Below are 102,111 nucleotides of genomic sequence, written 5' to 3'. Positions count from 1 at the left end.
TTCTGCACCGTGTCAGTTGAAGTGCGTTCAACTTTACTGTTCTCAATGAATTCCCCTCACTTTTCATGTATGTCACATGTATACAGAAGAGCGCTCAGAAAATGCATGTTGGGATGTTGCACTCAAATTAAATTCAACAGTTTTGTAAACACATCTCTTTGATATTGTCCAAGTTAGTTATAAGGATTCCCACAAGTGCAAATGTGGAAGTCCAGGAGTACATTACATATTAACACTTACTATCTACCATATAATAGATCATGTTGTGTCTGTGTTTGTGTGTTTGTGTGTGTGTGCATTTGTGTCATGGGGTCTGTGTTTGCACATCTGTGTATGCTAACTCACATGACGAATTTCGGACATGTTTGTGCATCCGTTTTAATTGAATTCTTCCCTCCATGGCGACTCTGTTTTCCATTCAGTGGAGCATGTAAAAAAATCCATATCCTGGAGATGGAGAGGCCTCCAAGGAACTCCCACTCAGACCTCGTGGCCCGCTGATCCCCTTCAGATGAAGGCCCACCGCTGGGGCTGACAGCTGGAGCCAATGGGAGAGAGGGAGCCCTCTACCTACCCTCTGTGGGCAGAGCAATAGGTCAGCGGTGTCAACTAGGAACAACTAATTAAAGCTGTTATGGGAAAACCCTGACTGTGAAAAGGTTTAACTGGAGGGAGGGGAAAGGGCCCAAAATGGTCTCTCAGTGGTTTTAGTTCAGACCTTATTGTCCTTTAGTTTAGACCTTATTATTCAGTGTAGGGAATGTGTTAAGTCGTATGATCCTCTAAAAATGTCTTCAACTCATCGAGCTCTCTTTTTTTTTTGTACTTCGTTACTTTTATATTTCGATATGATCTCCTGTGACTTGTGCAAGTCATTTGCCATAAGCCTGGCATAGATGGTTAATTGACATCTGTGTAATGTAAACATCTGAAAATGCAACCATTCTTTTCCCCCAGGAACTCCCCACGCCCCACCTTTCCCCAAACACACTGACTCAGCTGTCAGATGAAGGAGGACCGCTGGATCTGGAGGCAGTGCAGACGTGTCCAATAAGGTGTGCCCTGCATGCGTCCTACCTGAGTAACCATTAACCTTGATCAAACACTGATTACGTAAAAGAAGCTGTCTGGCAAGAAAAAGACCAGGATGTGGAAGGGGGTACTCATAACATTGCTCATATGGAGAAAACCATTGCTATGGTGATCTCCTACAAATACTGACACGCACGCACGCGCACGCACGCACGCACACACACACACACACACACACACACACACACACACACACACACACACACACACACACACACACACACACACACACACACACACACACACACACACACACACACACACACACACAGAGAGAGAGTAAGTAAAAGCTGTAAATTCTGTTATACCTCAGGACTGAATACCTATTTAAGAAGGCTGACAATATCAGTTAATCATTGTAGATTATTCCATTGTAGAGTGCCTGGCTATAAAGTATGCATATATGAACTCCCATCTCTCGCGTGCTAAATGCTGTGAGCAAATGCATCCTGTTAAGTGTACACTCCTTCCACCAGGCCAAGGTTGAGTGTTCTTTGCCCTGAAATCACAAAGGCCATTGTGGTTCTTCAGACAAAGGTTTTGCAAGACAGCTATTGTAAAGACAGAACAGAGTGGCAATTGGACAACCCCGTTAAGCCGCGGTGGTTATCCATCAGGAATCCTTCACCGCCTCAGAAATGGCTTTGGTACACTAAAGCAATGATGTAATAATGGGGTTGTTAAGACAGGTCTGTTTCTAAAAGTGTTTTCTTTATTGTACCGTGGTAATGAACATTTGACATGGGGTAGAACAAATATGAAGCAAAGACGAAATTGTCCCCACAGTTTCTGAAAGTAGGCCAGAAAAAAGTGTAGATAGTGTTTAGTGTTTGTTCAGGAGAGAGAACCCTTTCTTTCGTACCCTCCATTTCTAGAGGAATAATGCATTCCTGCTACACCTTAAGTCATGTTTTGTTCTGTATTTGGGAACATTCCTATTCAGTTCTGTTGAGTCAGTTTTAATCTACTTCATCCATTAGTAAGTATGTACCCTGTGTACTGTGAGCATATGCATCAACCAAGCCTACCAATACAAAAAAATACAAAACACAAGTGAAACTATAAAACCAACATTTGCTTTAAAATTCATTCAAATGATATAAAAAACGAGACAGTGGTACAATGTTTATGAAGGAGGAAATAAAGGCAAAATATAATATTACAGTATTTAAATATTCTTTGTTTCCATGCTTCATACAAAAAAACAGCAGCAATGCTATAAACATCTCTAGCACAAATATAATATAATTAGCTTTGGTCTAAGCGTCCAAAGTCTGCAGGCATGCTGGAGCCCATATTTTGGGCTTCATTCTGCATTATGACAGAGGTCATCAATACCTCAAACCTCCCACAAACACATTGAATGTAAGGTAACACAGCTGATCTGAGTCTGTGGGCCAGGCATACATGTGGTACCAGATCAAACAAAATAACCATAACATACAATGTCTGTGGAAAGCACCACAGAGCGAGCCATTCATAGAATGTCTAAAAATGTTTTATTAAACTACATGAAGCTTCAACTGTAGTTAGACTATTACAAATGCTAGCTGGGCTACTGGACTACTGTAGTACAGAGTGATGGTAAGCTGTGGCCCTGTGTAGCTATGGAAAACAGCTTTCATCCCCTCTCTAAGGTAGTGACCCTTTATGATGGCCATACTATGTTCTACACATCATTAAACTACACAGAAATTTACTGTGATGCTAACAAAATCAGTTATATAACATAGCTGTGTTGGTGATGGCTAACGTTCAATCCAAATATACACTCTCAAGGATTTGAAGTACTTAATGAAGATGTTACAAAAATAATGCTACCATTTATACTGAGAAGAAATGATAACATTTCACTAAAGCACAGTGATATTTGCATGTATAACGAACTGAAGCCCGCTGTGGGATTTTGGAGGATATGCGCCCTAGGCAGGTCAGGGAGCTGTGAGTGTGTGCCAGTCAGCTACCACTTTCTCAGGGTGGACCATGGAGTCCCTCCACTGCTCTACAGCTGTAGGTGAAGGGCTGCCATATCCCAGATGAACCTGCAGAGAGAGTGGAGACATTTAGCACCCTCTTGTAACAAAGGTGTTATCCAGAACACAGAAAAGATTTTTGCTGAGACAACCTTCTGGGTCTACACAGTGCATTTACGAGTTCTATCAGGAGCCCTCCAGCAGTTCTCCAATGAGGACAAATGATATAAGTAGCTGTGGAGTTGTGCTAACATGGTATGTTACAGAATGTCAGATACTGTCACTGCAGTTGAAAATGTATGCTTACAGACTGGGATTACTATGCCTGCTAGCTGTCCTCACCTGTCCTAGAAAGTGTCTGCGTCTGACCGACGTACGGCTGTAGAGTTTCGTGTAGATGTGGAAGGAGGAGTCCGGCCCCCTTAGAGGGAAGTGGAGGGTCTCCGCCCACTTCACCTGCCCCCCAGACACCTTCAGCGCCCGCGTCTTCCTCTTGGTCACCAGCAAGTCCGGTGAGTGCATCTCCGCCTTGACAAAGAAACCTGTTCCAAGGACGGGACAACAACAGCTCTGTTATGGGTGCATGTGCTTGATACAGCAATTATCAACTAATGGTTCCATTATCATGATTTATAACCCGGAGATAAGATATACTCTTTTCTGATTGGCTGGCAAGTGTCCATTAATTCTCTATAATGGGACACCTACAAAGTAGGTTTTGCCAAGTGGTGTAAACGTGATGAATTACATGGTTGAATAACATGTTATTTTGATGACAACATATATACGATGAAATCATAATGATTAAAATCGTTTAATCATCGTTATGATTAAAATAGTGACAGATGTCGTGTAAACAAGGCGGGGAACTCCCCCCTCACGTGCAAGCTGCCTGACTTGTGACTGTGGCATGCAGTGCAAGACGGAACTCACTCTGGCTGAGCGGCGAGGAGGAGGAGGGCAGGTTGTGGGCAGACAGTACCTGCAGCTGCATGCGCCCGTTGACGGGCTGGAAGCAGGTGGCCAGTTGCACCTCGGCATGGCACGCCTGAGGAGAGACAGAGCCATGCAGTCACACTCAGGAAAAAGAGAGGAAGTCAAATTTCTGGACAGACAGCACTACACATAATGCATAGCTAGTACTGAGAGTAAAACCTCATTGAAGGTTTCCAATTGCATTAGTTGTTCAGTGTTAATGACTTGAGTTGACTATTAGAATTCAAAACACAGATCTGACTAATATGACAAGCTGAGATACACTTAATGCACTCACAAGTATTATCACCTCCAGACATGCTCACAAGTGAGGTCTGGTTTAAAATAGACACACTAATCAAATCTACAGACTAGTAATGAATGTAAACCCAAAGACAGCGCTTGCAGAGCATGTTCCGAGCAATGGACCTCCAGCGACTCGGCACATCATGCTGCCACAGGAGGAGGCAGGAGCAGGTAGGACAAAAGCCTCCTGCGGAGAATAGGGTGATGATTCACCCTCCAATTTCTGAGCTGCATTTAGAGGCCATTCCCTACGACTCTGCAATTTCGACTCGAGACTTTGCTATTATCAACCAAATCTCTCACTGAATGAATCGTCTGACCTACTTTTTGTTTTCCACCATTGGAGCTTGGAGGCTCATTTAATGAGAGGGGGGAAGAGAGAGGGGGCAAACATGAAAGTTTGCGTTTGTCACTATTTTTGTCCTCAATATACTCTCTAGGTGTGTAACTCAACATTTAAAAATCAACACAGCTGGTTGATGTGTTGAAGTGTTGAGGCTTCCTTGTGGGAAAAAGCCACAGTAAATGGCACCTGGTGGGCAGTAGTGATACAGCCTGTTCTAGTACAAGTGATGTACTGTTTTGCAAAGACAAACAGTTTTATGTTTTATGAGTTTTATGAGGAGCATTTTAAAGCACTAAGATACAATGACCGTAAATAGCTGTGATGTAATTACTGATCACAGACTGAGTAATGCTAGTGTTTAAAAATACAATCTAATTGTCGTGGTATTCTCATAGGAAAATGATATTCCGTATTGTAATGTAAAAGCCGCATATCAAAAACCTACTGCAATACACCAAAGATGAACTAGACATGTATCTACATAACACATTCAAAATGCTGTGGATACATCACTTATAAATATTTAATATACATTGTACATATTTGGAATTTGTGTGGGTCATAACTGCATTGTATAGTGCAAGACCTTGCAAGACTTGTCATCTATATTGAACACACCAGAACTCACACCATGCTCTCAACATTAGACCCCAGGACATTTCACAAGCTACACCACTCGGAAGTCTACAGAGGAGGAAGGGAAGAAAGAAGTAATTTTCCAAGCTACCACACACTGGAAAACCAAATGCTTCCACAGGAAGTGAATCAGGCTAAAATTACGTTGAATTTGCATTTTAATGGCCAAACCAAGGGCGCGAGTGACCCTTCCCATCGCGGATGACTTTCCCTATATAGTCTACTGTTACTAAGCAGCTACAGCCAACCAATAGAGCGCATTGACCTAGACCAAGCGGGGAGCGAAAGCACAAGAGCGTGACGTTACTCGAACAGAACCAAGCTAATGTACTGATGCACCTGTAAACAGCCATTTGCTCGAATGTGAGCCTCTACACTATTTTTTTCAGTGCCAAGAGGAGCCCTTTGGGAAGATTATACAGCCATATTGAGTTTGGATAGAGCGATTTCAAAAAGAAAGCTGCAGAAAGCAAGAGGAAGCTTTTAGTGTGGAATGTATGAGCAAAGGGTAGATTTGGGACTAAGGTGTGCAGTAATGGTCACTGGGTCTCGAAGGCCCTTTTTTTTTCTTTGGTCTAAATCACTCTGCAACAGATCTGATTTCAAATACCACAGACTCACCCGGGACTTGGAGGGAGGCCTGAGCTCCAGCCAGTGATGGGTCTCCTCTGGGCTGAGCTGCCTCAGGGAGAGGACACACTCGGCCAGAGTGTGCTTGCGTGGCGTGTGTGTCTGCAGCCGCAACACCAGCACAGAGCTGCGCAACTGCTGCAGCGGCAGGGCGAAGACAAAGGTCTCCATGAGCAAAGCATCCTGGGAAGAGTGGAGGAGAGGGCAAAAGATATGACAAAAATCACAGCCCTCCATGACCATCAATGACCATCCAGTTTCTAAAACCATGCTGAGCATGTCTTTAGGCTAGTTGACTCGAAAGGAAATAACAAATAATGGTAGGTTGTATCATAGAAACACTGAAATATCCATGTGAAAAACAGACCCAATTTTCCTTTGATTCTACAGCCACTGTAGTAGTACCACGTGGCGGTCTTGAATCAGTTACATAAACAGCAATTTTCAACTCGTGTTTTTGCACGTGTGCTTATCGCCACAGTCAGTCAGATTGCAGTTTAATATATTTGCATTTGAATGAGTGTAGTTATTTCTATTGGATATGTATAGTGATAGATAAGAGTGATGAAAACAAGGGACGCCCAAAGTACCTTGAGCAAGTCACTTCCGTTGCTAAACTTACTGAATTACTTAGCAATGAGTTAGCAATGTTCAAATTCCAAAATAGATTATGTAAATGTTTGTTGTAGGGCTGTTTTTGTGTCTAAAATTAGTATTAGCTCAATGGTTCATCCTGAGAAATACACACCTGCAACACATATACTTGGGACAAAAAGTAAAAAAAATGATTGATGATTAACTAAGTTATTAAGGGGTTTGTGAGGACATGATTTTAAACTTACTGGACATCCTTCTTTAAGGGTGCTCTTAAACTGCACTGGTTTGTCCATGGTGATGACTCCTTTAATCCCAATCTTGTGCTCAGAGTTCTCCACTGGGATGTCTTTACACTGATAAAAACACAAAAATGCATACCTAAATTATGCCATCATATAAATCATCATATAAATAAAATGTTCATACAAACTCATTCAAACATTTTCAACAACTCATAGCACATCTTCACAAACATCAAAATAGGCTGTTTGTGTGGGTGTCATTTGCAGTTTAAGATGCAGGAAATATTATCTTTCACTGTAGTTCATATACAGGTCGGTCTGATAAGACTACAGAAGAAGAGAAAACTACAAAAAAGGAGGAGAGGGCAAGACACAGACAAGCACACATATCTCATCAGAGATGTGATACAGGTCCAAGACCCAGATTCCCGGAGACAGAGGCCCCATTGAAGGGGTGAGGGAGAGGGACACAAAGGAGCGTTTCACTGGGAAACACACACACAAACACACACACACTAGCTGGGCTGTAATCCTACCTGGACCAGGGTGATCCACACCTGCTCTAGGGCCTCCTGGTAGCTCAGCTTGACACACAGCTTGCCCAGTTCCTTCTCATCTCCAGATAAGGTGATGGACTCTGCAGTCAAATCAACAGAATATTATTTATTGTGTTGGGTGTGTCTCCAAAAGAGAGAGTGGGAGTGTGTGTGTGTGTGTGTTTGTGTGTCTATCACTGTACTTCATTTCAGGCATGGAAGAAAGAAATTCACATCAGGGCTAAATTTAACTCTAGGTGTTATTAGTTTGGGCTCTTTGGAATAGCAAATGTAATTGTCATGTCATATCGTAGTTGTAGCTCTGTAAAGGATAAACTGTGAATTTGTGAGCAATCCTTTGCCATTCATCTGCTTTCATGCCACTGTTTGACTTTGGGAAAACTACTGTCCCTGTAAATCTCTGTGAATGTGGTTCATGCTTTATCTGAGGATTTTCATGCTGGAGTCAAATGGAGGCATTTGGAAGTAATTATAGTGTCTGCCTTTTCACGATTGCTCAATGAGTACAGATCTCAATCTGACTCAGTCCACAAGGTGAAGGAAAGAGAGTTCACAACATGTGTTGTGTGAGTGTGTGTGTGTGTGTGTGTGTGTGTGTGTGTGTGTGTGTGTGTTTGTGTCTGTACAGTTCCACACATTTCTGCAATAACTAAATGATTAAACAAACTAATAAATTTCAAATAAAATAAACAAATTGTCGTAGTAAATACTTGGGAATCCTGCGGTTTTGTGGTTCTGTGCTTTCTGGAGAATGTATTCAATTATTTGTGTATATGGACGTGAGTGGTTACCTAGGCTACGGCTGCTTCCAAAGGAATCTCTCACAGAGGATGCACTGCTTGGGACGCTGGACACTGAGTCGTATCTCTGGAAGAAAGCCAACAGACATCATTAAGTCAAGACATTTACACATCGCAATTCAAGAAGTTTCATGGAAAGGAAAAACACACAGGAAAATTTGCCCAAGATACAGTGAATTGCAGTGCAGGGCTGTACAAGAGTTTAAACAAACAAGGAATAGAATTTGTTTGTGGCATTTCTGGAAGCCGTTAAGGTGTTGTAATCACACTGACGTATGTCTTTGAATGGGATATTGTTAGTGTTATCGTGCATTTGGGAGGGGCACGCAACACAACGCCTATCCAATATTCCCAATAATTAATGGGAAGTTGGTGACAAGCTGACTCAAAAATCTTTACATAACAAAACACAAAGGGACCTCACCTGGAGACGCCCAAACACACGCTTTTGTAAAAACTCTTTACTGAACATCTCAGCGATTTAGAACTCCTTCATCTCACACGTTGCTGCCTCTAATTATTTATTTAATCGGAAATGTTTTCTTGGCATAGAGAATAGGGAAAATGTGACCAAGTACTGTAAACACACTCTCACGGAAATAACAGAAGGGGGAAACGTTGAACAAACCACGGCTGATGATGTCTGTGTTGTGTGTTCGGTGGGTCATGAGGAACATGAGTGAACTCACCTGTATGTAACTGTGGGGGTGATTAGGACTAGACAGGTCATACAAGGAGCTGCTCAGTCTTTGCCTCCCGTTTCTCAGGTCTCGAGCTGGAAGACATATAAAACTGTGAGACCTTTACCTCAACAACATGGTCCTAGAAAAAAAATAACATTTAAGTAGTGTTCTTTACCCAGTTCCAACCTGTGCACCAAGGGATTTTGGGGCAAATAATTTGTTTTGTGTCTACTGGTAGCCGTTCCTTTGCATTATAGATTATTAGATAGAATATTTTCTTTAGACGCTGCTCACTGGAAACACTGTAAGGGTATTGGCAGTATGGCATTACTGGGCCCATCAGATTTGAATGCCTGCTCTTAAGGAATGTGACTTACATGGATTTGTGGCAGAGAAAAAAAATCTGAATAGTTCAAGTAGAAGGTCAAAATGGTCAAGTGATTAAATATCCATATTACAGATGCCTAGAGTGCCTCTTTGTCACAGTGGGATAGCGGAGTGTGGTCATGCTTTTTCCCATGTGTTTGTCCTGGAATCCGTACACTCCAATCTTTTGTCCAAATGCAAAGGCAGGTACAATGGAAAAATGAAACTCTATTGGAGGAGTGTTTTCCCTGGACTGCCCCTTCCCACAAGGAACAAGCTGATATCTCAAGTGTAAATATCATACCTGACTACAATGAACAGTGCACCAGACACACTAAGGAAACGAATATTCTACAGCAGCTTTTTATGAACATGACATTGATGTAACAATTTCTTTTCTCCTCATTACTGATCTTCATCTTCTCTACTGAGTGGAGCTCAAAACTGAAACCACCAAAGCTTAAACCCTCTCATCTGTTAAGATGGCTGCTATGATAGAAGCTTTGTAGTAAAGAATTAGCAGACAGCAGTATTTTGTTTCTTTTTTTTTTTGTTTTGTAAAAGGTACTTGTCATTTCTAATGAGAGTTTCATGACACCAGGCCAGACTGAGTATCAGTTTGCTTGGCTAGAGACATATTCAGTTGAGAATAAGAGGGATAGGCATTTATGAGAAAACTGGTGCTATTACCTGAAGTTGGACTACCATCTTGGTTCTCCAAGATAGACCGTCGGACAGAGCCAGGTGAGATGTGATTAACCATCTGGCCAGGGTGAATGGTTGAGTCGAGGTCGTAGGCTTTGTTACTGGTCCCCACAAGCTCAGCTTTCCTCTCAGCATATGCACTCCTGGCTGAGTCTATAGTGAACATAGCAACACAACATGAGTATACAGGTTCGGTTTGTATTGCCTTTGAATGTTATCAGCTATCCATGTATTCAGTGACCATCAAAAACACCTGCAATATGAAACATCATAATCTGTGTTGCAATGCTTTTATTCGGTTGAGAAAGGGTATGGATACCCCTGAAGGTTTTAGTTGAACTATGAAAATATACCCCAAAAAATCTGAAGTTTGTAAAATAATGTTGAAAAACACGTACTCAGTTGTCCAGTCTGGTAACTTGCGTAGCGGGAGCCCTGGGGTTGGATATACGAGGGCTTGAAAGTGGGCAGCACGAAGGGCACCTCTTTACCATCCATGGGAAGTTTGGACATGAGGTAGTCCTCTGATACTCCAATCCCCTTCTTAACATCTTCCCGAACTACTGGGTTCGATTTTATAACTTTGAAAAATAATGGTATTAAATAAAACGATCATTATATTATATAGGCTATGACAGTACTAAGGTATAATACTTGTACTTATATACTTCTTTTTTTTTCATTGGCGCACTTACCTTGAGGTTCAGGTTCCTTCCCTTTGGATCGGAACAAGATGCAACAATGTTTTATGCACTCCGTTGCCATGATAGACAAATGCAGTGTCTAGAGTGTGACAGGTTCAACAAAAAGTACGTTATTACTACTTTTAAACACAATGTGATAATAATAATAGAATCACCGTGTAATAATGTTTTCTTTTCTTTCCTTCCCAATGTTATTATATATATTGCTGTCCCGAGCAGTCAAATATGATACAGAATAAAAAAAATAAGCCGTAAATACCTCCGCAAAATCAGCCGCAGTTACCAGTTAAAGCAGGTGGAATTCAGAGCCTCCTTTGAAGAGTCCATTACATTGAACAACTTTTTCCTACAAATTCTGGGTCACTGCGCCCGCCGGTTCACTGCTTGCTGGTGAGGCACTTTGGTCAACATAAACGTCATCAACACGCTCAACAGAGGGCGTGCCTCTTGTTTATAAGGAAATATACAGACTTTCCACTGAACCAGAGCTGAACCAAATTTTGAATATAGTTAAATATAGTCCAAAATATTTGATAAAGATAGAGATATTTTAAGAAGAGGTAGGCGTATGACAAGGTCCAAGGGCAATTGGTGTGGCTCAAATTTCAATGAATTGTGTTTACAATGGGAAGACACCAGAGTTCAATCAAGAGTCAATCATCACTAATCAATAACACAAACCCATTATTCAGGTCAAGTACATCTTTATTACACTGACCAGGCTCTCTGTGGGGGTGTCATCAAATACAAAATAACAACAAAAAAAAAAAACAATATACAAATTTTCACCACTTGGACTAAGCAAATTAACCTCTGCACAAAAAACATTATTACAATCTGAATCATGTCAATGAAATGATGCATCAGTGAAAGGAAAAGGCCTTTCAAATTCATATTGACCTCATATCTGACTACTAACGTTTTACTAAGAGGCCACTGCCAAGCACAGCCAAATTGTTAATAAGCTTTCACAGTTCGTTTACCCAAAAGGTAAGGGCTAACAGACATGGAGGCACGTCCAGGTGTATGACCACACGAAAGAATGAAGTTATACATCAATGGCAGAAATTACACATTTTTGGCTTCTCATAACTCTTAAAAAAGCAGTTTGAGGTGTGGGGGTAACAAACACAAACAAACTTACGTTACTTATGCATAAATATCCTTCAGCATAGAAGATGAAGTGCTCTTGAGCAGGCAGCCATGTAATACAGTGTCCAGTTGTTGGGAGACTGGAGCGTCCCCAGCACTCACACTAACATACTCACTCATACATTCACACATAGAACATAATGGTAGTTGAGAATTTTTTTTAGATTAGTATATCATATGGACAAACTGAGCTGCCAGATGTGGAGTGTAGGACCAGGTCCTGGCAGAGTTACAGACTGCAGTTGAGGGAACAATGTAGAGTTGTGAGTGTTAAGGGACAACAGGGAGGTCAGACACACACAGTAGGGGCCTTTAGAAGGCGTGCGCTGAGACATATATTGTGAGCCGGATGATCGAGCTCCCTCGGAAGTTGATCACGTTGTTGACCGTGACCATCTCCAGGTCCAGGACGACTTCTCTGGGCCCCCGGATGGGTCGAGACAGCACCAAGGTGGCACTGACATTGCTGGTTTGCTGTGTCAGAAAAAATAAAGTAGGGTTTCAGTGGCTGCTCAGTACTTGTGAAATCCCGACCAAATGGCAGTGCACGTGTACCAGCAATGTCAACACAACTGCCACACAGAATTCATTTTAGCACTCAAATACACTTCCTCAAACTTACACTGCCAGCTAGTTCCTCCTTGTCAGCCTGACATCTTCAAACTCAGTTGGAGCACGAGCACAGAACGCGAGACCAAATCTCAGGGTCAGAGTGTTCTTTTGATGCCGTTGCTTGCCTAAATGACTAATTATTTACCATTGAAGCCATGGAAGTTCCCCTTTGTGTGGAAATCTCACTGATCCTCCTCAAACACTAAACGTGCTGACGACTCCACCTCCTGGCCAGTGCATTTAGTGCACATGACTTCATAAATCAGAGATTGCCTGACACTAAATCACTCACAGAAATCCCTGAAATCACATGAAAGATCTCAGAGGAAATATTATCGCCTCTCAATTGCTACAGAAGCTAAACACCCTTGGCAAAGGTAAACAGCCTTCATAATCAAACTGGCTCCTTTATTTAAAGTTGTTTATTTTTCACACCAGGCGCATGAGCAGTGACTTGAGCATGAGATCTCATGTGAATTTACCCGCATGTAAAATTCTCTGCCTTCATTGCCCGACTTGATCTGGAAGATGTAGAAGGCCCCAGGGTAGCGTGTGGTGGCCTGCATCTGGAAGATGTCTGCGGGCACACTGCGACCTGAAGACAGGTCCATGTGCCGGTACAGGATAGTGAAGGGCTTATTCCTGCATTCTGGGTTCTCAGCCGAGCACATACACTGACTGAGAAGGAGAGATAGAGAAAGAAAGAGATATTAAGTTGTGAACACAATGTTTAAGAGAGATGGTGTTATTACATATTGCTATCTATGTTATGATTACATTAAGCAGTGGCAGAAACTAACAGTGACAAGAAGACTCACTTTTAGAGCAAGCCTTAAAAGGTTTTACTAAGTGGCTTCTGATGGATGATATGAAAAAATATTTTCAGGTCAATATTGGTTAAAGTAGTTTCTAGTCCTAAAGAAACAGTCTGAGCCATAGTGTTCTTTGTGTGGAAAAGGAAAGAAACCGAGCTCCAAAGAAACCATGTCATGCATATTAACATACATGTGAACAAAAACATGTGCATATTTGTCAGGGCATATCTGTCCATATATATCATTACATTCATATTCACAATTCTGAATGTTCAGAGAAAACTCACTTGTCACCAAATTCAATGTAAGGTGTGTCACATTGTAAAGGGTCCAGGCATGTAAACCCTCCCTGGAAATTGAAACACACTTGTGCTGTTGTACACGTGTTGTTACCAGTGTCACATTCATTGAGGTCTTCAAAATCAAACACACAACAATAAAGGTTGGATTAATCACCATCATCAACATCATCAACAACAACAACTTCTGCAACAAGATCACCATCGAAAATTGAGCAGCTATTTCAAATGTCTTGAATGATGGATAATAAATGTGACGACATTTGAAAATATAAATACTTTCCAGATAACAAAGGAAACATTTCACTGCTGACAGGGGGGCATAGTATAATATTATCTGAAATACTTTGTGATTATTTATGTTCCTCAAAGAATACAAATTATCTGCTTTTAACTACCATACTCATGCATTTTAGACACTTTGCTTACAACTTTACCTAAACTCTCCCCAAAGCAAGGTTGTTAAGTATGGCAATTAAGATCATAAAGACCTGTTAAATGAGGTGACATGCTAGTTTGGTCAAGGTTGTTACCTTCACAACTTCTGCCATCTTCAAACACATAATACCCCGGTGGGCAGACACAAGAGAAGGAACCGGGAGTGTTCACGCATGTGTGTTGACACAGGAAGTCTGAGAAGCTGCACTCATCCAGATCTACAAGTCATATTGTAGTAGATTACCATTCAGAAACAGACATCACTGATGAGAGCACTCATCAATACAAAGAAGTTAACACAGATGCTGATGTATAGTTATTTCATTCCATATACTTGTTTACTTAAGACTTATAAGGCAAGGTTTCTCAATCATTCCTCTGAGGAACCCCTGTACTCTTCTTTCCATGGTCCACCAACACTGATTGAACTGATCAGTGCTATTTCTGATGAGCTGAATGCTTGATTTGGCACATCAGTTGTAGAGGGGCAGACAGTTCAGAAAATCTTTCAGTGGGAATATATGATCGTTAAACAATTGGGTTAGGTTAGGTCCACCACATTCAGTTGCCTCAGCACTAAAAATAGAAGCGTGTTCATTACAGTTCTACAGTGGAGAAATTATCTTTTCAATGAATAAATGTGATAAAAATACACATAAAAAATGCAAAGTTTGATAAAGTGGTGACTAAGTGTGGAGTCATGTGATTGGAGTGAATAACTGCGTTTCAACATCCCTCCACTTCGTTCAGCCTCCACTTATTTTTTTTCTCATTCTTGCCTCTATTTTTGGACAATCTGCATGCCCAAAGGGTTGGCTAAACAATAGTGTGTTGCTTCTGATAAAAATGAGCACTGGGCAATCTCTCTCCTAGTTCTCATGCCTTTTTTTTCATACTCACATATCAACCCAGAAATGTAGCTCACTCACTCGGCTCGCTTGGCTTAAAGCAAACATCAAAAAATTCCCTGTGTGCCTCTTTCTTGGCGACATGCTGACACTGACGTTGTTCATGGTGTTTAATATTAGTTATATGGCGTCACTACAGAAGGGGTCAAAATGCCAACTCACCATTGCAGGCAGTGCCATCAGACCCTAGCTCAAAGCCCTCGTCGCAGTTACACATGTAGGAGCCGTAGGTGTTGAAGCAGGCGTGAGAGCACGGCTCCTCGTCACACTCGTCAACATCTGTGCAGGGAAACAGGGGAGGATGTGGACAGGGAGGGGGATTGGAGTAGATTAGGAGTAGATTACTCTAGTCACCCACTAAATATCTGCACACCTCTATGTGTCATGATAAATTCATTAGATATCATGTTGTTACTCTTTATAACAGCATATTGGTATAACCATTCATATCATTGAATACCAGCTGTGATTCTATTGTCAGTGAGAGCCACTGAAAGTATTGGTTTTCAATTGTACCACTTCAAAATAAAGGACAAGTAACCACACATGGATCTCTCGTGTCAAGAGGGACAACATGGGTTTGTTAATTCACACAAACATGCCAGCAAAGGGGCCAAAAAGTGTTGAATGTGTGTGTGTAGGTATGTATGCATGTGTGTATTTAAGCGTTTCTGCTCTCACCTGAGCACGTCCTGCTGTCAGGGTTGAGCAGGAAACCGGGGTTGCAGGTGCAGGAGTACGACCCGGGCACGTTGGCACACAGCTGCTGGCAGTAACCATAGCGACACTCATCGATATCTGGACACCAGTGAGATGGGTTGGGGTGAGGAGGGGTAGGGCGAGGCGAGGGGAGCTGAACACACACAAGCTTCTGAAGACATTGACGGCATTTCTCAAAAACCCAGCAAAACAATACATCTCAGCCTGATAGGCCATGCCTGCTGTGTGGTACCTTCACCCGGTGTTGTACCAGACAACACTCTCACCTTGACACTGTCCACTGACAAGCCAGTAGCCTTCTGTGCAGGAGCAGGTGTATCCTCCATCTGTGTTAAAGCACACTTGGGTGGGGTTGCACTGGTGAGTGTTCGCCTCGCACTCATCAATATCTGCCGATTAGGAAGGAAGGAAAGGGTCTGAATTCAGCAGTGGAAGTCAGCAAGTAAAGTGCAGCCGTGTTCTTGCCACGTGTCCCACGTTCTCTGCATGCTTTGTACACAATGGTGGTAGAAATAGCAGTATTAGCAATAATAACAGTAGTAAGACTGTAGTTGTGTTGTATCAAGACTCCTGTGTCACTTGTATTAGTTGTGAAAAGTGTCCAAGATTAACCTACCAAGCAGATTAAGCAGTTATAGTTGTGCTGAGATTTGACTCCCATACATAAGCCAAATCCTGAATTGAAATGTAAAATTACTTTTTGCATTCAGTATGCATTTCCCTAGGTCCTTACTCCCCCCCTTTAGCAGCTCATTACAGCATCATCTGTACATTTCCTTATGTGGCTATCGACACAACTCAAATTCCTGCCAACTGTTCATGGTTCTCAGACAATGAAGTCACACATATAACAAGGATGGCGGGGGGTGGGGGTGGGGGTACGAGAACATGGCGTGGGAGTGTAAAATCCAGATAATTACTTTTGTTTAAACAAGCAGCTGTGATGCTGACTGATGCTGGAGGCCCGCCTCAGTGCCAGGATAGACGAGGCGGTGGACCGGGTCTTGGTGGGAGCGGAGCAGGGGCAGAAAGAGAAGCCGATCCATACAGTAACACAGTGCAAGCACCTGTTAGCACTTAACGGCAAACAAGTGCCCCGTATGGCGGCAGGACCATCTGGCCCCCATGTGTACTACAACGCGACCCTCCTAGAGCCAAACTGCTTTTTGGGAGCGTTTCAGTTCATCTCCTTTTATAGGGTAACTAATGACAAGCAAACCAGCGGGGCCTGCTGATATGCCTGACAGCTTTAAATGAAGAGATATGGAGCTTAAGGAGAGATGGGAGGAGAAGAGAGACAGATGCACAGGGATGAGACAGAGTTAGAGCCACTGAAAGAAAAAAAGAGCGAGCGAGAGAGAGAAAGAGAGAGAGAGGGTAAGTGACGTGAGATTGAGTGAGTGAGATAGGAAGGAAACTTTTAGTACTTCAGCGATAAAGTTAAGTTAGTGCTAAATGACCTAAACGACCATTCAAGTTCCTCCCTTACACTGGACTTGAAAAGAAAACACTGTGTGAAAATATTCCCTGCAGATAAGCATCACCACTGTTGAGTGGTTATGCCAATGCAACAACAACTGCAGGAATACGACCCTCAGAAATGGGCTTTGAGAAATGGAGCTGAGGCAATGTGGCCACTAAGATAATGCATGAGAATGGCTACATGCTTGTGTGCACAATACCAGGAGGTCTCTGTCAAAACAGCAGTTGCTTATGAAAGGAAATACATAATACCTACCACCAAACTAAGTGCCAGCCATTATGAAGTTACATGACTTGTTCCATTAGCCAATGGGCAGACTACTGACATCATTTTGGCGGGTGGAAAGACATTAAATGTGTTTCATTTAAGCATGTCTGAACAATTAAGAATACACAGTACGTTTACTGTATATATACTTCAGCCAAAGCAGAGGCACAAAATCTAACAGAGCATTTCAGTAATTACGCGTTCATGTGAAGGACCCTGTTAAATCTGTGGACAGAAGCTAAGTAAGTTTGGGTTACGTGTAAAGCCAGTAAATAAGAGGTAGGTTTTATAAACACACTGACACCTGGATGAAGCCAAAGGAAATATGCTGGCATCACACTGCGGTGGATTTTGCACATGAGGCGTGAAGAGCTCTATCACTCCCCACAATTAACCCAGTGAAAAACAAGCTGAGTCACCCACGCATAAACCTGTCTAGACTGGCAGTTACTGAGCGTTCCTCCACAAATACAGCAATACTGTGAACAAATAAAACACAGGCCCACAAACTATTGCTACAGAAGTTGAGGTTGGGCTTGAAGGTTAGGGTTTGCTGGCCTATGGCAACACCTGACCCCCCCCCCCCGTAACAAAGAGGTGGCTGTGTAAGGCTGTGCCTGGAATAGGTAGAGTGATTGATGATACAGCAGGTCAGTCTCGAAGCTCTCTGCCGAATTGCTGCATCACTCGACAGCCCCTTTGGCTAACCATACACCTTGAGAGGGCTGGGGTCTCAAGCTCCCTCCCCCTTTAGCTCTCCCACGCTGCAATGGTTTGGCAGCCGGTGAGGCTACAGTTGGCAACAAATTACCTCATTGCTGGCTGTGGCCACCAGAGATGCTGAAATAGCACCTCGATTTTTAAGATTCTTGTGGTTTACCCAAACATGGCTTACAACTAGGATCTTGGACCACAAAGACATAATTATTCGAGTCAAAGCTAGGAGTCCTCTTTTGGAGTAACAAATTACATCAGTTTTCCACTACCAAGCTATGCCTGATCTGACTTAAATTGAGATAATTATACCTTAATAGGCATAATGTAGGTCAATTTTAAGGATATGTCCCTTTTGGGCAACTCTTCATCTCCTAGTAAAGTGTAACAGACCTGAAAAAGACATTATGTCAGTCTGTGTTTACGCTGGAAACCCCTGCCTCAGACTCCAATCAATCTTGTCCTCACTAGAGTTTGTGCACTGGAGGAGAGAAAGCACCCACGTGACCAAATGATGAGCAGAAAGACAAGATAACCACTCAGAGTAAGTATTCCTCCATTGAGGTCAGATTATATTGGCTCGGGGGGAACCTCTGGGTATTTGTTTTGGCATTTAAGCAACCACATCTACATCTTGGCAAACGTACCAAAGAGCAGCCAGGCCCTCTGCGAAAGCACTGAAGCAGTCCCTCTGGCCCACTGCCCCACTACCGCCACAGGTATGACGAAATTACAGAGCTGTATTTTGATGTGTCTGTGCACGGTCTGTGACCAAAAAAGGCCCTCGCAATCCCTGGGATGCCGGGGAGTAGCCAACACAAAGCTCAGCTTTAATATGATCTTGTTTATCTAGAGACGGGGATACGTGATAAGGATCAGTCCCTCAGACAAACATGAGTTCTGGGCAGAGCCATGGAAGGAGATTCCATGTGCAATGCCAGAGCCCTTGGTCCAAAGAACCACATGGGGCTCACATCTCACATATGCCGAACCATCAGAAAACAAAAGCCTCTTCCTGGCTCCAAGACAGGCTTCTCCAGGGAGAACAAGTGGAAGAGACCTGCCGCAGGCACTTCTGCCTTTTATCTACAATCTGTGGCACAGCATGCTCTTTGCCATCGCTTAGGGTCAGAGAAAACGAGAGGAAATGAAAAACTTGGGTGAACTCACCAACACAGGTGCCATCCTCTCCGAGCGTGTAGCCAAGGACGCAGGGCGCTGTGCGGCTCACTATGGGGTAGCTCGGTGCCACGGGCCCCGGAGGTGGCTGAGCAAACTGGGGCTCACTTAAGCCCACAGATGTGTCGGGGTAAACTGGCTCAGGGTAGGCGGGGGCCTCTGGCCTGGCATAGGACTGCGTATACAAGCTCCGGGGGAGACATAAGTAACCACCGTTCTGATTGACACAGCGCATATCCAGCCGACAGGCATCTGGCACCGTCCGGCACTCATCGACATCTGTGTACAATAAACGACGAGTGAAAAGTCCATAAAATCAATTGCTGGATCAAACGAGAACCACGCAAGACATGACTATGAGAATAGTAAACAATTACGAAACTCACCAATGCATTGCCTGGAACGCCGGTCATACGAGAAACCTTCAGTGCAAGTCTGAAGAGATAGAAAGACCAAGCATGCTCAAGGATACAAGGAATATTGTTCATCACAGAATTCATGTACTGTAGAAATCCTAAACTCAAATAGGGCCTTCAGTCACTCTGGAGCACATTGACAGAAAACAAATACTATTCATTCAAAGGAAATATATTACTTGACATTTTAAAAACATTTTAAAGAATGAACGTTACATTTTATTGACATACCTGACCTTTTCCAGAGTGAATGCAACATAATGCAAAAACAAGAACTGTCAGCATTCTGCAAGACAATGAGATTGGTAGTAGTGCTGAATGAGACTTTATCCCATTCATTTTGCTTTCACACACGAATCACATAAATCACACTTGAAAACACGGAAAAACGTACTTGTTTATGGACCTCTACGATCAGCTAAGTCTAACTGTTTGTTTTTTTTGTCTCATGAACGAACACAGTGATCGTTTGGCTTTTCCTTACCTCTCATATGGCGGGGAACTCGAGCCACGTATGGCAAATAACATGTTTTTTTTATGAATCCTTGGGATCCCCTTTGAAAGCACGTTTAAAGCTGCCCACAAATTCCGTACTGTAAAAAAGTGCAGAAATCCGCACTACCACCACAGACGTACAGGATCAATGCGTAAAAGTGGCGTCCTCGCCTCCCCAAGTCAGCGTGTTAACGCGAAAACCAACACCTGGCTTTGGTTAGACTCTCTTCCGTCGACCTAAAGCAACAGTGCATTGACCAAGTAAAGGGGGAGTGTCTTACAATACGAACTGTTCTGTTTCTAGACACTCCGTACTCTCTGCAGATTGTTTAGCAATGCAAATAAACGGGGCCCCAGAGTATTTTGACAACAGCTGGATTCCATCAACAGTTAGACATCCCCCTTTGAAGGAAGTGCGCGCCAGAGTCTGCCACAACCGACACAAATTTGACCACGGCAGGCGTTGCAAAAAGACTTCATCCACGCGCAGTGACGGAAAGGTCTGTTTCCATCTGGTAATGTCATTAAAATAATTTCCGCAGGGTAGTGTCCGAAATGTAGACTATTTAATGGAATCTCGGCCACCTGCTATAAGATCCCACTAGAGCGCTTTACCGAGGACAAACATTCCTTCAGAGACTGACCACACTCAGCGTTGGGGTCAATGGCCTACAGTCTCAAGAGGTTTTACATCCCAAAGACATTTGGGGACTTATCTCACAGCTACTACTGAGAGGTCATAATGTTTTTGAATTGCAATTATTTATGCCTTACTGGTTTTAAATACTGAATTCACGTTCAGGCCTGGATTGGTGGCTCAGATCAAGAGATTCACATAACACATTAATCAATGAACAAGAACGTTTTAAATGTCAGGCTTTCATATTATGTTTTGAATCACGGAGTAATTTTTTCACATCATCAAACTGAGATATTTTTAATTGCTGTGTACTTAACCATTTTGGTGTCTGTTGTGTGGACGTACTGTAGGCTACTGGACAATAATGAAAATTGGTGAAGGAGATGGCTTTGGGGCAAATTGAGAGATTAAGGCAATTACAATAACAGCACACATCTCAATTACATTTTAAGGTGGAGGATCTCATCAAGGAGCAAGGATGTACTTCCAGTAAATTATGTCAATAAACAAAAAGTTTCAACTCCAGATCTGTTGATGTGTTCTCATGAGCTTAGTGAACTGTGATACTCTTTTCAATTTGGGAACGTGGGAAGAATACAAGGAGGCAGATGAAAATGTTATGACTTTTGTCTTATTCCTAATCATTTACACCATCATATATTAATACTACGGTCACCAACTCCACACTCTGAAGGAAACATCTTTGAAGTCTGGCACTTGTGAGTTAAAGTAGACTTAATGCTGGGTAAGGCACAATTTAGGGTCATTATGGGCATCAAAAAACAACTAGTAAGACAAGCTGATTGAAAGAAGCTAAGAGCAAAGATTTGATGGCAGGGAAATTGTGGGACTGTTCACTTGTGTGGAACTATTTACTTCACGAATATCTTAGATGGGAAAAGGATGTACAACAGTGTTTATAGAAGAGATGTTTCTATTTGGCCCGAATAAACATTTTTATCATGTGTCTGAAAACTTTTCATGTGTAACTGTGTCATGTGTTTGGTGTAACAGCATCAATTAAATAAGAAGAGGGGAGTACGCAGACACTTTGAGCTAAGAAAATGTTTCCCCCAAACTATAAATTATATTGCCCAAACCATGAATATAGTGCAAATAATTCCAACCATGCCGGAGTCCGTGTTTAGTAACAATATTGCCTTACACAGCTCAGAATTTTAAGGAGGCAGTAGAGTAACTATAAAGCTTTTTAAACTCCCAATCCCATGTTGCCAATACCCACAACATTTTTTTAAATTATTATTTATTAAACAAAGAAATCTAACCATTATCCTGTAAATGTGTTTATTCTTGTGCAGCTAGCAGACTTTGTAAAAGTACATGTTTTAATTTTCACAAACCCAAAGGTTCATTCAATTTGATGAAAAAAGTATGATTTGCGCACTTTCCACAGTGCCAGAGAATGAAAAATATCCATCATTTACAGGTTTAACAACATATTTATATCACATTGCAAACAGAGGCCCAACATCCCTAGCCACAAAACCTTAGCCCTCGTGGATAGCTGTTGTTACTGTAACACTTTGTCATATCTGGAGACTGTCTGGAGAAGAAGAGAAGAAAATAAAACAGAAGGAAAAATCTGTATGGTTTTAACAGAAGCAGTCAGCCATTTAAATCCTTCTGTGGTTTTGCCAGACGACATCAGGGGGATCCCACACCAGATAAATTGCACGATTAAAATAACTAAATGATAAAAAAAAATCCTCTCGATTATATGGTGCAGTGTAGGCACACTTCTCCAGACGTTTTAAACACTACAAAGCATCGTCTCAAACCAGATACCTTCTGGTTTGGCACCATCCAGTTCTCTGAAAAAGTCTTACTGTGACCTCCCAGCAAAGGGAAGAGAACAGTCTGGAAGAACCCCAAATAGGATCACCTTTGAGGGATGTGATGTTTGCATCTGTAGATTAGAGGGGCCTTACAGCATTATAGCAGCGCTATAACTAATTGTCCTGGCTTTGCTGTCCAGTCTGCATAGTGTCTTGATGGTTGTGATTGGCTAAAGTGCGTTTACGGGCACTGTCAGGCACCACTCATTGCTTGAGTAGGTCTTTGAGCCCACTGGCTTCGGCAGAGACGGGGACGGGCGTGAAGGAAGGAAGAGAGTCAGAGATGGGCTTCATCAGCAAGTGCCCACTGCCTGCTCCAGCGCCACCTCCAGGATGGAGCAAGGGCACTGCAGCTGAGCGAGGAGCCAAGAAGGGATTGGACTCTGAAGCTCGCTTGCCGGGTCCTAGTGCCCCACCTGTTGAGGGATAAATTCATAACGTGAGTATAGAGTAGAACCAACTTCAATTCTATTTACTTGATTATGCAGAGCCGTAAACAATGAAAACAATAATAAGGTGCTCACAGAGGGCAACAGTACATGGTGACATAGGAAACCAAAAATGCTTTCTTAACCAGAAAGTTTGAGCAGAAACCACCACGAAAATGATGATTCATTACAAACCTTAGGATATCTAATTAAATCCAATGAAAGTATCGTATTAAAACTATCCTGAGCCGTACTGCAAAACCAGACAGGAAATAGAGTCCTACATTACATGTTATTAAAGAAACAGGACTAATTAGGATTCCTTCAAAATGTTGGGCTATTTTTGTTAGCTTATTGCTGCCTGACAATGTTTAGCACCTTCAATGTGGTCTGGAAACAGGGGACAAAATTACATTTTTGGCTTACCAGTCAAAATGGCTGATACATCAAAAAAAGTTACCGGCCAAGTATATTTTTTTACCCACCAAAATTAAACAATGGTTTTCATAACATTTTGTATATACAACCTTAATTTAAGAAATCCTATAGTAAAGACACCATTTACCGGGCAAAACATTATTTTCATTATATTATTAATTTGTACTTGTTCAACCTCAAAATTGATTTAGATTACTAATCTAATAAATTGACAATCACTAAATAAATCGAGTGGCAGTGCAAGCTCTCATAGCCTCGACTTTCATAATGGACATGTCTCCTCTCCTCCCCTTCAAAATGCATGAATTTAGGAAGGGACCTTTATTTTGAAATGGCCATTTACAATTTAATAACGGAATACAATGCCGAATAACATAATTTGCAACTAGGTAATTTAACTTTCAATGAGATATCAGTTATAGATTCAGCTATGTTGTGAATTTCATGTCAAGCGAATGTCCTATATCAAGCTAACTTCACTGCGCTGTCGGCAATCCATCTAATCACATACATGACACCAAACGAATGGGGCATGAAACAGTGGCCGTGAGTATGACAGACTGCATAACTTCCTACCACCATTAGGAGGCTAGAAGAATTGGATTTTAACATAAAGGCAAATTTATGCGCAATTTATGCAGTAAATAAACAGAATATGCAGCATCTGAAAACATCAAGTTGAGTTCCGCAATCGTATAGATATGGCAAGCAGTTTTAACAGGATCAGATTTCTACAGAAATCTACATGCCATTGACGCGTGGCCGGTGCTAATTCTGCGCCCTGTCTAGAAACCATCCATTGAATTCCAACTGGGCTAGGGGTGTAGGTAATAAGCGATGATAAATGTATCAAAAATCACCTCATAGCTCACAAACAGCTCATGGAAATTTGGTTCTAAATAGAGAACATCTTTTCAAACACATTTGGGTTATGAGCTATAGTATCGAACAGCCTAAAGTTCCACATTAACTCCTGTTAAAAAACATCCAAGTGCAGCATCTTTATGAAGCCATAACAAATTAAGGTCCATCTAAAAATTCTGGTCTAACAAGTATCGATCTAACTGGTCTAGGTACTCATGGAATTCATTCATTGTGTGATTTAATCAGAAACTCTTGCTATGAAGCAAATCACTTTCTGTAACCTGAGATCATCTGAACGTCTTCTTGTCTTGGCCAACAAAACTTAAGCTCGCCTATTGTTCTCTCTCGTATTCTCTCGCTGCCTCTCTTATCCTTTAATCCCTGAAGACCGTTCTACATGCCACCTCTCTCTCCGCGTGGGAATCATGACTCCTGCACTGAACTCTTCCACCAGCAACTGCCTAAGATTTCTCGTTAACTAAGAACTGAGCACAGCTAACTGAGTAAACAAGTCTATTTAGCGTGAGCAGCTACAACACAAAGCCTGCTAGCGAACTTACAAGCAACAGGAGCACAGAAAGCAAGTTAGCGTTCTCCATTCTTGACTTCAGAACACTGCACAGTAAAGTCTTCAATCGACATCAGAACCACAACTCCTCCCAGCCTGGCTCATCCATGGACATTGGATTCGCCAGAAGAGCAAGTTAACGCAGCCCTTTCCCAAGGTCTGGTAACAAAACTCGACACATTTAGCTAGCACAGAGTAATTGTTTAGATGGCTAATCTTTGGACTGCTTATCTCTCATCAATGTTAATTTATTCATTTGGTTTGTCCACAGAACTCAATTGTTGTAGTATTTGTTCATGGTTGTTGTTAGTTATGTTTCACACAGATGCAGCAGTCTTGCATACAAACTAACCATTTTCTTTCCTGACCTGCCACCATTATCTTATGCTGACTACACACACTCTGAATTGGCCCTATACATAGCCACCCACGCGGACAGAACTTAAAGTTCCCGCGTCACACAATTATTTTGTTGGTGACCTAACACACATGTTCACGACCGTGCACATACATGCACACAGAACAAGGTGGAACAAAGAGACACACACATTCTTCCTGGTGTGCAGGCACTCACTCATGCACTCGTTAGATTATATAGTGTGTGTTTTACTTTTGATCATTTTGTAAATAAATACTTTTGATTATATATGCTGGTCTAATAAATGTGGCACAAGAGTGAATGCTGCCAACCTCTACTATTCCGAACTTCAAAGACCCTCAACCTTTACTAGCTATTGATATAGTAATTTTGGATGTAGTTATTAAGTTAATTGTTAATCAGAGTTCTAAATTGATAGTTTAGTATATTTTATGAGCCTGATTCATGAAACTGATTGGTGACTGATCCTTTATTTTTACCACTATGGTAGACTCCTAGTTGACATGTAGTGTGGCAGCAGTGGAGTATAATCACTGCTCTTGTATGATAGAATCCTATTTTTAGGGCACTTGGACGGCAGGTCTGTTTGGTTCATTACCTGCTGCTGGCGTACTGGCGGACATCCGGCCCGGAGGAGGCGCACCTAGGGGTTTGATGTCGTAGACAGGCAGCTTAGGTGCTGGAAGTGACGGCGTGGACTCTGTTTCCAGGAACTTCACGAACATCTCCGAGAAAGACTGTGGAACCCAAACACATACAAGGCAGCTTGAAAAATGTTTTCCTTACCACCCGTGTTTTCTAAAAAAAACACAGACTTCAAGGAATAGGTTTCATTAAGAGGGCTGTTTTCCCTTCATTTCTCTTCATGTCGACTTGTTGGGGCGTGCTCACCGAGTTGAAGCTCTGAGCCTGATTGGGCCTCTGCGGAGTGTTGGGGACACTCTGAACTGCTCTGCCACCCAGCCAATTGGACATCCAGCCAGTTACCCCGTGCCGTCCCTCATCCTCCAGCATCTGATGGGAGACCAGTAAACATACGGCACATGCTGTAAATGACGCGCTAAAAAGATATCGGGTAGAAATTCTTTGATCTGATTCAAACATCCAGTTGGGTTGGTTAGGAAGCCCATTTGGAATAGCCAATGGCTTCCTTGGATTAGCTGTGGTACATGTACTTTAATTAGATGCAACTAATCTATTAATCAGTCAAACAAGCAATAAAACCATACCTACAAAAGAAAAGGATTACCTACATCCTGACAAACTTTTGTATAGGTACATTTAGGCTGAAGCAATTCTTTTCTTTTTCAGGTATCTTGATTCTTTGCATTCCAAAAAGCAAACAAGACAACAAACTAAATGAAAAGCAAATGCTGTTAGCATTAGCAACAGTTGCTGCCAAAAAAACAGCGGAGTTGATTTTACTGAGGATCCATGTCCAGCAGGGACTCCTTGACTGAATCACCTGTGCCTCAATGTGGCTGGAAGGAGCAGCGTCTATTACATAATACATAATCAAACATATTCGCTTGGTTTTTGTCTTGTAACCTTTTAGATCTTGGAAAGCTGTTATGAATGGACCTCTGCCAAAAATACAGCCAGTGCTTAGAGATACTACAATGACTGTGTAACCCACAATGGAATGCTCACAGGAATTCTGAAGTCCTCATTATACAAGACCAGATGCTGCTTTTGCTATATTTATCAACCAAAGAAGGCCACAATGATGAACCTCAATCTTTGCCAGTAAAAATGAGCTCACAATTCTGTGTATATTTGTCTAAGAAAATCGTAAAGAGGTTTCAGACAACTAGCGAGAATTCTTTACTCGCTCTAAGGTGGCAGATGTGTATGAACAGCATACAGTTGGAGGAGATTATTTCCAAAAACAGACTGAAAACTTCAAGAACAAAGTAAGATCAAGTGAACACGTCTTCCTCTGTCTGTTTGATTTAACCACTCTGTATGGTACTCTGGCATCAAACCTAGAAAGTCTTGGGCATGAGAGGCAGGAATGCTAGCAAGGAGGCTAAATCCATGGGTGCTAGCATTAGTACTCAGCCTCTGTTTCTACTGTGTTTGTGTTTCAATGTAGGCTTGTGAGCAATGACACATCACAATTCATTTGATTGGCTAACCAAAAAGTCTAAGCATGTGGGCTCTGTATGGGTTTGTTTACAATAGAAGCTACGTTATTTACTTGCAATACTTGCAAAGACATCTGTACATGTGATAGTTGTTTGGGTGACATTCCAACACAAAATATGTTTTACTACGCAGCAGCTCCTGCCAGCTATCTTCTCAAGGATGAGATTAAATGTTTTTAGTGTTTGCTGTAAAGACATTAGCTGTAATTGGTTCTCATTTACTGGTAAGAGAGAGAAGCAGCTGGCTTTCAGGAAGATAAGGAGCACAAGAAGGAGTTATCCTCTCTTTTGACCTTGGTCCCTGTACCACCCCCATGAGAAATATTTGCAAGCACAATCATCACCACTGTCCCTAGTCACTGCTGGTGGGGGGAAAAAGCGGGAAGGACTTGACATGGATATCCCAACACCCATCCAAGAAACGCCTCCAGGGGAATTCAACAGAAATTATTTGAAAACAAAACAAACGATGACTTCAACCTCCTTGGTGGGGAGAAAATATCTGCAGTTCTTAAAAAGAAAAAGAAAAAATCAGCTGGAAAAAACAAATTGAGGGTAGGTTTCTGGGTCAGGATTTGGAAACAGCATTTGAGCTGTAAACACACATCTTAGAGTGGAAAATTGCAATAGTGAAGGGAAGTTTGGTGGAGGGGGGGGTGAAAACACTCTCAAGAGTACAGAAGTGTAGAAAAAGCCTTTGGAAGAGTTGTAATCACATTTTGCAAATCTGTTTTTCTTTAAGGCAGTTGGGTAATACGGTCTAAATAGCTGGAAGCCGTCCCATTAAGCCTCAGCCGCAGATTCACCGAGGCTGAGGAAATGCTTTCAAAGCTGGAGCTGGACTCAGATGCTCCTCCTTACGACTGCTGGAGAGCTGATTGTTTTATGATGGTTGGCGTGGGGGTGTCTAGTGCCTGAGGTGTGTTAGCTTATGCTAGCAATTCGCAGTTTGTGTTGTATACTGTATATTTCCATCAGAAATACAAAAGACCCCTGAAAGTAATGAAATCACCATTTAAATCAAGGACACTTCAACAAGGTGCCAAAACAAACTGGACTCCTTACACCATGCTGCCCATCAAAGTATTTCTACTGTAATGCGAGACAATATTCCCCCAAAGTATTTGGTTTTGAGATTTCCCCAATCTCCTGATAAACTCTTGGCCATGTCATATGATAGGACCCCAAAATATTCAAAATTTTCAATTTAACCAAAATCAACTGTGTGGCTAAGCAGACACCCAGCAAAAGCTTAAATCTCAGCTGTTCTGGAATATCATCAAGGGTAAAAAGATAACGACCCAGACACAAACACACACTGCTGAGTATTTTTAGCTCTCAATAGAGGCCCACATTTCCATCTTATTACTGTAGCACTTCAGTCTAATGGTCTCCAAGAGATACATTTTTTTTATTTAATCCTTGAAATCTAAAGGGATATATCTAGGTATTAAGAGCACGGGAAACAAAGACCCTTTCCAATGAAAATTCATCCTTGTTTGTTCTACATCCAACATCCTGGCAATATAATGCTATTTCAGATGATCATGGTAATATGGTAATATTACTTAATTAACATCAACGTTTGATCATAGTAAATTATTATTATTAGTTATGTCATAATGCTGAACAAATCGTAAGTGAGACAATTTTCTCTTGGTATGGATCCAACAAAAACAAATGACCAACAGACGCTTGACAAAGAGAGCAAATAATTTCACTCAGCTGGTAGTTGGGTATCTATAGTAAAACACTCATGAGAAACAGGGATATACTCCAATCCCTTGATGGAAAGGTTGTGAGTTGTTGCTGAGCTAATGTTGGTTTAATACCACAAGGGAATTGAGAAATCTCAGAGAGCACTTATTCAAGCGGACATAAGATGATCGAGAAAGGACAGAGGAGCATGTTACGAAAGAGAGTGACCTCATGAGCCATGTCACAGGTCAAAGGAAAAAACAGATTAAAGGACAGAGGCATCAACAATGCAGGAAGAATACCGTCCAGTATACGCAGAGGTCATGTTATTTTAGTACAGAGACCTTTTTGTTTTACACTGACTTAGGAAAAGTGACTCAATAATGTGTAACTGTGTGTGTGTGTGTGTGTGTGTGTGTGTATGTGTGTGTGTGCTGCTTACACTGTCAACCTCCTCTCGTTCCACTCCAAGGACACTACCCATGAGCCTCAGCACCTCTGAGCGCTTGTTTCTCGGGGTGTGGAAGTACCCAATGAACAGGTTCCTCATGAGTACCCTGTGGGCATTACAAAAAAAATAAACATCTCTTCTCCATGTGTTCATATTCTCAGTATATAGACAGTCATGCCGTAATAGTTTATGCTTGTTTGTACTCATATGGCATTGAGTGCAGTCTTCAACTTACTTGTCCACTCTGCCCTCAGTGCTGTTGAGCAAGTTCACTAACTTGTTTTGGGAATCTTCTAGCATCTCTTGCCTCACGCTCGCTGCAAGAACACACACACACACAAACATTCTTATCTCACAGCTCTTGCACTCTGCTGCTTTCCAGATGTCTGGGACAAGTCTGACCTGAGGGATTAATTCTCTGTCTGAGCATAGTTGCACGAAGGGACCAGGAGGACATGCCAAAGTAAAGGCCCCCCCGATCAGCACCGGTCCTGGCAGTGCAGGACAAAGCGCCCTGTCAGCCAGAGCATAGCCTTATTTAACCATTTCGCACAGTGATTTGGCAGAATAAACAAGCTCAATCTCATGCCTGGGGTCTTACAGTGCCTGAGGAATTCGGCAATCACACAAGGGAGGTGTGCTGGGGGTTTGGGGGGTTTCAGGGGGTTTGGGTCACGGTGAGAATGTCTGAGAATGTGTTATGTCATGATGTCATTATGAGAAGTGTGATACGAGTGTGGCTTGGTCTGGGAAAGGGCAACCCTGCTGGGTCAGCAATGAGCTTGAAAGTGTGATGGATTTTATTTGTGTTATTCCAGCTCGCAGATAAGCCCGTCAGACCGTGCCTGCCTGTAGATGTGGGGGAAAGGGCCCAGGATTTGACGGCCATGGAGAAGAGAAACCCAGATCCGTTCAGGGTTTGGCTGGGAGCAGAAGGTTATAAAACAAACGTGCTGTCAGTCAGTGCCTGTGAGGAATTTCCGACGCAAGCACCCCGGCCGCCTCTAAGCGCCTAGACACACGTAGCAGATGCATTCTACATTCTTTTGCACGAGATCTCAGACAAGGAACCACTATACTCAGATAACATTAGGTCTGGTGATTTTACATTAACACAGGCATGTGCTGACCATTTAGGCATATTTAGGCTCAGAGACTGAATTACATAAGGTAGAGCTATGAGATTACTACATGCATAGCAGTCGTTAAGAAACATCTAACTCTAAAAGTTAGGGAATGAATGTATTCTGTGGAGCCTAGGATATGTTATGGATGAATATCGTTCAAATTCAGGTGTGTAGTTTCAGTAAACCTTGCTTTTGCAGATCTTCGATCTGCTCCTCTTTGAGATCCAACTGGTCAGTCAGTCTGGAAGCGGAGTCCAGTGCAGCAGTGGCCTCATCGAGGTTCAGCTGTACGAAACACACACACAGACAGTCAATCATGAGTGAGGCCGCCGCATTACAGGAAATGATGCAATACCGTGACAACTTCACAGGCAGCGCTGTAATTAAGTGAGCACAGTCACGGTGCTAATCTACCTTCAGGGCTGCAGCTTCATCTGCAAACTTTTCTGCTTTTCTCCTCCACTCATCCTTCTCCCTCTTGTACTTGTCCAGCTCTGATGAGTACATGGCCTTCTCCTCTGCAAAGAGAGAGAATTAAGCGTTAGTTAATTTCATGAGACTGTTCAATTCAATTCCAATCAATTTTATTTATATAGTGCCAATAGCAATTGAATTGGCATTAAGGCGTTTAACAGCCCAGCCTGAACCCCTAGAGCAAGCAAAACTGTGCTCATCATTTCAGAGTTTTACAGAGCCCAGTAACAGTGGCAAGGAAAAACGTCCTTTTAACAGGAAGAGGGAAGGGGGTGGGGATTGCAGAAGGGAAGAGAGGAGGAGAAGAGATAGGACACAGTCAATCAAGAACAAGAACAACACATACATCAAGTCAATCGCAGACTATCCTGACAATTTAGTTAATTTGCAACTGTCAAACCACAAATCAGAGTAATATTATTCCACTGATATTCATATTGAGTACCACGGTCACTGAATATTTTATTTTTGGAGAGAACTTTGACATGGGAGTGACGTGTCTTGCCTTGCTGGAACTGCTCTAGCACCATCTGCAGGTTAGAGAGGGACATGGCGTACTGGTTGAGCTGCTCCTGGGTGGCGCGCAGCTGCAGCAGGGCCTCGTCTCTCTGCTTGATCACCCCATTCAGCTGCTCCTGCAGGGACTCCACCTGCAGACTGGCCTGCTGACTGCACGTGTGCACACATACAAAGACAACATGTTAATTACAGTATGGAGACAACTCAAGACAAACACAACCTCTGCCCCTTTGTTCAGCCACAAACACTTATTTACAACCTGAAACAACTGAGTGATACACAAACTACCCTCAGCATGCAGACAACTTCACAATACCTGGCTAGTGGCCATCAGAGGCTGCATCTTAACTTTTACTGACATGGTAACTTCACTAACTTAAGACCACCTCACAGCCATCTTACCTGGCGTTTTCCACTGCACTGGAGGATGATGTCAGCAACGCTACCCTACGTCTCAGCTCAGCCTCGCGGTCCTCGGCGGCCACCAGCTCCCGCGTGTGCGACTCCTCCATTTCCAGCAGGTGGTTGCGCAGGCGCCCCAGTTCCTGCTGCTGCCGCTGCTCCTTGTCCCGCAAGTGCTGCGTCTGCAGTGACACACAACATGTGTTTGGATTAGACAGACTGTGTACACAGTGACGCTTACATACATGGTGGTAACGGTGCTTGTGGTTATGAGAGAGAAAATTAAATACTCTAATCATCTTGATTGTAACTGAAAACAAACAATGTGAAGTGAAGTGAAGTGAAAATAAATCATGCTAAATGTTAAAATTTTATTTCAATTTGTTGAGGTACAACAAATTGAGGTACATTCCATTTACAACGACAGGAAGACACCCCAGTTGGTGAGGAATGGTAACTCCATTACAAAGACAGCATTTTGTCAGATCAGTGACTGGTGTCATCCCTCCCACCTCACTGTGGAGAGCTGTGGTGTCCATTTGCTTCTGTTTGAGTGCCAGCATCACTTGATCCCTCTCCTGCTGGAATGTCACGGCCTTTTCCTGCATGGACCTCACTTCGTTCAGCAGCTGGTTCAGTTCACACGACTTGCCCTGCAGGACAAGATCAGCGAGTACTGAATACAAAAACTAATCAAAGAAAAATGAAACCACAAGTGCTTGAAATATATTTCTCTGCAACACCTGAACCTTGACATTCTGTTTGAACCCTGTATTTTTCCAGGGATTTCTTAGCTGTCTGGGAATGTGGACTTCAAAATTTAGCGAAACAAGAATTTGTTGAAAACCCAGACCTCTAGACTGTCCTTAGTGAGGCATTTTAACTCTGTTTTACTTACCGAACTTGCTGAACCTATGATTAAACCCACTTTGCGCTAGATATGTGACTGACCTGTTCTCTGTCCTTGAGCATCTTCTCCATGGTAGCGGCCTTCTCGCTGGCAGAATTCCACTGGAACTCCCTCTCGCGCAGCAGTAGCGACACCTGCATGTTGGTCTCCTGGAGCGCCCGGAACTCAGACTCCTTCTCGCGAGAGCGTGCCACCACCTGCTCGTTCTCTTCACGGAGCTTGCGGGCATCCAGTTCCAGGATCAGTGCCCGTTCCTTAAGATTGGTGACGGCCTGCCGCAGCAGCTCGTTGTCGCTCTCGCGGTTCCGCAGGCTTTCGGTCGCCTGGTTTAGCTGCTCACCTTTGGATTGGATCAGCAGGTCCTTCTCCCGAAGAGAGCGCTGAATCGACTCTAGCCGCTCACGGAGCTGCCGCATCGCCTCTGCCTTTCCCCGCTGTTCACCCTCGGAGGCAGCAGCTGCGTCTGACAGACGTCCGTTGTTCTCCTGCAACGTCTGGACAGTGACATTGCGTTCAGCCAGCTGCCGGCGCAAGAATTCCAGTTCCTGTCTCAGCCCCTCGTTTGTAGCTGCTGCTCCCTGCTGGAGGGAGGACTCCACTGCAACTGGAGGGGCAGCCATCGGAGGTGGGGCCATAACCAAAGTATCAGGGCTCTGTACTACACAATCGAGTTTCCCCAGCAGGACCTCTTTGGTACTGCTGAGCTGACTAATACTCTGCTGCACATGGACAAGTTGCTGGCCAAGAGAGCCTAGCCTTTTCTCCTTCTGCTCGTAGCTCTGGATGAGACGGGCATAGTCGCCAGACAGGCTGGAGCTGCAGGCACTGTCGGCCGTCACCTGGCCCTGCAGCTTGAGCAGCTCCTCGTGCAGCTGTGCCGACTCGTGCTGCATGTTCTTCACTGTGGTGATCACCTGCTGCTTCCACTCTTCCATCTTCTTCACCTGCTGCTTCAGCATGTCACGCTCTTGCAGCAGCTCCTCAAACTGGTTACTGCTCACGCCTGACCCGCCACCGCCCAAATCCCCGGCCGACGACGCCTGGAGGACGGTCACCAACGTCTGACACTTCTGTGTCAGCGCATCAGTCTCAATGTCCTTCTCACGGATGATGCGGGACAGGTTCTGGATGGTCTCACGGAACATCTCCTGGCTCCCCGTGGGATCGCTGGAGCAGGAGATCCGCTGGTTCTCCTGCTGGAGCTTTAGGAGAGCCGCCTCCTTCCCGGCCACGACATCCATGAGATGGTGGTAGTCAGAGCGCAGCTGGCTGTTCTCCCGTGTCTTCTCATTGAGCACAGCGAGGACTTGCTCCCGCTCCACAGCGTAGGCCTGCAGCTGCTGCTGGAGGAAGAGCACGTCCTGGCTGTGTCCCCCTGCACCACTCATGGACACCCGAGCGTGGAGGGTCTGGATCTCCAGATCCTTCTGCCGCACCATCTGAGAAAGCTTGCCCATCTCATCACGGGACACCACCAGCTGGTCCAGCTGTTTGGTCAGGGACAGGTTCTTCTCATTCAGCTGGCTTATCTCATTCTCTTTCTCCTTGATGCCTTTCACCAGTTTATCGATCTCCACCTTCGAGAAGTCGTGCTTCTCATTGCCATTATCCCTGCTGAGTGACTGGGTCTTGTCGTCCTCCTGCAGGATATCCCTGCTTGGTGGGGACTGGAGTGGATTCTCTGCTGCCTCCTGCAGGCGAGCGATCTCCTCGTCCTTGGCTGTGATGAGCCGCTCGTAGTTGAGGGTGTTCTGTTCATGCCGTGATCGCGCTTGCTCCAGCTCACTCTGTTGGACCTGCAAGGCATGCTGGGCCTGGAGGAGAGTGCTACGCTGCTCCTCCGCTGCAGCCCTCAGGGACTGTGCTTCCTCGTCAAGCCGATCACGAGCAACTTTCAACTGGGTAACCTCTGTCTCTAGCTCCGTGATGATGTCTAATGTCCGGGGCTCAGACATCGGTTGCGGCCGGCTTTGTTGGTCCTTTAGCCTGTCGATCTCCTCCTTCAGGTGGCTGTTCTCCTCTTTCATAACACCTTGCTGCTTGTCCTTGTCCTCCACCGAACGTTTCAAGGACTCTGTCTCCTGATTTGCTCTGGCAATGGTCTCTTCCATCTCCTTCTGTGTCTCTGCTGCCTTAGCTTTGAGCAACTCTGCAAAGCCATCCTTCTCTTGCAGGAGCTCGGTAAGCTGCTTCTGCCCTGCCACCGTGATGGAAAGCATCTCGTCGGTGTCCTTGTGGTCAGCTGTCAGCTGCTCAATATCTCTTCTCAGCTGGCCAATTTCCAGGTCCTTCTCCTGGTTGAGTTTGACTGCCCGCTCATGCTCAGTCTGCAGGGCAGTGGCATCCATGGACCGGGCTCGACTCAGTTCCTCGATGGTCTGCTGGTATTGTTTGGTCTGGTCAGAGAGGCGCTTCTCAGCTTGGGTCAGCTCGCCTTCCAGCTGGCTTTTCTCCAGTTTATGAGCCTCGATGCGGGTGTCCTTCTCCAGCACTGTCCTGCTAAGGCCTGCCTGGCCATCCTGCACCTGCCTACTGAGCTCCTCCACCTTAGCCAGCGCCTGTGCGCCCTCTTCCTTCAGCCGGCGGTTCTCCATTTTCATCTCATAGTCCTCGGATTTCACCTTCTCGTGGGAGTTTCTCATCTCTGCCAGCTCCGTCCTGACCTCATCCAGCTCCCTCTCCTTGTCGTCCAGCTCTTTTCTATGTCCCTCGGATTCACCCTGTCTCTCCCCAGCTTCGCCCAGCTTGTGCTGGACCATTTCCAGCTCACTCTCTCGTTCCTTCAATGTTGCTTTCAGCTCGGAGGCCTCATGTCGAATCTCTTTGGCCTGCTCATGTGACTTGCTCAGTTTGTCTCTCAACTCCTTTACTGTGGCCTCCAGCTGTTGCCTGCCCATGTGTAAATCATTCAAGGTAAAGGCACTTTGGCTGAGTTTCTCCTTCATGGCCTCAAGTTGTTGCTGCAGCGCCCCCTTCTGGTCCTGAGCTGCACTGAGGTCTGACTGCAGATGGATCATTTCATCATCGGCTTCAGTTCTCTGGCAGGAGAGCTGATCCTTCAGGGCAATCAAATGCTGCAGAGACAAAGCACATACTTTTGCGATGCAATTTACAAACAGATCACGTGTTGACATAGAAAATGTCAAAAAGTTTTAAATTCAGCACACACAGCTTATTTTTTGATATAAGCAAGCAAAATATTTAAGTGCTAAATGAAAAATGCAAATGTTACTGTTAGTGACATGACAGACCTGTGTGGCCTCCTGGTTCTGCCTATCCAGTTCCTCCAGCTCTGCAGTTAGTGTGTCCTGATCCAGTTGGGCTTGAGTCAAAGCCTGCTTCTTCTTCTCAAGCTGGGCCTTCAGCTCTGCCACCTCCCCCTGCTCCACACCCCCAGACTCTCCCACCGCAGCCTCTGCTACCCTCTCCTCTGCAGTCTGCAGTCTTGCTGCTAAGGCATGCTACAGATATGAACAAGGGAAAACAAGAAGTCAGTTTATATTGATCTGGAAAGGGCTATATAAAATGAACAATAAAATATAATGGGCAAGATGATGGACAATTAAATAACTCTTTCCATGACACTGCACAGGTCTTTAAAAACTGACAATCCACATATCTATTTGTAAAAACCAAACAGCAAAACTGCACAGCACTCCATGGAGGGGGTCAGATTATGGTTTCTAAACAAATGTCTTCTCATTAATCACCATCTGCATTCTTGGGTATCTTCTAAGCTTGGGTAGCATAGAAGCCTCATCATCGGACATACATACACACTTACAGATATGAGCACCCACCATTTCTTTTTCCAGTTCATCCTTCTCAGTTTTCAGGGTTCCAATTATTGTGTTGAGCTCCAAGATGTCTGCATGTTCAACCTCAGTCTTAGGCTCACTCTGAAAAGAATATGTAAATAATACGTAAAATGCCAGCAGCATAATAGAAATTGCAACAGCAGAAAAGACACTGTGAATAAAGACAAGGAAAGCAAGTCTGCATACAAACCTCAATAAGATCTTTTAACGTGGTTATCTCTTTCTCTGCCCCTAAAACACAACAAAACAAAATGGATCATATTCCTACAAAGACGGTAACCTCTTTTCTGAAACCAGACCTGTCCATTATATCAAACTGAATAAAAGGGTACAGAAGGGTCAGCTAAAAGAATAAAGGAAACCAAAACCTTCAAGCTATGCTGTCTACTGTGTAATGAAGACAGTGCATACCGAACTTGAAATGGTACTGATTAACTGAAACAGATTTGTATTTTTTTTTTTTTTATTTTACCATCGAGTGCCTTCTTTAGTGCCTGGATCTCTGCATCCTGCTGGGCCTTGAGCATGGCCTTGCCCTCCTGCTCTTGCACGCGTGCCTGCAGCTCGGACACCGAGCTCTGCAAGCGGCTATAGTTGTGCATCAGCTCAGCGTTCTCTGCCCTCGCCTCCTCCCTCTCCTGCTCTAGAGAGGCACGCTGACCGGCGGCCTCCTCCAGGCTGGCCGTCAGCTCGAGTAGCTTCTTGTCCTGATGCTCGTGCCCTGGAGGATTCAGGGATGCTGGGCTGAGGTTGCTGTCTGCGATAAGAGATGATTTGAAGGATGAGAATAGATCTGACACACAAATAAAATTAAAAAAGCAGCTGCCAGTATCATTGGTGGTCAACTAAAGTCACTGTTATTCTGCAGACACTGTTTGCTGCAGAAACTGTGCCTGGGAAATGTTTGGTTTTGAACAACTGGGACAAAACTATCTAATCAGAACCACACACACTGCATTCCAAAAAGCCTTCTGTGCCATTGTGTTCCTACGCTGTTCTCATGAATATTTCATTTATTATTCAAGTTATGTTTACATTGCTTAACATCTAATAGAAGCTTCTGCTGTACAACTACATGTAGTGAAGGAGGAATGTGGAGATCATTGTGGAAATAAGTTCACCCTACACAAATTAGCTGAATCTCACAACAACCAGTCAACAGTTTTTTTTTTTAATAACCCCTATAGATTCCTGCAAACTACTACTATGAACTTTAAAAACTGGCTTATGAAGTTGTCAGAGGGGTAATTTAGCAGTGGTCGCATTGGCGCCAGCACACTTAGAGCCTCATGAAAACACTCCCACTTCAGCTAACCCACAATTTCACACCTGAAAAACATTGAATTTCTTCTAGGCAGCACTGAGCATAAACACTGAAGAGTTCTGAGAAGACGTTTTCAAAATGTCCTTTAACCATTTACATATGGCTTCAGTACTGTAATCCATTCCCAAGGATGCTCCTCATAGGCTCCTACCATTCTGTAGCTGTTCCTCCAGCTCCTCGATGCGCTCCTCATATTCGGCCAGCTCCTGGCGGTGTCTGCGCGTGACCTCGGCCATCTTCTGCCGCTGGACGTCCTGCAGTGCCGTCAGTTCATGCTGGTGCTGGTCTACCTCATGGCCCATAGACTCCCTCAGCTCCTGAGAACGAGGGAATGAAAAAGAGAGAATGTGAAAGAGCACGAGTGACGGTGTCTAAAACAGAAATGTCATGGTCATTTTCCCTCTGACCAGATTAAAGACAAATGTAATAGTTTAACAGGAGGCAGCAGTTTTGTGTCTACAGTCCCAGTTACACGCGGCATTTCAAAGCAACCTAAAGCATATGACCACACTAGGATGCATTAACTATCAGGTGTGCCACATGATTGTATTTTCAATCTCTATGAAGCCCAAGAACAGATTTGTTGGTTTGGATTGCCTCTGGATGCTAGTGTGTGAACAAAAATCTGACAGAAATCTAGATATTCCAAGATAATTTTAGATATTTTCAGGAGTCACATAACAAAATATGGAGACAATATCTTGCATTCAGAAACCTTTGCAAGAATTTAATTTTTAATACTTCAATCAAATAAATCTGATCTCACATTAGACCACAAATGTGGACAAATCTGATGAGACTGAAGAATGAATCTGATCTGGGAGTTCTGACCGCTGAATTCAGGTATAAAACAGCAGTCCTAAAAATGGCCTAACACCAAGACCCTTATATAGGAACTGCTTAGTTTCTCTAACTAATCAGTGTCATGTGCTTGGGGTGCTCAAACCTTGATAATCCTCTGCAGTTTCAGCATTTCGCCCTGGTCATCACTTTCTCCTCCTGATGTTTTGGAGGCCTGAATTAAACACAACAGCGACGCTGTAATCACCAAAATGTATATAAATATTCGATTGATGAATGGGACCTCTGACTAGGGGAGGGGCAGGAACATGGGCCATCTCTACCTGAGCCGAACGTCTCCAGTGGGACGCCTCTGCCTCCAGCCGCTGCACCTCGTTGGACAGGCGGTTGATCTCCTGCTGGGACCACAGCACGTCGCTGAAGTCCATCTCGTCACCATGGAAGCCGTGGTGGGCACCGGTGGAGTGGCGCATGAAGGCGGAGGAAGTGGTGGTGCCGGTGGCCGAGGTTGTCACAGGAAGCAGGGCAGGCTCTGAGGAGAGGGAGGAGGCGACCGCATGATGGGCTGAGCGCTCCAGCTTCTGCATCTCCTCCTGCAGGGCACTCTGCCGAGCCTTGAAGTGGCTGATTTCCACCTGATCACACACACACACACACACACACACACACACACACACACACACACACACACACACACACACACACACACACACACACACACACACACACACACACACACACACACACACACACACACACACACACACACACATTACTATCTCTTACTGTGCCAGTACTTTGATCAAATAATATGTTATACACTACAAAACAAACATGATAAACAGGTCTTCACAGCCACTTCTTGTTGCCTAAGTCTATATAGGGACTGGATACCTCTTTCTGTTGCAGGATGGTCCTGTATTCTGTAGACAGCTGTTTATTCTGCAGCTCAGACGCTTCAAACCTTTCCTCCAGTTCTGCATGGATCTTTCGAAGACGGTCATACTGCAGTAGGACAACCACGACACACAAACACACATGTGAAAAGCCCTTCCCAACACGTACACATCTCAGAGAGGCATCTAAAACATGTACGGCTATATTTAATAACCAAACAGATATTCTGAAATGCGCTCATATTTAACACTTGAACAAAAAAGATCAGCAGACCTCAGATTTCTGTGAAGCAGAGGTAGCTTCAAGGTCCTCCAGTCTAGATTTGGACACCTGCAACTCTGTGGCAGCATCTGTCAGTGAGAAAATCATGCATTGTCATGCAAAATACTACATCATGTTATGACATTATCCCTGTAATGACAGTCTTGAAATGACAAGAGAGCATAATGGATTGTGTGTTTGTGAGAGGAATGTGGGACAGTGAGGAAAGACATTTAAAATACCACTTAAACAATACACAGTTAACCTCAGAAGGAGGTACGAGCTGACACAAATGACACAAAATAGTCAAGATGCCTGTCTTACTACATAACTGAAATACATACATCAGGCTGGGACACTGTCCCTTTAAACCGGGGCATGCAAGAGCAACCTGATCTGTCTGAAATCAAGTTAGGAGTTCTGCTACACAACGATAGCAGTGCTAGGAGCATGTGACACCACTCCACTCTATTGGCTACACAAGACTGAGCCATGGGCTTAAACAACACAACCAGCAGCTGTTTTCTGCCTTTGCTCATGAGGTTATACGCGTATAAACCTATAAACGGACATTATAGAAGATAGGGATCTATCAGGTAGTGTAATTCAATTAGATAATTTATACTTATGGGATGGAGATCATTTGTTTACTTAATATGTGTAGCTTTGCTACCTCTCTAGACTGAAAATCATGTCAATAAACAAGCATTTGTATACCAATTAGTAAACAAACGATCAATCACTTAAAATATACACAGACTGACTGTACCCTATCCACTAGTATGCTGAGATTTCCATTATTTTTTAAAGTGCTCCACTGGTGAGATAAAATGGTTCAAATTCGTATCGTAATGACCTTATCTTTGGCAGGTGAGTCATTCATCGCTATCTACCAGATGTGTATATGCTGGAATGAGATGACCAAAGTTCTCTGTCCGTGCTGTCTGTTGGACTGTGTATTTAGTTTTGACAGAGGCAACATATTGACATAAAGACCACGTTGGTTGAGTTTAGGCTACACGTTGACATTACACCATATATGACAGAGGCCATAATCATTTCTTTTTTGCCTATTTCTGATAAGGTTGGGACAGGTTTAAATAAATATTTTAACTATTTATCAAGCGCAGCTGACATCTACCTAATACAATTATTGTAAGAGTTCCCCGGACGCTGAAACGTAAGAATCTGTAATCCATATGGTCGATAGTGTTGCTGGCTTTGACATCCAACGTTATTTCGCTAACTAGCTGGCTCGTCATAACAGGTAAGGATACTCACCTCCAACCTCCTCCGCCCCCTCCAGAAGTATGTCTTTGGTGAAATTTGAGATTTGTCCTGTAAACGACGATAGGCTTCCTCCAACCTGGCCGAGTGACTGGCCAAGCCCCGAGCCCAATCCACCAAGCCAGGAAGACATGGTCGCTCAGTCAAAACAGTGACAGTCCAGGCAGGTTTGCTAACTAGTGATAGCTAATTTTGATTGCTACTTTAAGCTAAGTTAACGGTGGTCCCGTCTTTAGTCTTTTGGCTTCCCCGGCAAAGAAGAAACGGCCTATTTTCATCTGTATATGTCTCATGGGACGCTGACAATTTAGCTCCAGATCAGCACCAGGGCAGATGTTTTTGGGCTAGCCTCCACTTTGAGATATCATTAAGGGCGCCGGTGTTAACTTAGCTTGCTAGCAACCGCTAGCTACGTGTTTTGCTCCGTGAAGGTTCCTACTGTAACGTTTCCGTAGCTGATTCGTTGCCAAATTCAAAGTATACCCATACAGCGATAACGTTCGAATAAGCTCGATTAGACATAAGTGAATTGTAAGGTCCTGCGGCTTTGCGATGTCCCCTCTAAAAGAGAACTTTATTTTGGTTTGGTTGCACGTCGACAACTGCCACCTCGACTGCAGCCATCACAGCTGCGACGTGTACGTCAGAGAATACGTGGAATGCCATATGGCATGATGGGAACGTAGCGGACCAACATTACCCAGTAGCCACCCCTATGCTATCCATTGCAGCACATATGAGCAATAGTATCTGTCTACAGAGCCGCAGATATGTATTTACCTAAGATCTTTGGTTGTACCCAAGCAGCTTCACAACAGCAGTTCTATCCCAGTTGCACTCTATAAAGACACTGAATGGATTGTAGACTCCTCTGGTTTGTATTACGTTTTTCTTCATTAGCTGAAATAATTATCAGCTCAAAATATCGCTCAACTATTCTTGAATTTAACCTCAACGCTGAAAGTGGCCTTTAATTATAGTGCAGTAAATAGTAATGGTAATGAAAGTACACTTCTACTACTTCTGAATACATCTTTACTTCAAACAGACTTCAAATGTGAGCATAATTTTATTGGAACCACCAAAACAATCACACACACAAGAATACAACTTAACTGACATTTAAAAAAACTATCAAAGAACGGAACTTAAATAGATGAAGCTTTCGAAAGTTTTAACGTTAACCCTACGTTCGCTTCGATTTAACGTTACCTTCATGTTGGATTGCTTGGCTAAACAAAATGTGCAATGAAATGTGTTGCAGCATGTGAGACATCCACAGGAGACATGGCAACGATATCCCTTCCCGAATGTCAATAAATTATGACAGAACCAGCACATGGCATGGGTTAGCGGATTCACTGTGTCCTACTGCGCATGCGTTCAATGCAACTGGGATGTAACCATACACATGAAACTGCTGGGGTAAAACTACGCTCAGAGCCTTCTTCATATGACCGCTCATGAGGATAGTACAGGCAGATGTAAAAAAAAAAAAAAAAAGCATGACAAAAATGCAGATTTTAATCTACTCACATCTATATATCAGTAATCAGGCCAAACCAAAACGAGTCGAGATTATATCTGGACCTGTTTAGGAGTCAAAATCCTGTAATGTGGAAAGTGTGGACCTGGTTGTGAATGAAGACAGCGACGAGGTACAGATCGCAAGACAAGGGGTAGGGGAAACCTGAGGAGTCGTAACACTTGCAACACAACACGCATCTTTTTCTTCCTTTTTCCCGCTTCAAATCTGCGCACAAATAACTTGGATCGCTCTCTGAAGAAATCCCCTTCCGACTGTTTGGGACATCTGGAAAATTGATTGTCTGGAAAAAGAAAGGTGAATGCTACTATGAGTCCTGTGTTGTGCCAACAGTGAAGCATCCTGAGACCATTCATGTGTGGAGTTGCTTCTCATCCAAGGGAGTGGGCTTACTCACAATTCTGTCCAAAAACACTGCCATGAATAAAGAATGGTATCAAAATGTCCTCTAAGAGCAACTTCTCCCAACAATCCAGCGGCAATTTGGGGAGGATCCATGCATTTTCCAGTATGATGGAGCACCATGTCACAATGCAGAAGTGATAATGAAGTGGCTCGGAGGTCATTACATTTATATTTTGGATCCGTGGCCAGGTTCCCCCCAGATCTTAATCCAATCGAGGACTTGTTGTCAATCCTCAAAAAGCGGGTGGACAAGCAGAAGCCCAGAAATTGTGATAAACTCCAAGCACTAATAAGGCAAGAATGGATTGCCATCAGTCAGGATTTGGCCCAGAAGCTGATATCCAGCATGCCAGAGGGAATTGCAGAGGTTATGAAGAATGGTCAACACTGTAAATACTGACTCTCTGCAAAAATGTGATGTATTTGTCCAATAAAAGCGTATGAAACTTATGAAATGTTTATAATTGTTCTTCAGTATACCCCAGAAACATATGAAAAAAAAAATCTAAAAATACTGAAGCAACAAAGTTTGCGAAACACAAAATTTGTGTCACTGCCAAAACTTTTGGCCATGACTGACCGGAAAAAAAGACAGCAAGTTGTGTGGTGTGTACAGTATCTGTCGACTTTGAAAGTCATGTACTCTGTCCGCGGCTAGTGTAGGTCTGTTATGTTTATTAAAAGAAATTTAATTTACAGGGTGAAGAAATACAATCTGTCATGATTCAAGAGATGCGGTAGAAATCAGAAATAATCCATGGTTAAAATTAAGTGGAAGATAGTAGAAGTACAAGAAGGGAAGATAAAATCATAGAGTTCAGAACAATGTAAGCATTCATTCTTAATTCCAGACATCCTTTACTTTGTAACTATTGTGGAAATAACATGCCACCGTTAGCGTTTCACACTGGAACAAAGGACGATCCAATGACCAGGTTAGTTTCCAGTAGCATGTGTGTGCAAATTGCAGTTAACCGCTTGAAAACAGCTTCTTGAGATTCACTTCAGCAGCAACCCAGTTCTCAAAGATATACTTAAATATATATATATTTCATTTTTTCGTATCCTGTAACTCTTCAATGATTTCACACACTCAAAATAGTTCAGTGTCCTCCACCTATCTCCCATCTGGATGACCATGGTGCATCTCTGGTGTGTATGTCAGCAGGACAACCATGACCCAGAGATGCAGTAGTGCCTGAAAATATTAAAATGTCCACGTTATTCACTTTCATGAAGCTATGAAATAAAAATGTCTCTAAACACAAGCCTTGTCACAGTCATTATCATTGTCAGGATGATCATCTGAAAGGAACTCACCATATAAAGTATCACAAAGACTCGAGCCATGGGGTAGCGCCTCAAAAATATTCCTAACCGAATGCTAAAGGAAAAGTGAACAAAATTGGGCCTTTGTTACGGCATTCAACCGGAATGTACTTAAACATATAATTTTGTATAAATACTGGGCTTTCATTTTAGGCCGGTAATGCAGTAATAACGGACTGACGCTGCCCATATGCATCTGAAATTGAAGTGAACCACTCATTTCCGGTCACCTTCATGTATGAATACTGTTAATGTGATGTAGGCACTAATTAATAGTTAACTATGAATTTATGAATATCTGGATGCACATGGGAAGTATCCCAAAACTGATACCACATTATGGCCCCAACAATATGTCCTACCATCTAAAACCTGTCTTTGAGGTACATATTAGTAAAAATGTTTAATTTGTTGTCAAGGGTACAATTGGTCAAGCAGTGCACTTTAATGGAACTAACCTGAAGCGATCAATGGTGCTGGCTGCCTTGCGCACTTTTCCATAGACTCCAGCCCCTTGGTGGTCATGGTCAGTAAACAAAACTGGTGTGTTCCTCTGCCGTGTACCTTAAAAGGTGAATGCAAAACCAAAGTTATTTAAGTTAATCAAAACAGAAGGTTATTCAACTGAATAAATTACAAATGGATCATCAAAATACAACCTCATTCAAAATGTGAATTTCTTAGCTCTGAACTGTTTATTGTTTTAAACTGTAATATCCAAAGTATGTAGCTTGTCTCAATGTCTAAACACTGATCATCCTACCATGGCCATTTTTTTTTAAACCACAGAAAAATCCTGTTTAACACACAATGTTTCACAAGACTACATCTCCCATCATTCCCCATTCTCACCTGGCCCTTCCACGCCAGTCATGTTGATGGCAGACCCTCCACTCTGGCCACCCTGCACACTCTTCAGCTGCTGCTCCATCCTCTCCATCTGGAAGACCAGCGAGCTCTTCTCTGTGCCCAGAGCCTCCAGCATTGTCTGCTTCTGGATCAGCGTCTCCGTCAGCTGGTGCAGACGACTCTCCAGCTCTGCCTGGCTGCTGCTCAGCGCTTTATTGGTCAGCTGATGGGACAGGGGCACGCAGGATGGGAATAGTCAGAGATCAAACTGTGATGTTCTAGGGATATGGTCTATAGGTCACTCTAGGGTTGTGTTGTTTTAGAACATGTTGGAATTGAGGTTTAAGGCCAATTTTCAAAAGACAGAAGTCAGATGGATCCACAAGTGTTATGTCTAAGTATATTTTTACATGGTGTATGCTGGCATGTGCATACTTGAAATTAGGAATACAATTGACATGATTTAAATTGACTAAGTATGTGGTCTTGTTGTAATGTAAGTGTGTGTTTTGAGAGATCTGATGCCAAGGTATCTCTCGGTGGACGTACTTGATTCCTGAGTTTCTGGATTTCCTCCTCGCGGTCTTTGACCCTACTCTGAAGGGTGCTCTTAGCACGGTGATGCTCCTCTTCCATGTACTGTATCTCCTGTGGTCCATCAACAAGCATGCACACAATTTAACACACACACACACACACACACACACACACACACACACACACACACACACACACACACACACACACACACACACACACACACACACACACACACACACACACACACACACACACACACACACACACACACACACGGGTATATACATTCCACATTTTACCATGGTTGGCTCCAGATGTTAAATGTTAATATACATCTGACTCTATGAGACTAATGTGAACATGGCTTCATCAGCTGTATCTCTAACCTGTTTGAAGCGCTCGACCTCAGCCTCCTGCTCCTGTCTGGCGCGGACCTGCTGGGCCTGCTGGTCCTGCAGCTCCTGCTGTTGCTCCCGCCAAGTCTCTGCTTCTGTTAGCGCCGCCGTCTCCAAGTCCTGACAGACACAGAAGAGACACACACAAGCCACACAGTCATTTTTACAGTGGCTGGTTCATGCAGTTCTTGCTCCGTATGGTTCAAACAATACAATTTATTGTGCTGTGTTTTTTGTAAAGTGGTGCTGTCCCTGAATACAAGTGCAAATTTAATTTCCTGTGAGGGAGCAAAAATAATTCAATGCTCAGTGACACTGGTGTGTGTTGCAGCACAACAGGAACATTTTTGTTAACTGAACAAACAAAGCGTGAACTGCTAATATTAGCACAGCTTGCATTTAACACAGCACTTTGATGTGGATGATGATTATATATATATATATATATATATATATATATAGACTATATATACACACACATACACATATATATATATTTGCAGACTCGTAACAGCAGAGATGGAGGTCACTTCTCACCTGTATCTCAACCCTGAGCGTGTGCACCTGGCCCTGCAGCTTCTGGAGCTCTTCTCGCTGGAGCTCCTTCTCGTGCCTCAGCTCCTCCAGCTCCAGTGCCCCCGCCGACCCCCCGTCCAGGGAGTCCAGCCCTGAGCCCTCCTTTAGACTGCTGATCAGCTTCTCTTTGGACTGAGACACACACAGGGAAGCTTTTTGAGTCAATACAGTATCTATGCTAGATAATGGCTTCAAAGCACCTTCAGTCATTTCTTTGTGAATAACATTACCATAATAAAAACTCATTGTCCTGTAACATGTAATCATCGTTATATGCAAGGACATCTTAGTGAATGTGTGAGAAAATGTGTCTGTCTACACCCTTGCATAGGCCATGTAAGACGCACGTGTCTGACCTGCAGGATACGCGAAGCTTTATGTTTGTAGTCTTGCAGCTCCTGCTTGACGTTCTCGGCAGACACACGGGCACTCTTGGCCTGCTGCTGCTGCTCCTCGGCTCGGTGCCGCTCCTCGGCCATCCGCCGCTCTGTGCCCGTCAGTGCCTCCGCAAGGGCCTGCCTCTCACCTTCTGCCCGAGAGAGACGCGCTGCGTACTCACTCTGTGGGAGACCAGACGGAAGAGTAACCCTGACGCTCACTGAGGTAATGACACTACAAATGTCACATATTTCCCTTAGTTTGATGGTAAAGGTTATCTTTCAAAGTGTTAAGTAAGGAGCAGAGAATGGGAAGTCATTGGTTTTCAATGGGTTGATGTTTGTTTTTGTTCACCTGCATCTGGCGGTAGCTGTCCTGTTCCCTCTTGACTGCTGACTCAGCTTCTCTCAGTCTGTCCTGGAGAGTCTGAATAGCCTGAGAGTTCACGTCGTGACCTTCTGTATGGTTCTGCAGGATTCTGAAAAAAATTGTCAATGCAAGCATCCCCTTTAATCAACTAGTGACAACTTGGAGAGTGACATGGAAAGTGTGTTTCCAGACCACAGTAAACACATCCATGCCTGACATGGATAGACACAATTCATCCCACTGGGTTAATGTTACCAAGGAAACTTCTGGATGTATTGCTTTCAAATCTCTTTCAATAATCTTTATTCACTACAGGGGGTTGATGCAAACCAATGTGAAATTCCATGTATGCATGAGGACACTTATACAGCTAATTTCATCATATCTGATTGTGTATCTGGACACAAACCTTGACTTCTCATTCTGGGCTTCTTCTAAAGCAGAGTTCCGGACCTTGAGGAGCTGGTCTGCCTCGTCCAGCCGCACCTTCAGAACAGCCAGCTGCCCATCCTTGGCCGAAAGCGCCTCTGTGAGGTCATCGACCTGCGACCTCAGCTCACGGATGGTGCGATCTGTCCTGGACTGGTCAGTGTTCCATCTTTCTGTGCGTGCTCGAGCTAGATTCAGCTCTGTGGGCGATAAAGGAGATAAAAAGACATTAGCAAAATGACAACACATATGATATGAGTATTTCAAATTCTTTAGTGTTGGTAGTAGCATGATTGTTTTTACCCTCCTGAGAGTCTTTGGCCCTCTGGATGACAGATGCCATTTCCTGGTTGAGGGAGGCCACTTCGCTACGCAGCAGCTGGTTCTCCAGCCGCAGGTTGGACAGCACCTGGCTCTGGGATTCCTCCACAGGGACTGGCTCTTGAGGGGCAGGGTCCTGAGGCACAGCCAGCCCAGAGTCTGAGCTTTCTGGAGTATCTAATGGTAAGAGGGGTAGCTTGTTTTGAAATAAACTCCAATTCTTATAAATAGTTATTTTTGAATAAACACAATTTTCGCAGGCATTCTATTCCTGCAGTTCTAGAATACCTGTCTAATGGAATGTAGAATGAACACTCCAATTCTCAGTAATACTATGTTCCATGTGAAACATCAAAGATGAGGTTAATTATTAACCCAAAGGGTGTCACTGATTCTTTGACATTTGATCATTCCATGATTAATAAACAATGTGTGCATCAGATAGGTTTGTGTGCATACTGGATTCAATAGTAATAGTCAACAATTCTGAACATGAAAGAAAACTGCTCTTGTCCATTCTCTTCTCTTCTAAGTCTATAAGAAGTGCTCCTGTAGTTTATAAAAAACATTAGTGCACCTATAAGGGGAATACTCTTTCTGGCCACATATTTGGACAGTGCCAGGCTTTGCTTTTATGAAGTACACATGATAGAAATGATACAGATATCAGACCACTGAAATATCCATAAAAAAGGAGCCACAAGAACATATACTATCCATACATGTAATATAATAACCACATTGCAAAATATCAAAGATTAAAAACATGCACTCACGATCAGACACAAAACTAAGCTTTTTAAAAGAGGGTTATGATAAATCGTGGACAAAGTTTTTTTTGTGTCAAAACACGCTCACCTTGGTACTGATCTTTGACAGAGCCATCCTCGGTCTTTACACTGTGGATGCTGGCAGACAGCGAGCTGAGACTGGAGGCTCGAGACAGGCCCATGGTGGAGGGGGGAGTGGAAGGGGCAGATGGCACTGCCAGAGGGTCAGCGGAAGCCACGGGGGCTGGCGTCACCTCCTCAGGAGGGCCCGCCACTCTGGGGAGCTCTTGCCTCACATCTCGCCTCTCGCCCTGTGGTGGGTCGGAACTGTTCAGAAACTTGAAGAGGAGATCGTCATCTACATCCTCAGCCTTCTTGGGTCGGACAAAGGAGGCCTTGGTGGAGCTGCTGCTAGCTGAACCCAGAGGAGTGACAGTGGACACGTTGGTAGAACCTGCCAACAGTGTGGCTTTGGATTTTTTTATTTTGTCTGCTGCTGTCGAGATGAAGTCATGAGAGGAGCTCTGGTATTCGTGCGGTGTGTCTGGTGCTACTCTGCTGAAGCCAGCATTACTGTACTGAGATGCTTCTTCCTCATCGTATGACGAGGGGAAAGAGGACTTGCGACTCTGCTGCTTAGTCAATGCAGTGGCTGCCCCTTGATCGACCTTGGTCAAGAAGTCCTCAGCCTTTCCGGCCAGATCGGTAAACCAAGACATGCTGGCCCCTGGTAAAATAAAGGGCAAAACTGTCTTCTATGATAATTTCTAATGTAAATTCAACTTGCAAGATGTTGACACAATCATCAGCATGATACATCGTTAACATTTATGAGACTTCTATTAGGCACATATTTTGACTGCAGCAATAAAAGAGACAAACAGATAATGATGTTACAACGTTAAGGTACTTCTCCCAACTACAATGCAAAGTAACCAGTGCTAGCTGTCTTTTCCAAGTAAGGACACACGCTGAATAATATTACACAAGTCCTGCGTAGGGAAGTAGTGAATACACACCCTGGAGAGTATGGGTATCGGTAAAATATCACGTTATATGCGTTTAGAAATGGTAACCTACAAGCTTACCAGAGCTGAATAGCATTTAACTAGCTAGCATAGCTAGCAAACGGAGTGTTCTGCATATGCCGCACTAAGCTATTTTTACCACTTATGCAGAGCTCTTATAGAGGGTTATGCAGAATCTCAGTAGGGACTTTTCAAAAAATACCAATAAATGTCTAACACTGTTTAACCTGGTGAACAAGCTTCCTAATCACTGTTTCACAGTCTGGTTAGCCTTGGGCTTCCATGACACAACCATGCTAACGTTACCCTACCTTTGCCGATTATTTCTTGTGAAGAATAGCTGTAACGAGGCTTACAATCTCTAGGATTCAATAAAAAAAATCATGATTTTGGTTAATTGGCATATACTGTTAAGTTAAAAAAAACTATCGTATCCCTCGGTATTTTTCACCCCAGACCTCTACGTCCCAAATCCTGCTTGACGTGGACCAGGAACTTTAAGAAGGACCCAAAACAAAGTGCCCTTCGAAGTGCCTGTTTTTTCCGCCCAGAAGACAGCGATCCTTCTATGCCATTCACAATGTAATCATTGCAAGTTATGGCAATGGTAAGGGAATTGTGGTAGCGTTTATATCTAAGAGTTTATATTCACGAATGCATTAGTAGGTTAATAATATGACTTTGAAAAGAAATCAAGTTTATACTTTCACTTCTTTCTTCAGTAAGTCCAAGCTCCAGAAATGTTCTGGTAGTACACATCAGAATGTGGTAGGCTTCAATTCATAAGGTGCTTAGGTACATCCTACCTGCATACGTTATCTGACAAGAGATGGGAGTAAGACAAAGACAACCAGGTACGAAACAGTGCCTCTTTATTCTGTTGCACTCACTCCAAATCGCATATTTACATGGCATGCCACATCAACACAAGACCTAAGGACACAATCCATAACACTTAAAACCTGCCCTGTGTGTGAGAAAGAAATGAGGGCATGAAAATGGAGACACAGGATTATCTTTTTTTTTTTTTTTTCTAAAAAAGGGAAACAATTTTCAGTACCCCAAAGAAGTTTTATTGGTACAGTTTTTCATTATACCGATGGGAAAAAAAGAGACATAGTCCCATATTCTTTTTCAGTTTCCCTTCCCCAAAGGTAACCGCATGTTACTCTTTCAAAGTGGGATGGGGGAAAAAAATATACACTGAGGTTAAATTACAAAAAAGAACATTCATTCCAGGTCAGGTGTTTTGGGTGTCAAAGAAGAGCCAAAGTCTTATGAGCATGTCCTTCTCCTAAAATGAATGCACAAGCACAAAGCCCCTCTCAAAGTGGACAGGATATAAAAAGATATGAACCTATGAGAATGCCAATGAGGAAAAAAATAATTAATATATTTTATATATATATATATACGGTTCCAAAAAAAAAGGGAAAAAATAACTACGGAAAAAAAAAAAAACACAATTCCAAGTACGACTCTGCACACAACGCAAATAAACAGTGGACAGCCTTTTCCCCTAGAGTAATCCCATTAAAAGGACATTTATCATTTTCAATTTTTTCATTTAATATATCCTCTCACTTTTGGGCTGAACAATTGCTTGCACGCAGAGTCACACACTCTGAAAACTGATTTCATGAACATCCACACTCACATACACCCTCAATACTTTGAACTGTTTCTCCCATGAAATGCTCACACATTCTTTTCACCCTCTCTCACACACACACACACTCACATAGTACACAGTCTCCTTTTATGCACACACGCACGCACACACACAGAGCATACAGTCTCCTTCTATGCACGCAGACACACACACGCACGCAGTCATACTCTTAGCTGTTTAAGTTTCTCTCACATAAAGAACATACATCCAGACACATACTCTTAATTTCAATCACACAAACCATTCATTTGTATGTATGCAGAAGTGGGCACGCTCGCTCGCACACACACACACACACACTCACACAGGGGTATCCTTCGCCTTAGTGCCCCAGCTCCTATGGCTAACACATGCAAGGTGAATGAGGAAGCAGGGGGTGGGAGTGGGGGCTTTAGATGAGTCCCCGCCTCTTCTTGTAGTCCTCTAGGTTGAGCGACCGGCGCGGGGCTCCATCCTTTGCCGGCAGAGCGTTGGAGCTTACCGACAGAGACTTGGTCTCTGTGTGACAGGAAGAAGGAAGGAGTTAAAATCTGCTATCCATCACATCCATCTTGTATCGTCTCTATACCCGTTCCAAGACAGACAGCAAGCCTCACCTGCGGTGGGGACCTGAAGGTCGATCTTCACGTCAAAATCGTGGACTTTGAAGAGGTCTTCTGAGAGGTCGCTTGTTCCCTTGGTGATATCTTTGTCTTTCAGGCTGGGCAGTCCCTGCACACACCAACACAACTCGTTAAGTCACCCAGAATGGTTGCCCAATGTTGATAAAAGATGTTGCATGAAGTAACAGCTCACCTGTAAGTTCCTGTCTAGGGCGTTCTCATCAGCTGCTGAACCGGAACCATACTTCTGGTTCAGATGTGCGATGATGGCGGCATGAACTGTGGGGTCTCTGGCCTGTCAACCAGTACAATTTTTACAAAGTACAATTAGAGCAGCCATGACACCACCACCTTACTATTACAACTAACTTCACCCAGTTTCTCCATGGAGAGACAGAAGAAGACACAGACAAACAGAGGAGTAGAAGATAGAGGATACTCCATCCTAAATAAATAATCCATCTCCACATATTCTAAATGTTTTGGAGTCTCTCAAGCACCAGAGAGCTGTTGCATGGACACTTACGTTGGACACCATGGTGGGCTGGCACTGCCTCCTTGTGAAAGGGTCCATCTGCTGGTCCTTGTTGTTCTGGCCTTCAGCCTGAAAGACAGAACCACACTTTGAGTTAGCACAACCATCACTGTGCATACATACAAATGCAAGTATTGGGCAATTTTCAATCTGCGTAGAGGGTGCTCCACTGAAACCAGCTTGGGTAAACTAGGAAATTGTCCCTGATTTGCCTATGATGGTGCACGGCCCTTTGATTATGCATTTACAAAGGGCATTTACAAAAGATTGAAGGGTTTCACATACCTACTTGCTCAAAGGCATAAAAGGTATACTCACCACTAGAGCTTTCTCAGACTCCACAATATTCCAACTCCGATTCCTCTGATTAATATAGCTGCAACAATACAGGAACAAAAGAGACACAAATCCACAACGAGTAAGAAAGAGTGCTAGTGAAAGACGAGGCTACTTTACTACTGCAAGCATTCCAGCAGTAGTTACATCTGCCAACGGACCGGTCAGGCGGTTTACCTGATGGCAGAGATGTTTTTGGTCCTCTGCCTGTCAAGGGCCTCAGCCCTCTCCTCCAGCGTGTTCATCTGGTCTTGGATCGATTTAGCCTTCTCCCCCTCCCCACTCTCTTCTGCCATAGCCTACACAATATGACAAAAACATCCGCGTTACCAAACCCACTCTAATGGAAGGCTATTTATCAACATTAATTTCTATGATTGACTGAGCATTACATGAGAAGAAAGAGTGACAGGAATTGACAAGAAGGTTGATGAGATAATGACAATCACCCAACCTTCTCTTTCATGAGTTGTGTTTTCTTCATGGCATAGTTTGATGGAGCCTTCCGGAATCTGTCCTTCTCTTTCACTATCTGCAAATAGGGATATAAAGAAAATAAAATTCCACAGGCTTTTCTCAAGAACTACACACAGGCTCTAAATAAAAGGGTAGTGCTATCAGGATTAAAACACGCACATTTTTGTGATTAATGTGAAATATTTAATGTGTTAAGAAATGTTATGCAGCTGCCTGGGTTTTTTTTTTTTTTAATCATTTCTGGTAGTGCATATGTAATGGTTAAAATATATGGGTACATTCAATGTACGCCTGACAATGGACACAGAGCTTGGTTGAATTCACAAGCTTGCAAGTTAATTGAGCACTTCACCTTACAACCAACCCAATGGGTTGCACACCACATTCTAACTACTGACTGGCTGACCCAATCACTAGCTCCCTCCCCAAAAGTCACGTTTCTCTTCAACGCTGCTTCTCGGTGTTCTCAATCCCCGTTTCAAAATAAAAAAAGTCTATCCACACGTTGCACGCTACACATATATGCTTTTCAAGCTGACAGTCTATTTTGATGGCCTTGATGATTGTTGGAAATCTGTACTTCACAGGAGAGAATCTGTGTTATTAAACAATAGTTTTTGAATTGAAATATACTTCCTTTGTGTTGATTCTACATTAATTCTGTGATTCTACATTTAAATATCTATTATTACAAGCTTCAGTATAAAGAAGAAAAAAAGCTGGTAACCGTAATTAAAATCACAGAACATTGTGCAAATAGTAAAAAAAAAAAAAATTGTGGAAATTGTACTGACTGGTGGCAGTATAAAAGACCCATGTAGAACATGAACTTACATCTTCAATGTCTTTATCATTGAATTTGTGGTTCTGTGCTTCTTTGATGGACTGCTCCTTTTTGGCAATCTCATCCAGAGTTGGGACTTGCATACTTGCGATGATCATCTGTGCAGGACGAACCATCACAATTAGACTTACGGGAACATATAATAAACCTACAATTTAGAGGCCCACATAAACTTCATCATGACCCAACCTACCGCTTCTTTCCATTTGAGGAACTCGCTTTCTGTGAACTCTTGATTGGAAACAAACTCGAGCCGAAAGACCCGCGTGTCGTTGCCGTGACTGTAAAAGATAAACATCAAGTTACACAACCCAGTGCACAAACGCAGCAAGACAAATCACGATGCAGCCAAAAACCGCAAGAGTCCATTTCTACATGTCAAGTGTCCATTTGTACATGTCAAGTGTCCATTTGTACATGTCAAGTGTCCATGAAATTTGTACATGAAAGCCATTGCAAGACGTTGACCTTTTCTGAAATTAGAGTGGAGACAGAATCCATGGAGACACCGTGAAGACTTACCGTAGTTGCAGGCCTTTATTTGTTCTTGTTGTACCCAGCTGATAGACCTTTGCCGTTTCAACCACATCAACAATTTCAGCAACCTATTATGCAAGGGAGAAAAAAAAAGAAAAGAAAAAGAGAACCAATGTTATTCAGATTCAGATCAGTTCAGACAATTATCCCAAGGTAATGACATGGCAGTTGTTCCCTTAGGTATTGCCTGACAAAGCTGGCAAAGAAGGTTTACTTTCAAAATAAAAGAGCAGAGAAGTCCTGTTCCTCACCCTGTATACAGGTTTGCTGCTGCTGTTGCCGATGCCTATTCGTACGAAGCAGCCGGTCACGGTTTTTGCAAAGAAGGGCATGTGGCACCAGCGCTCCAGCTTGTGTCGAGACAGACGGATACGATGCAGCTCTTCAGGGAGGGACACGGGTTGGGACTTGGGTGTCGATTCTTCTTTCCTGCAACATTAGGGATGACAGAAATGGCGCAAAATTAAATACAAGAAACTACTATATATTAACACAGTAACAAATTCAGTGTAAAGGATGAACTGAGGATTTAGAGAAGTGTAAAATAATTGTTTTAACAGGTGTGAAAATGACAAAATCCCCTTTCTTATTTTTTATGCTCTGCTGGTAAACTCTCTTGCATATTCTTTTAGTTTACACCTGTAAACCTTTGGTAAATACAGGCTTGTGTGTACTACTTGATGTTGGTCAAGGAAGGCCCCAAAGTATTTAGCAAAAGCTATTATGAAAACTACGTACAGATTTTCTCCCCATATATTTCCATTGCAACAATGAACCGTGACACTATGAATTCTACAAACTGCTTTACTCACTCATCTTCCTCGCTATATGATGAAGAATGTGAGCTGCGGTCACTCTTCACAGATGACTTGTCGTCTTCCTCTTCCTCTTCCTCCTCATCGTCGGAGTAGACCTCGCTGGTCTTGAGAGGCTGCCGTTTGGCCAGGAGCTCAGCTGCACAGAGAGGTCAGAGCATCCGTCAAACCTCAGTGACAAACAAAACCCCAATAAAGAACAAAGGAGGTCATCTTGCAGATTAGACTCACCTGTCCTGTTCTTTTTCTTCTCTCTCTCGGCCCTGAGCTCTTCCATGGCCTGGGACTTCTTGTCCAGCTTCTCATCTCGTTTAGACCTTCGCTCTTTATTGTGGGACATTACCTGTACACAAGACAAAGTCACGTCAACAGACTCCACGGGCAAGTCATCTTAACCACACTGGTAAAGACCATCAGAGACACCAGAAATATTCTTTGAAACACATTCTCATTTTGTATGACCAGACCTGTGCCAACTTCGCCAAGGACAAATTTACGGATTGCTGGGAGAAGGGGGGCGAGAAGGGGGGGCGCGAAGGGGGGCGAGAAGGGGGGCTACTCACCACCTGAGAGTCCTGAGACTGAGACCTGTCCTGTTTCTTCTTCTCCTGCTCTTCCTCCTGTTTTTTCTTTTTCTCTTCTTTTTCTTTCTTCTTGGCCTTCTTCAGTTTCTGCTTGATTTCAAACCTGAGAGACAGAATTTCATCACAGTTTGTAAGTCCCCCTGCAAAAACCCAGGTCATTGCAATGATCTCTTAAAAGCCATGCCTACTGCAAGACCATGGGTTCCTCCCTGTTGGCCATGGCCTGAACATGCTCCTACTGGTCTGAATTCGATGCTATACTTGGGGCGCTGCAGCCAGCCTCACCTCCTCTTCAGCACCTCTCGTTTCTCGATACGGTTGAAGAGTTCCTGCTCACGCTCCTTTTCCGTCATCTGCTCCAGTCTTGCCCGGTCCTCCTCATCTCCCATCAAGTCGTCCCCGTAGCCATCGCGGAACTCTTCGTCCTCTGAAGACGAGTCTGAGTCTGAGCTGGAGGATGAACTGTTGCTATCTGAGTCAGACACCTCTCCTGGGGGAGCACAAGAAACACGAGGCGCAGTGAGATGTGGGAGAAACGACACAGGAAGCAAAACAAAGCGGCCTTTGACTGAGCAAGTCTGCGAGAAGAGGCCTGTTTGTCAAACATTTTCTGGCACTTTCAGACAAAGTGTAATACTACATAAATTGTGGCCATTATGTATGTGAACATAAAATTCCATACAAATTATACAGGCTATGTTCTGCTTTCTACTTTGCTCCAACAAGTGCCAGATCCATGGCCAAACTCATCAGTACACACCAGGACCAGAGACTGCATTTTTTGCAGAATTCTTGTCTAACTAGCTCAGCAGGTAAGGCAAAACACTCTCACCTTCTATTCCTACCAAACTGGTATAAAGCCAAAGCATATTTATATGACACATACAGTGTTCAACTTTTATTCAGTTTACAGCCCAGCTATGATCATTTGCTCGATAACATGTAAATCTCAAAGTGGCAGCCAGGCTATTAAAGCAGGGCTGTTTTGAATGATTAGGTTGTATTTACTCCTCGTAGCCCCAAATAAAACAGGTGCATAACAACAGGTGCATAACATCAACAGTTTCAGATACCATGTGCATGACAGCACAACACTACAGAAAGTGTCTCACTGTAATAGGACACTATAATAATATAGTCCCAGATGACTACATGTATCTCAAGCTCACTTCGCAGGAGCCCTGTAACCCATCTGTTTTCTGCTGTCTGTGGGAAAAGTTGGAGGTGCTACAACTGGCCATACCTTCCTCTGGTGCTGAACTCTCTGCAGAGCTGTTGCCATCAGAGCTGCCGGACGTTGCCGCCTTGTTCACCTTCTTTTTGGCGGCGCTCTTCTTTTCCGTTCCTTTGCCCGGTTTGACTTTCTTTTTCGCCTTGGTGCCTCCGACGGTCCACTAAAAACAAAACGCACATATACACAGCACTGAGCAATGAGGCTTAACCACTTCTGTTACTGGACCTCCTCAGACACACACGTGAACTATGTGGAAAGTTAACTACTGCCATGTTCGGATCATCCACTCACTCAGTCCACTATATAGAAAATCAGCCTTTTTGTAGAGCTGTTAGAATTCTCAACTGTAAATTTGACTTACTAGATAGTGCACTATAAAATTCCCATGCGCACCGCAACTTGTAGTATACAGGCGATGTACATTACAATTTCTCCGCCAGTATACGACAGTTCTTTGCAAGGTGAATAAACTGAAGAAGACCGGACATTCCTTACTTTAGCTACAAATTAAATCGCCAGATGGATATGCCTAACTGATTTCATTTTACTTTAAAAAAAAAAAAAAAAGTAAAGTATATACGATATAATAAAAGGCATAGGCATATCCATAAAGTATGTACAGCCTCCCAAAGTCCAACCCTACGCCCTCGTCGTGGGAGGTGGTAACAGGGCTGGTAATGTGCGTGGGGCCAGCAACCCTACCGCAGTAAATATTACTATGGACACCAACACAAAGGACAAGTTGGCCCTACACGCCACATAGGCGTAAAGGATGATGATGAAAGTATGTACATTAAAGGAAATCAAGAAACCAATTTGAATGAATGATGAAACTGAAGCAGCCTTAGACTTTTGAATAACATGGTAAATTTAGACTGCATTTGAGCTAAATCAATGGCATGTAATGTAATGGCATTTTATTCATTTTACTGAAGCTATAAGCAGTACCGTTGCCATGTTAGCATTACTATGTTCCTTTGTTACCGTCATCAAATGTTTTCGATTTAAGTGTCTGAAATTTGCCTGTTGTTTTAATGTCTGATTCCCTACATAGTGAACTCAATTGATTTTTCTATATAGTTAGTGACTGAAGGGACGTTTTTTTTTTTTTTTTTTTTTTTTACATATTTAGGCATTAAGTAAGTGTTCTTGGACAAATTGGGGGGGGGGGGGGGAGGATTATACAAAATAATATCATTACTCTAAGGTAATATTTAATTAAATGTGGACTTTTGAACCTAGATAATAGAATACATAATATGGATTACATTTAAAATGTATATAAAAATCTGTCTCAAACATAACTGGATCGCACAGCTGCAAAACTCCACATACATTGGTTACCATGCAATCCCATCAGTCCTTATATGGAGGTAATGGTTTGGTCACAAGATATAAAATATAGGATTAGTGGGGAGAACAGTGCCCTCACTTGACAGTGAGCAGATCAATTAATGCATTGTAATTGTACCCATTATGCATCATGTAATTGCACATGGATAGAGAGGACAGCTTTGCATTTTTTTTTTTTTTTTTTTCGCCTCCAAAACTGATCTGAGTGATACGATCACAATCTGTCTATATTTGTTTTGGGTGCTTTTACACAATAACCGATAATGTAGTCAAGTGCTTTCCAATAAAGATAGAGCCTAAAAGAAAGTTCCTAAAACTTGCATTACTAGTGTACATCTTCACAACAAATACACATAATTCCTGTAGGCGATGACTTGTCTTGAAGCAAATTGAAGTCTCTTATTGCTCAGGAACCCTCCATGTCAACATTCATCCAGTACAAGGGGTGTATGTATGAATCCATTACGTCTACATGCCACACCAATTAGTCTACTATTGCATAGGTCTATACAGACAACTGCATTCTATTTACAAAACATAATTGGTAGACGCCAAAATGAAACAATTTACAGCCTATCCTGCCACACCTACCAATTTTCCAATATGGCATGCAAACGAAAGTGCTGCTATACCCAGAGTTGTGCATTTCAAGTCTTGCAATATCAAGCATTTTCAGCCAGCAAGTCTCAGACAATATAAATAAAGGCTATGCAAAATGAGCAAAAAGTGGCTTCACTGTACCTCATCGTCGCTATCTGAGGTCTCAGAGTCGGTCGAGGCGGCAGGCTTGCTGACAGGTTCCTCCTGTTCATCTGTGTCTACCCTCTTTCGCTTGGCCAAGGAAAGTAGTTCCTGACGAAGACATGGATGAAGACAAACAATTTCTCAAACAATTCTCAACAACTGCAAAGCTGCCGGCACACACATTATCTGTGGATACACACTTTTGATGGTAGGTCATTTCAGTGTATTGACATCTGACAATGAGACATAGGATGTTTATACAAAATATTCATACAATATATATGCATACCATGAGCAAGCACACACATTTTCCATTAATGTCATACAAGGGATGAATGCTTAATTGTGCTAACCACAATCCTAGTTTGCAGAGAACATATATATATATATATATATATATATATATAGTCTAACCCTATATATATATATATATATACTACGTTGGTATTCCAGTTAAGCTGAAATAAAAGGTTTTCTTGCTATTGTTGAAATGAATGGCAGAACTTCTGAACCGCGAAGATTTCAAGAGGTCAATCAAAGGTATACATTACATGCCAAAGATGGACGCTATGTACAAGATAGGCTTAATATATGTTGCAATCGAAGCATAATAAATTATGCTAGCAGTGCATTAGGAGCAGTACATTATACAAATGAACTCTTCCAAACTGACTAGGTTATAATAGAGAGGGTTTCATATTCAGTACCAGATATGATCAGGATAAAGTATGCGTCAACTGTAGACAGAACAACAGAAGGGCAATGTACCTGTTCATAAACGCTAAGTAAGAGGATAACTTAATATCACGAACATAAACTGTAAATCACACACCTGCAATAATACACCTAGCTAGCTGGGTATGTTCGATGTAAATCGCAAATGCATCCGTTGCAATAAACAATTATCGTTTTCACAGCCCATCTTTAGCTTGCAAAAGAAAAAAACCTCCTTAATACTTGACTGAACAGCACTGTAAACATTGCAGAAAGAGTGGAGCAGTTCGGCGACTGGTTTTTCTTGGAAGCTAATGCTGTCCATAGCTAGAGGGCTATCAAGTACTGTTGTCAACACCGAAATAGAACTTTAGCTAGCTGTGTTCCTGACGTCATTAAACAGCTAATGTTCTAAATCCTGGACAAGCAGTTCACTAATGCAGATAACTGCACTATCCTGTCGTCTCGGACGATCAGAGAATGCAGTCGGTATGAAAAAACAAGCATTCGATGAAATGCTGTTATGTTAGTTCGCCAGGCCTGTGGCGGGGTGTTTTCTTCAACTCAGGGCATCGCTAGTTGTAGCTCCACCATGCTAACTAACGCTTAGCTAGGTACCTAGCTGGCTAACGTTAGCGACGAAAAATTGTTTCGCTACCATTAGATTGCTAGCGCGCTCTAGCAAGCTAGCGAACTTGCTACAGAAACTAGGACAGACAATAGCAAAGACAACATCCTTACCTGATCCAGATTATCATCACTTGCGCTATCCTCTGAGTCGGAATCAATAACGACCCGACCTTTCCGCTTCTTTACATTCACCATGATTAGCTGTTTGGCAACCTTTCCGTGTGTGACGCCTGTGTGTATTTATTAACGGCGGTAGCTCCGCAGTACTCCACACAAAGGCGCTAGAGTCCAAGTGAGCATGCGCCAATTGTACGAGAACCCCCTACGTCACTGACGGAATTAGGCCGTGTTCAAAAAGGTCGAATACAAAGGGCACTGCATCGTGTCAGAATGGGGAGAGCTTTCTGTGAAGTCAATCTGTATATACATATATCATATATTTGATAATCTACGTGAGTGTTCCCAGCCCCAACAAGTATCTGACCACCTCAACTGGCTATACTCTCTATGTTGTTCATTTGACATCTGCACGTGTGATCAACCCCTTTAAGGATGTGATGAATTTGAATTTAATACACTAAAAAACGTCACGTTTAATAAAATAAACATAATCTGGCAAGTTTATTTGAGTAAAATATGACCTTGTCTAAAGCAAATAATTTAGGCCCTCGGTAAAGACAGATTAGGAGGGCACTTCTGCGCTGAGAGGTATTGCATCCCCCTTTCTGAGATTGAACGTGGCCCACGTAGCGGTCATTTTTCAGAGATGTAACATTAGTACAGTTGGGGTTTCTCCCAGCTAGGTTTATTAAGATGAAGCTGAAGACGTTTCATGTCAATCGTGGTCATGTTTGTGCAATTAAAAAAAGCATTCATCTTCCGCATAATAAAGGGACACAGTAAATAGGAACTAATCTTAGGGGTCGTGATTTCGGGGAGACAGTATTCAGGGACGGATCTGGTCAAGGACGTCATATCCTATCTGATGGCGGCCGCCGAGAAAACCTTTACTATATAATTTCTAGTAGGGACCTTTACTGTCTATGCAAGATACATGAAACATGACATGTAACCAAAACTGACAACTTGATCCCCCCCCCTACGAATTAACGGCACAATTTACACTAGGCTCATAGGAAACCTATATTTTGGCCATGACATGAGACCAGTAACTCATTTTCAAGATCTCAGGTGGTCAGCTAACAACGAACTTGTTTATTACAATTGAGGGTAAGTAAGGGCAAATGCTTCATAGGCCTTACAATAATGTTCCTCTTAAAACGCATGTTATACACTTGGTTTATGTACCATCTTTAATGGTACTGATTCATTTGTTTCTTTTTATTTCCCAGACCGTGCTTAGGAAGCAGATTGGAAGAAGAGAACATGGCGATGCCAAGAACTGGATCCCTTTTGTCTGCCCGACTGCTAGGGACATTTCCTAAACAACTCGTCTGGGCGTCTGCTTCCCCTTGGTCTGTGATATTGAGGAATCATCAAAGCGGATATCGGCGACCTGGTCAGCCCAAGGACAAAAGATGGCTATGGCAAAGGATTAATTTCGACTTCTCTAAGGGGGTAGATTCAGTGGAGAAACACCTGGGACTGTTAAAAGATGAGTTTCTGCAGCGCTGGGTCGGTCCCGAAGGCAAGCCTCTTGTTGAGCACATGCTGGAACAGACACGGGTGATGTGGGAATTTCGTGGCCCACCCAGTTTGAATCAGTGGATTGTCTCCTCTGATCAGGAGATTGGTGGTCGCAGTGAGATATACCTGAAACTGAGCAGAAACAATACCACCGCTCTGCTATACGGCACGCTATGCTCTGTCCCGCCAAGGGATGGAGAAACTCGATACAGTGGATACATCTCGATGCGCTCACGGCAGCCTCGTGTAAGTCGAGCATTGTATTTTATAGTTACGGAAGGTGTTATTTTTGTGAACTGTCGTCCCAGGCTCTAAAGATATCACTTTGCCTCTTTTTACTCCAGTAATTGTAACTTTCTAAAATGTATCAGTTTTTGTACAACGTTCTCTTTCATCACAGGGTTTGCTTGACAGGAAGAAACCCCATGACCTGTCCAGCTTTAACACGTTACACCTGCGCATACGTGGTGACGGGCGACCTTGGATGATAAACATTGGATCAGAAGGCTACTTCTCCCATCAGCAAGATGACATGTACAGTTATTTCCTATACACACGGGGTGGCCCATACTGGCAAGATGTCAAGGTATGCAAACACAAGAATGCCCGCCCGCTTGTGTAGACTCGTTTCAGTGCACGTCAGGCTCTCAGATGAATGACCAGTGTTGTTACAATTCAACAGATCCCGTTTTCGAAGTTTTTTATGTCCAGTCGAGGAAGAATACAGGATATTCAGCATGGTCTTTTCTTAGACAAGGTGAGTTGGGCATTGTCAATTTAGATGAATACAAATCAGTAACTATTGGAAATTTGTACTATCCAGCCAATATCTTTAGTCCACAGTGAAATGAAAGTACAGAAGTTGGTAAATGAGATGTAACGTGGTTCCAAAGCTACAGACTTAATATATATATATATGAAATGTGGTTACGCTCTCCCCCCAGATGAACACCATTGGATTTACACTGGGGGACAAAGCAGATGGACCATTCCAGCTTGAGATTGATTTCATTGGAGTGTGTAATGACCCTACCCACACTGAGGAGTTTGCTTATGAGATTTATAAGAGAAATCCAGAGGTGTGATGTGCATGGAGCACTGCTGCTGCACCTTCATAAAGACTCAATCACAGTAACTCGAATTGGCTATTTAATGAAACAATTAAAGTACCTAATATGAAGTTATTTTCTCCCAATGTAGCCCATTTAATTTAAGACAGCAACAGACTTAAAAAGTCAAATGTTTTTTTAAAAGCAAATATTTACAGTTTTGCCAAAGCGTTTGCTCAGAAAGAGGGGTTAAAAAAAACAACCAAACACATATCTTTCCAAGGATAAAGGGGAAATGTACAGGGTTTCTATGCATACATGTATAAAAAAAAAGTAATATGCCAGAATTAAGTCACGTTTAAGCCTCTTCTGGCTCCCAGCATCTTCTCCTTCTTCTGCTTCCGGTCTTCTGTGTGTTTCACTCGCCGGTTCTCCCTGGGGTATCAAACAGTGGGGGTCAGATACTACTCAAACACTACTGATGGGCTCTCACTAATAAAGTGCATGCAATACTGCCTCTGCCATTCTCCCAGTAAACTGCTCTATTCTCAGCATATCAGATTAATCAAATCCAGGTTACACCGGCAACTGTTTAACATTGTATATTGTCATAGACCAAGATCATATAGGATGATGTGATTCACCTTGTCTGTACTTGGTGCTGTTTGTAATTCTTCTGGTGGGACGGAACTGACGGAGCTGTCTGAGACTTGTTGAGGGTGTTCTGAGTTTCTCCAAATGGCTTGAGTTTTCCTGTTCGAAGACAGAGATAAGAACAGTAAGCAAGCTTGCATCTACTGCTTAATAAAGCCTTGAGCGAATAAAGACATGAAACTCACCTGTGTATGGTTTGTAGGTGAGGGGTCGAGACAGACTGGCCTTCAGGTCAAAGGCGCTCTTGTTTGCCTGTGGAGTATCTATTGTGTCTCCGCTGAACACAAACGCTGTGGTTCCTACGAAAGAGATTAACATTAGTTGGCCAAGTTCCACGTTGATGCCTTAACAAGAACAGCAAAGTGCTACTAGGTCTATACAGATTCAGTGAACATGTGGCTACCTGGAGTTCTGTTGCTACTGATGACAGAAGTGTTTGCTCCAGTCTTTCCCACAGTGGTGGATTTCTTTGCCGGGGTTGACGTGAGAGTCACGTGAGTGGACATACGAGCTGGAGTCTTTATGAGGGAGCGCTTATGCTCGTTGTCCTGGGTAGTTTGGGAAAACCTGGGGAATCAATGAGCAAATAAACCTGACCAGGTGCTTCAGGGACGCAAAGATTTCATTTCACAACCAAAAATTCTCAAGACAGATTTTTTTAAGTGTTATATCTAGGAATTACATTTAAATTGCACAGGGAAAAACACCCAACATATGTAGTTATTAACATATTTAACAGATTCCATGTTCTAGGGCAGTCACTCTGCAGCTGGAGTTGAAGTGCCTCAACCCTGTCTGAACCTTAGTTTTACCTGACGTTGATCTTGGTACTGGAGATGACTGTGGGTTTGAAGACAGTGCTGCCTTTCAGGGCAGGCTTGCTGGCGGAGAGCGGAGTGACTCTTCGCTTGTCTGGGACTGGCTTCTTCTTCTGGGCAGCAGGGCTGAACAGGGAACTTCTGTTCACCTTCGGCTTCTGTTGCATACATGAAAGGGACTCAAGTTTAACATCTGTCTGAGTCAAGCATCAGCACTCCTTCAACAGAGCAACAAAAACGTGTTACACCCCATAGAGATATCTACAATTACTCTTTGATTTAGTATGGATGGAGTCTTTTTAGTGCAAATTTGGTTAGGCTTCGCTTACAGCCCGAATCTTGCCATCCGCTGGTTTGGGGTTAATTTTCGTCATCACAGACTTCAGGTTGGTTTTCTCAGAGAGCGTCTGTGAGGAGAGAATTCATTATTAATTAGTTATCAAAAATAATACAACACCAGAGTATACCACATCATACCAAACGCTCTACTTGTCAATCTTTGTTACCTTCAGTTCCTTCACTGAGTTCCTAAAAGAATCAACTTGCTGGTGCTTCCTTTGGACATAGGCGTCAATGGACTCCATTTTGTTAAAATGAGCCTCGTGCAATTTCTTGAAGTCTAGATGATGAGAGGACACTTCATAAATGTTCCATGTTATGGTAATACCAGCAAAATACAGAATTATAACTAATCTACAGAGTCTTTCACGTTACATGGTACATGAGGAACACTTTTCTCTTAAGGAATAACGGATTATTACTTGGTGTGGTTGGCTTTAAGACCAGCTTGGTCTTTGTGAGTCCAATAAGACGAGGGATTTTGCCAGCAGGTCTGTTCAAAGGCTTCTCCTCTCCTGCATGAGAAATAAGCTTTCATGAACTGATAAATACATGAACACAACCACCAACTTGACTAATCTTACAGATCCAAATAAGGTAAGATCTAACCGCTTACCCGGCACAGATGTTTCTGTATCAATCTTGTCGCTTGTGGGCTCAAGTAGTTTCTCTGGCTCGTTCTCTGCCATCACAGGAGCCACTGCCTCCGTATTTTTCATCAAGTAAGTCTTCCTTCTCTTGGAGTTTCGTATCTCCTCTTCGGGTTTATCCAGTATTCCATCACTCTGTTTCCATATGCGCATACAATACATATGTGAATTAATTTTGACAATGGTTTCCCAGAAAAGACTCCTGGACAATATTCAACCCTCCCAAGCCCACAAAAAACAAAGTAGGTCCTCAGTTAAAAGAACGTTTACACTTACCTGCACAGGGCATGGTGATAATTTTGGATCGGATTCTGCAATATCATCATGCTTCCTTTTGGTCTTCTGCCCTCTGCCCCTACGTTTTGTCACAAAACCAGCTGGTTCCTGCACTGGGACATTCTGGGCAGAATCACTGTTGTCCTCATCGGAGGCCGTCTCCTTAACCTCATTCTCCTAGAAACGTTTTAGCATGTTAGGTCAATTAATACCATGTTGCCTAAATGTACCCATGTCTTCATTACCCAAACATGACGGTGAAAACAGCTCTATAGATAAAAGTTGCAAATGTAAAATTACATCTTACATTTTTTGGGATGTTACTCTCCTTCTGTTCATAATGTTGTTTCAAGGCCTTCAGGAGCTTATCTGCCTGTAGTTGGATACAAGGTTATCAAACAGAAATTGATGGAGCGATGTAAACAAAACAAAGCCATGCTATAGATAGCTGCTGGCTGAGCTGGAAGCACAATCTAACTATCCTAGCTGATCTCAATATTAACGTGTCGCGTTAGTTTGCCAAGATAATACTAATGTATACTTGTTAATCAATCCAGCAACTTAACAACACACCTAGACGGCAAACTGCTATGGTGCCAATATCGAGAATTATCAAAAGAATAGGATTCAGGCTACCATCACCTAACGTTACTTTAACTGATAGCTAGCATAGTTAACGTTAGCCACCCTACAGCTCCGGTGATGTTAAACACTTCCAACAAGTTACATGAAATTGCATCCTACCTTCAAATTAGCTTTGAGTCCAACTTCTTTAGCAAGTCGCCGCAAGTCGGCATACTTTAAAGTATCCAAATCCATTATCTTGTCAATATTTTCACCAGAGAAACCCTAACTTGTTTGCAGATCTGCGAAAGGTGGCTGCCTGCTACAGTATGCAAATCAAAATGCGCCCAACGGTTGGAACTTGAGCTACTTTCAAACATTACCGGTTCTTCACAATGATTGGTGAAAATCACATCTACGACATAATCCTTCAAAGGACACCCCCCCACAATCAGAAGAGTTGTGCGCCACCTCGTGGTTATTATTGGGAATGTCGAATGCATACATTTCTTTTTTAATGTTGTTTTTGACCTCTGGTCCGGGGAGGCTGAATAAATACTGTATAAAAATACTGAGATGTTTAATACAACGTAATGTGGAGACATAACTTGTCTTGACATGTTGTTAATTTTTTTCCCATTCGAGCATGATATCCTTCGATAGGTGGCAGTATAACCTATAGATCGGTTGTTTCCAGTCCCCAGCAGAAGAAGTAGAAGTACAGATGAAAGCGCGGTGTTTACGGATGAAAGTCGTGAAATAAAACCGATGGATGTATGTAGCTAGCTAGCAAAATAAGATGGCATACAGTCAAAACAACTCGTTTAATTCTATCAATAGCACCGATTGTTCTCTATCCAGCGTTATACTGGGGAAATTCAAGGACGTAAATTTGGATGAAAGTATCAACTGCAGAATTGATTACAAAAGCACTTTAGTGTTATTCTGTGCAAAATGCAATACAATCCTGGGCGACTCTCTTGGAATATGTGGCGAATATGTTGACTTGAACTCTGTCATCTGTTTAAGTGAGTAATCTGGTCATTCTTACAACCTTAAGTTAAAACATTAGCATTTATACACTGAAAACCTTAAAATAGCAACTTAACAGCTGGAGTTCCGACGGGCGAAGTTTGCTGCTGCTGCTGCTATGCGGGCGATTTTAGTTTAGAAAGTAATCAGAAACGAGACAATAGCTATGAAAACCTCAATTAAGCCTAAAGGTTACTACTTAATCGGGTTTTATGTGATGTGCTCCTTCCTCCAGAAGTCACAGAAGATGTTTTGGTAAAAGGTGATCAGAAGCCCAGCCTTGAGGGCCCTCTTGCTACTTGGTTTGTAACATTAGACTACTACTAACAAGAATGGACGGTACAAATATTCAATATATACTGCCCTTGGAAGCGTTAATGCTTATAGTATCCCTCTGTCTCTTTTTGGTTTCTTTCAGTATATACAATTCTCTTCAGTGCTCTGGCTGTTTTTCAGTTGTGGGCGGAGCGCTGCTGGCAACCCCACCGCATTTGTCAGCTTTACGCGATGTTTTTCTCCTACAGAAAGACCGCATTAATTGGTAAGGCCGCATCAATCATTCAGATCAGTACTGCCCCTACTCCAATTTACGTTTGTTCATTACAAGGTTATTCTTACGCTTAATTAGGTTGGTTCATAAGATCATTGTGCCTTTTATGGCCTGTCACTTTCTTCCATTTTTGTCTGTCTGAAGAATATAAAACATGAAGACCCAACTCTTCAGAGAGCACTTCCCGTCCTAACTGGCACTTCGACTAATGCGTAACTTGCAATTACAGCAGTTACATTTCTGCACTTCTTTCTTTCTTTTTTTATTTCATTTTGTTATATTTCTTATGTAAAGTAGTATTTATTTATTGTTACACCAGGTTCTATTGCTCGTAGCTTGAATATTCTCTCCCTTGTACGTCGCTTTGGACAAATGCGTCTGCTAAATTACTAAATGTAAATGTATAAAAAAACATCTCTGTAACAAAGAATCAAGATTAACATCATAACATCAGGGCTACTGGGACATCTTTTCCCTGTATTGGTGGAGTTTAGGGTTAAGGAGTTTAATGTACAGGGCTATAAGATCCATCAACAGAAAAACACCCGGTACCTTAGAAAACACTGAAGAAATGGACCAGCGAGGCAAAGCAGGAACTAAAAGACCGATTGGTTTTGTTTTTGAAGCTGCAGCTGGCAACCTTGATGAACTGACTGACGATATGGCATCTTACGTCAGCTTTTGTGAAGACGTGTGTGCCAATCAAGACCTTCTGCATATACAACTCTCAGATCTTCAACAGATTCCTGCAGCTCTGTGAGGTCCCTTCCTGCTTCAAACACTCCACCATCATCAAAGCCTCCATCACAGGACTGACCGACTACAGGCCTGTCGCTCTGGCATCTGTCGTCATGAAGTTCCTTGAACGACTGGTGTTGGCCCACCTGAAGAATGTCCTGAACACCTGCTGGACCCCGGGCAGTTTGCCAACCAGTCAGTGGGACTAGACTGCATCCTGCAGCACCTTGACTGCCACGGTCACATGCAAGGATCCTTCTTGTGGACTTCAGTGTCCTCTCCCCACAGCTCTTCTCCCTCTACACCAAGCGACTGCACTTCCAAGGACCCAACTGTTAAATCCCTGAGGTTTTAAGACGACACTACAGTCATGGACTCATCCAAGATGGCAATGGCTGGGGCAGTCAGAACAACCTGAAGCTGAACACGCTCAACTGTGGAGACGACAGTTGACTTTAAGAGACACCCCTCAGCACTGCTCCCCCTCACACTATCCAACAGCCCTGTGACAACCATGGAGACCTTCAAGTTTCTGGGAACTACCATTTCCCAAGGCCTGAAGTGGTAGACCAACATCGGCTCCATCCTCAGAGGGGCCTATGTACTTTCTGCAACAAATGAGGAAGTATGGTCTGCCACAGGAGCTGTTCAGCCAGTTCTACACCGTAGTCATCAAATTTGTCCTGTGAACATCCATCACGGTTTGGTTTGGAGCAGCATAAAACAAGATGGAAAACAAACTGAAGCAAACAGTAAGGACAGCAGAACAAATCTTTGGTGCTCCCCTGCCCACCCCTTCAGAACTTGTACTCTTCAAGAACCAGGAAACATGCGAGGAAAATCATTAGAGACTACTCACACCCTGGACACAATCTGTATACCGAAACTGCTATACACTGGAGCAGTTTCTTTCTTCATGCCATCACCCTTATAAATAGCTGACCAATATCACCTGAAATGCCATAGCGACTCTTTCTTCAGATAGTCACTACACTCTGCTTCCCTTCAATGTATTTTGTATATAATACTCATACATACAACTCCCATAGGTGATTGTTGTTTGTGCTACCATGCACACTTGCACTTTATGTATATCGTTTGTGTAATCTGTATATTGCTTATGTGTTGTGTTTTGTCTGTAAATAATATGCATATTGTCTGTATTGCTTGAGAGACACCAACGGCCAGAACCATAATCCCTCGTGTGTTAACATACTTGGCCAATAAATCTCATACTGATTCTGTGAGATTGAAGTCACTGCAAGTGTCAAACACTTTTTGATCTCTTATTGATACAGTTATAATGTGAAGAACAGCACGATGGTCAATGGATCTACTCTCAACTTTGAGCAAAAGTCGATGGGAGGAGAGCTCTCCGAGGTGAGAACATTGTCTTTGTGTACATGTACAGTTAATGGTGAAATATTTTTAGTGAAGCAGTCCAGTTGGACAAGACAACATGTCACTTCCTCTTCTCCTTACTTCCTTGGGGTTGATATGCAGCTCAAACAGGACCTGGAGAGTCAGATGAAGAGACTGGAGCTCCTAAAGGATTTGCTCTGCCGGGGAAAGTAACCAGGAGGATCGGGTGCTGAAGTCACCATCGCTGAACGAACAGTCCAACAGTCTTGATGACCATATCCGACATGTGGGTTTACTCAGAGATGTTGTAGTGTTTATATTTACTTGTAGGCATGTGGGAGTGTATGTTTTATCTTTGTTTACTCTGTAATTACATCTGCTCTATTCTGTAGCTGCACACCTGATAATTTCACATGGATGACTATTAATAAATTACAACAAATAGGTCTATCCTGGTTAATTTTATGTAGAACTTTTCTTACATTTTCCTGCGGTTTCCAACCTGGACCACAGAACTACACAGACTATAGCCTGAGCGGCTAGTGGAATGATTTGGTTTGTTTATCTGTGCTTACTTAAACATATATAATCAAAATTAATAAAAGCACGCTTCAAAAAGTGGTAAATTCATGCATACTGTTGCTTACAGCCATATGATCTTAAGTTAAGAACACTGAAAAGACAATGGCACAAAAATGACAACAGGCATTTGTATGATTGGCACCATGCTGCTTTTTATTGCTACATATGTGATCCATTTTCTTCACTTTCAACAAAATGGTTAAGAGGCTCATTTTAGCATGCTTGGTGCCTCTCTTGAGTGCATAGTTCAGACAAAACCTACAGTCGTATCATTTGGAGTTTGACAACAGAATTTCACCAATTTCCAAGTGTTGTAGTTGTGCCTTTCTGTAACATAAACTTGCATCTGGTAATAACTTTGCAAAATGACATTACAGTGAGCTACAACAGATTAAATAGGCTATTATCCAAATTCATATATTTGGGTCACTGTATTAAATGTGCCAGTAAATGATAAAAAAGGACCAAGATAAATATTGCAAAAGTGACACGTTCACACCTTTTTCAATTTTCAGCAATATCAACTTATTTATGTCCAGTTTGAAGCAATCGTGTGCTTACGGTGATGCAAACAATCATTGAGTAATTGCAGTTACATTGACTTTTCTGTAATTTCATAAACAGTTCCTAAGAGACTTTGCATCTTTCACAAATTAACACAAGTAACAGGATACCAGAAGAATTATGGGAGATTTTCTGATCGACACAAAATTCTTTTCACAACAATGCTGTAGTCACCAATCCATTTTCCAAGCAATGATTATTTGTAAGTCATATTCAAACAAAAAAAGTCATTATTGCATGCAGCACTACACATTTCTTAAGTTTCTCCATCATGCAAACACTATTTCCACTGCATTCCTATAGACTGAGACTATATTAATTCATAGTTATTTTCACAACATAATGTCCATAATTTATCATAGAGGGGTTGGCTTTGCAATGTTATGTGGTTACAATTAATGATAAGTATCTCTCACTGTACAGTACAGATGAGAGCAGTGTTTTATGAGTCATCGTTGTCACCATTCATCTACCAGCAGCGTTTCAGGGAGGTCCTCATGCTGACACAGGGCTACTCCCTTTGGCCATCATGGTCACAGAAAGAGAGCTCTGTTGCCATGGTAATGGTGGACATACAGTTTAGTGTGTTCATCCATAAAATACTAGTAATTGTACTAACAAAACCACTACACAGGTTCTATTGCTTTTGGTTGCGATACAATGCATATTCTTAATGTGCATCTGACAATGATACTGTTTTAATGTCATTATGATGTAAACATGCGATGGACACATGCTGGAATGCCCCTTGCATACTCAACATTACATTACTTTACATTTTCTTCAGTGGTATTTCTGAAAATTGTTCTGTTCCCAACTACAAGAAAACCCAACAGCAAGCTTACTAAATGATGTGGTTTCAGTTCCTTGCCACATGTATTCTGTTGAATCAATACATCTCATAGCTGGGATTGCTAAGCCTCTCTCCACCACCATTACTAATGATACCTTACATATTCTTTTCAACACTGAACACAATTTATACGCTAACGGTTTCCATTCCGCAAAGATTAATTTAAACCAGACCTGGCCCTACAATCATGCATAACTCTTGTATTGCTCCTAACTCTATATATGCTATGGCTTCAATTTTATTACAACTATTTTTAAGTCTTACTCTGATTTCCAATCATTGAGGTATTTATTTACATGACAATATTTGAATACTTGATCTCAACATTGTTAATACTCTAATAACCTACTGTTTACCTAGTGTTAAAATTCTGTGCTACTCTGATCTAGGTCATCTAACCTACTTTAGTAATCTACCAACTTAAGGACACATCCCACACTGAGTCTGAGAACCTTAACAGGAGGTGTTCGCAATTGTGCAATGAAGACTGGTCCTGATTGCTTTGGGTCATACCACCAACTGCTACTCAATATGCAAATTTTAAAAAATGTACACACAAGCACTCCCTCACTGACCAAGCAGCTAGTATAATCTGAACTGAGGAGACATTATTTAAAGAGTTGAAGATCTTAATCATTATTAAAATGGCATTTGTGTTCGGAGATATTTAAGAGCCAAAAATTCAGCAAGGGCTGAATATGAGTCAGATGATAAACTCATAACTTGAAACTGAAACGTGAAGCTTACTGTGGCAGGCACTGCACCTAGGAATGCTACTCTCAAATTGTAAGAGGTCTACTGTACATGTGGTGAAATATCTGCTACACAACCTTCCTTGAGGGTCCAGTCTCATGTATTTGAGGAAATGCTTATGACAGAATTTTGGTACATCATGGATGACACAAACAACCCATCAAACTGCAATTAAACTAGCACCAACCAAAATCATGCCAAACCCATAAATATGACGACAGCATTATAACGTGTATCTCTGGGGCTGTGAAAATGGACATGCAAGTCAGCTGTTGGCCAGGTCAAACGTGTGGTGTCTTTATGCCTTCAGTGTCAAAGCCACTACTCCCTCCTGCCTACAACACACAACTCTTCAGACAGGCCCGTCTATGTGGTTTGAGATGGAAAAACAAAGAAATGGGGAGTCCCCACTTTCGGCGCAATCTCAGACTAATGTTGGAAAGGATGCTACATCCCAGTTGGTAACTAAAGTTTGTTCTGTCTATACTGTATACACCTTAAAATATATAAGTATATTACTAGAACTATGTTACTCAGCAAGCATCACTACCTCTCATGCATGGCCATGTATAATGTTGGCACTAAAAGCTTGCTACATAAGCATATGGGACTATACATTTCTTAATGGAAGACATTGGTGATTTTGTTGTTATTTGAACAACTTCTCACTTGTTTACAATATACATATTTATATCAAAACCATTACAGGTGTAAGGGAAAGGGAGGGGAAATATATTGCACAAATCCCATATCCAGGGTTGACCATATGAACCTTGGACCTAGTTCTTTCTCAAAATCATTGCAAACACGTACAGCATGTACTGGTACACATACTCAACAAGCCTCTATTTTACCTTAACCTTACAATCACCAATTCAGGGCATTTGGAGTCAAACAGAATCATGCTACAAAACAAAATGCAATATGGATAGTATACCTCTATGAACAAATGAACAAAATACCATCTTGGCCAGAATACCTTTCTGATATGGATGCATGCATGAGATGGAAAACGATATAGCCACACTGAATGTTTTAGCTGAATGAATGAATGGGGTCAGAGATCAGAGATCAGAGATCAGATTTAAAATGCATGCCATGTTTCTAGGATTGTCTATCATTCCCTAAAAGTAATAAGCATGTCTTCTTCCTTCACACTCGAAGAAGAACATGCTGTCTTTTCTATAATGCAAACTTGAACTTCAGGAAGGATGGGGCTTAATAGATTACAATTGTCACTATATATATATACATATTGTCAGTGAGGTAGTGAATTACTTCTTGTTTGACGTCCATTAACTACTTATTCCTTTGCCACATTTTAAGTAAAAAAAAAAAAAAAAAAAAGAAGATTATTGACAGAAATGTACTGGAAGTACGACTGAAGTGTGATTCAACATCACATGCCAGAAAAACATCCTTTGATATGTGAGGAATAAAATAAAAATAATAATTTAAATTCAAGACAGTCATCAGAACATAATTTCTTAATCCCAATCTGCCACCATAAAACCGCCACTGGTGCTACAATTAAATGTATAGACTTCTAGAAGCTACATTTTCAACAAGGTGGGGCAGCTGGATGGGCATATTTGGTTTTATGGAAATGTGATCTCTGCAGTGATTACCACCATTTCTCCCGAGCCCAGCATTTGACCTTGGCTGTTTCATCTACAACTTGATCACTGCAGACCTTGCATGTCTATTAGTCCTCTTAAGTAAGCATCCTTTGTCAAGAATGAAACGAGACATCCTTCTAAGGGTAGCACAAAATTGGTGATGGGCTTTGGGATGCATTTGAGCTGTGAAAAAAAGTATTTGTTATGTGAGTGTTCCATATTAAATCCAATCAACAATGTGAAATTTCATTTCTTTTTAAATCAAGTATATTTTTTGCTTACCCTCTTCAATGTGTGAATGTTGGCCGTGGTATTTATGAAATGGTCAAATTGTTCCCCCGTGAAGTGAAAAACAAGGCAATAGGGTTCTGAAAAATAAAACAGCATTTGGTCCTAAAAAAAAGCCAATTGAATCTTGTGCCATCAACGATAAATTACACATAATAATAAATAGCCTAATGTAATTAAAAGTCGTGCAATAATGTAAGCCTACTATTAAATACTGAGATCTGGACTTCATGGTAACAAAATGACAATACGGCTGTCGTGGATTACATAGCTACATTTCTAACTAAACGATTATCACTGCAACAGCAAACATATTTAGCTATACAAATGAGCCAGGTTTTGCTTTAAATTAGCATAGCCTTTCATACCTCTAGCAGCTGAACTGTGTGATATGCAATGCACATTGTTAGGCACAGTGGTCAACAAAGGATTACATGAAGACGTTTGTTCAAATATAGCAAAACGTAGACTATACATACCGCTACAATTACATGCACAACGGTGTTGCTGGACCACAGGGACATGTTTGTTCGGTTCCTCTGTACAAGATAGTCGCTCCTCACGGGCCAGGGTGTTCTTCTCGCCCGGCCCGTGAGGGCTGCAACTACGCCATTACTCTCCCGTTAGGTTATACCACTTGTTCTTCCGCTCGAACACATGTCTATCTAGCTGTTCTTTTAACTAAAGCCTATTGCACCAGACACATCGTCAAAATCGAAGACCCGCCCTGAACCAGCCCACCCGCAACAGTGAAGTGTACTGGAAGCTTTGGGGGATAGTAGTCCCTCACATTGCGCATGCTCAGACACAAACGGTTTACGGCATAAGGCTCAACATCAACATATCTGGCTTGTCTTAACGCATAATGTAGGTTTATTTAACGTAATATTTAATAATGTTGTAAACGGTTTAAACGTCAACATATGGGGCTTGTCTTAACGCATAATGTGGGTATATTTAATGTTATATTTAATTATGTTGTAAACGGCTAACAGCATAAGGCTCTACGTCAACATATGAAACGAAACTGGGGAGACTTTTTGATCCTCCACCTCATCTGTTTTGTCCACTGTGACATCTTTGTTTTTAAATAAATGGTGATGTTTTCAAAAAACCGTCTTTCGTCGCTTTTCTCCATGATTGAAAACGGATCTGTCGTTGTGACGCATGCGCGCGCGGCTTCGCTGTCGACAGCAGTCGACAGTGTCGCAAAATGACGCATGCGCAATGTGAGGGACTACGATCCCCCAAAGGACTACCATCGTGTAGCGACAAGCTACACCAGTTGGCTACATGGAGCAAGATATAACGCTCACGACAGCAGCGCACTCTGTCTGGTCAACGCGCTCATTATCATTACGCTATTGTGTATCAAGGGAATATGTTCTCCTCACCGTAGACGAGTGATATATTTGAGAGATAGTTCTCTGCCTAGTGGGTTTATTTAACACTAAGCCATGGCAGTAGTCTTGGCATTTGGTGAACATTTTCTAAAAAAAGTTCGAAAGCCAGGTAGAGGCAGACATGGTTGTCATCAGATAACAGATTTTTTTTTTTTTAAATTCATAGTTTTGAAGCTTTGTTTAGGTGTGGACATCTCACCCCGGCTGCCAAATGTTGTGGGCGGGAGAGCGAGTTGCAACCTTTTGCCTTAAAACATTGGAAACAGTTTGTGTTAACTACATTCCTATGGGCCTATGGAGGCTGAAAAATGACTGTTTAAGTTGCGATCAAGACTATGGTAAACTCAGTAAACCCAACAACAAAACAATAAAGATGTCTGCAGCAACATCTATCGTCTCGCCTGTATGGCCTCTTAAGTAGGCTACGTTAACCTTATCGTATTTTTGTTTATTAACCAATTATGCTCCTGTCAATCAAGCCCCATCAGACTAGTATAAATGATTACAAATGTCTTTTGAAAAACTGTTACGCTGGCAACTTCACTAATACATTAAACATATCACAGACAATAGTAAATAACTTCTTAAAGTAATTAAACAGCGTTTCGAATATTAGGGTCACGACAGAGGACGCCATGATTGTAGTTGTTGTAACATGAAGTCGGGTAAATCGAAGCACTGCTTTTCCGCACGAGTTTCCGAGAAAAAATTCCGACTGTGCGTTCAAATAGTTGAGTCTGAGCTTGTATTTTCTCCAATTACAGACGTGTCATGAACGCAGCCTTAACAACAAGTCAACAAGTCAAGTTTATATTGACTGAGAACACACATGAGCGCTATACAACCAAGGAGCCACCAGAGAGCACACTAGCCTCACTTCCAGATCCTTCAGCAGATCTAGGTGATGTGACCAGGAGTGAGATTACTGGAATGCTCAATATCATCTGCTGATGAATTACATTGAATCATTAACACATTTCTCAATGTGAATGTCGGTAATGAAATAATGCAAAGGTTAATTAATCATTCAAGACAGTATGACATGACACTCCAAACAAGTATGGCACTTGTATTTTATTTTAATTAAAAACCTTACACCATCATCAATGATATCCTCATTTAAGAGTTATAGATTTCTTTACATTTTTCCATTCATGTATGATTGATAAATCACATTTTTAATAAAACTAATTTAAAAGACTTTTCAAAACCTTTTAGCATCAATGCAGTGCCGCTGATAATTTAAAATCTGTGCCGGTGATCTCTTAAAAGAGGACGACTCAATTCATAAATGTAGCTTCAAAAGATACATTTGCCCTCATCCACAATACACTGAGGACAACTTCCAGCAACTCAAACGTTGTCACAGCCCCTTGTTAAAGTACCTTGATCTAGTCTTTCCCTAACTACTGTAATTATATATAATATATCTATATATATATAAAACAAACAAACAAGGTAATTGATCTTGACTGAAAATGTAATCTAGAATTGTCATCTACTGCTAACAGATAATATAGTCAGTTCTCTGGGACAAAGTGGTACTGACCTTGATTTCTGTGCTCTGTCGTCACCTGGTCAAGGTCAAACCACTTTACCTACAGTGCAGTTGGATATACTCTGTGGTGAGTCAAAGCGACTGGCAGTGAAGCAAACCTGCTTAAAGGAACTTGACAACCACAGCCATTTGGTTTCTAGTGAAACCATGTGATCAAGGAAGGCGTGGAGAGTGATAGCATGGCACTTCATTGGACCAAAACAAAGTAATACATAAATCTGGGACTCAGAATTGAAGTTGGACCATGGCATTTGTGTTTCAAACTGATGGGCCCTTAATTAAAGATCTACAGACCACAGAACAAGAGTCCCTGGAATGCTAAGATGAGAGAACACTGGGGGGTGGGGTGGGGTTACTGTAGATTCATATAAATCCTGACAATGACGCCAGCCACAGTGCAAGAATGAGGAAACTAACTGAAACTTCTACTGTTTTCATGCTATCTGAGCCTTCTCTTCCAAGTCGCTTGCCGGAAAGGGAGACAAAGTTAGACCAGCCTTTCAGTGTGTACAATTGTAAAGAAGAAGAAAAAAATGACAAAATGGTAACAGCAGTGGCAAAAAAACAAAACAAAAGACATATCGCATGTAGCCCTCAATGAATGGCATCTGGAGTGATAACTCACAAGTCAGATCTGACTGGGACATAAAACAGCTCTGCAAAAGTAATGCTGTTCCCTGACTGTGTTAATAAATAACTCATTCCCACTAGCTGGATACGTTTGGCCTTAAATGACAAGACAACATTCTGCCTGCACAACATCTGCCACAACGATGATACACATAAAGCCTTATTAGGTATTTTTGTTCCACTAAAACTGAATCTGTGTATGGTAACTTTCCACTGCTACTAGGACCACTAACATAATTACCAATGCCTGACTGGGAGATCTACAATAAATAAGGGTTCACACGGAGTGGAAGGTTAGGCAAGGGATAACCATGGTGATGGTCAGAAACAAAATTCCAAGGCACGCAAGTATTCCCTTTGTATCACACACAGCAGTGCAAGGCAGAGAGTCTGACGTTGCAAATGCTGAACTGAGAACAAGGCTAGCTACCAGACACTCAGCAAGCATGTGCTGCAGGGCCTAAGTGGCCTGGCATGTTGAGATGAAGGGGTGGGAAGGGGAGTTGGGTCTTGCTTTTCAACTGGCGTGGCTGAGATTCAATCCAGTCAACGGCGCCATCTATTAGTGCAAGAATCGGATGCTCATCTTCTGTTCCACATCCACCTTCTCCAACACCTAGGAGGAGGTCAAGCACATCATCAGCGAGGTTCACTAGTCATTTTGTTTGTCACAGGAGAGACATGACTGGCACATCTAAGAGACCAGAAGACTGACAAGATTTTTTTAAATTAATGAATTAAATTTATTTTTTAAAGTCTGCCATTTTTATGCAAAGACAAAGCCAAAAGAAACTGTGCCAAGTAGGGAGTGCATTTTGGCCGACCTTGATAAACTCGCTGAAGGAAATGCACATGTCCCCGTTGGTGTCAGCTTCCTGAATGGTTCTGTCAGCGATGCTGCCCAACTGTTCGTCTGAGATGTTTACGCCCACCATCATTCTTAGGACCTAAGAGAGTATAAACACAGGAGTTACAGACAGCGCAGACCCCTGAACTTCTGAACCTTTCTATGCGATGACTATAATGCTACCGTTATGACCAAACAAGCAGTCATAGTTTAGCCTTTGGGTTGGACATAAAGCCCTCCTCAGACAGTTATTGTGAGGCACTGAACAATGTTTAACACAGCAGATAGCAGGTGATGGCAGATAAACCCTGGCAGACAGTTAATCCTCTGTCCCCAGACTGCCAGCTAAGGGTAATTGCATGGTAAGACGTGTCACTGTACCAGCCACCTTGACCACAGCTACCAACTCCAGTAGTCGTAGCACGGGACAAGAGGAGAGGAGTAACACAACCACAAAGTGACATCATGCCAGGTCTACTTGTTGTGCTGAGTCATCTACTCCGTGTAAACTCCTGATTTAGATTCATTACAGACAATAGCTCACTATTCCCATGACCAGAAATGTGGCACAATCAACAATTAAGACCAGAATTAAAATAGACAGCTTGGTTTCAGGTGACTTAGTAGGTGTGATGGGTCTTTGTTCTGAAAACAAAAGCCTTATTCATTCCCACAGCCTTGAGAAGGATTCAGACCTGGATTGTCTGATCTCTTTAGCATAAGGGGGAAATACACTCACCTGTAGGAGCTCATCTCTAGAGATTTTGTCATCCCTGTCCAAATCGTACAACCGGAAAGCAACTGCAAAAGGGAGGGAGAGAGAGTGAGTGAGTGAGAAAGAAGTCAGGCATTAGGCAACTAGTGTGTGGGGTTTGTTTTGAAACTGAAGAACCGGAACAAATTTGACAGCCTGTCCTCGATGAGAGGTGACGGACACTGACAGTGGATGAGGTGTTAAGCAGAAATGAATGGGACAAGCCAGTCTGTCACGTAATACATGTGCATCAGTGTGGAGTGAGTGGTGTGGGGGGCGTGCTGGAGCGGAGCTAAACTTACAGAGCAGCTTGTTGCTCCTGCTGTTGAGGGGTTCTGAAGCGTCCAGGTGCTTGTTCTTCTCATTGTCCTCCACGGGCCGGAAGTGAGCCAGCGTCCGCATGAACCCGCGGAAGTTCACCTGGTCCTCGCTGAGAGGCAAACAGAACAATGGCTGTCAGAGACTGTCAATAACAAACACCCGCTCTAAAAATATCAATGCGTGTGACAGCTTCCACTGCAGACATAAACAGTGATTTGTGTGACGCATCTATGCATCTTCAGATAGCCGTTTATCTCTGCTCTCTCTTCAGACCAAGAAGCAGGCCTGGCAAACTCCTTTTTCACTGCACACCTCAGTAGGGAAAACCTCATCTGTCTGAGAGATTCTCCTGATCAGCATGACTCATGCTCCAGCCAGACAGGCCAAGGACGAAGCTGAAACCGCTTTCACATTTCAGTTTTGCCGAGCAAACAACAAATCTAAGACGCCCTGCCTCTTCCGTAAGGGCCTTAGGGCAAGTACGTCCCTCAGCTGTGCTGAACCAGAACCTTTTCCGAGAGTACGCGGTCGCCTGCTCAAATTAGAGAGTGGACCACTGTCAGCACGTGCCTTGATTTAAAGAGCGGATGAAGAGGCAAGGACAGAGTGGTTTACGGCTAGGGGTCTGCCAAGACAGGCTGCCAACCCTACTGAGAGTGCAGCTCACAGTGAGTCTGATGGCACGCAGGCATCAAGCTGTGTTAACTTCACCTTGGGGTAGTTTTACGTTTTTCTTTTCTTTGGCACTGCCGCAGAAATTCATACTCTAAAAAAGGGTTCCTCTTAACCAAACAAAACAAGAGAGGGAGAAAAGCAGCGTAAACACCATAAACCATTAGACGCAATGGCTGCAATTAAACCGCCCACATGCCGGATTTTTCTGGGAGAGTAATGATACGCCTGAGGGCGCGTCGTCTCAAAAAGCATTGGGCTTCAAAGACGACCATAGCCGGGATGGTCAAAAACTAATAAACAAAACGCCCAAACGGAACATGGCACAGACCTCCAACCTCAGTTCTGAGTAGGAGACTGCAGACTGAGGCCTTTTTCGAGGGGTATTGTAAGTACAGCCATAGCAGCAGCAGGCAGACCACTAAATATCTGTACTGTTTTTATAGGGCCCTGGGGACTGTATGTGTGGCTATGTAAGGCGACTCACTGGGTCAGCACTGGGCTTGATCTTGTTCTACAAATGGATCCTATTTGTATTTCTTAGTGACAGTGATATTCTTGTCAATCAAACTTTAAGACTGTAAACAATTTTTTGTCCATGGAAGACCAGATCTGGTCCTGACCACACATGTGAGATTTCACCCCTCTGCAAACCTTAAAACAAACACTCACCCCTCTGGAAAGAAGGCATTGATTATGCGGTCTCCTAGAGGATTGATCGCCAACTCTGGAATCCTTTGGAAGTCTTCTCGGCTGAAGGACAGAAAATGAGCATGTGAGTTTTATTAGAGTGTGTGTGTGTGTGAACGTGTGGGAGCTCGGTGGCAGCTAGTCTGAAGGGGAGTGTTGCCAGATATCTTGCCACATCCATCAAAAATCTGTGTTTACACGTTTCAACCAGATACACTGGGGAACAGAAACAAGGTAGGAACCAGTTATTGAGACAGTGTTGTGGCAACTAATGAGTGATTAGGCTGAGTCACCTTGGCGTGAACCTCAGTCACGGCCACACAAGTGTTACGCCGTGTCCCCTTGAACAGCACTTCCTCTTCACAATGACAATAGAGGTATCAGCTCAATGTTTAATAAAGAAACACTACAGAGAGGACTCAGTGTTTCAACGGAAATATCTGATATCTTCCTGTTGTGACTCAAAACAAAGTTATCATTCTGTTCTTTTTATCCTTCAGACAGCATGTCCATAAAATAATAAAAACAGTTAGCGCAGGTGGGCTCTGATGAACATATTTCGTTATTTGTTCTGTGCGCTAACAGTCTTCTTTACTGTAGGTTTCCTCTATTGATCTTTCTAGAACAGTAGAGATGAACATCTATTGACAAAGAACTTAAGTCCATCACACTCTTAATAGTGTGACGACGTTAAGTCTATCCCTGTAGTTATGCTCTGATGAATGTCCAATAGAACTGATCAGTGTTTAAACATGTAGTTCAAAGGCTACACCCAACTCAAACCAAACTTTGGACTTGCAAAAGTATTCACAACACAATGGTTCAGTTTATATTAACAAACTCTGTGCTGCCAACTTGCAATCACCCAACTTCCCCAAACACAGACACTCAAATGAATGGAGGTTTTGTTTAGACTATTCAGTCACACACTTTCTGTTCAAACTATTACATATTTGCATACATCAAAGCACTGGACAAATACACCCCCCAGACTAAGGTTTCACCTAGTCACATTAGCATGTAAAGGAGACACATGCTACGTTTCTACAGTTTCTAAGGCTGGCAGTAGCTCACAGGAGTCAGGTTTGTAAAATATTGACACCAAATGGTTACTTAGGAGCCAGACAGGGTAATGATGAACAAAAGTATGCTGAATACAAATATCCTGCCATGCTGAATATGGCACAGTTACTCCACTCAGACAAATCATGTCATCACGTCCAGCTGAAATTACCCTCCTTATCTAATATCACCAAAAGCTTATGCAAAGTCCACTGTCCAAACTTCTTTGGCTAGTTCTTATTTCAAAGTGGCCTCCATATTGCTCAGTCTTGAATGTTACATAAAGAGGCATGACTGTGTAAGTTCATGTGGGACTGTTGAGACATATGGTATGCGATTACATCCATGTGTAAGGCATTTGGGAGAGTGACTGTCAAGTGATGTACACTTGGTAGAGGGGTAGGAAGTGTGTCAGGCGGTGTATCTGAGGAAGGAGACTGAGTAGGTCAGAGCTCATGGGTTTGCTAGATGACAGTAGGGGTAAGAAGTGGAGTGTTCTTCAGGTGGATGCATAGTTTACCTGAGTGCTCCATTCTCTCCTTTATCTAGGCTGTGGAATCGGCTGTAGAGACGTGTGATCTGACTGTGGGAAACTGCAAGAGAAAGAGGGGGGGGGGGGGGGGGGGGAGAGAGAGAGTTCTGAAAGGTCATTATTTCAAATGGTACATGGGGATGAACCTTTACGCAATGAAACATAATCCCGTGGCCAGAGATGGGTGTGTACAGACGCCGGACTTTAAGTAATTAGGTAAGATTACTGCCTCTCTCCTCAAGGGTCTTGAAGGGGAGTGGTCATAGTTCATTCTCAACCATGGAATTTCAACTGGTTGTTCCAGTCCCAGAGGTGGAAATTTGACCTGGGAGATCAGAAATCCCCCCCCCCCCCCCCCTTCTATTGCCTCAAATGTAGTTACACAACACAACTGCAACAATGGGTGAAACAAAACATTTTCAAGGCTTGAGTTGTGAGTGCACACCCGAAGTTGTGCACCCTGCTGTTGGTGGGGTGGCTTAAAAGCATAAGAAAACAATAACAAGACTGACAAGGCCCATGAACTGAGTTTATCAAGGTAAACCATTAGACTTCATTCACCCCTAGACCATAAGGGAAGTTTGTCAGTGCTCAAACAATGCAATTATTACTTTATAATTCCCAAGAACTGTTGCCCTGAAGTATACACTGAGCGTTCCAAAGTGAGTCACGTAAACAGTTAGCCATCTGAAAAGCTAAGGCTTGATGCCACAACACTGACGGCACCACATCTGACGGCTGGAGAGGCGTTTATTTTTAACATGCTAAGAGAGTGTATATTTTAGCCCTTGAAAGATTTTCTACCACACGTCCGGGGCATGGACCCTCAGCTTCAAATCAACCCTCGCCGTTACTGTGGGCCTTCGTGGCAACTAAAGCTTCAGGGGTTGTCATTTCTGACGCCTCTTTTCTACACTGTATACGTTTTTAAATATTTTACGATAAACAAGTAAAAGTTTCCCATTGAAATTTATGGTGAAATTGTCACAACTTCAACATTCTATGTGAATTATCAACAGTCAACGTCATCATCTATCCATCTTAATACCTTCATCAACTGTATAACCCCTCTCTCATTCACTCACTCTCTACTTCTCTCTCTCTCTCTACCTATCTATCCATCCATGCATCAATTTACTCACATACATGTCTTTATTTCTTTGTCTCTTTTTGGCTGTGGTCAAATAGTCAAAATAAAATTCCTAACCACTTTTCCTTGACCTCATGCCATTTTCCATTGCACTTGTTAATGAGAATAAACAAAACAGACAACCGCTAGAGATGATTGAGACGGAGAAAGAGCCGCAAACGTACAACCACTTCCGTGTTCACTGTTTGCAAGGGGAAGGGGATGATACCCCTTTATAGCAGACATGAGAAAGCCCTTGCCCTATTGAAGTCAGTGGGAGACTCATGGAATTTCACCAAAACATTGCCCATTATTTCTCTCTGGAGTGGTTAGAGGTTTTTTGGAGCCATCCATTGTAATCCATAAGTGGTTGTAGTCATTCTGAGGCAAAGGCTGTGTTCGCACATACGACAGTCAGTCAGGGATGTAGCCAATGGACAGGCATGACAGGCCTAGGCCCGCCAACTGTGATGCTAGACTCATCCAGTTAACATGCACCATGCAATTATTTAATAAAATATTATTTCATTGTAGATAATATAATTACAAACAGCTTAAGATCAAGAAAAATGACAGAGATCTCTGTTAGTCACTAACAAGTTTGCTTGGCTCTTGGATACGTTGAGCCAGTGTATTTAACTTAATTAACTTCTATCTAGCCGGCCGTTTTATTGTAGGCTAGTAGGCTACACCAGAGTCGTATTAGTTTTAAAAAGTGTCTCTGTTCCTTTTGGCTAACAGAAGTGACGCCTTATCAAAATTATATTATACAGCAGCCCACTTAAAAATAAAACATTAAACGGGGAGGGGGCACTCGGTCTGCATGTGGCTGGTGAGCTATTGGCCAACTGAAGCAGTCAGGTAGTTCTGGCTCTGACCAAGAAGCCACCATATACAAATCTACAAATCCTCCTTTTCAATTCTGTGAGACGTCCTGTTGGCACAGGTACACTAATTGTGGCAAATCAAATATTTATTATGAGATCCGAAAAGGAGAGTGGTCTGCCCTTATACTGGTTATTGTTGCTGGTGGAGATTCTCCAAAATGTTGACCATATAGTTCCAGCGACTTAATCCTGCAAGTAGGCTAATGTGCCTTGATATTGGGCATTCATTTGTTGTGAAAGCAGGCTGTGCCAACTCTGATTATGACGATGCTTCCAGGTCATTTCACTCAGTTAGCAACCTGAGAAACCTAAGCAAAAAAGCCTTGCTTTTCTCTATCCCTTATTAAATATCTTTCAAACTTCCTAATCTTTTAGATTTGTTTTATATTTAGATAGATTTGCAAGTACTAGTATTTCTTTCAGATTAAATGTATTAACTACATAAACACTATGTATGCAGTGCCAACTTTTAATTCACATATCGCAATAAAGTCAACCTACGTTCGAATAATTCAGACATAAATAACCTCTGATTTTGACACCACCTACATGGTCAGTGCACTTTCTGTAAGGGTGACAGCGATGAGATGGGTTAACTGACAAAGGTAACAATGGATGTAACTGTTAATTCAGTGCAGTTATCAAAGATTTCACTATCACAGTTACTACATCAGGTACAAACGTTCAAGTCACTTAAGTTACCGGGTGAGACAGCTACAGATATCTGGCGAGTTTGCTAGCTAGCTGACTAACAAATCAGTTAAGCTACCCCACACCTCAAATTAATGTTTGTGCTGGCAAACGTACTCCACTTCACACAATTGCTGCATTAAATATATTCAATTAACTTTGAAACAATATAGCTAACAGTCAAGCGAAACTTAACCAGGACTCGCTGTTTAACATACGCTAACTAGCCGCTAGAAATGTTATCTTTGCGCAACATCAATCAAGTCTAGCTAGCTAACTTGTCAGCTAGCATTCACCTACACAACACGATCAATGAATGCAAAAACACAACATCAACACAGAAACAGTAACTTACATCCAGTCTCCTTTTTGATTTCTTCGATGTCCTCCTCTCTAAGTAATGACGACGCTCTGGAACCCATACTAAAAATGAATTCGTTCGAGTTTAGCTAGACAGCTATCCTAGCTACTTTATGCTGGTAGTTTAACGTTAGGCTGCTCTGTCTGCAGGTCGCATGCGACGCTCTGGCTTAAGTGTCACGAAACTAGACACACGTTGGTGGCCACTAGTTTACGTGAAAATAACAATACCGCTTTTGTCAGTGCCACCTGCTAGCAAGCCTGTCTTCAGATGCGTTGTCTCAGTTTCAATAACCAAGCTGTCTAGGTCTCTGCTGATTGCCGAAACTTCCTTCTGACACCAGTGTATGGGGCGTATGGCGTCATCTTGCTCTCATTGGCTGAAAAAGACGTCTGTGGCAACTGTCCTTTTCAGGAGGGGCGTTGTCGATAGTGAGTGCAATATACACAATGTACTTTTAACATGTTACTGATCATTGTCAGCAGCCAGCCACTCTCTAAAACGTTTCAACCATTCTGAAAGAAAAACACAAAGTTTGCTTGTTGAAGGGCAAATCAAAGTCACATTTGAACATATCGCTCTGAACGTTACTGAAAGTCACAATAGCCCTATTGAAAATAAGATATTCAGTTTCTTGTCAATGAAAACAGGCCTTATAAAACGCAGGGACGTAATTCATTGGATATTGTTTGCAGTTGTTCTCAAACTAGGCTTTCTCCCCCTGCAGTCCTGGCTTCAGTAGAAGGTCGGCCACAATTTCTTTCCTGTCCTGTTTTAGTTTTTTGTTGCATTGATGAATTATAAATTATAATTTATAACATTTTACATTACGTGGGCTTTTAGAAACACGTCAACTAGGCTATATGAAACGGCAGTATCAGAGTAAAGAAGTAAAGGCAGTCTTTCAGATGGTTCTTTACAACTCAACGCAACTAGAGCGTGTAAGCGTAGCCTAGATTATTTTTTGGCAGGGATGTCTACTTTTTCTTTCTTCATGTTTTTCAAGTGGGTTGGGTTTGGAGGCCATCTAGTGGTGAAGAATATGGGAGACCAGGTACAGTTTGAGGACAGTTGTAACATGTTTACCTTCTCAGCACGTGTGTAAAGTAATCCGATGAAACTCACAGAGCATGTGTGATCAGCATGCTACATTCCAAATCTCGGTTTGTGCATCAATCTCTGACAATAGTTATAGATAGAATGTGATTGTTGGGCAAATTAGTAACTTATGTTTTGCGCAAAAGATTTTGACTGATTTTGATGTGTTTCAACAGGTAGTAGGTCTAACAGGTGGTTGCGATCACCGATATCTGATCTAGATGCTAGCATTATTAATAGCTGCTTACAGTGTGTTATATTCCTTATCAAGTAATAGGAGAGGTTGGGTGGGGACAATTGTAACGGGCATTACATATAATCGGTTGCAACCAGCAAGCGTAGCTAGCAAGTGGAATATGCCAGCCAGTTTGGCGAGCAGAGATTCGCCAATCGGCATGCAAATGTAGTCAAGTATAAATCAAGTCAAGTATAAATATTATGGATTAACAGCCTGTTTACGCATAAAGTAGTTCTGACAGATAGAATCGTAGTTTACTGGATTAACTAAACATAACAGTGTTATACCGAGGGAGATGTGATAGGCTACGATACTGGCAGCAGCTGCAGCGAAATATAAGTCACTGGCATTTTGGAAAACAAACGCGGAAAAGACTACAGTTTAGAAGGAAAACTCTACTCCACCACTATTTTGGTTTGAATAGTTCATGCCTGTTACTGTACATTTTACAAACTGGCATGTTACAGTTGTCTTCGGCCACTGTTACAACGCTACAACACTCCCTACACGTTGCAACTATCTCCAATTACACTGCATTTAGATGATATTAGATAAAACTAAGGCACATGTGCTTGAATTAGTGAAGTTCATATAGAGACGAGAGGTGTAAGTTGCATATAGCCTATGTTAAAATGAAAGAAGTCACTTCTGAGCATTTTGAGCTCAAAGCCAAATACAAGGCAAAGCAAACCATGTTTTAACTGTAGGCCTACCTGGCTTCTCATAATGTTTTTCGGTGGTTGAGTTCTGAAAAAACAAATAGGAGTCATCACCATCGTTGTTTTGTTCAAGGTTTTTCCAATTTTATTCTTTTAATCTGTACATTTTAAGTGCTTAATTTTTTATGTTCTTATTGAACATCATAGTCTCTAGAGGGGTGCGCCACTCCCCAAATTGCTTTCATTTTAGTAGAAATATAGAAAAAAACATTGCAATTCTGATGTTAAATTGTTCAACAAGGAGATTTTACTGAAATGAAAGATGCAACAAAAGACTCAGAAGTTTGTCTTTGAAGCACTTCTCGTGGTCCTCCTAAAAAAAAACTCCATAATACCAGCAGTAGGCCTATACTCTATTTGCTCAGCCATCATCAAGCTGGATTTCCCCCCGTCTGGTGGCACAGTGTGATTAAAGTATCCCTTTTCACTCTCAGACATTCCTCTAAGTGATCGTAAGGAAACAGCAGCCTGCTCTCGTAAGACCCCCGTTTCATGCTATGGAGGGCAAAATCAACTAAACTTGAGGAGACATATTACATGCAGCTCTGAGGTTATAAATGAGAACAAAACAAACTAAGAAATGTAACCTTACAAACAGTGCCATGCACAACTATGATTAACTATATAGAATTTCATGGACTGTCCATGGAGGAGGATAGTTTTGAGATGGAGAGGATGTGATAATGGTAAAGGTGAAGGGTGAAGGTATACTGTTGGGGGGTAGCTGTTGTGGAGACAGACTGCATTTCGAATTCTTTGAGGTTCAAAAGGAGGAACTACTGGACGACCGTGGGATAAACTGCGGAAATATTGCTAAATATAAAAGTGACAGTATTCCTTTTTAGAAATAAAGATGAATACTTGCATTGTGTTAAAAAAAATTTTTTAGGGTTTCAATCAATAGAAAAGACAGTTGAGTGAGGTCAATCAAATTCTTCCAGATGAACTCTCAGGGAACTGAACTTCCCCATCAGCTGAGCTCATTTCCCTCACTGCTTTGGCCTGAAGACCCCCTCAGCCCCACCAGTGCCTGGTGTGAACAATGTCCACATCAAAGATGATGTATAAGCATCACACACACCATGCGGTTTTTTTATTATTAACCACAGTACATAAGCCATCTTTTGAGACAGTTTCAACAGAAACGCTTTATCTGATGCAACCTCGAGTACATCATGAGGTTGAATGGAGGGCTTTGAGGAGGAAGGTTCACATAGATTGTGCTCCGAATAAGCTGAGGTGGGTTTCTAATATCTTTCATCTTTATTTTCTATCTGCAAGTGTTTCAAATATAAATAGTGCCCAATAGAAATAGTGCCCAATAGAAATAGTGCCTTTATTTTCTACCTCAGATGCTGTATATTTCTTTCTGAGGGAGGATTTGTGTTCATTGTCTGATCCCTGACATTTATGATGCTCTATTATCAATACATCAGTTCACATGTCAGTTCACTTGATTTGGTGAACTTCTTAAATCATATCTTTATTTCAATATTGCATTGACAAGCCATAATACATTGTTTAATTCAAAATACATAACATAAGCCCTGTTCCGATTTCAGACTTTTTACATAACATACATTTGTGGAGCTGGATAAATATTTGTTCTTGTTAAGTGCTTAGCGCAGAGGTACACAGAGGCTCACCTGGGAGACCCATGCAATGCAGTTTGGTCTTCCCTCCTTAGTGTTACTCAATTTTGCTTAACTGGACCCACTAGACTAGGTGCTTGTTCTCCTCCAGACGGTCTGTTTACGTGACCCTTGCTTGTTTATCAGTTGATTGTAGAAATAACATTTTGGATTTAATTGGTATAAAAATATATGCTTATATGTAGCAGTTCTGTGCAATCATCTGATCATCTAGATTTGTGTGGGAAAATGTCGGAAGTTTGTATCAACATGGCCCGCATCATCCTTTGTCACAATTAGTTGGCAAAAGCCAAACTGACACCACAGATGTGGGCTTTCTGCATTCATGGAGGACAGAGTCTAAATTAAACCTTTTGCAGGCAAATGTTATTATATCTGTGCTCTTTTTAACAGCCAGTATTTCTTGCCGATGTCAAGACGCATTTACAGTTGATTTGTACCACAAGCTGAGCTACAAAGCTCAGTGTTCTCTTCCCTCTGAACAGTTGCTGGCTGCCCAAGTGAAATATGCTCCCCGGCCCCCTCACATGTATGAACCCACACGAGACTCCAAAGTGGGCCTTTCTGGCAGGGCTGCCAGGCGGAGTGTTGTTGTTCTTGGAAGATGTCGGGAGCAGAAATATTCCTCCATGACTACAGTACTGTAAATCCACTGGTTCCCTAATGCTTTCCATTTATTTTATCTGCCCTATACATCTTCAGGAGCTATTGGCTTTAACACGGAAGAAAGAGGATGAAAAAAAAAGTTGGCATCCGACATTTCCTTGAAGAAACATGATGTCTGCAAAGCTCACTGTGTGTTTGGGTCCTTAAACAAGGTTGGCCTCTGTCACCCACCTCGTGCATGTTACACGGCTGGTTTGCAGGCTCTCAATGTAACTTGACTAGACCTGTCTCACCTTGGTAGGTTTGCTGCACCAAAACCCAGTCTCTCTCTCACTCTCTCTGGCTCTCTTGCAATATTCATTTGTTGTACTATCTTGTATAGTAGACAACTCATCACAGATCAACTTTCAGCTTGCACCGCACCATTGCAAGAGCTCTAAGTCTGAGGATTCCACTCTTCCCCCAGCTATAAAGCATGGGGTGAGGTGGTTTGTGTGTGTATAGCTTATTTTCAACTCATTAAAGTGTGGGCGCGGGGGGCGCGTGCAGTGTGGCGGTGTGGTGAGGAGCCCGGTTGGAGAGGGGGCCCAGGCGGGCATAGTGTGGCAGGGCTGTGGTGGCTGTGGCTCTGGGTCTGGGCTGCCACCCTCTGGGTCTCCTTAGGCCTGAGGCTGAAGACAGAGACTCAGCTGTTACACATTATTACCACAAGGGGGAGCTCACTTCACAGCAACTCCAACACTGGAGGAAGCTCTTAGGGAAATTCATTCAGGATGGTCATCCTTACTGAAAGATGCGAGAAGGAGAGAGAGAGAGAGAGATGGTGTTGTGTTTGTAAGGTAAGTAGTGGTTTTAGGAGGGGTTTGTCAGGGATTGACATCAAGGACCCTGATGTGTACAAGGTTTGTAGCGTGTGTAATGTTCCAGTGTTGATTTTTGCATGCTTTCTGTGAGGTCTGTTTTTTGTTATATTGACTCTGTCCATCCTCTGGTGGAGGGGTGTGGGCCTGTGTGGGTATGGATGTGTGCATGTGTGCGCATGCATGTAAGTGTGTGTGCGTGATCGGGTGGGCTTCTGTGTGCTTAAGTGAAGTTGCAGGTCCCCCTTTTTCAGATCCGTGGCACACCAAGCGGAAAAGAGGTCTTTGAAGTGCAGGGTCTGCCATCCATCTCAAACTTGCCTGCTTTCATTTTGCGCCAGCTACTGCAGAGGCCAGAACTATTAAAGGCAAACCTTCTGCCCCCCACCCCACCCCAACACATTTCCACTGTATGGCTAGGGTTCTGCATTACTGTATGGCCGCTGTGTGTTTCCATAGCAAAAACTACCCCCGGTTCCTCTGTTGATCAGACCACTTGACTGGACTAAAGATAGGCTGCGTGTTTTTCTAGTGGCTGCGCTACCCACGTATTTTTGTTTCATATGTTTTAGCTGAGCATAACGGAAACCAGTTGTGTAGCAGCGGACAGACCTGAAGGCTAGAGCTTAGCTGATGACTTAGCAGCAGAGACCTGAAGGCCGGAGTCAAAGTAAAGCTAAAATTCAATCTACAATACACTACAGAGAAAACAGATGAGCTGCAATGCAGTTTGACAGTAATAGTTTGGGCAAAGCATGGGTGAAATGGTTAGTCCAGGATCAGTTTTTACTTTTGCATCCCTCACTACTGAGGCCTTTCCATCCGTTGCCTTCTCCCCCTCCTCACCCCCTCACACCCTTATTTTACATTAAGTTCGCTTGTTGTCATGTCTTCAGAGGTGCTTGCTTTACTCACCAGGGTCTGTAATTGTAATGGAAGTCATCCCGTTTAAAATTAACACTCAAGGAAGTGCAGAACCCTTCCTATTGATTAACCTGGAGAGCCCAGCCTTGTAGACACATGCACAGAGCCTTGGCAGTGATGGGAGAGAGGCCTGAGTCCTAATGGCTTTTAGGCCTCCATTAGCCCCAGTCTGTGGTATTAAGTAAGCGCAGTAACAGCAGGCCTCTGGCAGAATGCTTTACACATTAAGAGGAAAGCCGGCGCTCCTGCTCCTTCAGGATGAAGGCTGCGCATGGTCGGCTTTGAGCGTAAGTGTCCAGTACTGTGGGATGGAGGCTGACATCTTTTTTTTTTAGCTGAGCTTTTACGTTCCCCAGTGAGTGCTGGTAGCGACATCTTTAGTCACATCATACTTTGGGTGCAGATTCTGTACAGATTGCCTTAAAGCGGCATTTCTATCTGTTTCACAATTGAATCGTGGTGACAGCCTTTTGCCCACAGAGAAGGAGATTCACTATTTTATGATGTGAGTCTGATATGATTTTCTTTTACAGAGTATAGAATAATGTGGGCCAAGTCCTTGGTCCTAGGCAGCAGACTCTCAGGATAAACGTAGAGTACACCATGCTGGATTTCTCTCACAAAGGGGCTTTCCATGACTGTTACCAACTGAGCATGACTGCTTCTTGATATCTCTCTCAAAAAGACTAGCTTGTGAAGTGGATCTATAAAGGGTGCAGCTGTGGCTGAGGCCTTGATGTGATGGTAGCCTCCCTCAGTTTATAGCTAATGTTGTGGCTATGTCGGGGTGACAGCTGGGGATACGGCGGCTGAGAGTAGAGAGGGTTCCGTAGAAAGGAACTCATATGGTGTGTGGGGATCCGAGAGCAGCATTAAACGCAACCACCAGAGTGGAGCACAAAGTCCGGAGCTGGCGGCGCTTGAAAGCTGGGGTCGGAGGCGGCCCTGGTGGGGTTTGTTGTTCACGCAGGTCTGGGTCTCGTTTCCCAGAGCAGTACATAAGGGGACAAGCTGATTATGGACATGCGGGGACAAGCTGATAAAGGGTCCATCCCAACTGGGGAAAAACACAAGCACTCCTCACATTGACCCGGGGGAATAGCTGTAATTAAACCTCCAAATACCATTTGACCAAATGATCATTTATGGTGAAATTGATGTCAGCATGTATCTGACATGTTGGATTAAACCATGACACACATGGAGTATGGTTGTGTTTCTTTCACATCAGCCCTAAACACAGAGCCTCTATGAGGATTACCTTGGTCTATAAATGTTCTATTCCTTGTTATATTTTCAGCACAACCCCGATAAAGATAGTTGCATGAGTGTGTGTGTGTGTGTGTGTGTGCCTTTGACATTCTTTGGTGTCTCCCTGTTCACTGGCATATACTCAAAGTAGGTGAGTGTGTGTGTGCTTACTTGTGGTGGGTGGGTTACTTTTCCATCCCTGGTTTGTCGCATTTCATCCTTTCAGTCTCCTAGCCCTTGCCATGTTCAGTTGTCTGTGTGACTGACAGACTTTTTCCAGTCCAAGACATTTGCCACCACACCAGGAAAACTGTGGCTGGGCGCTTCCCTATTCTGGAAGCTTCCCCTGTGTTCTCTCTGCTTCAGTGCTCCACAGACGTCCTCTTCTATGGAAGCCCCGCGGGGACACTTTGAGCAACTGAACCACAGCGCATACCCGGGCTTGGAGCTTGGGATGGAATAATATGGGAATTTTTTTTTTTTTCGCGTAGACTGTAAAAAGAGGAGTCTGATTCTTCATCAAGCGTGGGCCCTATGAAACAGCTCCGTTTACTGGCCCCAGTGCGCTTGGGCCATAGTTGGTTACGGTGAGAAATCAACACCTCGGCTCTCTTGTGCTGAGGCGTTTCATCGCTTGTATCCAGTTTCCGAAAGCACACAGCATGGGCGCAGTCACGGTCTGCAGGCAGGGCGATGTGTGTGTGTGTGTGTGTGTGTGTGTGTGTGTTTATGTTGGGGAGCCCATTCAGTTCCCGGCTATCCCCTCCCTCTCACCCTCAGCTGTGGGCATCATTAGACTGCCCTGCGTTGAGAACTTGGTTCATTTGGGCACTTTGAAGAACAGGGGTGGCCCGTGGCATTGGTGACATAGGCGACATAGGCTGTCACCTAGGGTGCAAAAAGCCAGAGGGGCATTACATTTTTACATCCCTTTATGTTTTAGGTTTTTTTTCTCCCGACAACTAGAGACTAGTGTTGCCCTTCTACTCAGCTGCTGAGCTAAAGCCCATTTGTTATGCGTAGCCTCTGTACTGCCTGGCCACACTACCCTCCTAAAGACATTGTGTCTATGTGATGTGTGATTAGGGGACGGCTGGTCTGGACAGGTGTATGTCATGGCCTTCACCATGATAAACAAGTAGGCTACCAAAACACCAGACCATTGTGTGCTAATTCACCATGTGCCTACCGATGTTCTGTCACATCAACAATGAGAGGGATATAATATTACCCTGTGTCCCCAGTTAACAGATAGGCTAAGATTGCACCCAGCCAAGGCTATAATGTCTGATGCAGCCTAAGAATGTAACGTTAGCTACTTGCACTGATCAGGGGTGTTTTTCCCAAATGCATTGTTGAACAACTATCATAGGTAGATGATCGAGCAACTATAATTTGAGTACTCTCTCCACGGTTACCATAGTAGTTGGTCAACTTTGCTTTTAGGAAACATAGTCAAGATAAGGCTACCTTACGCCTCAGATGTCTGAAGATGGCCTCAGACGAGCCTGATAATCCTGAGTGAAAAATTACTGTATTTCTGCGTTTAGATGTTGCTTACCTAGATGAATCTCTTGATGTCATCATCACCAACCAATCAATCTTTTTACAGTGTAGTCAACAATGATGCTTAAAAACCTGTGGATGGTCCCTGATCTAGTCTGGTTGCGGCGACACACCTTCAGGCAGGTGATTTTCGGGTAATGACTTGAGTGTCTGAAGTGATGAAAGGAGAAATGCATGGGAACCAAAAAAGGAGACATCAAAAAAGAGACAACCTTTCACCCCCCCCCCTCCGTCACTCAAAGCAAGTGTGTCTGTGCGCACCGTCGCTGTCGCAGGAAAACAAGTGTCCTTACGCTGACTAAATCCTGTTTGACAGCATGGGATGAAACAATGGGGGCGACGAACAATGGCCTGGCTTGAGATCTGTGCGACTCGCACTCTCTCTCCCTCGGCCTTGCCGAGACGCTACGTCTTATTTCCTCTGCGATTACTCATGGCTGGTCTGCTTCGCCGTGTCCTCAGACTTGTCCCCTCCACGCGAGGAGAAAGAAAAAGAAAAAAAGGCTTATGTTGCACGTCGCTGACTGGTTTTGATTTCTGGAGACTGGAACACTTTAGTGATAATGTCACGAGACGTCTGTGTTTGCCCCATTCTGTATCTGAATAGTGGGCTCCATAGATGGGGTGGTTTATGTGTGGGGTTTGACTTTGACCTTGATATGTGAAATATTCTGTGAATTTAAAATTGCATCTAATACTGTTTATATACCCTAACCCTAAATGTTTATGTTCTTGAATGTGTGTGCAAGGGAGTGAGTGTGTATGGATGTATTACACACATCTATGTCTGTGTGTCTGTATTTATGCACTTGTGTGACTTCATGTCTCACTCACTTGTGTGTGGATGTGTGTGTGTGTGGTGTGGATGAGTGACTAGGGAGGGCACATGGGCGTTTATTCGACTGTATTCAAGTCCGATTTCAGTGATGGGAATCCAAGGTCTGCCAATAAACAGCTTTTAAAGACCATAATGGTGGGCCCAGACTGCAGAGCCACCCAAGCGTGCTAATCGCCTGCAGTGGCCTGAGACTCCTGCACTCTCTGCGTGCGGGGGCCGGAGGTAGGAAATCAAACCTATTAAGGGCCTATTTAAAGAAAATTGGAGGGAGGCCGGAAAAGACGGGGGGCTTTTCCAAAACCTACAGAGGAAAAAAAGGAACCCCACTGCCACTCAAACGTGGAGGCTGAAGGTGGTTGCAACGAAGAAATGGACCAACTCTCAACAAACTATGCCAGGCTGTTTTCAATGATACAGTTTTAGAATGATAGAATGGTAGCTTGGAGAAGGGCAAATGTTTAGGTTTTATCAATGCTAAATGCTAACTTTGCATGTTGTGTTACTTCTATCATACCACACTTGTTTTCGTCTTCCTAAACCAGGGATCATTACTTTTCACAACCAGTACAATTTGGAGCATTGATTTGACTGATTGATTTGATTTCCCCAGAATGTCAACCCACTCAACTCAGCTTCCCAGCCTGCCCTGAGGAAACAGCCACAGACCTCAGGCTATTTATTGAGAATCTAAGAGACCTCGCTGTAATCCTGGCTTTCTCACTAAGCCACCAAGCTTTCTGAGCTTTTCTCCCACTCCCACATGGCCGTCCATTTCTCTGTTTTCTCCCAGGGCCTGTAGCCTAACAGAGCTCGGCACTGCGTGATCAGCACCAAACATCTGCAGTAATGGATCATTACCGTGTAAGTGCAGCCGGGCCTGTGCTCTGTCACAAAGCCGTCCCTTGGTGTGGAGGTCCAGCCCACCTGGAGTCTAAGAACCAGCACCTCATAATAATGTACGACTGTACGAGAGAGAGAGCCAGGCGGAGGGCCACGGGAGCCAAACCCTTAATCCTCCATGGCTCTGCCTTGCTAGCCATCACCTAGTCATGGGGACCTCATGAGGCTGAAAAAAAGGAGGAGTTGAGGTAAGGAGGAGGATTCGAAACTGAGTGCTTTCTCACCCAGCGGTGTAGGCCGTGGTAGAGAACGGAGAGCGGAGCCACGAGAGGGCAGATTCGCTTTCTGCACTAGAGCATGTCTGGGAGGCGCAGTAATTGTCCCTTCGGTCTGGAGCATTAGAGCTTTTTTCCCCTCTTTTTTGTTCCTTTTTTTTCTTTACCGTTCACTCTGATCTGCCTCCTTGCTGTCATCTCTCAGGAAAATCCCCTCATCATTAGCCAGCCGCTCACACTGCCTGCCTGCCTGCCTTCCTCGCCAGGCCTCCGTCTCTCCCTCCCACAAGCAGCCTTTGTTCCCTCTCCCATTTTATGCTTTTTATCTCGCCACTTAAGAGCAATTATTCCTAAATATGAATTCTTTCGTACAGACTAAGCCATTGAAAGAAAGACATTTCTTTTTCGGCCTTCATCTTTTCTCCCCTCTCTGTTCTGTGCCTCATGGGCAAAAACAATGGAAAAAAAACTTTTCTGTCTTGAGGTGTCTGATTTCTGGGACAACAGGATACACACACACACACAAACACACACACACACACACACACACACACACACACACAATGGATACACACCTTAGCCAAGGCTGACGTAATACGATAGGCCATTAAACTGAACAACACAATATGTGGGTGGAAAGACCCCTGAGGATGGGCATGGGGCACAGATGAATTATGGGAACTGATGCCCTTTGGCCCGTGTCTGTCAGACATGTGGGTGGCAGGGCAACTCGGGTAAAAATATAAAAAAGGGGGGCATTAGATAAGGGGGGTGATAACTTCAGGCAAAGTCCTTGCAAAGATGCCTTGGCTGGAAATGGGTGAATCACTCTTACAAGCACATTCTCCCCCAGTCTTACACACACACATGCACACAGCACTTATCCATATGTAAAATGTGACGAGAGCAGCTTCATTTTTTTTTTTAGATAGATAGATAGACGTTAAAGTGTTACAAGCCTCTGAGCCACAGACATGACATGCACAGTAGTTTCAGGGACCGGTTTTACAGGCAGCGGTCGTCTGCAACCAGAAACCTCTTCAAAGAGTGGCTGTGGTTGATTAGTAATAAACTCCAAGGTGTCTCTTAGATGATCAAGAACATATCTGAAGAGTTGTTTACCCCGAGGCCATAGACCCAAATAGGGAGATTAAATTAGAATGTCTAAGCGACTCCAGATAAAATGGGTGAGGAAAGAAAACAAAGAAAGATATTGATGGTGAGATGACAGTTGTAGACAGACTGGAAGAGATAATCTGAAAGTAATTTGCGAGTGTGAGAGGGAAAGAAGACAGAAAAAGACGGAAAGAAGGGAGAACAAAAGAAACTTAGACTGAAAGGAAGCTTTTTTTCACCGTCAGGCACAATGGAGTGTTTTTATCATGTTCATTCTCACTGTGCTTAAATCAAGTTAAAAAAAAAACGACTGTTTACGTTCCTCCTCAGTCTTCATAAACCTAAACAGCTGAGACAGAGACACACATTGTACACAAACTCAGGCTCTTGGGCTAAAGACGGCTTAATGACGCTGTTGTTGTTTGCTGTTAGTGGGCTGCCCCGTGGGGCCCAGTTTGTTTTGAACGGTCAGACTGAGTCATCCATGATGAGAAGCCATGGACCATTAGGTCTGTGGACCACCGCTGAGTCAATGATACTGGGAGGCAGTGAATGAGGGAGAGAGAGAGAGAGAGAGAGAGAGAGAGAGAGAGAGAGTGAGAGAGAGAGGGAGACAAAGAGATGGAGAGTGGTGGAGGGAGAACTACTAAGAGAGGAAGAATAGGGAGGAAAGAGTGTGTGATTGAAAACATAGTAAGAGTTAGAGAGAGAGAGAGATGAAGACAGTTAGAGAAAGACAGACAGACAGACAAAGAGAAGAGGGAGAGACTGAGAGGGTGAGTCAGACGAGAAAGACAGAGACAGAGAGAGAGACAGGAGTGAGAGTGATGAAGAGAATGAACAAGCAGCTGTTTTGAAGCGGTCTCAGCCTTGTTGGCACCAGCAGGGGAAACAGACACAGATGAACGTGTGGCTTCCCTGCCCGCCTCAGTGTCAGGGCGCAGGATCGGGGGCTTGCGGGCTTCTATCCGTGTCTGCCAGGAACCCTGCACAATAGCGGAGGAGCAGAGGACCCACTTTTACTGGTGATAAAACATAGTCCCTGTCTCTCATCCATACCACCAGCTTGGGGGAGATGAGACGAAGACAAGTAGAAACTGCCCAGTTTATGGCACTGTTGAGGGTGCCACAAAGTGCCACTGAGAATCAGAATCATTTTTAATGACCGCATGAGGTTGGTGGAATTTGCTTTTGGCACAGCATGGTAAGCTCAGTTCAGTGTCAGTAACAGCAGACACCGGCAGTGTACACTGATGTCACAATACAAAATTCCCAGACAGTATTTAGAAGAGATTGACACAAGAGATTTAAAAGCAGGTTGGAATGAAGTGTTCAAAGTCCTTATTGTCATGGGGCAAAACTGGTTTTGAAGCAAGATGTTTTTGCGGGCAGGGACCTCTAAAGGGCATCAGCTGGAAGAGGTGGTGAGCAGGGTGAGCGAAGCCGTTCGGGTAGAGAGATAGAGATAGAAAAGTGGGGGGGGGGGGCAGAGAGGAAGGGAGGAAATAAGAAGGAGGTGAGAGAATCAGAAACATGGCAGATGAATTGTGTCAGGATAAGCATGCTATCATACATGTGGCAAATGTACACAATACATTCAAATATAAAAGTGGTATATACACGGTACATACAAAATTGATAGTGAATAAAATGGGGAGAGAGCATTCAAGTGTTGTAAAACAGCTTAATGGGTATACAGTGTGCTAAGTAGAGCAATGAAACAGAACACTATGTTGATGGTGGCTATTATTTACATTATGGGTAAATTAACTTGCACTGAGTCTGTAGGTGTATCATGAGCAGGGTAGAATTGATGCATGACAGTGTGGTGGGGATGGGTAGGTGTGGAGGGCTTGCAGAATCCCACAGCGGATACAGTCTAGTTTAGGAGGGGAAGAAAAGAAAAGAGACAAAGTGAGTGGGCTCGGATGGCTAATATGCGTATATGTCTGTGTTGATGTTCCATTTGAGTGTTTTGCTGATGTGGGTGCCAAGAAATTTGAATGAGTCTGTGATTATTATGGGTTCCCTTGAAACGGGGGTTTTGGGACGGGGCCTGGGCCTGAAATCTTTAAAGAGTTCTTATAGTTTGGGTGGCTTGAGCTGGAGGTTGTTCTAGGGTTCTGGAGCTGGAGTAACTGCTTGGGGCTATCTGCTCACGGTATCGATCTTCATTGTTGTCCGTAATGAGCCCAATTACGGTTGTGTCGTCTGCATATTTAAGAATGGTGACTGAGCCGTGGTGGGATGTCAAGTGATTTGAGTAGAGGGTGAGAGGACACAGCCCTGGGGGGCACCTGTGCTGAGGATCAGAGGGCGAGATCAAAGGCTAGACATCTTAGCCCTCTGTTGTCCACAGGAAGCTCGGAGTCCAGTAGCAGATGCAGGGGTCAATATTCATGTCCAGCAGTTTATTGAAGAGATTTTCCAGGTTTACTGTATTGAAGGCAACTTAAGTCGAGGTATGGGATGCCGGCGTAGGTGCTGTGTGACTGTAGGTGTTGTAGTGTGTAAATGAACAGCATCCCCAGCAGACCTGTTGGCCTGGCAACTGGTCAAATGGATAAGTATCCATCAAGGGGGAGGATTTCAGATAGGAAAGAATGATATGCTCAAATGGCTTCATGACCACAGATGTTAGTGCAATTGGTCTGAAGTCATTAAGGCGAGAGATCTTGGTTGATTTTGGCACAAGGGTTAAGGTTGAGTCCTTGAAGCACTGTGGAACTGAACACTGGTGGAGGGAGGTGTTGGAAATGTCAGTAAATATTGGAGCCAGTTGAGCTGCACAGTGTTTGAGTACAGCTGGACTGATCCTGACTGGGCCAGCTGCTTTTCTCTTG

At 43.0% G+C, this 102,111-nt stretch overlaps 9 protein-coding genes and 1 long non-coding RNA gene across 12 annotated transcripts; 2 read left to right on the top strand and 8 right to left on the bottom strand.

Moving 5' to 3' along the window:
• Window positions 1–1,737: 1,737 nt before the first annotated feature.
• On the bottom strand, window positions 1,738–11,142 carry LOC105895544 (tandem C2 domains nuclear protein). The gene is made up of 12 exons (XM_012822189.3): window positions 10,872–11,142; window positions 10,604–10,691; window positions 10,307–10,489; window positions 9,894–10,061; window positions 8,844–8,929; window positions 8,146–8,221; window positions 7,334–7,434; window positions 6,801–6,908; window positions 5,950–6,141; window positions 3,999–4,113; window positions 3,408–3,607; window positions 1,738–3,134 (listed from the first exon to the last, which is right to left on the bottom strand). Exons 2-12 carry the CDS (start codon window positions 10,671–10,673, stop codon window positions 3,024–3,026), a joined length of 1,410 nt encoding a protein of 469 aa, XP_012677643.1. The 5' UTR covers window positions 10,674–10,691; window positions 10,872–11,142; the 3' UTR covers window positions 1,738–3,023.
• Window positions 11,143–11,279: 137 nt separating this feature from the next.
• fbln5 (fibulin 5) lies at window positions 11,280–21,027 on the bottom strand. The gene is made up of 11 exons (XM_012822972.3): window positions 20,100–21,027; window positions 19,847–19,901; window positions 19,586–19,634; window positions 19,191–19,478; window positions 15,823–15,945; window positions 15,518–15,634; window positions 14,999–15,115; window positions 14,024–14,146; window positions 13,479–13,605; window positions 12,859–13,054; window positions 11,280–12,238 (listed from the first exon to the last, which is right to left on the bottom strand). Exons 1-11 carry the CDS (start codon window positions 20,141–20,143, stop codon window positions 12,077–12,079), a joined length of 1,401 nt encoding a protein of 466 aa, XP_012678426.1. The 5' UTR covers window positions 20,144–21,027; the 3' UTR covers window positions 11,280–12,076.
• Window positions 21,028–22,038: 1,011 nt separating this feature from the next.
• Window positions 22,039–42,068, bottom strand: trip11 (thyroid hormone receptor interactor 11). The gene is made up of 21 exons (XM_012823549.3): window positions 41,394–42,068; window positions 40,125–40,201; window positions 39,849–39,959; window positions 39,278–39,589; window positions 39,100–39,168; window positions 38,305–38,470; window positions 37,302–37,586; window positions 37,020–37,060; window positions 36,812–36,910; window positions 36,263–36,472; window positions 33,053–36,085; window positions 32,614–32,754; window positions 32,102–32,283; window positions 31,686–31,849; window positions 31,121–31,224; window positions 30,892–30,991; window positions 29,815–29,896; window positions 29,571–29,685; window positions 26,175–26,297; window positions 25,882–26,020; window positions 22,039–23,022 (listed from the first exon to the last, which is right to left on the bottom strand). The coding sequence occupies exons 1-21, from the start codon at window positions 41,530–41,532 to the stop codon at window positions 22,811–22,813; spliced, it is 5,904 nt and encodes a 1,967-aa protein (XP_012679003.1). The 5' UTR covers window positions 41,533–42,068; the 3' UTR covers window positions 22,039–22,810.
• Window positions 42,069–44,008: 1,940 nt separating this feature from the next.
• Window positions 44,009–50,884, bottom strand: golga5 (golgin A5). 3 transcript variants are annotated; one of them, XM_031580338.2, is made up of 14 exons: window positions 50,793–50,884; window positions 50,646–50,695; window positions 49,395–50,033; window positions 48,519–48,713; window positions 48,196–48,415; window positions 47,772–47,895; window positions 47,396–47,599; window positions 47,001–47,171; window positions 46,455–46,583; window positions 46,078–46,176; window positions 45,532–45,751; window positions 45,138–45,243; window positions 44,671–44,734; window positions 44,009–44,548 (listed from the first exon to the last, which is right to left on the bottom strand). In XM_031580338.2, exons 3-14 carry the CDS (start codon window positions 50,023–50,025, stop codon window positions 44,468–44,470), a joined length of 2,244 nt encoding a protein of 747 aa, XP_031436198.1. In that variant the 5' UTR covers window positions 50,026–50,033; window positions 50,646–50,695; window positions 50,793–50,884; the 3' UTR covers window positions 44,009–44,467. The 3 variants fall into 3 exon arrangements, with proteins under 3 accessions (XP_031436198.1, XP_012678220.1, XP_031436197.1); XM_012822766.3 differs by having other exon boundaries at window positions 50,646–50,882; XM_031580337.2 differs by lacking the exons at window positions 50,646–50,695; window positions 50,793–50,884 and adding an exon at window positions 50,395–50,612.
• Window positions 50,885–51,189: 305 nt separating this feature from the next.
• On the bottom strand, window positions 51,190–61,716 carry rtf1 (RTF1 homolog, Paf1/RNA polymerase II complex component). The gene is made up of 18 exons (XM_012823417.2): window positions 61,523–61,716; window positions 60,065–60,175; window positions 57,980–58,130; window positions 57,022–57,226; window positions 56,716–56,839; window positions 56,384–56,495; window positions 56,150–56,291; window positions 55,589–55,766; window positions 55,323–55,405; window positions 54,994–55,081; window positions 54,791–54,898; window positions 53,934–54,011; window positions 53,657–53,778; window positions 53,462–53,519; window positions 53,135–53,212; window positions 52,802–52,903; window positions 52,603–52,717; window positions 51,190–52,504 (listed from the first exon to the last, which is right to left on the bottom strand). Exons 1-18 carry the CDS (start codon window positions 61,604–61,606, stop codon window positions 52,398–52,400), a joined length of 2,046 nt encoding a protein of 681 aa, XP_012678871.1. The 5' UTR covers window positions 61,607–61,716; the 3' UTR covers window positions 51,190–52,397.
• A 641-nt stretch (window positions 61,717–62,357) lies between these two features.
• On the top strand, window positions 62,358–64,945 carry ndufaf1 (NADH:ubiquinone oxidoreductase complex assembly factor 1). The gene is made up of 5 exons (XM_012823457.3): window positions 62,358–62,641; window positions 62,764–63,304; window positions 63,459–63,644; window positions 63,741–63,815; window positions 64,003–64,945. The coding sequence occupies exons 2-5, from the start codon at window positions 62,798–62,800 to the stop codon at window positions 64,141–64,143; spliced, it is 909 nt and encodes a 302-aa protein (XP_012678911.1). The 5' UTR covers window positions 62,358–62,641; window positions 62,764–62,797; the 3' UTR covers window positions 64,144–64,945.
• nusap1 (nucleolar and spindle associated protein 1) lies at window positions 64,191–67,859 on the bottom strand. The gene is made up of 12 exons (XM_012823445.3): window positions 67,589–67,859; window positions 67,152–67,217; window positions 66,845–67,021; window positions 66,535–66,703; window positions 66,341–66,433; window positions 66,086–66,198; window positions 65,909–65,986; window positions 65,574–65,737; window positions 65,165–65,328; window positions 64,947–65,060; window positions 64,752–64,860; window positions 64,191–64,542 (listed from the first exon to the last, which is right to left on the bottom strand). The coding sequence occupies exons 1-12, from the start codon at window positions 67,661–67,663 to the stop codon at window positions 64,455–64,457; spliced, it is 1,410 nt and encodes a 469-aa protein (XP_012678899.2). The 5' UTR covers window positions 67,664–67,859; the 3' UTR covers window positions 64,191–64,454.
• Window positions 67,860–67,949: 90 nt separating this feature from the next.
• Window positions 67,950–71,538, top strand: oip5 (opa interacting protein 5). The gene is made up of 5 exons (XM_012823088.3): window positions 67,950–68,436; window positions 68,676–68,742; window positions 68,859–68,981; window positions 71,027–71,108; window positions 71,232–71,538. The coding sequence occupies exons 1-5, from the start codon at window positions 68,208–68,210 to the stop codon at window positions 71,301–71,303; spliced, it is 573 nt and encodes a 190-aa protein (XP_012678542.1). The 5' UTR covers window positions 67,950–68,207; the 3' UTR covers window positions 71,304–71,538.
• Window positions 71,539–71,802: 264 nt separating this feature from the next.
• Window positions 71,803–76,523, bottom strand: LOC105896762. The gene is made up of 3 exons (XR_001162225.3): window positions 76,229–76,523; window positions 75,744–75,829; window positions 71,803–75,644 (listed from the first exon to the last, which is right to left on the bottom strand). It is a non-coding gene; the product is annotated as an uncharacterized LOC105896762 (long non-coding RNA).
• A 1,667-nt stretch (window positions 76,524–78,190) lies between these two features.
• On the bottom strand, window positions 78,191–87,654 carry chp1 (calcineurin-like EF-hand protein 1). Its single transcript, XM_012823559.3, has 7 exons — window positions 87,280–87,654; window positions 84,207–84,279; window positions 82,607–82,687; window positions 81,244–81,371; window positions 80,927–80,988; window positions 80,165–80,287; window positions 78,191–79,956 (listed from the first exon to the last, which is right to left on the bottom strand). Exons 1-7 carry the CDS (start codon window positions 87,344–87,346, stop codon window positions 79,903–79,905), a joined length of 588 nt encoding a protein of 195 aa, XP_012679013.1. The 5' UTR covers window positions 87,347–87,654; the 3' UTR covers window positions 78,191–79,902.
• Window positions 87,655–102,111: the final 14,457 nt, after the last annotated feature.

The sequence above is a fragment of the Clupea harengus genome, chromosome 14 (assembly GCF_900700415.2).
Source record: "Clupea harengus chromosome 14, Ch_v2.0.2, whole genome shotgun sequence".
NCBI lineage: Eukaryota > Metazoa > Chordata > Actinopteri > Clupeiformes > Clupeidae > Clupea > Clupea harengus.
The sequence above is the reverse complement of the archived record's forward strand: the minus strand, read 5'-3'. Positions and strand labels throughout refer to the sequence as shown.

Excerpts from the sequence above, each read along its gene's own strand:
- LOC105895544 (XM_012822189.3), bottom strand. The coding sequence starts at position 10,673 with ATGGCAACGGAGTGCATAAAACATTGTTGCATCTTGTTCCGATCCAAA. Across the intron at positions 10,062-10,306 it reads TTACCAGACTGGACAACTGA|ACTCAGCCAGGAGTGCATAT; the intron begins GTACGTGTTTTT and ends TGTTCACTATAG. Across the intron at positions 3,135-3,407 it reads GCAGACACTTTCTAGGACAG|GTTCATCTGGGATATGGCAG; the intron begins GTGAGGACAGCT and ends CTCTCTCTGCAG.
- fbln5 (XM_012822972.3), bottom strand. The coding sequence starts at position 20,143 with ATGTTATTTGCCATACGTGGCTCGAGTTCCCCGCCATATGAGAG. Across the intron at positions 19,635-19,846 it reads TTCACTCTGGAAAAGGTCAG|ACTTGCACTGAAGGTTTCTC; the intron begins GTATGTCAATAA and ends CTATCTCTTCAG. Across the intron at positions 15,946-19,190 it reads AGAGGATGGCACCTGTGTTG|ATATTGATGAGTGCGAGGCG; the intron begins GTGAGTTCACCC and ends CCTAATCGGCAG.
- trip11 (XM_012823549.3), bottom strand. The coding sequence starts at position 41,532 with ATGTCTTCCTGGCTTGGTGGATTGGGCTCGGGGCTTGGCCAGTCACTC. Across the intron at positions 40,202-41,393 it reads GGGGGCGGAGGAGGTTGGAG|ATGCTGCCACAGAGTTGCAG; the intron begins GTGAGTATCCTT and ends TCTCACTGACAG. Across the intron at positions 39,590-39,848 it reads CCATCCTGCAACAGAAAGAG|GTGGAAATCAGCCACTTCAA; the intron begins GTATCCAGTCCC and ends GTGTGTGATCAG.
- golga5 (XM_031580337.2), bottom strand. Across the intron at positions 47,600-47,771 it reads ACAGCTACCGCCAGATGCAG|AGTGAGTACGCAGCGCGTCT; the intron begins GTGAACAAAAAC and ends GGTCTCCCACAG. Across the intron at positions 47,172-47,395 it reads AAGCTTCGCGTATCCTGCAG|TCCAAAGAGAAGCTGATCAG; the intron begins GTCAGACACGTG and ends TGTGTGTCTCAG.
- rtf1 (XM_012823417.2), bottom strand. The coding sequence starts at position 61,606 with ATGGTGAATGTAAAGAAGCGGAAAGGTCGGGTCGTTATTGATTCCGAC. Across the intron at positions 56,496-56,715 it reads AGTCTCAGGACTCTCAGGTG|GTAATGTCCCACAATAAAGA; the intron begins GTGAGTAGCCCC and ends TCTTGTGTACAG. Across the intron at positions 55,767-56,149 it reads TCATATAGCGAGGAAGATGA|GAAAGAAGAATCGACACCCA; the intron begins GTGAGTAAAGCA and ends CTAATGTTGCAG.
- ndufaf1 (XM_012823457.3), top strand. The coding sequence starts at position 62,798 with ATGGCGATGCCAAGAACTGGATCCCTTTTGTCTGCCCGACTGCTAGGG. Across the intron at positions 63,645-63,740 it reads CATACTGGCAAGATGTCAAG|ATCCCGTTTTCGAAGTTTTT; the intron begins GTATGCAAACAC and ends ACAATTCAACAG. Across the intron at positions 63,816-64,002 it reads ATGGTCTTTTCTTAGACAAG|ATGAACACCATTGGATTTAC; the intron begins GTGAGTTGGGCA and ends CTCTCCCCCCAG.
- nusap1 (XM_012823445.3), bottom strand. The coding sequence starts at position 67,663 with ATGGATTTGGATACTTTAAAGTATGCCGACTTGCGGCGACTTGCTAAA. Across the intron at positions 66,199-66,340 it reads CTTAAAGCCAACCACACCAA|ACTTCAAGAAATTGCACGAG; the intron begins GTAATAATCCGT and ends CTCATCATCTAG. Across the intron at positions 64,861-64,946 it reads CACCTACAAACCATACACAG|GAAAACTCAAGCCATTTGGA; the intron begins GTGAGTTTCATG and ends GTCTTCGAACAG.
- oip5 (XM_012823088.3), top strand. The coding sequence starts at position 68,208 with ATGGCATACAGTCAAAACAACTCGTTTAATTCTATCAATAGCACCGAT. Across the intron at positions 68,982-71,026 it reads CAGAAAGACCGCATTAATTG|TTATAATGTGAAGAACAGCA; the intron begins GTAAGGCCGCAT and ends TTATTGATACAG. Across the intron at positions 71,109-71,231 it reads TGGGAGGAGAGCTCTCCGAG|CTCAAACAGGACCTGGAGAG; the intron begins GTGAGAACATTG and ends GTTGATATGCAG.
- chp1 (XM_012823559.3), bottom strand. The coding sequence starts at position 87,346 with ATGGGTTCCAGAGCGTCGTCATTACTTAGAGAGGAGGACATCGAAGAA. Across the intron at positions 84,280-87,279 it reads AATCAAAAAGGAGACTGGAT|TTTCCCACAGTCAGATCACA; the intron begins GTAAGTTACTGT and ends TTTCTCTTGCAG. Across the intron at positions 80,989-81,243 it reads CAGGAGCAACAAGCTGCTCT|TTGCTTTCCGGTTGTACGAT; the intron begins GTAAGTTTAGCT and ends TCCCTTTTGCAG.